General features: G+C 48.2%; 1 protein-coding gene, 1 long non-coding RNA gene and 1 other non-coding gene across 3 annotated transcripts; all 3 read left to right on the top strand.

The window, feature by feature from the left end:
• The first annotated feature begins 21,545 nt into the window (after positions 1 to 21,545).
• Positions 21,546 to 43,696, top strand: LOC112933939 (uncharacterized). The gene is made up of 3 exons (XR_003237779.2): positions 21,546 to 22,190; positions 35,734 to 35,887; positions 37,312 to 43,696. It is a non-coding gene; the product is annotated as an uncharacterized lncRNA (long non-coding RNA).
• A 12,941-nt stretch (positions 43,697 to 56,637) lies between these two features.
• LOC112933924 (uncharacterized) lies at positions 56,638 to 80,321 on the top strand. Its single transcript, XR_012001972.1, has 4 exons — positions 56,638 to 56,778; positions 73,111 to 73,411; positions 79,589 to 79,660; positions 80,064 to 80,321. It is a non-coding gene; the product is annotated as an uncharacterized protein (transcript).
• Positions 80,322 to 80,587: 266 nt separating this feature from the next.
• Positions 80,588 to 86,231, top strand: CYSLTR2 (cysteinyl leukotriene receptor 2). The gene is made up of 2 exons (XM_072762555.1): positions 80,588 to 80,622; positions 82,629 to 86,231. The coding sequence occupies exons 1-2, from the start codon at positions 80,588 to 80,590 to the stop codon at positions 83,665 to 83,667; spliced, it is 1,074 nt and encodes a 357-aa protein (XP_072618656.1). The 3' UTR covers positions 83,668 to 86,231.
• The last annotated feature ends 19,268 nt before the right edge of the window (positions 86,232 to 105,499 follow it).

Here is a 105,499-nt window from a genome sequence, read left to right as displayed (position 1 = left end):
TGGGGGCTGCCGCACCTCCAGCCATGAAAGCAGAAGTGTGGCCGGTGTGCACGAGACCTCACAATCAACTTGAAGACGAGAGCTGTGGCTCACGCTTTGCACCGCAGGTCTTCACGGGGCGGTTGGTTCTTGATGACCAGTGCTCTTCTCCGGCAGGGAAGAGAGATACACCCTTTTCTTCTCTAAAGTCTACTGACTTAGTTTAATTTTCTCGTTTCCACAGGGAAGTTAGGGAAAGTGGCAGAGACGGTAGCTGACCACTGAGGAGTCGTCTTCCCTCCCAGGTAGAGTTGTTTTGGGAGAGTGGTTGCCTGATGGGGAACAATCTTTCCCAGCACTTTGCGTCTGGGTGACTAGTTCTGGCCAATGGAACGTGAGAGGAAATGGCGTGTTGCCGTTTCCAGGCTGAAGGAGTTAAGCGTCAGATGTGCTTCCCACCTCTCTACCTCTGGTAGCCACCGTAGGGCCACATGGCGAAGACGGCAGAGCTAAAGAACTTAGTTCCCTGTGTTCCCCGCTTGGAAGGGAACCACCAGGTAACATCCACATGAGACCTCAGGTAAGTGAGGAGTTACCCTCTTCTGTATTGAGATCTAGGGTCATTTGTGACCGCAGCTGGCCTGCTCTGATGCAGGGATAAAGGACATCACTTAGAGATGAAGCAATTAGGGCAAAAGGGAAACAAGGGTAGGGAAGTGGGATGAACACAAGAGCAGAGCATGTAGAGAGAACACGTGCCCCAAGGTGCCGTACAAGGGGTTGGACGTGGGCAAAATATTTGGCTTTGAGTTTCCCAGCATCCAAAGCAAAGAAGGCGATTCTACGAGCTACAAGATTCATGGTGCCCAGAAGAGAAACACACACTAATGCTCAGGAGAAACATACGTTTTTCTGGTTCTTTAAACGGAGAGACAGTTCTCCCACGAGGCAGGAGAAAGGGGATCAGCAAGAGGCAGGAGAAAGGGGATCTGACTTGCTGACCGTAAGGTGAGGAAGTTCCCCTCCCTGACCTGCTCGTTGAGTGGATGGTCCTGGGGTGGCTGTTCTTTCAGTTTCCACATCTCAAGGGCAGAGTTGGGAAGGAAGTCAAGGCCGCAGCTACCGAGGTCACCCTTGGTTTCCTGAGGTCTACAGGTGTGGAGGAGGAACATCTGGCCAGGAAGCCAGGCTGCTGGGCTCCCCGGAGGGACGGCTCTCAGCCAGGCCATCAGGAAAGAGGAAGCTCCTCAGCAGTGGTCTGGCCAACGCTCAGACTCTTCAAGTTTGCAGAGCAGTGAACTGCTTCATACATCCGCCCTGGCGAGAGCCTTCCCGAAGGGGGATCACATCCTTCATGAGACTCAGTGCCTGACCCACTGGCAGGGACAATGCATCCCCCTCCGAAAGAGGGACACCTGGGAGGTCGGTGGTGGAGCGTCTGCCTTGGGCTCAGGCCGTGACCCCGGGGTCCCAGGATCCAGTCCCACATCAGGCTCCCCGCAGGGAGCCTGCTTCTCCCTCTGCCTGTGTCTCTGCCTCTCTCTGTGTGTCTCTCATGAATAAATAAGTAAAATCTTAAAAAAAAAAGACCCAAATGGAAATCATATATTAACTATAACAACAGATCATGTGTTTACCAGTGATATTTATTATCAGAGGCTGATGGCAACAGGATACAATGTTTTTTTCCTCTTTTTGAAGCTCTTCATGGATTTTTTTTTTTTAATTTCCTCAACAAACACTTAATGAGCCAGTCCAGGGAACTGGTGTAGCAGAGTCAGTTAAAATCATGAGCTTGTGGCTCAGCACATCTAGGTTTGATCCCACTTGCTCTTGTTACTTTGGCAAGCCCATCACCTCTCTAAGCTGTGGATTCCTCACGTGATTTTCTATGAGGTTAAGGGGAGATAATGATGCAAAATGGGCTGTCGGAGTAACTGAGCGTGCTGCTCATTAGCATCCTTTCTCTCCAGATTTTATGTGTATTATATAATTATATATAACATTTTATATTAAATATTTTATATGTTATCTTATATTAAATAATTTAAAATTAAAATAATTATTTAAATCATATTATATTATAATTAAAAATAAAAATTAAATATTATATTATATTTAAATACATAAAAATATATATTATACACATACATGCTATACATATATATGTATATATATGAAAAGGTAGTTCAGAAATAGCATATAGTGTGTGTGTATGAGAGAGAGAGAGAGAGACTGGGAGGGAGGGAAAGAGAGAGAAGAGAAGAGAGAGAGATTCCTGGTCTTTGGTGAATTCAATCCCTTTATAATTTGGAGGGGGGGTTAAGAAACACCCTTCTCTGTCTCCTTCTGAGAATAGTGTAAGACACACATTAATTTTCCTAAATGTGGTAAAATTAAGTTAGTTTTATCTTAAGAGTTTCTTTGAACTTCAGGCTCCCTTTGAGCATCTGGTCTGAAGAAACCACAGGCAGCTGAAAAACACAAAGCACGAACCGAAAGGCTGACCTGACGCTCTGTGGCATGTCAGGTCTTCGCTATGCGTGGCACGCTCTGGAGCTCCTTCCTAGGTTTTAATTCCTCTGGGGAGAGGGTGTCTGGGGGCAACATTTTTCCCTCTTCCACTAATCTGAAGCCTCGAAACCCAGGGTCAGCAAACCTCCTTGAGTCCGACCCCCTGGAAGCTGCTGGGCGGGGCCGGAGGGCGCACAGGTCATTCTGGGCAGGCCCTGGCTGCTGCTGAGGCTTAGGATGTGGGTCTTAACCTCCGGAGTCCCCCCTGGAGACCCCTCTGGCACTTCTGGGGCTGACCCTCTGCTTACGGGGCACGAAGCTAAGCCGGTAGGAAACTGGAACACGAGTGGTCGCCTTCTCTGCCTCTCCTCCCTCGCACCCTCCTGACTTCCAGAACATGCGGCTCCGTTTTCAAGGTGGACTACGGCTGAGTCGTCCAGTTAACAACAAGCTTTTCTGCAAACTCCTGGTGTCCCGGTCATCTTCTTCAGTCCTGGAGTGACGGCGTTGGTTTCTGGGACCCTGAAGCCCCTACCTAATGAACACCCGCTTGATCTGGATTGTAGACCAGAGTGTTTTATTATTATTATTTTTATTTTATTTATTTTTTGAAAAGATTTTATTTATTTATTCGTGAGAGACACGGGGAGAGAGAGAGAGGCAGAGACAGAAGCAGGCTCCATGCAGGGAGCTGGACGTGGGACTCGATCCCAGGTCCCCAGGATCACACCCTGGACTGAAGGTGGGCTAAACCGTTGAGCCACCCGGGCTGCCCAACCAGAGTGTTTTCAAGGATAGAATTCGTTGCTCACAGGTCTGGAGGCTGCAAGTCCAAGATGGGGGTGCAGTGTCTGGTGAGAGCAGGCTTCCCAGCTAACAGATGGCCCTCTTCTCACTGTGCTCACACGGTGGAAGGGCAATGAGCTTCCTGGGGTCTCTTTTATAAGGGCCCTGAATCCTGTTCACGGGGGCTTCACCCTCACCACCATATAGGAAAAGTGACATCTCCCAAAGGCCCCACCTCCTCCTAACAGCAACATCAAGGATTAAAATGTCAATATATACATTGTGTGTGTGTGTGTGTGTGTGTGTGTGTGTGTGTGTTTTGGGGGAGGAGCTGGTACATAAACACTCAGCCTGTTGCCCTGGATACCAGGGGCCTGGTGTTGCCATCTGGCAGCAGGAAGCCGGGGATCTAGTCTGGAGCGAGCCAGGGCCTGGATAAGCCACTTGGCAGTGGGTGGGCGTCATAGTCTAGTCTCCTTGAGAACAGGGAGAAGGGCGCAGCCAGGCCCAGGATACCAGGCAGGGGGGGACACTTGTGTCTTGTAGGTTCCAAACCAGAGGGAGGGTGTCTTCATGCATGGAGTCCGCTGCCCTCACGGCTCATTTCTCCGTCTGCCTGTCCCTCCAGGGCTGGTGTTCACCACACGTGGCCAACCCCGCTAGAGCTGCCAGCTGTCTCGTTGGCTTGGGGACACGTGGCCTGAATAGGGGCACTGAATCAATCACTCTGCCCTTGGTGTGGTGACGATGGGTCTTTCTGGCAGGTTATTCGGCTCCTAACGCGGTGGGCCGTGTAGTTTCGCAGTCAGGTGGATCCTTAAGCGTCTGTGCTCACACACGCGTGTATAACACGAGCATGTGCACCGCACTGGCACATATACACGTGCCCACGTACATCCACACCTGCAGACACACACGCACCTAAGTACCTTGGGACGCTCCCAATTTCAGAAAAAAAAAAAAAAAATCAAGAGGCCTGGCGGGGGGGGGCGGTGGTGGAAGCAGCCTGTGGACTTATGCTACATATTTCGTTTGTAATTTTCAGTTCCTCGAAAGCACCAGGTGCCCTGTAACCGGCCCCGTGTTTGGGGGCGCAGTGGTGGCGAAGGGCAGCCCGGGGAAGGGCGGGAGGGGCGGCCACGGTCTCCTCTCACACCTGTCCCAGGTGGGGGGTCAGCCAGGCTGCGGAGCCCACGCCCTCCCCTCCTCCAGCTGCACAACCTTTCATTCCAAGTCCAGTTCAGCAGACATTCCCGCCCCTCCTGGGCGCAACCGGCACCCGCGTGTGACCCCTGGTCCGAGGGCAGCTTTTCCCCAGAGAGAAGCCGAGGCCTTTCAGCTGGGGCGGGAGGGAGGCCGCCAGGGGAGAGGCCGCCAGGGGAGGGGCCGCCAGGGGAGGGGCCGCCAGGGGGAGAGGCCGCCAGGGGAGGGGCCACCAGGGGGAGAGGCCTCCAGGGGGAGAGGCCTCCAGGGAAGAGGCCGCCAGGGGGAGAGGCCGCCAGGGGAAGAGGCCGCCAGGGGGAGAGGCCGCCATGGGGAGAGGCCGCCAGGGGGAGAGGCCGTCAGGGGAGAGGCCGCCAGGGGGAGAGGCCGCCAGGGGAGGGGCCGCCAGGGGGAGAGGCCGTCAGGGGAGGGGCCGCCAGGGCAGAGGCCGCCAGGGGAGAGGCCACCAGGGGAGGGGCCGCCAGGGGAGGGGCCGCCAGGGGAGAGGCCTCCAGGGGGAGAGGCCGCCAGGGGAGAGGCCGCCAGGGGAGGGGCCGCCAGGGGGAGAGGCCGCCAGGGGGAGAGGCCGTCAGGGGGAGAGGCCGTCAGGGGAGAGGCCGTCAGGGGAGAGGCCGCCAGGGGGAGAGGCCGTCAGGGGAGAGGCCGCCAGGGGGAGAGGCCGCCAGGGGAGGGGCCGCCAGGGGGAGAGGCCGCCAGGGGAGAGGCCGTCAGGGGGAGAGGCCGTCAGGGGAGAGGCCGTCAGGGGAGAGGCCGCCAGGGGGAGAGGCCGTCAGGGGAGAGGCCGCCAGGGGGAGAGGCCGTCAGGGGAGAGGCCGTCAGGGGGAGAGGCCGTCAGGGGAGAGGCCGTCAGGGGAGAGGCCGCCAGGGGGAGAGGCCGTCAGGGGAGAGGCCGCCAGGGGGAGAGGCCGCCAGGGGAGGGGCCGCCAGGGCAGAGGCCGCCAGGGGGAGAGGCCGCCAGGGGAGGGGCCTCCAGGGGGAGAGGCCGCCAGGGGAGGGGCCGCCAGGGGAGGGGCCGCCAGGGGAGAGGCCTCCAGGGGGAGAGGCCGCCAGGGGAGAGGCCGCCAGGGGAGGGGCCGCCAGGGGAGGGGCCGCCAGGGGGAGAGGCCGCCAGGGGAGGGGCCGCCAGGGGAGAGGCCTCCAGGGGGAGAGGCCGCCAGGGGAGAGGCCGCCAGGGGAGGGGCCGCCAGGGGGAGAGGCCGCCAGGGGGAGAGGCCGCCAGGGGAGAGGCCGTCAGGGGGAGAGGCCGCCAGGGCAGAGGCCGCCAGGGGGAGAGGCCGTCAGGGGAGAGGCCGCCAGGGCAGGGGCCGCCAGGGGGAGAGGCCGCCAGGGGTAGGGGCCTCCAGGGGGAGAGGCCGCCAGGGGAGAGGCCGCCAGGGGAGGGGCCGCCAGGGGAGGGGCCGCCAGGGGGAGAGGCCGCCAGGGGAGGGGCCGCCAGGGGAGGGGCCGCCAGGGGAGAGGCCTCCAGGGGGAGAGGCCGCCAGGGGAGGGGCCGCCAGGGGAGGGGCCGCCAGGGGAGAGGCCTCCAGGGGGAGAGGCCGCCAGGGGAGAGGCCGCCAGGGGAGGGGCCGCCAGGGGAGGGGCCGCCAGGGGGAGAGGCCGCCAGGGGAGGGGCCGCCAGGGGAGAGGCCTCCAGGGGGAGAGGCCGCCAGGGGAGAGGCCGCCAGGGGAGGGGCCGCCAGGGGGAGAGGCCGCCAGGGGGAGAGGCCGCCAGGGGAGAGGCCGTCAGGGGGAGAGGCCGCCAGGGCAGAGGCCGCCAGGGGGAGAGGCCGTCAGGGGAGAGGCCGCCAGGGCAGGGGCCGCCAGGGGGAGAGGCCGCCAGGGGTAGGGGCCTCCAGGGGGAGAGGCCGCCAGGGGAGAGGCCGCCAGGGGAGGGGCCGCCAGGGGAGGGGCCGCCAGGGGGAGAGGCCGCCAGGGGAGGGGCCGCCAGGGGAGGGGCCGCCAGGGGAGAGGCCTCCAGGGGGAGAGGCATCCGCGGGGAGAGGCTGCGCTTGTCAGAAAGGGGACCAGACAGTCTCCGAGGCAGAGGCACAGGTCATCCTCCTTCTTTGAACCCCGTCTCCCCCACGTCCTCTTTGAGAGAAGCTGTCACCTGCTGACATGGCTCGGCTCCACCCAAATCATGGATTCTTTGTCTCCATGATCCCCCCCCCCCCCCCCCCCCCCCGCTGTAAATTCAAATTTTCGGCCATCTATTCAAGGTCTGGCAATAATTAACTGACAATAAGGAAATGACGGATCTTTATTGGAGGAACACATAGAAAATCGTTGCCTGGAGTCCCCGAGAGACCTTGTAAACAGCTGAAGTCCTATTTGGGCCAACGTGCGTCCCCGGTCCGAGTCCTTCCAAGTGGTAGGTGTGCCCGGCCCTCCCTACACAGTGGGAGCCGGGGCTCAGGGCCCGGGGAGCCCCCCACCAGCCTCCTCGCCCGCGGGGGTTGTCCCGTGGGTGCAGCCCGGGCTTCCCTGGACCTGGGACTCGCCTCCCTGTCCTTGCTCCAAACCCTCTGTGAGCGCCCACCTGCGGCTGGGAACTGCGACTCCGCAAATACAGAAATTAGTAAAAAGCAGAAACAACAAAACAAAACAAAACAAAACAAAACAAAAAAACCCACAAAAAACAAAAACAAAAAACAAAAGCAAAAATAACCCTGTGTGAGCCCCAGAACCCGGACCTGCCACAGAGGCCTTTCACGGTTCCGCGGAGGTCGCGCAGCTACCGAGGCTTGTCACTCTGATTAAGAAGGTCTGAAGGCCCCAGAGGGAGGTTCGCCTACAAAGAGCTGGGAGAAGAGAGCCCCCCGCCCCCCCTTCTTCTTCCAGCCTCACAACCGTTTAGCGATGCTGCCCTCTGCAGAGCACGCCTGGAACCTCAAGGCGCCGGGTGTGCAAAGCTCAGCTCCGTGACTTGGGAGCTCTGAGGGCCGGGGCCTCCAGGGTCAGAACCCCCAGAACCCCCCAAACACCCCGAACCATTATGTGCCCTCTTGCACATCTTAGAACATTGACATAGGAGTTGCACCCCCGCTCTGAGCCGGAGGCGGGTTCCGTCGGGCACACGCTTGACTTGTCACAAGGAGCAGGAGCAGCTGGAGGTTGGCATCGGTCTTGGCTGAGGAGCTCGGCACCGAGACCCGCCCTCAGGACCTCAAGGGAGACGGAGAAGGAAGCGTCCCCTTCCAGGAGGCCTGATTTTTAGCAAACATGCCAGGGCACGTCACCGTTGGGCCGCAGGTGACCCTGGGGACAACCGCCTGGCTGTCGTCCGGCAAAGGCCAGAGCAAGAGCAGGGGGATGTGCAGAAGCCCCCCATCCGGCTGTGGCCGGAGTGGGCCCCTCGGGATCCTGGGGGACAGAGGTGAGCCCCCGGGCCCTGCAGGGCTGTGTCCCTTCGGCCGCTCTCCACATCTGCGACTTCTGTGTTCCTAAAACCAGCTGCCCCAGGAAATGGCCTGTGGTGTCTCTGTCCCTGGGCTGCCTCCCACAGCCCCTTCTCCAGCCACCAGCACACATGCACCCCGTACCAGATCCCACGTTTGACCCCCTGCCCCATCCTCGTGCCAGGACACATCCCCACATCAGCGCTGCGAGGAAACAGAGGAAGAGTTGCAGGAGAGCAAAGTGTTCTCTCCTCCCTGAAGGAAATCCTAACAGGCTTCGGGGGGAGAGTGTCTGCCTTGGGGCCCTGAATGGCGGGTAAGGCTCTCCAGGCCTCCAGTCCCCTTCTCCAGGCTCGCACCTGCTGCACCCCGCACCCTACTGATGGGAATAGAACGTGGGTCCCCACGCACCCTGTGCCTGACTTGCTCTGACCCTCAGTCTTGGTCTGCCGAAGTCTCTTTCAGGCTCACGTACCGTTTCCTGATTATTCCCTAGGACAAGCCTCTCTGCTTTCTCTTCATCCTATGACATCCTGTACTATTTTAGGGCATGTACCGTGTTTGGCCTTGTGCTATAATTATTGAACTTTGCACCTCACGGCTACTGGAAGAAAGAGAGAGAGGCAAATTCATCATTTCCCGGTCGTTTAGTTCAAGATCTGCTATAGGGCGGTTACTCAGAAAGTATTTCAGGTCCCAGCTCCATCCCAGGTTGTGCGAGTTTATAAAATGTACCTTCCAGGTAAATAGAGATTCGTGTTCTCTGATCAGAGGATGTCCTTCTCCTCATCACACATCTAATGAATGACAGGTTGAGTTTCGACACTTCGTAGCTCCTGGAGTTCCCACAGATGTTTTTTTTTTTTTTTTTTTTTTTTTTGCATCTATGCAAGTGAGGAAATTATGAGTGTGATTAGGAATTTGGTCGTGGTTGGTGACACACTTTGGGTGGCCTTTCTACAGCACTGCACAGTGCTTCTAGGTCAGTAGACCTGTACTCGGTGATGACCTGTGGCACATGAAAGAAAAATGGGAAGCACAGCCTGGGCTTATGCATTTTTCTCCCTCTCTGGTAGGAGGTCTTCTGCTCATGACCCAGATTCATTTGTGGATTGAGATAGGCCTTAAAACACGCAAGTTTGGGGATGCTTCCAAATCTTATCAAAGACACAGAAACACAACAAGATAAACAGACTTCACACTTCATGGTAACTCTCTAAGTGTATTGCCTCCCCCCTCCCCCCTTCAATCTGTGGCTGAGTTTTAAATGATGGTCCTACCGTCACTTGATGGAGACAGGATAAATGAGAAATAAGACAAGGGATGAAAATTGCCACCTCAAGCATATCTAAATAGGCATGGACCAACCTCATTTGGATATTCATAAGCTGCAAATAAACGGAGAGGCTGGCATGGTTCTGCAGTAGAGTAATTTCCCGAAACAAATCAACTCAGATGAACCAAAGATTCGGAAAATGAGGGCCATGTAAATTGTTGTGCATACAATGCATGCGAAGATGTGGAAAAATAATGTGGTTTTATTTGACTGTAATAATGAGAGTCTCAGCTGTCAAGTGCCAGAGCAAATTCTGGAATGGAAATGTGTGCCGAAGTTTATGGTGCAGCACAACAGTTTCTTGCCCAGGAACTTCTCGTTAGATCCGCTGGTAACCAGCTGAGTGACTTTGCCCAAAGATCTATTTTCATACTTAAAAAAATTGAACAGTGGCCCATGAGTGCAGATAGGAACCCTTTGGACCTGCTAATTAGCCTTCTAGAAGGGTTACCCATTCTTTAGGATGGCCAAAGTTTAGAGAATTCCATCTACTACATCTCTTACCCAACATGCTCTTCTTCATTGAGCACCTACTTCAGGCCCTGCATGCCTCACACCTGAGTATTTGGCAGACTGTTGGCATAGAAACCAGTTCTATTCTGGGAGAGTTTTCCAGCCTGGCTGTAAACCCGGGTGAGTGAGGGCAGCCTCCATCCTGCTAAGAAACAATGCCAGCCTTTCATAAGAATGAGAAGCTGGTGCGTTACCACATGTTTTTCCAACATCCTCTATAAAACCCCTTTGTGGTGCTCGCTGGATGACCTCTCACTGCCCTTTCTCTTAAGTCCTAAATGCCATCCTCGTGCCAAGTTTGATGAGAGTTCTTATTCTTTCTGCAATAGTGGGGTTGTCAGATTTCGCAAATAAAGATACAGGAAATCCGGTTAAATTTGAAGTTCAGATTAAAAAACAAAACAAAGGATTTTTTTAATAGGCAACACATGGGACGTACTTACACTAAAAATTATTCTTTATCTATTTGAGATCTAATAGAATGGGATATCTCGTTGGCAACCCTATAAAGGGATATGGATGTCCAAATTTTCACATCCATCCATGGTTTCTACAGTTTATCCTTCATATCCGGAAATAATGCAGCAGAACCAGGAAGTACTTTAGTTACCCAAAAAGAACATGCTCTCTCCTCCCGAAAAGAAGAATGACACATGCACTTTTCATTAATGAGTGTCCTGAGGGCTGTCCATTCTCTTCTCTGATGTGATGATTATTTCCTTTCAGTCTTTGCCTCTCCATTTCCACCTCTGGCACCATTTGTATCACCTTCTTCAATTAAAAAAAAAAAAAAAAAAAGGAAAAATCCTTTATTTCACCCTAGAATGTGAAGGACAGCAGGTCTCCAATCCTTTAGAGGTATGGTTTCGTGCTCCCTCGAGCTCTGAGTCCAATCATGGCATAGCCACCCCGTATCTACTCTTCCTGTTTCTGAGTAGCGCTTGCACCAAGTAAAGATGACCCTCACATTGCAGTTTAAACACTTGGAAAAAACACTTTGTTTTCTTTTCTTTCCTTTTTCTTTTTTTGTCTTGGTTTTTAAATGAGTGCAGTAATCTGGGGGCGGGGGGTGGGGGATGGAGGAGGTGGACTAGGCATCAGCCACAACCAGAATCTTGAAATCTTCACCGCTCACTTCTGGGGGCCTCTGTCCTAACTACTGTGAGGACTTGACACTTCCGTTGGAGGGTTCTCACGTGTGCCGGGTGGCTCCTTGGGGCGGGCGGCCTGACACTGCTGGGGACACAGCTTGAAGGCAACTCCCTTGACAAACTGTGTTTGGAGACATGGCGTTGAAGCTTCCATCATTGCATAAAGTTAGAGGGCCTGGGGATGAGGGGTCTAAAGCAGGGGAGAAAAAAACTCCTGCACTTTTGTTTACTCATCTCCCTTAACCTTCCTGGGGTGACCAGGGCAGATAAGCACTACAATTTCCTCCATTTTTCACATGAAGAATCTGAGGCATTGGAAGCTGAGTTGAGGATTCAAATCTTTTGATTCCAGCTTCTCTGCTCTCATCATTTTTTTTTTCTTTTTCCCCTCCTGGAGGTTCCCCGTGGCTGTAATTTAATTTCCTTTATGCAGCAGCTGAATATAATAAGGTATTCTCTATAATCCTGTGTGTGTTCAAACAAATACATGCTCTTTGTTTGACAAATATTGCAAACCTCCAGAAGAAAACCAAGTGCAGGTGTCTCCGTCTCTGACTTCTTTTCTATCTCCCTGAGGTCACCACTCGTGAACAGCGTGGGGCCCGGTCTCCGTACGTATTGTGGACATGAATTTCTTGGTGCTTTCTGGTCTCTCCTTGACTTCTGCCCCAGGCCTGCCTTTGCTTCACTGGGTGATTTCTTCACAGCTTTCCAGTATGTTGTTCTAGAAGCCCAAAGTGTGTGGGGGATGGTGTCTTGCCAGCTTGGGTATCCATCCTTGCATGGTCTCTCATTTACTGCGGGAAAAGTCTCTCCTTTACTGAGGACATTTTTCTCTTTTAATCTAGGAGTGTTTCTTGGCTGGGTGGGGGGAGAGGGTGTAGGTATAATGGTGGATGGAAGGGCAGGAAAAGCGGAAGGGAGAATTCACTATGTTGGGATAAATGAGTGGGTCTTCCTACAGAGAAGACTTTCCTCAGGTGATAGGTCATGAGGTTTAGGAGGCCCATTGGGAGAATTTTCCCGCAGCTCAAATAATTTATTTCTGACACAGTGCACCAGGGTTTAGCTTCCAGGCTTTCACGGATGGATTTGTCAGGGTAGCTTAGTGTTTTCATTAATTAACTTAGAGCTGGGAGTCTATATAAATACAAATTGCCCCCCCCAACCTGAGTCCCTCTTTAGGCATAGAAATGGATAAGGGCTGGGGATCCCTGGGTGGCGCAGCGGTTTGGCGCCTGCCTTTGGCCCAGTGCGCGATACTGGAGACCCCGGATCGAATCCCACATCAGGCTCCCGGTGCATGGAGCCTGCTTCTCCCTCTGCCTGTGTCTCTGCCTCTCTCTCTCTCTCTGTGTGACTATCATAAATAAATTAAAAAAAATTAAAAAAAATAAAAAGAAATGGATAAGGGCTGAGGAAAAGGAGGTGAGGTGGAATTACTGGCTGGCCAGCCGTCATCTGAGCTTGGTCTCTCAGAGGGTAACCGTCCACCCAGGGTGCAGGCTTGGCCTGTGGGCTCATGATACTGCTGGAATGGGAGCACAGGCCCCATGAGGCAGACGTGTCTCCACGGTTCTGGTCTTTGTAAATACAAGGACCCTCTACCCACCAAGCTTTACAGTCGTTCAGACGCTGGCTTCTCACTCACTGCCACTGGTGCTTCCTTTCCAGGCAAAGCAGAGTGAGATGCTGCAGGAGGGAGGCCTCAGAGGGAGGCCATAAGGCACCCAGAGCAGGCCATGGGCAGGCAGAAAGAGCGGGCTTGATGGCCCCATGGCCCTGCCACGATGGCTGGGTGGACTCAGTACAACACCCGACCTTGGGGGCCGCTGCCAGGTCATGGAGCTGAGAGGCTCGTCCCCCAGGAAGTGTCCGCACCCCCACCCCTGGGGCCCTCGCCACCCACCTGACAAAGACCAGCTAATAGGTGGCCGTACTCGGTCCGGTCTGGGTTTTATCATTGCTTTGCTTTTGACACTTTTCTCTCAGGACCTGCAGAGGGTGGCACAGCCCTTCGGGGGGTCCCCCCACCGCCTTAGGCCTGCAGGCTGGGCTCCAGGCACAGGGCCAGGGGCCCCGGGGCCCGGGCGACACTTCAATTTCTCTTCAAAGCAGAAGAGGAAAAGCCCACGTGTTAATGAGTGTGGAACAGTGAATCCAGCGACGTGATATTCATCTTTATACCAGTGGGGTCATCAGATTAAATGCTTAATTTTTTTTTTTTTTTTTTGTGGAGGAAGGGACTTTTTTTTTTTTTTTTTTTAAGATTTTATTTATTTATTAGAGAGAGAGAGGCAGAGACACAGGCAGAGGAAGAAGCAGGCTCCATGCAGGGAGCCCGACGTGGGACTCGATTCCGGGTCTCCAGGATCACACCCTGGGCTGCAGGTGGCGCTAAACCGCTGAGCCACCCGGGCTGCCCTGTGGAGGAAGGGACTTTGAAGGCAGAAGAGACTTAAGCCAGCAAATCATGCTGTAAACCTGAAGGTTCTGGAACTTGCTTCAGATTGTGAGTCGGCAGCTGGGAGCTGACTTTGGCAAATGCCAGAAGGGCCGAGCCACCAAAATCCGTTGTCTGTGGGGATTTCAGAGTCACCTTTCATCAGCGCCCGAAAAGCACAGGCACCTCATTCTGGGGGGCACCTTCACTGCCTGAATACGCAGAATGAACGGCCCCTGTTTGCCCGGGTGGCCCTCCGGGGAGGGGTCTGAAGGGAGGCCTGCGGGTATGACGCATTGCACTGAACTCAGTGTTTGGGATGAAGGGGGGTCACATGGGGACACTTCTCAAATAGCTAAGCTTGCATCTTCGATCCTGCAGGGGTGTTGCTGATGCCAGGATTTGCAAAGGGCATCTCTTCATGGTGCACCACATCCCCTGGCCTTGCCTTTGCAGCGCTGACTTTCATCAGGGGCCTGTCCGTGCACAGATGCACAAACAGTCACACACGCACGCGCACGCAGCCTAACGGTGCTGAAAGATTAAAACTAATATCAACGGTGCCCTGCTTCACGTTTCTGTCTTCCCACCTCCTGACGTCTGCTCCTTGAAGGCAATCACCTTCAACCCTTCTCAACCCCTTCTATTTTTTCTGGTAGTTCAAACCCCATATTTCTAAGGAATATAAACGCGCTGCTGTTTCCAGACTCACCAGTGTCAGACGGTAGCCGTTGTCCTGTCCCGACAGGTGAAGGCGCAGCCGCTGTACATCCCCCGCCTTATTTCCCGTCTCTCCCCCAGCTACCACTATCATGAATTTTTTTTAATTCAATTGGCACTGAGAAATTTCATTACTAGCCATTATGGAAATATCCACCACGGAGCCAACAGTTAGATCCAGGCCACGTCCACTCACTGCTCTGTGCTTTTATTAGCATTGTCACCTTGTTCACGCCACCGAACTTCATTGCCACCAAATCCTTCTCTGTTAAATGACTATCGTATCTGCTGTACCTATGACAGGTGGTTATGATGAGCATCAGATCAAGAGGTACCACGTGCACGAGTGTTGGCATCTCCAGTCACGCAACAAATATTTATCGAGTGCTTGGGACACGGCAGTGAACAAGAAGGACAAGTGTGCCGGCCCTCCTGGAGCGTAGCTTCCAGGAAGAAATGGCTTCTTGAGTGACCATTCACTCCGCGAGGGGTTGGAGTGATGGTGATAAGGGCCAAGGCTGGGCCTCTAGGGACTCACGGTTCATAGGTATGGCTTCCCAGTTAGCTTTCCCATAGGACAGGACTGCTTGATTCGCTGATTCAAATAGCCGGTCCCTTTGGCACCCTAAAAACTCATTCCTTGTGGTCTCGTGATTTAGGTTAGCTTGAGGTAGTCCTCAACAGTCGCCGTCGAGTTGGGTTCCCTGATTCAAACCATTGATGCCTGGACCCTGGAAAGGGCCGGCCCCGTGAGGTTCATAGACACTCCAGGCCTAAACCTCCTTTTGTCACCTCCCTCTCACGTCTTCTTCTCTAACCTCAACAGAAATACTCGTGCGTCACGCATAACCATACTACCGGTCGCGGAGCACGTGTAGGGACAGATGAGAGTGAGTTATTCTCCCATCCAGGGCTCTGGTATTTCTGGAGGCCGATCACACGATCACACGGCAGAGCCTGTTCACAGGCCCTTTTGGGGGGGGGGGGTCCCCTGTGGGCAGGGCCGAATTCCAGGCGCGGATCTGCCGGGAAGCTGGGTGAGGGATCTCCGCTCCTGGGGCTTCCTCACCCCCTCTGTGGTCAAGAAGCTGGACCAGCTGAGCTCCCGGCTTTTGTGGTCAGAAAGGTGGGCACTTCTGGAGAGTGTGCTGGAAACACTGGGTAGTTTGGCGGAGACGGGGCGGGGGCAGGATGCTCTTGCTGCCTCCTCTGTGGGTGGCCTGGGTCTGGGTCTGGCTGACCACGGGGGACGGGGGACGGGGGACGAGGGCCGGCATCCTTCCACGGTGGCACCCAGGAGGGAGGGCTGGGCGCCGGGCACCAGGGAGCGCTTGCCCCCCCCCACGCGCCTCTGCCCGCCCCACCGAGGCAGGAACTGCTCCCGGGTCTGCCCCAGAAAGAAGCTTCTCACAGGCAGTGGCTGCACCTCAGCCGCGGTGCTCCTCAAGTTCTGTGTTCTCAAAGGAGGTGCAGGGAGGACGGTCTCTATCCTTGAGTCGTAGCCGCCCAACAGGGGCCCTCCTGTCTTCAGGCGCACTCGCGCACACCTGCACACCACGTACACGCTACACACACCTATACCCCCCACCCACGTGCCCTGGACACACGCCCCCGACGCGTGCAGGTGCCCTACACATATTCACACATGCCCCCCCCATCCTACATACACCCGCACATGCCCCATACACTACACACACGTGCCCTGGACACACGCCCCCGACGCGTGCAGGTGCCCTACACATATTCACACATGCCCCCCCCCATCCTACATACACCCGCACATGCCCCATACACTACACACACGTGCGCTGGACACACGCACACACGCACGCACACAGGCATACACACAGCCTTCCTTTAACCACCAGGAGAGCAAAACGGTACTTTTTTGCATTTGCTCGTTCAATAATGATTTATCAAGACCCCAGGAAGTACCAGGCCTGTTCTAGATTCTGGGCGTTTGTGGTGAACAAAGGACACCAAGGGGCTTACGTTCTGTGGGGAGAAAGACAACGAACGTACCAACAAATAAATACAGGATAACGTCACACCCAGTTGTGCGCCACGGAATGGGACAGAGCGAGGTTTGGAGACGGGGGACTAGGCCTCGTGGGGGAAGCCACCCAAGGAGGACAAGCAAGGTTAGGAGGACCGCTGACCGCCCCGGCTGATCTGTGCGCAGGGCTCCTTAGGGTTCAGCTCCCCCAATTTCCAAACCGTACCTCGTTTTCAGCACCAAATAAGCTGTTTCCTAACTTAGCTGTGACTGAAATCACTTTAAATGCGCCGAACGCCTCCGCCTTCTACCGCAGGCACCCAGCATCTTTTCTTTTTACGAGAGGATTCGATTCCTGGGAATACCTGGAGGGCCCTGGGCTAGAACACAGGCCAGCGGTTCTCGGAGTGTGTCCCTGGACCCGCAGCGTCAGGACCTCCCCCCCAGCTTGATAGAGACCCGCATCCTCAGGTCCTCCCCGCCCCCCCCACCCACTAAGCCTGAAAGTCAACGCGGAGTCAGGCGTTCTGATGCCCAGAGGCCTCATCCTAGCAGGAGCCCGGACCCGGACACCCCTCCCCACGGGGGGCCGCGCTCTGCAGGAGGGCTCCCAGCTCCCGCTGTAGGCTCTGTGTCATCAGGGTTGTCCCTGTTCATTCCTCCCGGCTGGCATCAGGCTGTCTCTGTTTAATTTCTATTCCCTCCCCGTTTGCTGCTTCTAATCAGCTCTGTGCTGAGAAACCAGATTACCAGCCCTAACTTCGTTATGCAGAAACTGGGAATAAATTTGAGGGCTGCCTGTTGTCAGTAATTTGATTTTTTGCAATCATGGCATTGGCATGGTGCAGAGAACCCAGGCCTCTGGAGGCAGATACACCCGGATTTCAGTCCAGAACCTCACCCATGTGGGGCTTTGCCAGCTGCCGTGGGTGCCTATCCCAGTTATGCGTTCTGGAAATGGGAAGGAGCCATGGGATGCGCCCGGCCCCACCGGCCCCACCGGGAGGTAAACCTGAGCCAAACTGTCGTTGCTCACCTGACCTCCGAAAGCCGCTGCCTCGACTGATGGATCTCAGTGACGTTTGGGGCCTACTAGGATCAGTGTCCGTTCAGAGTTAGTGTCCAGTGAGCCTCCCCCAAAACCACATTATTTCCTTTTCTCCAGTGCATAGTCACCCTGGTGAGGGGAAGGCTGGGACAAAGGCTAATAACACAGATTTTTAGCAATTTGCAGGGTCTGTTCTCAAGGGGATGTGGCCTCCCGTCTGGTGGTATGATCTTGCTGGAGTTAAAACAAGAATTGTCGAGCACCAAGGACATGCTCAGTAAGTGCTGGGACATACGAGGGAGGGACTGATTGATGTGTGATTTTGTGTGTGTGTGTGTGTGTGTGTCATTGTCTCTCAGAAAAATTTGCTCAATCTTTATCCTTTTTTGAGAAACAGTCTTAGAAATATTTTTGTGATATAATCACATACCATACAATTCATCCAGTTAAAAGACACCATTTAGGGACACCTGGGGGACTCAGCAGTGGAGCATCTGCCTTCGGCTCAGGTCAGGATCCCGAGGTCCTGGGATCGAGTCCCGCCTCGGACTCCCCACAGGAAGTCTGCATCTTCCTCTGCCTGTGTCTCTGCTTCTCTCTCTGTCTCTCATGAATAAATAAATAAAATCTTGAAAAAACTGAAGTACACCATTTAATAACTTTTAGCGTATTCCCCAAGTTGTACATTTTTTATTACCTTAACAAAAAAATGATACATCTTTTAGCCATCACCCTTCCCACTATCCCCTTATTGTCCCCAGCCCTAGGAAACCACTAATCTATTTTCTATTCCTATCGATTTTCCTATTCTGGACATTTCATATTAAATGGTATCTTACAGAATGTGGTCCTTTCTCACCAGCATGTTTTTGAAATCCGTCCATGTAGAATAGCATATATTAGTACTTCATGTTTTTTTAACTGCCAAATAACATTCCATTGTATGGATATACCACATTTTATTTATTTATCAATTGATGAATTTGGGTGGTTTTTTTTTTAACCTTTTGGCCATCATGAATGATGCTGCTATCAATATTTGTGTCCAAATTTTTATGTGGATGTACATTGTTATGGGCTGAATGTTTGTGTTCCTCTACAGTCATATGTTGAGGCCTGAACTCCCAATATGATGGTGTTAGGGGGTGAGGCCTTTGGGAGGTGATTAGGTTATGAGGGTAGAGCCCTAATGAATGGGAGTAGTGCCCTTATAAGAAGAAGAAACTCGGGCAGCCCCGGTGGCGCAGCGGTTTAGTGCCACCTGCAGCCCGGGGCATGATCCTGGAGACCCTGGATCGGGTCCCATGTCAGGCTCTCTGCATGGAGCCTGCTTCTCCCTCTGCCTGTGTCTCTGCCTCTCTCTCTCTCTGCATTTCTATGAATAAATAAATAAAATCTTAAAAAAAAAGAAAGAAAAAGAAACTCCAGTGCAGGCTCTCTCTGTCTGTCTCTCTTTCTCCACTATGTGGAGAGATAACAAGAAAGTGCCAATTGAACACAAGGAAGGAGGTTCTCACTAGAACCCAGACATGCTGGCATCCTGATCTCAGACTTCCAGCCTCCAGAACCATAAGAAATAAACATGTCTGTTGTTTAAGTCATCCAATCAATGGTATTTTTGTTACAGCAGCCCAAACTGACCGTAAGATGTATGTTTTCATGTATCTTGGATATATACCTAGGAATAGAAGTATTAGATAATTGGTAACTCTATGTTTAAACATTTGAGGAATTGTCAGACTATTTTCCAAAGCAGCTGCACCACTTTACACCCCATCAGCAGGGTACAAGGGCTCCAATTTCTCTGTATACTTACTAGCACTTATTATCTGACTTGTTGAATATAGCCATCCTAGTGGATGTGAAGTGCTGTCTTATTGCGGCTTTGATTTGTATTTCTCTGATGGCTAATGATGTTGAAAATATGTCATGTGTTTACTGGCCATTTGATATCTTCTTTGGAGAAATGCCTATTCAGGTCCCTTTCCTATTGTAAAATTGGCTCATGTATTTTTTTTTGAGTTGTATGGGTTCTTTTTGTATTATACATACAAGTCCCTTATCAGATACATGATCTGTAAATATTTTTCTCATTCTGTAGGCTGTCTTTTTACTTTTACTTGATGTCCTTTGATGCACAATAGTCTTAATTTTGACTATATCTTGTTTTTTAATCTATTTTTATTTTGTCATGTGTACTTTGGTGTCATATTTAACAAACCACTGCCTAATCCAAGATCACAAAGATTAATCCTATGTTTCCCTCTAAAACTTTCATAGTTTTAAGGCTTACATTTAGGCCTTTAATCATTTGAGGTAGTTTTTGCTAGTGATGGTGTGAAATAAGGGTCTAACTCCATTTTTCTGCTTATGGACATCCAGTTGCCCCAGCACAATAGGGTAGAAAGATTTTTCTTTCCCCCATTTAATTCCCTTGACATCCTTGTCAAAAAATCAGTTGGTCTACCCATTTTGGCTTGTTTTAAATTTTTGCCCAAAAAACTTTGCTGGTCCAGATTTTGGTACACACACACACACACACACACACAAAACCAACAAAAAACAAACAAACAGATGAACAAACAGATGCATTGAACAAAAGCAAGCAGTGCAGAGTATTCAGCTATTTCTGGATGGCAGCGGAGTAAAGCCTCAATCCTACATTAAGTCCTTCCACTGTCTGTTTGAGTGCACACTGGCCAGTTTGTCCATGAACTTGCTCCTTGACATTATGTGTTGAGAAGATTTTATTCTATCTCAAAGCAAACAAAACAGAAACCTCTGAAGAGATGCTGGTTCTAGACAATTTAGTAGACCTTAACATTTGCAGCAATTCAACAAGCTTTATTTCTGCTTAGACTAAGATTTTGGCCAACCTGGGAGTCCACTAAAATTTTAATTGTAGAATAAACCTGTTGAGGACCTTGCTGCTCTTCTTGTGGAGTCATGGCATCTTTTTCAAGGCTGCAGTTGAAAGAAGTTGCTCAGTCTCAGGATTGCCTTCCCACCAAACCTCTCAATTCAGGGAGACTGCCCATTTATAATAATAGCATAGCAGTGTTAAATGTGTCAGAAATTGTAGGAGCTGAAACTCAAATACTGTCCATTGCAAACAGATTCCTGGTTGATAGAGAAGGGAAGAGGGAGTGTGTGTTCCCTACCACCTTGGGATCAGTTCAAACATGCCAGACTTGCCCAAGCTTTAAGCACTGTCTGCCAAGCCACAGGGACAGGGAACAGAGGATTCAAGGAAGAAAGCCATCTTAGGTGAGTTTATCATTCAAAACCATCAAATGGGGCTCCCATCACTGAACCTTGGGTGATCGTCATTGTGTGAATTGAATTCCATTCAGAAAAATTCATAGCAGAGCTCACCAATGGCCTATGAGTCAGCTCCGATTATAGGAGATTTTCCAATCTGGTCTCAGACTTCAATGTCAGCCCCATTTGTTCTGCTGAACACCTAGTACATGCAAAGCTCCATATGAGTATTGTGGGTAGGTGGGAGTAAAGATGAATGTAGAAAGGCACAATCCGTACTGTGTTGGGGTTTATAATTCAACAGGAGTTTGCCAGAACTGAATGTCGAAGGACCCATGCACTGTTTAAAAAATTATGGAGTTTTATTAAGCAATGGTTCCTGTGTTTGGCGTGTATTGTAATGAAAGGATACAGATGAAAATCAACAATAGAAAAAAGGCTTTTGGGGTAGAGTCTAGGAGGGACCTAGCACAAGCTTCCGGTTGTCCTATCCCAGTGGGGTGTGCTTACTTCTTCCGGCAGCGATGTGTGGCAATACACACAAAGTATTACCAACAAGGGAAGCTCATTGAGCCTTGGAGTCCAGAGATTTTATTGGAGTTCGATTACACATGCATGGATGACTGAGCATGTTGTTGACCTAACCCAGGCCCTCCAGAGATCAAGGGGATACCATATGGCCCAAGGCCCTCAATAAGTCACATTGTTAGCATAAGTGTCTGGTATAGCCCAAGAAACCTAGGTAAACAAAGATAATTTTATTAAGTAGGATATTCCAATGACCTAGAGGTTATCTCCTAGAACTTGAATAAGGGCCAAATATTTTTGGGAAATATACATGTTTAGACAACCCAGATGTGCTGAAACAATCCTTTGCTACACAGAACCCAAATGCATTCTTATTGTTAAAAAATTCAAACATTACAGACAGGTCTAAATCACCCTCTTCTTGTAGGAGCATCTTTACAAATGTAATGTTTGCCTAAGTGCTGCTGCTAGAAGCTCTGTTGTAGTGCGCACTGGGACTCTGTCTCAGAACACCTCCAACATCTAGTAGGAAGACAGACGGTGCCAAACATGCTTAGCATTGGACTAATCTTCCACATACTTCCCAAGAAACTCTCCTAAAGATTCAGAGACTACATTCCATCTGACTCCAGATACATTGTGGGAAAGTTAAAATAAAACTTTTCTCTTAGGAAAAGAAGATGACTGAAGAGACACTTGTTCTCAAGCCAGTTACAAGTCTGGAGTGGCTTATGTGAATTCCTTTGGGATCACTAGGGACGGCAATATGGAATTGGAATGCTGTCATCAGAATTGAGCTTGAGTTCCGGCCTTTCCACTTCTCAGTGACTGTAGCAGGTTGACTGGTGTCATCCTCCAAAAGATAGGTCCACGTCCTAACCCCTGGTACCTGCCAATGTGACTTTATGTGGAAATAGGGTCTCTGCAGATGTAATTAAGTTAAAGATCTAGAGATGACATCAGCTCAGACTTGAGGTGGGACACAAACCCAATGACTGGCATCCTAATAAGAGAAAGGAGAGGGAGATTTAACACACAAAAAGCCACGCACAGGAGGAGGCTGTGTGGAGATGGAGGCAGAGATTGGAGCATTTCAGCTTCAAGCCAACAATGTCAGGATGGATGCTGCCACCAGGAGCTAGGAAGGAGCAAGGAAGGAATTTGTTTGCAAAGACCTTATATCCAAATAAGGTCACATTTACAGATACCGAAGTTAGGACTTTAATATCTCTTTTCTGGGGACACAGTTCAACTCCCAAAAGAATCAAGGGTGGAAGCAAGAAGTCCAGCTAAGGAGCAATGGCAGCAACACGGGTAAGAGATATTTTTAGCTTGGATCTAAGTTGTATTAGAAGACTAGTGAGAGGTGGTCTGTCTCGGGGTATATTTTGAAAGCAGAGTGAACATTATTTCTGATCTATTGGAAATCAAAAGGCGAGGCATCAAGGATGTCTCAAGCTTTTTCATATGAGCACTTGGAAGATTACAGATGTCATTAATTGAAGTGGCAAAGGCTGCGGGAAGAGCAGACTTCTGTATGAAGATCAGGTGTTTGATTTTGAGCATGTATAATTTAAGACGTCTTCCAGACATCCGGTAAAAATATTGAGTGGGAAATTGAATAATAAAATCCATAGTAGTTCAGGGAGAGGCCTATGCCGGAGATATAATTGGGAATCACGGGCATCTGGGTGGTGAACTCCTTATCTTGGCCATTCTGTCGACATTGTACTGGGAAAATATTTACATGAAAGCTTTAGCTGGAAACCTGGAGGTTATCCTGAGCTGAAAAAGGCTGTGAAAGAGTAAAGCATTTGCCAGGCTTCTTGGCAAAATCCTCAGTCACTTATCTTTTGTAGGAAAGGAATATGACAAAGAAACTCGGTCACTTACGAAAATAGGTAACACTGAGCTCCAACTACCTGCCAGATTTATTTTATAAGTTCTTTCATTCATGACTTAAAATAACCCTTTGAGATTGCTTGGTACCGTCCACAGCTTCGATTACAATGGGGGAAAACCCAATTTTAAGGTGGATAGATAGCTCTGAGGTATCCAGCTTCCAAGGGGCACGGTAGAGATTCATACCCACGTTTGCCCGAGAGTGGATTTGGAGATGTTGAGCACCGTGTTAGTTAACTTCCCAAGCGTCTGTGCCTTTTGTAGAGCCGTCCAAGGAAAGCACTTCTCTGGAATACATTTCTCAAATTACCTCCAATTTCCTATTCTTAACTTTTGCTTACCCCTAATCCCTCATTTTTACTTTTTTTTTTTAATAAGTAAGCTCTATGCCCAACATGAGGCTTGAACTCATGACCCTGATATCCAGAGTAGTATGCTCTACAGACTGAGCCCGTCGGGACCCCTTCAAGCACTGAGCCCTCATTTCTGACAGTGTGTCGGGATTTCCCATGGGTGAGGTGAAATAACTTTGTGCCCAGAAAGGAGTTCTGACAGTTACTAAGCTGTCACACCAAGGCCCATCACCTTCCAGCTGGAGACGATGATGGCTGCCCAGACCCAGATAACCAGAAAGGGGTGGCAGTCTCCAGCCTGCCCACACTGCCTGCCTGTCCTCTAGGTGTTTCTACAACCTCCCAGGCAATGTCTGAACTGCAGGCCAAGCCAGAGTCTCTTGGCCTAGCGCATGTCTCCATGTTCTCCGGAGCCAATAAAATGCAGCATGAGAGTTCATCAGGCACCTTCTGGTCTACCCACCCCTGAACCCCGGTCGTGGGGCAGGCTGGACCTTGTCTTTGCTCTCCATCAACTCCAGGACCTCTGGTGGGGAGGCTAGATAGTGGCCAGTTCCTCCATTCCCTCCACTCCTTCCTACTCCCACTCTGTGCCCCTATACTTTTTAAGGTGATAATAATTATAATTATTATGATAACAGCAGCCAAAATTTATTAAGTATTTATGATGTGCCAGACACTGTGCTCAGGGTTTCACACAAGACAATGTTTCGAAGCCTCATGACAATTCAGTGGGGGTATATACAACCTTTTTGTGATAAGGCCATTGATACACAGAAAAAGTAATTTTCCCATGGTCCTAATGCTAATGGATGGGATTGCTGGCCTTCGAACCCAGGCCCTCTCCTTCCTTCCATCCTCTGTCCTATGTGGTGTCTTCCTTGGAAATAATAAGTATAATGGTAACTAGAATTGTAACCAGAAAATATGTCAAGACTTGTGTCAACCACCCCACCAAATTTAGATAAGGAGGCCCAAGGCAAATGAAATAATATTCTGACTATTCCTATATTTAACTTATCTTTTCCTTCCTTCTTTTCTTCTTTCCCCCAAGAATAGACTTGGAATAATATGGTGGCTTCCTGAAAGTGGGGTCACAGGGATCATGTCTCACAGTGGACAGAAGGTCAGCTTTGGCATCAGCTCACTGACCAATTGCTGAACAGTAAGAGACTTGACAGTAACAGACCCTGGGGAACACATCTTCAGGGGCCTCTTGATGTTGATTTTATGACTTCACTCCCTTGAAATTTCCTAGGAAAGTTGGCTGTCCTTCTGTTAACATAGCAACTGGAAGAGTCTGCTGGTTGGTTAACCGCAAGGACAGGGCTGATGGAAGGGAAGGGTGTGAGGTACATCTGCACAGATTATGACTCAAGACCAATGTTTTATCTTTTTTTAGTTTCTATATATAGCCAGTTTACTTAAGAGTCTAAACTCATGTGATTAAAACAGAAAATGTTTTAAAATTTTTTTCTGATAATTTTGTCCAACCGGCCTTGTCAAACTTTACCAATGGGTAGCTTACTCTTTATTGATATCTTTGTAGAATTTTATAATTCTGGTTTTTTAAGATTTTATTTATTCATGAGAGACACACACACAGAGAGAGAGAGAGAGAGAGGGTCAGAGACACAGGCAGAGGGAGAAGCAGGCTCCCTGCGGGAAGCCCGATGCGGGACTCGATCCCAGGATCCCGGGATCATGATCTGAGCCAAAGGCTCAACCACTGAGCCACCGATTTTTATAATTCATTAGGCATCTTGTTTTAGAACAGTCTCATTTTGATATTTAAGCTCATTCCTATTCATTTCCAAACTTCTACCTCAAAAGTTGTTCTAAGCTTTTTTTCCTTCGTCTTCCTAGTACTAACTAGACCTGTCTTGGTTCTCAGGGCTTATGGGGTTAAATGTGGTTTGTATGAATGTGATTGAGCACAGGTTTGATGCCCCTCACAAGATCAGATTTGATTTAATAGGGAAAATTCCAGACTACGTGGTTTTGTAAATTGTCCTAGCTTCTCCTTTCCCCCCATCTCACTGCGCCTGTCCATACCAAAGATGCTCCATCCCATACCCCTTGATCCTGGAATTATTATCTCCTTCAGGTTAACTATCTTTGATCTGGTATCAGAAATGTGACTCACATCTAGTTATTTTCACTGGAGTCTGTTTGACCTGTTGGAGACATACACATCTTTGTCTTGTCAAATGGTGTACAAGCTATTCCACAGGCGAGAGCCCTCTCCATCTTGCCATTATCCTGAAGTTTCTCTTCTTCTTGCTCAACTAAAAGGGGCAGAGTAGACCACAATTAGATAAGCGGATGTTCAACCAGGGAGTAAAATACAATCCTGCCCCTCTTGTAGTCTTCCTGAACCTTTGTAGCTGCTTCTCTTGGGTTCTTATCTTTGGTTTTAGAGAACAGAAGGAAATGGCTTCTTTTCATCAGCACGGTATTAGTCAAAAAGTCGAAGACTCCTTTACCTCTTAAACTTTTTCTTATAGTCACTGGGTGTGGGGCGGGGTGGGGCAGCAAAGTATGGTTGGCTCTGAACTGGTGCCTCTCATAGGCCCGGAGGTGGAAAGATAACCCCAACTGATGGCAACTCTCTGAATGCCGGGTGCTTAATGCCTCTGGTTGATTCTAGGACATGGGAAAATTTTTGCTTGATGTTCTGTTCCATATAATTGCATGTTTTAATAGTTTAGGGTAGAATTTACCCAAATTATTTTTCAGCAACAACAGCCTACCTCATTAAGCTCTGTGTGCTTATTGTGAGGTCCAACATCCATTTTCCCTATCTTCCCTGCTAGCAGAATCATGATTTTGTTCATGAAGTAAACCTCCTCTTTTTTCTTTCTCTCTCATTATTTTTCTGGATCATTTAAGAATAAGACACAGACAAGGTGTCTCTTCATTCTTAAATATTTCAGTGTATATTTTCTCAACTCAAGGAGTTTTCCCACAAAACCACAGGACAATTATCAAAACTAGGAGATTAACATGGATAAAATATTATTATTTAATCTACAAACCTTATAAATATTTTGTCAACTGGCCCAATATATATACTTCAAAATATCAAAAGAAAATCCAAGGCGTTTGTCACATTTCTTTAGTCTCCTTTTAACCTACAACTGTTCCTGAGTCTGTCTTTGGATTTGGTGACATCGATTTTTTTTTTTTGGAAGTTGAAGCCAGTGAGTTTGTAGACTGTCCCCAGTTTGAGTTTGGCTGATGTTTCCTGGTGATCAGATTCAGGGCTTCAGTTCAGGAGGCACCTGTTGATTAGGCCCATTGGGCCAAAAATTCAATTTCTTTCTTCTTTTCTTTTTTTCAAAGATTTATTTATTTATTAGGGGGGGGGGAGCAGTGAGAGAGGGAGAGAGAGAATGTCAAGCCAACTCCATGCCAAGCGTGGGGCTCCATGCAGGCTCAATCCCATAACCCTGAGATCATGACCTGAGCTGAAATCAAAAGTCAGTCACTTAACCAACTGAGCCGCCCACACATCCTGAGAATTCGATTTCTAATATAAACATTACTGACTCACTGGCCCCTTATGTCTGTTGCTTTGTTACCACACTCAGAATCTCCCATATTCATGCTTTTGAACCGACTACGCTGACTCCCACTGCCCTTCCTGCAGCGAGCTGTTCATCATCATCAGAGGACCGAGGGGAGGGACTGATGTAGTAAACTAGATTTATTTCTACTCATTTCTTTTGGTGGGAAGCTTCCTCCAAATGTGGTGGGTCCTCCCATATACTATTCCTGGTACCCACAGTCCTGCTCACAGGTCAGAAGATCACCCCAGATTAGTGTACTTGATAAACCTTGGGCTTCCAGGGATTGCTCCAGAATAGCATTCAAAATGGGGTTTTAGTGCCTACTTTTCATTTTTAGGAAGTGAAGGGCTGCAGAGTTGACTGATTTTTATCTTTAAAGAACATAGTCTTCCGACCAGGTGCTGTTTGTTCTCGATCGGGCAAAAAGAGACTTTATGAGCGCGTGCTCAGAAGTCGCCGTAGGCTTGGCAGGCTAACCTTTGCTCTCCTTCGGGAGGGATTTTGCGCTTGGTTTTCCCAGGGGTGGAAGGGGCTCCAATGCGCTGCTGTACTTTCTTCTGAAATTCTCAGTGAAAAGGAGCAGACACCCCAAGCATATGAGGCCTCCTGTGTGGGTGTGAGATGTGGTCTAGCACATTCTCTGCAGAGTTACCCTCTCCCCCTTCAGAGGATCTCCCCGACAGTAGGCAGGTAACTCTGGAGTGTGAGCTGCTGATGGCTTCTTTTGTGGGTTACCACAGCGTCCAGGAGAGTGCCTCCCACTCAATGCCCCCCAAACAACAGACGTGCTACCATGGAGAGGTATCAGCAGCAGGAAGAGAAACCAGAAGTAGACCGAGCATGCGGCTGAGAGGGTGGCGACAAGAAGGGGACCTGGCTTTGGTGGTTGAGACTGAACTCGTGATGAATGACGGTCTTCAGCGCTCCTCCGGGAAGTTGACACATGGGGAGCTTTACTCTATTTTTTATGGCAGCCAGAAGTGTATCATTTCATACAAGCCGTCTTGGACCCTGCACATACTAAATGGTGGTTTCTGACATATGGTTTTGAAAGGGGCTATGCCTCCAGGTTCTTAAATAATGGCCAAGTGAGTTTTAAGAACGATAAATCACCTAGAAGCATATTTATATGCCAAAAAAATAAGGAACAGTATTAATATTACTATCCTTATGATTATAAATATAACCCTCCCTTAGAGATGTTCTTGCTCACACAGTGCAGGTTATTCAAGGCAGTGGCTGGAATGCTGCATACGCTGCTCCCCTGGAGGCTGCACTCTGCACCACGGCTAGCCCATGAGAGCTCACTTCTGGATTGCATTTTCTTTTTTTTTGCATTAAAAAAAAAAGAAGGAGCACCTGGGTGGCTGAGCATCCACCTTTGGCTCAGGGCGTGACCCCGGGATCCCGGGATCGAGTTCCACATCGGGCTCCCCTCAGGGAGCCTGCTTCTCCCTCTACCTGTGTCTCTGCATTTCTCTCTGTCTCATGAATAAATTAGATCTTAAGATACGTATATATAAATAATTAAAATGTATCATCTGTATGCCACTTAGAAGTGCATATAATTCAGTGGCCTTTATTATTTGTTTAAATTTAGATTCAATGAGCCAACATAAATTCAGTAGCCTTTAGTACGTATGCAAGGTTGTGCAACCATCATCACTAATTCCAGAACACTTTTATCACTCGTAAAAGAATCCTCACATTCAGGAGCAGTCACTCCCCATTTCCCCTTCCCCCCAGCTCCTGGCAACCACTAATCCACTTTCTGTCTCCCTGGCTTTGCCTATTAGGGGCAACATGGACAACATACAATAAGTGGCCTCATGGGTCTGGTTTCCTTCACTAGCAAAATATTTTCGAGGTTCACCTGCACTGTCGCATGTATTTAGTACTTCATCCCTTTTAATTGCTGGGTAATACCCTACCGTACGGACATCCTACATTTGGCTTGTCCCTTCATCAGCTGATGGACATTTGGGTGATTTCCAGCTTTTGACCATTAAGAATAATGTTGCCGTGAAGATTGGTGCAGAAGTTTTACTGAGGACATTTTCATTTCTCTTCACTTTCTCTTCACTTCTGAAAGTGAAGTGAAGTTCTCAGGTCACAGGGTAACTCAACCGATAACGTGCCAAGGGATTACGAAACTGTTTTTCACAGTAGCTGGGTCATTCCTGCCAGCCAAGTACGAGAGTTCTTATTTTTCCCCATCCTTGCCAAATCTTATTATCATCTGGGTTTTTTGGGTGTGCGCTTCTAGCCCTCCGAGGGGGTGTCTGACTGTGCTTGTGAGCGTTTTTAACACAATATGCTCACCCCCGTTAGAACTGTGGTTTGCACACAGGAGAGCCCCTAGCCCACCGTCTGTTGGAGACCCTTAGCCAGGCGGTCATTTAACCAAGATTTACTAGCGTCTGCTGCGTGCCCAGTGCTTCTCAGAAGCCGGGGGGAAAAGAGGGCACATCTGCCGGCCTCACGGGATTTACGGTCAGTAGAGACGCGACAGGAACAGGTGAGACAATGAGGAGACTGGCTGCACATGACAGCGAGCCTCGGAAGGTCATGAACCGAGGCCCAGGAAAGGGTAATGATGTGTACGTGTGTGGCGTGTCCGGGTTCTCCAGAGAGGCAAATGTTTGTATGGAGACGGAGTTATTTTAAGGAACTGGCTCAGCTGGGAAGGCCCGGTGAGCCCACCGTCTGACGGGGGAGCCCAGCAGTCTGGACTCTGAAGTCCGGCAGCTACAGTCGGTGTTCCAAGGCAGTCTGCCGTCGGGCGGAGACAGCGGACGCTGCGAGTGAAGACCCACGTCTGTCCGCGGGCCCCGTCCACTTGCTCAGGGTGGTGGTGTGGGGGGTGGCCTGCCTAGGGTTCTCCTCCGGCCCTTTCACTGACTGGGTGAGGCCCACCCGCTTCAGGGAGGACAACGTGCTTTACTCAAAGCCTCTGGATTTAAATGTAAATCTCATCCAGAAGCACCCTCAGGAGAACACCCAGAGTCGTGTTGGACCGCATCTGGGGACCATGGCCCAGCCGTTACCTGTCACAGGGGTGACGTAGTTTGGGAATCTAGGGGAGGCGGGGTGGGGTGAGGTCCAGAGCCGAAGACCAAGAAAGAATTCTTGAGATGTCTGGGTGCAAAATGGTGGTTTTATTAAAGCCCAAGGACAGGACCCATGGGCAGGAAGAGCAGCTTTCCCAGGCCTGGGAGGGGAGGCTGATTAGACCCCTGGGAGTTGGGGGAGGGAAGGAAAAGGGAGGCTTCAAAAGGATTTTCATATGGTAAAGTGGACTCACAAGATCCTAGAGGCCTTGCCATTGTCAGCCTAAGGGGGTTTTCCTTCTAGCAAGGCATTGACACTAAGACAGTTGGGAGCTTCCTGGAGGAACCGGACTCTCTGCCCGGTAGAGTATCTGTCAATGGGCTGCAGGTTATAAGGACATTTAATTGCATCTACAGGGATCCCTGGGTGGCGCAGCGGTTTGGCGCCTGCCTTTGGCCCAGGGCGCGATCCTGGAGACCCGGGATCGAATCCCACATCAGGCTCCTGGTGCATGGAGCCTGCTTCTCCCTCTGCTTGTGTCTCTGCCTCTCTCTCTCTCTCTTTCTCTGTGTGACTATCATAAATAAATAAAAATTAAAAAAAAAAATAATTGCATCTACATTTCCTTCTGGAAGCTGGGTTATTGATAAAAATGCTTAGGGCAGCCAGGAGTGCCTGAGGAACGTCCCACTTATCCCACGTGGGGCCGGGGAGGGTCGTGGTGCGTCTGCTTGGTCCGCAGCTTGCCTTCTGGTCCTCCCTCAACAGGGGGTATGCACGGTAGACTGGTGACTGGGGAGGCTCTCGGGGCAGGTGATATTTAAACTGAGGTTTAAAGGATGAGGAAAAAAAGTCACGTCCGCAGTGAGAAGAGCATTCCAGGCAGACGCTACTGTTACCTTCTCTGAAGCTCAATTTTTTTTCTTTCTTCTATCACCTTTCATCCACGTCAATAAATAACAAAAAAGGAATCATGGCTGGAACCAAGGTTGTGGCATCAGGTGCCAAAGCTATGTTTCTCTCCCAAAGCTAATCAGCCAGGCTCCAAAATGGAGAATTTTTGTCCACTTCCCAAGCTGGACACCAAGGCAGGTTTCTAAGGAAAGCAAATGGAATAAAGGGCAAATCTCAAAAGTCCCAGAGAAGATGATTAAGACCTTGAGGACTAGTCATTTCCTTGGAGGTCTACAAGGATAAGTTAAATAGGTAAGTAGGGATCCCACCTATTTAAAAACATTTTTTTTTTCCTTTTGGAGAGAGAGAGAGAGAGAGAAAGCAGAGCGGGGAGGGGCAGAGGGAGAGGAAGAGAGAACCGTAAGCAGGCTCCACGCCCGGCACAGGTCCGATGCAGGGCTCGATCTCCCAACCCTGAGATCAGGAGCTGAGCTGAAATCAAGAGTCAGACCCTTAACCAGCTGAGCCCCCCAGGTGCCCCCCTAACGTAATGTTGAAAAGGCAGAGACTTTTCTCACCGTGAGGAGTCCCCAGACGCTGTATCCTTGGGGACAGACGGTGAGACGACTCCTCCCCCGGCCTTTGGTGTGTCCACACCTCCTGGAGCCCCTGGCCGTGGACTTGCCTGACTCCACCTTACTGAGGTCTTGGAGGACGAAGACACACAAAGCCAAACGAAGACCCTACCACACACGGTTCTCTCCGCCATGCAATGTGGATTTGAACGTGGACGGCTGCCTGTTGTGTGGTGGAGGCCGGTGCCAGGCCTCGCTGGCTTCTCCTCAGCTGACCCCCTAGGCCTCGGGCGGCATGTGATGGCTTCTCCTGGATGACTTTGTATTTTGTGGTCTTGGGGGTTTCCTTCCCTCATGGGCGAGGGGCCGACTGGCAGCTTCCATGCCAACCAACGTGGCCTAATTATTTGCCTTTCTGGAATATTCACGTAGCAAGGATGTGCGTCCTTTTCCCTTCAGCTTCTTGCTCCGGGGCCTCCGATCCCTCTCTCCTGTCAGGGAAGACACAAAACGTTGCTCTGCAAGGAGGCCTGAAATGCTCTGCGTAGCCCTTCCCTGGGCACGGTGGGCCCCTCCGTGCGCTCCTCTCTGAAAGGAGCAAGGCTCTGTCCTCCCCTTTCCTTGGGCCAGGAGTTGACTACTTGGTTGCAGCAACTCAACGTTTACGCGCAAATTTATTCACCAGCCAGATCGTGACAGCTTCAGAACCTGGCCCTGGAGCCAGAGAAGCGTGCACGGGTTGAAAATACTTGTGTGAATCACTTAAACTCTGGCAAAAAATTGGGGTACGCAAAGGGATGGTGGGGAATAAGTTCTCTGGTTGAAGGTTCACACCCAAGGATGAGATAAAGCCCAAAGGGAGGTCGGAGGACCTCTTTTCCCATTCCTGAAATTATAATGCTCGTAAGCGCCAAGTTAGTGCGTGCCACTCGGAAGGCCGGCCCGTCCCATCTTCAGGCCGCCTCAGGAGACCTGCTGTGGTCCCTACTTTCCCATGAGAAGACAGCCAGGAAGAGCTTGAACCACCGCCCCACCCCGCCCGCAGGAAGTCCTGGGAAGTCTTTCCAGAGTCCACTGTGCAGATTTTAAACATAAGGGTCAACATATTAGCCTTGTGTTCCCAGGTCGGGAGACAGGCCTAGGGGGCCCTGCCACCTTTGTGAGACGCAGGCAGAGCCACTGAGGCGCGGGGACCAGCCCCCGCCACCCGCAGCAAGCGCGTCTTCCTACTTGACTAGGGCCTAGAACACAGTGTCTCCAAGCGTTAGGGCCGAAGCCGCGGTGGGGTGCAGGCCGGGGGCGACCCGGGGCGCTCCCCCTCCTGCCGGCCGCCGGGACTAAGAGGCCGGGGCCTACGCCGCCTGCCGCGCGATCGCACTTGCTCGCTGCGGGCTTCGGCTGGAGCCTTCCCACTAGGTGAACCCTCCTGTATTGGAGCACACACGCGGCGTGGCGGTGTGTACTCGCGGGGGGGGGGGGGGGGACCTCCCTCTTCCATCTGAGAGAGTGTCCTGGGCTAAATTGTCCCCCCCCCCCCCCCCGCCCTATGCCGAAGCCCTCGCCCTCAGGACCTCAGAAGGTGGTGTAGGCCGAGAAGGCCCATAAGAAAGAGGTGACTAAGTTACAAGGAGAACTTGGGGGTGTGTCCCAACGCTTTTGACTTTCAAAAAGGGAGATTTGGACGCACAAAGGGACAGCGAGGGGGGCCGGTCACCCGAGAGAGACCACTGAGGACACCGCAGAGCCAAGGCCGGAGGCCTCAGGAGAAAGCGGGCCTGTCCGCCTTGGCTCTTGGGCAGCCAGCTTCCGGGGCTGAGGGGACAGGAGCGGTGGCTTCGGCCCCCAGCTTGTGGGGCTGCCAGAGCGGCGGTGGCCCGAGCCCACTGAGGCCCCATCCCAGGAGACCCCCCCCCACTTGGCTGCGTTTGCTGGGCATCAGCACGGCCTCTCCCCGGCCGGCTGGAACACAGGGGTGCTTCTTCCCGGCCCTCCACAGCCCCGGGGGGGCGTGGGCCCACCGTGGGCTCCTCCAGGCTGCGAGTTGGCAGCGAGGGGCAGACACAAGCGAGGGCAGCCCGGAGGCTCCCGGGTGGCTCCTCGGTGGCCGTGGCCGTGGGGCAGGCCCGTGTCCAGCAGCAACGGGCCCCGGGGTGGCGGCCGCAGAGGCCGGCCGGGCCGTCCTGAGACGCGGCCTGGTTCCCTTGGCCCTTTGCCTCCCCCGAAGCCGGCGTGCGGCCTTCCCAGGGGGCGCCCCAGCCCCCCGGCGGCCCCCCGACGGCAGCCCCCCGACGGCGGCCCCCTCTGCGAGCTCGGAAGGCGGCTTTCGTCCTTCGCAGTCAACGTGTCCGAGCCGCTGGGAGGGGAGGATTCTGAATGGGCCACCTCGCCTTGGCCTTGAGCATTCTTGTTTCGTGTGTGTGTGTGTGTGTGTGTGTGTGTTGGGGGGGCTCACCTGCGGTTCGTCGGCCTCCTACCGAGGGGGACCGAGGGCCGGGCTCTGTTCTCCGAGCCACCACATCCGAGCAGACCCTGGCGGCCTGCAGGCCATCGCTTCCCCCTTGGGGTCGGCCTGGGGAGCTGGGCTCGAAGGCGGGCCACCGGCCTCCAGCCCTGGAGCAGGGGTCTCGTGCTGGACGGGAGGGGGCGACGGTCCTCACGGCGGCTCCGAGCACGGCCTGGGCCCGGCCCTGCCGCTGGGGACGTTCTCCGCCGGGTTGCGGACACCCAGCTGGCTCCCTTCCCACCCGTGCTTCAGTGTCTCAAGCCTCTAGTTCTCACGAACCTTCTACTCCGAAGCCGTCTAAAGTAATGAACCGACGTATTTTACAAATTAACCAAGGCCTCGCCGTGGAGCCTTGGGAAGACCCCTTAGTCTGCCCCCTCCCCTCAGTTTTGTTGTGACAAGAGCAACAGGAGCAGCCTGTACAGGGCGATGCACACGTGGTGGTGGCCCGGCCCGCACCCGGTGTGCTCGGAGGCCTGGGGGGACAGGCCCCTACTGGGCTCATTTGCAAGGGGGCTCAGCGAGCCTCCCCAGAGAGAACTGCCCTGGGGACCAGGGAGGTAGGCCTGCCCCTGCCACAAAGACTGTGTCCTAGGGAACGAGACCGAAGCCCCACCATGGTGTTGGGTGGCCCGGGGCCTGTGCCTCCTGTGTCTGAGTCTGATGAAGGCAGGGCTGGCTGGGAGGTGGACACTGGGGGCCAACCTTGAAAGACGTTCAGATGCGGGGTCTGAGCAGTGTCCTCTGGTATCTCTCTAATAGCGTGTGGAGACGGACACGTTCCCTGTGTCTGTGCCAAAGCCCACCACGCTGCTCAGCTCCTCAGAGCCCCCAGCGCCTGGTAGGGTTTCTGAAGTGGAAGTGCCCACGGGGGCAGCTGGCCCTGACCAGCAAAGGGATCCCGGGCAGATGAAGAGACTGGAAATGGGGGCACCTGGGGGGCTCAGTGGTTGAGCGTCTGCCTTGGGCTCAGGGAGTGACCCCGGGGTCCTGGGATCTAGTCCCACATTGGCTCCCCGCAGGGACCCTGCTTCTCCCTCTGCCTGCGTCTCTGCCTCTCTCTGTGTGTCTCTCATGAATAAATAAACAAAACCTTTAATAAAAAAAAAAAAGAGAGAGACTGGAAATGGCAGCTGATGAGACTTAAATCTCTGTTAGACATCCCCCCGGGAATCAGGAGATAAAGGGGGCCCTTTACTCAGGATCGTGGCCCTGTATTAATAGGTGGGAACAGGGCTCGGTGAAACTTGTATCACATAAGGATAAGAACAGCACAGAGAGAGCTGTTGAGTTGGTGTTGGAATTGCGGAAGCCGCTAGCCCACACAATATCCACAGAGTTCATGGCCAACCATTAACCTTACTTGTTCAGGGAGGTGAAGGATGTTTTATCTTCTGAGGCCCAAGTGAGTGTTATACTTTCCATTAGCTTTTTGGAAATATGAAAAATTGCTCCAGGACTCTCATTTCTATCCTAATGGGCCCCTGGGGAGGAAGTCTTCAGGTCTGTGTTCGGAGACCATGAAGGATGTGAACAGAGGAAGGGTGTGAATGGGATAAGGCACTGTCCTCTATGTTTTGTGCCTCAGGCCAATCAGTGATTCCTGAAGGATTCCAGACCCACTCATGATGGGTTGCTGGCCCGGCCACATGAACTTTGCTGGTGGTTTTTCATTTGCCTGGTGGTAGAACCAGAGGTTCTGTGAGGCCTTAGGAGATCTTGGAATAAATGAAAAGGCCTAAGAACTTCTGGATTAGGGATATAAGATCGAGGAAAGAAAATAAGATTGAATGCTGGGAAAATATTTGTGGACGGTAAGTGCTATTTTCAGGCTCCTGGAAAGATTGAAATGCCACCCTGGAAGCATTTGGCCCTAGACTGGTCAACAAATGTGAGGGAGCACTAAGGGGGTTTGTGCTGTGGGAGAAGGGGAGGTAACCAGCTCATAAGTTTCCTTCTGTCTTGACTTTCTGTAATCGTGACAGTTTGTCTCGCCTTCCTTTTCAGATAAACCACCCTGTACACACATACCCGGGGCTTCGGTTCTCCAACTTAGCCAAATCTGTGGCTTATGGTGTTGTTAAGGATTCTATAAGAGAAGCCTACGTGCACTGTGCCTCATTCATGAATAAAACTAGGGGAGTTGACAGCTATACTGAAGGTAAGAAGGGTTGGAAAGGAAGAGGAGTAGAAAAGAGAGGGGCTGGAAGGGACAGCTTCCGAGTCTATTGGCAAGATGTAATATTTCAATTGATCTCCGGGCTTGATGGAACTGGGTAAGGATTTCTTTATCACTCCCATCCAACACTCTTTCTTGTCTTGTTCCTCAATATGTAATTCAATGAATAAAAAAAAATAATAATGAAGGTTTTCCGTCCATCTTCGTCAGCAAATGAGATGCTTACCCTCCAACTTGAGTGAATGGAAAAAGTCAAAGTTTTCAAGGGGAATTGGAAGCTACCAAGATGGCAGCCTCGAAGGCTTCTGAGCGCCCTCTTCTGTGGATACACTGAATGTACAGTTACTCACGGAAGGTCCCTCGGAGAGATCTAGAAACCAGCCGAGTGACCTGTACACATGGGAGGAATGAGAAAATATCCTCATCAAGATGGGTTAGGAAAGGCTGAGACACACACGCTCACCACAGACTGTTCTCAACACACACCATACAAGAAGCAGGGAAGTCATAACTCTGCTTTTCCGGGAAGAGTGAAGGGTTTGGATTCCACATCCAGGGCCCCAGCTGTTAAGACTCCCAGGACAGGAGCTGGTTCTTGAACTACGTCACTCTGAAGTCCAACGGGCTTGTGTCTGAGACCCGCTAAACTAGAGCAAACAAAGAGGTAGTTGGGAAGGGCCACGTCAGCACTCACCACGGCTACCCCCTCACCCCCGGGCTCAGTGCCCAGAGAGCAGGCAACGTGGCCCATCTCTGTATTTTCCTGAAAGAGGGGTTTACCTGCATACTTTCAAAGCTCCTGCCAGGCTTCTAATTTATCAGTCTCCTCCCCACCCGCCACCCCCTTCTTTGGACTCAAAGAAGCAGAGTAGGAAATTGGTTGCTAGGGACTGGGAGTGGGGAAGTGGGAGAAATAGGGAGAAGTTGGTAAAATGATACTAAAAATAGAGACAAAGACAGAGATATGAAAATAACAGCTTACATTTTAACCCGGAATTATTGGATATCCCTCACCCCTCGATGCCTCCGATTCAACTCCATAATTGTTTTTTTTTTCATTTTGTTAAAATACCGGGCAGTAATAAGAATAATAATAACATTTGGCTTGAGTTTATGTTGTGACATTATACAATTATAAGAATGTCATATACATTAACTTAATGATCATAATAATTTCATAAAGTAGACATTATTATATCTGTTTTGCAGGTGAGGCCACTGAGCCTATCAGATACTTTTTTTTTTTTTTTTTAAGTTAAAAAACCCAATTCAAAGTGGCTTAAACAATATAGAGATTCAGTAACTCACGTTACTGAAAAAGACCAGAGGTTGGTGGGACCAAACACGATTCAATCAGTGTTCTTGTCCCATTTCTCTGAGATTCTTTTGGCTTTTTCTCCTTCCAGATGTCAGATTCATCCTCAGGCTGGTATCATGACGTCGAGAACAGGAGGTCTCACAGCCACCCAGGACAATATTCCGGATCTCTCCCTGCGGTCCTCTGTGGAGAGTGAGGAAGCTTTCCCAGGATCCGGTGAACAACTCCCTCTGCCATCTCATGAACCTGAGATTTTATCACCTGTCCACGTGTGACTAGTACCTGTGGCTGTTTGAATGAACACCTTGTGCTGATTGGCTTGGGCCTGAGTTTCTAAGCCAATCTCTGGCAAGGAGCATGGGATTACTTTTAGGCCAATTGGAGTCAGTTGTGTAAAACTGAGTCCTGCAATCTAACAGGCCCTTTGCAAACAAAAGGAAAACCTAAGTGAAAATGCCAAGGCGCAGGTTCTAGTCTCCATTCTGCCTCATTGGGTGGGTCAGGGGGTCTGCTGAAGTTTCTGTTTCCTCGGCTACAAAATGATGACTTCTCTCCACCGGATGAGGTCTAGGTACCTTCGGGCTCTAGGCCCTGGTGGGCTCCCTTCAGGGTCCTCTCCTCCCCCAGTTCCCCTGGGACCTTCCCAAGCAGCGTCGAGGCATTGCCATCACTCCTCTAGCGCTACCCATTCCTCAAAGTTGGGGCAGCCACGCGAGCACCCATGATTAGACAGGTCTCCTCCAGATGATTATAACACCAGGTAATAATTTTTCTCACAGTAGGGTAATACTTAACTCACAATTACAAAGCATTGCATTTTAATACATTTGTTACATTTATTTACTGAAACACGATTTACTGAGCACTTACTATGAGCAGAGCAATATTCTTAGTTCTGGGGAAACCCAGAAAGCTTCTGTCCACATGGGGCTTACTTTCTTGTAGAATATAAGCCGATCCACAGACAAATAGATGAACAAACAAGTCAGCAGATCTATAACATGGTATCAAGACCAAAAAGTGGTAGGAAGAAAAATAAACTTGGGTAAGGGGCTGACAGCACGTGGGACTCCTGGATGCTCTGGGAAGCGTTTCCAAGGCGGGGGGAGAGCAAAGGCTTGGGTACTAAGGGGGAGTAAGCCACTGGAGAACATGGGGGAAGCGTGTTCCAGCCAGAAGTGGAAGCAAGTACAAAGGCCTGGAGACAAGAATAGACTTGGTGCATCTGCAGGAAGGAGGCTGCCGGAGCAGGAGCAGTGGGAACGAAGGGCCCCGTAGTGAAGGCTTCGGGTTTTGCTTCATGTGTGTGTGTTGGGTAGTTCTGGCGGCTGCTGCAGCAATGAGCGTGAGGCGCTCACTGTGTGCCAGACCCCTGGGCCGCATGCTTTCCACGTGCACCCCTACTGGCCTTTGAACTCAGAGACACTGGGATTGAGACCACATCTACCACTTTCTAGCCATGTGACCTTCGGCCAGGTTGCTGCACTGCGCTGCGGCTCAGCTTCCTTGTTCGTGAGATGAGGCCAGAAACACCTCTTTCACTGGGCTCTTGAAACAAGTAAGGCCATGCTTGTTAAGTAGCTGGCAAAAACGCCCATCTCTTAGTAGCCGGGCCATGGTTTCAGGTCCCCTCTCTTTCTTCTCTGTTGTCCTCTTTCTAAGGTCAGCGATCAGCTCTGAAGTCATTTCTGTAGACCTTTTTTTTTTTTTTAAAGATTTTATTTATTCATAGACACAGAGAGAGAGAGAGAGAGAGAGAGAGGCAGAGACAGGCAGAGGGAGAAGGAGGCTCCACGCAGGGAGCCCGACGTGGGACTCGATCCCAGGTCTCCAGGATCACACCCCAGGCTGCAGGCGGCGCCAAACCGCTGTGCCACCGGGGCTGCCCTCTGTAGACCTTTATTACCTAGCTCAAGCCTCGCATGTAGCAGTGGCCCGCGAAGTTCACTTCAGTCATGAATACATTTCCTTCCTGTACAGCTGTACCCAGGGCAGCATTGCCAGGGGATGAGGCATTGCTTGCTGATGTTGGCATCGAGGCTGTGGGGCTGGAATGAAGAGGGAAGGAATTCCAGGAAGAAGGGAGGATGTCTCCAAACAAGGAAAGGGCCAGGCTCACTCCAGAAACTGTGACCCCCGAGGGTTGAGAAGAAAACAGTTATATGGAAATCTAGAGAAAGGGTTCCAGGCAGCAAAGCCCCTGTGGTAAAAAGGAACGTGAAGTGTTCAAAGGCCAAAAGCACCCTGTACGGCCAGAGAATAGTGCCAGAAGAACAGAGTTGAAGGAAATAGATTTGGAGTGACGAGCACAGGTTGGATTATGTAAGACCTTGAAGGGCTTTGGATTTTATGCCAATCACTATGTTTAAAGAGTTTATGTAAGGAGGTGGAATGATCAGATTTATGCAATGGGAAGATCACTCGGCTGTTGGGTGGAGAATGGATTATAGTGAGCCAGAGTGGCAACAGGAAGGTCAGGACAGAGGTTGTTACTATAACCCAGCTGCATTGGTTGGGGTTCTCCAGGGAAACACAACCAATGGGGTGGAGATATATGAAGAGATTTATAGAGAGATATCATATATAATATAACGATATTTATTAGAAGGACTTGGTTCACCCCATTATAAAGTCTGAGGAGTCCCATGATCTGCAGTCTGCAAGCCGGAGGCCCAGGCGAGCTGGGGTGTTGTCTGAAAGCCTGAGAACCACAGAAGCAATAGGTCTACTGGGAGACGTGGATCCCAGTCCAAGTCCAAAGGCCTGAGAACCAGGTGCGCAGAATGGGGAGATGATCAGTATTCAGTTCAGGCCTCAGATGATGTTCACCCGCACTGAGGAGGGTCATCTTTACTCAGATCCACCAATTCAAATGCTAACCTCTCCCGGAAGTACTCTCACAGACACGTGGAGAAATGATGTTTAATCCCATAGTTAGGCATCCTTCAGCCCAGTCAAGAAGACACATAACATTAACCATCGCACCAGCTGAGGGATCATAGTGCGTCAGACTAGGGTAGCACAGAGGTGATGAGGAGCTGTGTTTCAGAGGTAGAGCCAATACGATTTGCTGACAAATTTTACCATTTTTTTATGGTTTGTTTTGGTTTAGTTCAGATTAGGTTCTGCTGTATCCAAAAGAATAGGACGGGACGTTCTTTTTCTCTGAAGTCAAAGTCTTCGTAGGAGACCCAGGGCTGGTGCAGCCACTGTGCCAGTTATCAATTCTTCCCTCCTTCTCTCCAATTTCTCCCCTTCAGGATGGAAAAGGGCATCCTGTGTCTGTCCCACCACTGTGTTTCAGGAGCACATACCTCGCCTAGCTTCACGGGGTCACAGTGGAGAGGAGTTTTGCTGCAGAACGCGTCATACATTGGGTCTCACGCCGGACTGAGGTGCCCTTTAGAGCAGGCTCTGAACTTGGAGTTAATGCTTAAATGGGTTAAAACCATGGGAGGCTGCTAGGATGGGAGCGATGTATTTTGCATGTGAGAAAGACATAAATTTGGGGCTCCAAATGATGGAGAATTTTGGACCAAACTGTGTTCTCCCCAGATTCATATGTTGAAGCCCTAGGCCCCAATATGACTATAACTGACCTCTATAGAGGTCATTATGGTTAAAGGAAGTCATAAGCGTGGAGCTCTAATGCAATATAACTGGTGTCTTTACACGAGAGGAGACACCAGGGGATACATGTGCAGCAAGAAGGGGACCATCTGCAAGCCTAGGGGAGGCCTCAGGAGAAAGCAAATGTGCTGACTCCTTGACCTTGGAACTCTAGCCTCCAGGACTTGAGAAAATATATGTCTGTTGTTTAAGCCTCTTGGTCTGAGTTGTGCAGCCTAGCAAACCATACAGATTTTGCTTCTCAACTCCAAATCCATTCTTCATTGCCTTGTTGGTGGCACTGGAGCTGGATTCTGCAAACATTTTTCCTTTGCTGGTTGGTGTGATCTTGGCTTTGTCAGTAGATGGTACTGTAGGGATATGCTAGGAAGAAAGAGCTACTCTTCTTGGTTATGGTTCTCTTTCTCTTTCTCTTCCTCTTGCTCCTACAAAGTAACTTCCAGTGGCATGCATTTGGGCATCCCATGTCCAATTTGGGCTCACAGTTTCCCACCCACTAGTTTCAGCCCACTGGCTGTGAATCTCCTCTACGGTAACCAGCCTAAGGTAACCCAGCAAACTTCTCCACCTCTAGTGGGCTTTGGCACACCTTTTCCAACAAGTTCTGAGTCCCTCCCCCCTTTTCAAATTTTTCCTTCCTTGGCTACTCTTGCTCAGCCCTCAGGTATTCTTTAGAGTTTTCTTTTATCCCCTTTTAGTATCCAATCCCCTATAAATAGTTAGTAATTCCTTACATTACTCCTTGCCTGTTTAAATTCTACCTCCAGACTGGACCCTAAATGATACACATACTAACAGCTCACTATTAGGGTATCTTAGGGTGTGACCCTCCTCCCTGTGGTCAAAAGCTGCCTCTGCCTTCAAGACATCAAAATAGAGAAAGTGATGAAGGAGAGACAGAGTGGTCCTGTGATATTCCCATTTACATGCAATTGGTCAGAACCAAGTCATAGGGCCACCATTAGGTGCAAAGGAAGCTGAGAAGTTCCATCTTTATTCTGGGTGCACATGTGCCCAGTAAAGATTCTATACTACGCAAGAAGAGAGAACACTGGAGCTAAATAGTAGTCCCTACAGGAGTTAGTAGTGAAATCAAGAAATCAAAGATAACTGCCAGATTCTTGACTGAGCAAAAAAAAATACAGATGGTAGTATCATTTATTACGATAGGTAAAGCTGGAATTGAGAAAGTTTTGGGGTAGATATGGGTGGAGAAAGAATCAAAGATCTTGCTTTGTCGCATCAAAACTGATGTTCTCATGAGAATTTTAAGTTAAGCCATCAACCACAGAAAACTGGGACTCAGGAGAGTCATAGACATATGCTGCCCTTCAAAGCTCTATGATTGGGTGAGATCACCTAGGGAAGGAGTTTAAAAAAGAGAAAAGAAACAAAAATAAAAAAAAAAAAAGAAAAAGAGAAAAGGGGGATCCCTGGGTGGCGCAGCAGTTTGGTGCCTGCCTTTGGCCCAGGGCGCGATCCTGGAGACCCGGGATCGAATCCCACGTCGGGCTCCCGGTGCATGGAGCCTGTTTCTCCCTCTGCCTATGTCTCTGCCTCTCTCTCTCTCTGTCTGTGACTATCATGAATAAATAAAAATTTAAAAAAAAGAGAGAGAAAAGAACAAAGGACACAGCCTGAGATGCCAACATTCAGAGGTCAGGCAGAGGAGGGGAGCCAGCAAAGGAAGCTACAAGGGAGTAGCCATTGATATTTGATGATATTAAGAATTTTTAATTTTTTTAGGCATGACCATGATGATGTGGTTGTGTTTTGTTGTTATATAAAAGTCCTTATTTAGAGAAACAGAAATACTTATGGGTGAAATAATCCTTCTGGAACTTGCAAATAATTTGGGAGGGGGAACTGGGTAGGAGATAAATCAAACAAGATTGGTCATGAGTTGAAGCCAAGTGATAAGAACATGGGAATTCATTATATTATCCTGTTTACTTTTCTACATATTTAAGTCTTTCCCTATTAAAAAAGAAAAAAAAAAAGGAGTAGCCACTCAAGCAGGATGACAACCAGGATATTGTGGCGTCATGAAACGTAAGGACGAATGTGTTTTATGGAGGTAGTGGTTAACGGCTGTGGTTCTGAGGACCGAGAAGACGGGGACAGAGAACTGACCACCGGAGTTGACAAAACAGACGTCACTGGTGGTCTCGTTAAGAGTCTTTGTTGATGAGGACGAAAGTCTGGTTGGAAGAGGGAGTTGTGTAGAGAATGGAGGATGAGGGGATAGAGTGAAAAAGATAATTTCTTAGCTCTAAAGGAAAACAAAGAAATGGAGAAGTAGAGGGGCCTGGGGCCAAGGAATCTATTTAAATGGGTCATGTTAAGGCATATTAATACGTTGATTGGAATGATCCAGCAAGGAAGAAATTCATGCTGTAGGAGCAAGAGCTTGAGTAGGGTGCGATGGTTGGCCAGGGAGCACGGGAGAGGGCCTCGCTTTGGAGAAGAGCAGGAATCTTTATTCCTCTGTATCAGCTGAGAAGGCAAAAACTCCCTCGCGGGTCTCCACACAGGTCCTGGGTTTGTTAGTGGGAAGAGGAGGCGGTTCTCACCCGACTGTGAAATGAGGTCACAAGCTGAAAGTGAGGGGAGGATTTCTTGTAGGTTTGAGGAGGGAGAAGCTGCCAAACAGTTACCTGGAGGAGAGGGGACTTGATTTACCAGGGAAACGTGACTGTTTAAAAGCCGTCATCTAAATTTCTAAAGATTTAGCACTGTCAGATATTTAAAAATATCATAAATACAGTTTTACACATATGCACAGACAAGTCCACAAATTTATTTTAAGGAATCGACTCATGCAGATGAGGGGACCAAGTTCAAAACCCCGGTAGGCTAGAAATTCTGGTAAGAGTTGATGATGTCCTGAGTCCAAATTCTGCAGGGCAGCAGGCCAGCCAGAAAGTCGGGTAGGGTTCTAGAATATGGTCTCAAGAATTTCTTCTATATGGGGGAACCTTACCTGGCCTGCTCTTGAGGCTTTCCCTGACTGGTTGAGGCCTAGGGAACTCTCTGCTTTACCCCAAATCTACTGATTAAAGTGTTAATCTCATCTAAAAAAAGATCTCCCAGCAACCCCTAGGCTGGTGTTTGACCAAATAATTTATGTTTGACACATAAAATTGACCATCACACCTGCCTAAAAGATAACCAACACTAAAGGGGTTTCATTCATCTGGGGTGTTTTCCCCCATGGAACATTTATGCTCCCTCGCATGTATAGCTTTTGTGACAGTGTCTTCTTTCAGCTCCTGAAGAGTAGGCTCTATTTTCAACCCATCTCTCCCTCCTCTCCCAAAACTTAGCCCAGTGCCGTGCGTCGCCAATTCCTGTGCTGAGCGCTTCACAGGCATTAAGTTGATTTTCCTGCAGAACAACCCCCCTTGGCTGCTGTTACCATTTCACGGGGAGCAAAGAGGCTCAGAGAGGGCAAGTCACCCACCCCCAGACACACAGAGCTGGAACCGGCGAGGCCGGGGGCAGGGGCCCAGGCCGGCCTGTGGTTCCTGCAGAGCACCCCGCGTTTCTCCCAAGGTCCCTTCCGCCGTGAGGGGCCTCCTTCCACCTGGGCCAGCTGCTTCTGTCCCGGGGCCAGAAGAAGAGCTGGCCGGGCCCAGGGGGGACAGCAGTGCTGGCTGTGGCCTGGCCTGGGAGGGCAGTGGAGAGAAATCCACCCTCGGCTCCCGGGCAACTCGAGGGAGCGTCCTCGGCCGCGGTGGCCCATGCAGCTGCTCCTCCTCATCGTTCTCACGTCCCGAAGGGCAGAGGCACCTGCAGTGCCAGCTGGGCCCCAGGATGACAGCCCTTCCCGCAGGCCCCCCGCGGCACCCGTGCTCCGCCGTGCTCGCCGACCGCCGTGTCCGCGAGGCCGGGACCCTCTGGAGAGCAGGCCCACCTGTTAGGTATCGTCCTATACCTCCACCCGGCGTGGGACTGACACAACTTTGCTTACTGGCTGTTGAACAAATGGATTAAAAAAAAAAAAAAGCATGAAGGAACAGAGGAACCTAGATGCGTTTTTTGAAGTTGGCAAGGTTTCTCGCATTTCTTTCTTCATCCGTGCACACGTACTTATTGAGCATCTACTACGCGGCCGTCGCAGCATAGACCTGGGAGGTGCTCTCATTCTGGCCCAGAGGAGGAATTCGCTTATTCTTTTCTACTATTTTACACTGAGAGGAAAGACCACAGCCTCACAGCAAGCCGTTCCTAAGGCAGCCTGCTGGGTTCCCGGGGGTTTCATCCTTCGAGGCTCCTAGTGACCTAACGTGTTCAAAACAGAAGCGTCTCTTTACTTAGACCAGGGGAAGGAGCGTGTAAACACTGACATTCCCGGAGCGTGGACAGTTTGGCCCTCCGCATGCCTTCTTGGCCGCATTTCCCCTCTGTTTGTTCTTCTTCAGCATCTGCTCCTTTGCCAAACCCAACGGTCTCCACGCCACCAGGGCGGAGGCCAGGCTGGAGCGCAGGGCCCAGCTCCTTCCCTTCTGGGGCACCCCTCTCCCTCCCCCCTGGAGCAGAGGCCGGTGCTAATTGGGCCCCGGGGTCATCAACAGGAGCCTCATGGCTCATCTGCAAAAAGCAAAGTGAATTGGTCTGTCTGGGCCGCTCCTAAGTGGCTCGGTTCCTTGGCCCTCCCTAATGACTCGGACGAGGTAATGCGATTTCCTGGGCTCCCTGGGGCCCTGAGGTCTCCGGCTCTTAAGGCAACTGCAAAGCTCCCTTCGGATACTTGAACGCGTGACCCATTTGCGGTTCAGGTTTCATGGGCCACCGGCTGGTGCTCCTCCTCCAAGCACGCCCAGTGGGAGGGGAACATGCGGCCCCCACTTTCAGGGCTGTTGGGGCACAGAGAAGCCTGGGAGAGCAAGAAAGCCGTGGTGCCAAATGTACGTGTGCCATGCAGAGAGGAGCAACGGCCCGGGGACCGTCGGTTCTGCTCTGTCCCCCACACTCCACTTGCCACTTGGGCCAGATCCAGCCGGGAGCTGGGTGCCCCGAAGGCGGAGCCTGCCACCCCACTGCGGAGACCAGGGCTGGGGTGGGCCAGCCCAGGCCCCACTGCCCAGGGTGCCCGGGCCTCTCAGGGCTAAAGGGACCAGGCCAGTGGTCTTTGGCCGGTGACAGCCTATTTCCAGCTGCTCCTCCCCTCCTGACCTTGACCCGGACCGTCCTCTGCCCCCACCACATCCCCAATATCCCGAAGGCTTGGTGCTCACCGGGGTCATCCTCCTGTCTCTGAATGTCCCTGAAGGGGAGGAGACACACAGGCCCCTGTGACACCAGGCCACTGCCCTGCCACCACTGGGCCTGGGGTCCAAATGCCTGCACTGGCCAGGCACAGGGGACATCGTGGCGACCACCCCCCCCCTTCTGCTGCTTGGCCCAGAACTGGGGGGAAATTGCTCGTAGATTCTCTTGGGGAGGCCCCGGGGCGGGGGGCACAGAGCCTGGCCCCGGGGTAGGGGGTTGGGAGAGTCCCACCCTCTCCCCCCCACATGGGTTCTTAAGGCTCTGGCTTCAGACTCAGGCTGGACCCGGGGAAGGCGAGAACAGAACCTTCCTTAGGGTTTTCTGGTAGCACGTTTGCTATTTTTCTCGAGAGTCTTCCATCGTCCACCATGTTAAGCCTCGTGTTTACAAAGGCCCCCCCTTGTCTGTTCTGCTGTTGCAACTAACCCAGAGCGTCCACCGCGGTCGATCACCCTGAATTTGGGAGGAGCTTTACACATCAGGGGAACAGGTGGAAGCCTGAAAGCAGTTTATTCCTCCAACGGTGGTGCCTCCTGTTGACAGACTAGAGCAAAATCACTGAAATATTTATCCCCGGGATCCCCGGGTGGCTCAGCGGTTTGCTGCCTCCCTTGGGCCCAGGGCGTGATCCTGGAGTCCCGGGATCGAGTCCCACATCAGGCTCCCGGTGCATGGAGCCTGCTTCTCCCTCCGCCTGGGTCTCTGCCTCTCTCTCTCTCTCTGTGTCTGTCATGAATAAATAAAACCTTTAAAAAAAAAATTTTATCCCCAAGTGGGAACACGTGTTAAGGTGGTCGGGGAGGAGAGCAGGATGCCGATTACATCAAACAAAGGAAACAACACACGGACAAGTGGCAGGACAGAAAAATGCCTCGAAGGGAAAGCACTACAATGTTGTCTTTTAGGGGATGGCACTACGATGGATTTGGGGGCCAAGAACCTGAGTTCATGGCAGAAATTCCTTGTATTAGTCGCCTGTGTGTCCTCCTTCCCTCCCCTCAGCCTCGGAGAGGGTCCAGTCGGTTTCTAAGACCTGCGACTACGCAGCCGAGATTGGACCGGAGCAGCCCGTGGCTCTCCCAGGGACTGTCACCTGGCTACCTGCCACTCAGGCCAAGGCGGCAATTAAGAAGGCGCTCACTGCCCGGGCCGAAGCCACGGAGGGCAGGCGGAGAGCGCTGAGATCCAGCTGAAAGTCTCTTCCGTGCATTTTGTTGAGCGTCTGATTCTGCGTCCTGTTTCGGCGGCTGCACCGTTAGGCCCTGCTTTATCCTAAGCGCCTTGACTGTGTGCTTCCTGTGAAGAGCCCAGGATTCGCAGCAAGGGATTTTAATGGGTCTCGGGGAGGGGTGGCCCGAAAGGGAGAGGAAGGGGTCTGCTGGGGGGTGGAGAGCAGAAATGCAACTTTGGCCTCTTCTCCGCGTGTCTGACCCCCCCACCCCCCCACCCCCCGCCCAGCAAGCTCAGGCTGGACCCAACTGTAACAGTGGTACCACGGGGAAGGGACCGGCTCCTTCCCAAGGCTGCTGACTGGGCCTCTAAAGTCTAGACCTGGAGTCCCCGGGCTCTCGCCCTCATGCAAATCCCAAATCGTGCAAGGGAGAGGCAGCTCCCTTCGGAAGTCGGGACTCGGCAACAAGCGTCACCAACCACTCGCTCACCTTACCAAAAGGGCACTTCGCAAAGGGGAAGGGTGAGGGCTGGAGGACGCGGCCACGGGACCCGCTTACAGCCCGCTTCTCCCCATCTCCAGGCCCGCCTCGCCCCCCCCAGTGAAACTGGCCTGGGGTGGCCCTTAATGCTCCCCCAGCCCCGCTGCCTCTCCGGAGAGCCGCCGCAGCTCGGGAAGCCAAGTCGTTCCTTGGAAGGGAGGATTCGGTACGAGGTTAAAAATCAAAACATTAAAACGGAAGGATTGCTGTGCTAGGAAAAATGAAATAAAATTAATAATCCGCTAGGGATGAGTTAGACCCGTCGGTCGACCGATCACTTGCTCCCTGGGTCGCAGGTCTTCGGGGTCGGGGAAGGTTGGGTGTAAGAGTTCCCGGGGCTGCGGGGACGGTTACCAGCTTGGTGGCCTGAAACAACAGAAATCCATCCTCTGGCAGGTGTGGAGTCCAGAGGTCCGAAATCAAGGTGCTCCATCGGGGGCTCCGGGGAGGCCCTTCCTGGCCTTTTCCAGCGCCGGGTGGGCTTCAGGGGCTCCGCAGCCCAGGCTGCTCCGCTGCCACCACTGGCCGAGGCCCCCTCCTCCGGGTGCCTGTGTCCAGAGTCCTGGGGCCCGCTCTCCCGAACGGGGCTGCGACCTGGTCGTGGGCCCACCTGGGTAACCCAGGAGATACCCAACGCTCTCGGCCGAGTCACGGTCTGCCATAGACGGCAAGGTTTGGTCACCCCTCCAGGCACGCAGAGGCCCCTGCCGAGGGGAAGCACTTCAACGGTCAAGTGCGCCTTGGAGGTGGTCTTCTAGGTTGTAAACCTTGAAACCTGGGTGCTGGGGAGCAGGCCGGTCATCATCAGGGGGCGCGAGGGGAAGCTAGTGAGGTTCTGCTTCGCCCCCCAGCAAGCAATGCCTGCACAGTGGCGGCTCTGAAGAAGGCCCTAGAGGGCAGGCGGGGTGCAGGGGACTCGTCCCCCCCCCAGCTGCCGGCCGGATCCCCCCACCTTCCTCCCGGCCCCAGGAACCGAGCCGGCTTTGCCTTCTGTGTACTTAGGCCTCGTTCATCCGTGTGCGCGTGGAGTAAGCGGCAGGACTGTTGAACTGTGTCAACATCTATCCAAGGATGACGATTTGTAAGCAGTTGAGCCACTGTGAACCCAATTTACTCTGATCCAGGATACTTGGGGATTAGGATGGGACATATTGGGGCATGGGGTTGGGGGGCTCAGGGGTTGGGCATCTGCCTTTGGCTAAGGGTGTGACCCCGGGGTCCTGGGATCGAGTCCTGCCTCTGGTCCCTGCAGGGAGCCTGCTTCTCCCTCTGCCTGTGTCTCTGCCTCTCTCTGTCTCTCATGAATAAATAAATAAAATCTTAAAAAAAAAAAAAAAAAGGATGTGGGCAATTTCTGGTGCCACCAGTCAGCCCACTACACTGGGTAATTTTTTTTCTCTGTCCTACCATAGAATGAATAGAAAATGTCCTACCATATTCCCATAAACTCGGTGGCTCTCTATATCCCCCAAGGTTTCGAGCCCCACCTCCACCCCCACTCTCTGTTAGTGACCTGAATGCAAACGCGCCTCCCAGGCCTGCTCCCTGGGGGTTTAATCTCACTTTAGGAAAATAAGCTACTTTCTCTGACATCCTCGCATCGTAGCTGACTTTTTTTTTTTATTTAAATTTTAATTATTTATTTCCAATGCCATGAGTCTTTCAAGAAGAAATCCTATTTGCAAATTTTTTTTATTTATTTATTTTTTATGGGAGCTCAATTTGCCAACATAAGCATAACACCCAGTGCTCATCCCATCAGGTAGCTGACTTTTGAGGAATCCCAGGTTTGTGTTTACAGAACGTACCTGTCAGATTCGAGTTTAGGGCCTGAAAAGCTCAGAGTAAAAGCTTCTGTGACCGCCCGTCGGTGTGACCCGCAGGGAACCGACGCTGATTTTCCCTAATTCACTGTTCCCGGGACCGACGGAGCAGGGGTTCCGGAGAAACCCTCTGCGTGCTGAATAAAGCTTGGTGCACACCGCACAGGCTGACTTCTGCTGTCGTTGTTTCTCAGGGTTGTCAGGAACAAGACATTAGAAAAAAAATGTGTTCATCTATTTCTTGGCTTTCTCAGGGTTTTATTTTTCTGCTTGAAGCCATAAATCTTTTCTGCCTCCACGCTAAACAAATGGCTTCGTTGGCCATCCTGGAAATCTCCTATTACAGGGAGGCTTCCTGTCTTTGTTATCATGCAGAGCGGTACAAAGATAGACTTTCTTTCTTTTTTATTTATTTTTATTTTTTTATACACACACATAATATTTATTTATGAATTAATGAGATAATCCATATTAAGCATAGTGCCAGGCAAGTGCCCAATAGATATGAGCAAATTATTAGTATATATGTTCATGGAGAAGCAAGCGCAGACTATGCAGGAAGGCCCATTATAGGCAGAACAAGAGCAAATGTGCATGTTGGAGGAGTTAATTGGGAGCCGCTAGCTCTTTTTGGTGCCTGGAGCTTTACCCCAAGCCTTCTTTTTATTTTATTTTTTTAAAATCTAGTTAATCCGGGACACCTGGGTGGCTCAGAGGTTGAGCATCTGCCTTCAGCCCAGGGCATGTTCCTGGAGTCCCAGGATCAAGTCCCACGTCGGGCTCCCTGCATGGAGCCTGCTTCTCCCTCTGCCTGTGTCTCTGCCTTTCATGAATAAATAAATTTAAAAAAAAATTTAAAAAAATAAAATCTAGTTAATCCATTAACATCTAGTGTATTATTGGTTCCCGAGGTAGAGGACAGTGACTCCTCAGTCTTACCTAACACCCAGGGCTCCCTCCATCCATCACCTGCCCTCCTTCACGCCCGGCACCCGGTGACCCCGTCCCCCACCTCCTCCCCTCCAGCGACCCTCAGCTCCTTCCCTAGACTTCAGAGTCTCTCGTGGTTGGTCTTTCTCACCGGCCCTTTGCAGTGAAGTGACTGCCTGCCTTTGGAATTCTTAGAAATTCTTAGAAATAAAAGAAAGTCTTGATGAGATTTTTTGCCTCTACCAGAGGTTTATAGATTCAGAGGTAAAGGGGGAAAACAGAGGTGTTTCCCTCTTCAATCTTTCTAACCACGGAGGAGCGTCTTATTCTGTTCCTTGCAAACCTGATATGGAAGCGTTACTTCTGGGCGTGAGGGGTTAACTTTTTTTCACTGTTTTTATTTTAATGAGCTGGACATAAGTCCGTTTGTTAGATTTGGGGGGGAGGCGAATGGAAAGCTGTATGATTGCTTGTAGACTTTGTTTCTCAAACTCTTTTTTTTTTTTTCCCTGAAGAATAGTAATTTATTCTGAGCATAGTAATGTAATATTTGTGTACTGTTAGTATCCACTCAGGTCAAATATTAGAAGCAGAGTCACAGGCCTGGGAAAAATCTTGTTCTCGGGGCAGAGCCACGGCTCCACGAGGAAGCAGCACGGATAAGGCCCCACACTCACTCCCAGTTCTGTGGTATGAAGGTCCCATCACTACGCCGTCCGGTCCACAGTGTTGCTGGAGAGCTGTGGGACATTCATACAGTGGTTCTAGAAGCCTCTTTCCTCTTCATCTTCACAGCGGCAGCAGGCCAGAGCTTTTGAGGAAGACCTTTTTTTCTTTCCCTCCAAGTTTCAAGATTTTGTCACCTATGGGACCTACGGTTGGGTTGAGGAAGGACTTGCCATTCCAGCTCCTATCACTAGGCCAGGGTCAAGGCTGGGAGGGGTGGGAAGGGTGCTAGAATCAGTGGTTTCCAGGGTTGGAGGAGACCCAGGGTGAGGATACATCCAGAGCCAGCATGTCTCTCTGTGGCCTTTGGGTTGGAGTAGGGTCAGATGGGCAGACCCTGGATGCTGTTAGCAGCTTTTCAGGCCTCTGCCCCGTTTCTGGACCTGCTATGTGTAGCACTAGCTCTGTGCCAGGACTTAGCTCCTTAGCAAGTCCGAGCCTCTGCTTCTTCAGAATAATCATGATTTATAAGGTCAGTTACGGATCTAGCAAAAAACTATAAACATGTGAAATAAACTAAGCCTTCCTTGTTTATTTTCAAGGAACCATTTGCTGTTTTCTGTCCAACACAACCAAATTCCTTATCATTTCTGTGCTACTCTCAGGTCCTAAAATAGTGCTTTTTATTTCGGGATTTAAACAAACAGTTCAGTTTGGCACATGGGAAGAGAGCAAGAGAGTCACGAACAGGAAATGTGACCTGAAAGGGAGGCTGCTGCGGGTCCGTGAAGGCAAAGCGCTCATTCATGGGCACGAGGAGCCACTGCCCTGGTGCCAGGCTTTGGGGGACCCTCTCTGGTCCTCCTCCAGCCTTTCCTGTCCTTAGAGCACTGGGAGTCCATATACCTAACCTCCTCTTACACTGCTGTCTAGACTGTGCTCAGGGGACTTGAGGATTCAGCAGCCAGATGTCCCCAGAGGCTGTGGGACCACTTCCCCAGAAGTGTCAGAGCACAGAGTTTGTGGAGCCGTCCTGTCCTAGTGGTGGCCAAGTGCAATGGGTGGCAGGGGCAGGAATATGGACCAGAAAGGTGGAGCGTCCACAACCCTAAGTGAGGAGCTCCTGGTAACGTGCAAGGGAGCCAAGGATGGGCCCAGGACACGGGCAGCTGCAGACACCTGAGATGGCCAGAACCCCAGGAGCCAGAAAAGTCTACACAAACAGGGGGGTTCAACAATTTACAGAGATACGATATTAAAGAAGTAGTGATGGTGACGAGCGCTACAAAATGAAGTAAAGCAGGTGAAGACGGGGTAGAGCGTGTGGGGGGAGCTCTTTAAGAAAGGGAGACTGGGGTGGTGGCATTGAAGCAGAGACCCAAATGACATGAGGACTTAGGGGCAGGGACATTGTGGTGCAGGTGCCTGCAACAGAAGCAGGAAAGTCCTCAGGGATAGAGAAGAAGTCGTAGCGATATGCAGGACGGGCTGATAGGTCAGGCCCTTGTCGACTCTAAGGAATTTTTTTCTTTTTGACTACAAGGATTTTTACTGAGACTGTTGGGAAGTCATTGCAGAGTTCTGAGCAGAAGACTGACGTGATTTGGTTTCCTCTTAAAAAAAACTTGACAGTAGAATGACAAGAGTAGAAATGGGAAGACAATCAGGTAGGATGTTATACAGCACACATTTTTTAAAAAGACTTTTCCAATTTATTTTTAAAAATTAAATTTATTTTTAAAAAGTGTGGTAAAATATGCATAATGTAAAATTTACCATTTTTCAGGGTACGGTTCAGTGGCATCAAGTACATTCGGACTGTTGCACAATCACGCTCCATCTCCAAAACTTTTTTCATCTTGTAAGACTGAAACTCCATATACGTTAAAGAGCTCCTCGTTCTCCCTTCCTTTAGCCTCTGGCAACCACACTTCTACTTTCTGCCGCTATGAATTTGACTACTTTTTTTTTTAATTTAAATTTTTTAAGAATACAGAAGCTTTTTTTTTTTTTTTTATGTTTTCATTCAATGATGCAAAACACAGATGCTGACTTGACGTACATTCACATATAACTTTTTCTCTCACATTTACAACGCAACAGATTGGTGAGTCCGAAGGAACTCTAATCATGCTAAGGAGCAAATAGCATTAGTATTTCAATAGCTTATTCCAACTCAGTTCATCTTTAATACTCTATAATATCTTCATTATGTCATTTGATGAGATAGATCCGCCAGAAGATGGAGGTGACCAAGGTCAATCCAACTCTTAGCCACAGGTGGGTCATGTGGTGACTTCTGAATGCAGAACCTTGATCATGCTAAAGAGCCACTTGGGAGCCCAGTCAGAGCTGCCAGTCTGGAGGAGGTACGCAACAATGCAAATGGTGTCATCTTGCTGGGCCGGGCTCCTGAATTTGACTACTTTAGATACCTCAATATAAGTGCAATCATACAGTTTTTATCTTTTTGTGATGGTCTTATTTCACTTCGTATAATGTCTTCAAAGTTGATCCATGTTGTAGCATGGATCAGAATTCCCTTCCTTCATAAGGCTGAATAATATTCCATCGTACGTACATAGTATATTTTGTTTATCCATTTATCCATTCACCCATCAATGGACACTTGGGTTGCTTCCACCTTTTGGTTACTGTGAATAATGCTACTATGAACATGACTGTACAAATAGCTCTTCAACTGTACCTGGGTATGCTATGGGTGCTTTCAGTTCTTTGGGCTATATACTCAGAAGTGGAATTGCCAGATCATATGGAGTATAATTCTATTTTTATTTCTTTTTTGAGAAACTACACACATCCTACCAGCAACGCCCAAGAGTCCAATTATCTTCACATCTTTGTCAACACTTGTTTTTTTTTTTTTTTTTTTCCTTTTGGCAGTGGTCGCCCTAATGCATAGGAAGTGGTATCTTATGTGGTTTGCATTTCTGTAACGATACATAACGTTGCATTTTTTCATGTGCTTCTTGGCCATTTATGTATTATCTTTGAAGAAATATCTTGTCAAGTCTTTACCTATTTTTCAATTGAGTTGTTAGTTTTTGTTGTTGTTGAGTTGTAGAAGTTCTATTTTTATTCTGGATATTAACCCCTTATCAGATGTGTGATTTGCAAATATTTTCTACCATTTGGTGGATTGTCTTTTTACTCTGTCCATGTGCCCTTTAATATACAAAAGTTTATAATTTTGATAAAGTCAGATGTGTCTGTTATTTTTTCTTTTAAAGGCTGTGTGATATTCAAGAAATTATTGCAAAATTCATGAAGCTTTCCCTTATATTTTCTTCTAGACTTTTATACTTTTAGCACTTATGTTTAGGTCTTTGATCCATTTTTAATTCATTTTTGCATATGGTATTACGTAAGGGTCCAGCTTCATTCTTTTGCATGTGAATATCCAGTTTTCCCAGAACTATTTGTTGAAAACATTGTCTTTTCTCATAAATGGTCTTGTCATCCTTATTAAAAGTTTTTAGACCATATATGTGAGAGTTTATTTCTGGGGTCTCTATTCTACTTCATTAGGCTAAATATCCATCTTTGTGCCAAGACTACACTGTTTTGATTACTGTGGTGTTGTAGTAAGTTTTGAAATCAGGAAATATCAGTCCTCCAACTTTGTTCTTTTTCAAGATCATTTTGGCTATTTGGAAGTCCCTTTAGATTCCATATGAATTTTAGAATAGATTTTTCTATGTCTTAGAAAAATATCATTAGGATTTTGATAGGGATTGTATTTTAATATTTTAATTTTAATATTTAATAATATTAAATATTCCCACCCATGAACATAGGATGTCTTTCCATTTATTTATGTCTTCTTTAATCTCTCAGCAGTATTTTGTAATTTTCAGTGTACAAGTCTTTCATCTCCTTAGCTAATTCCTAATTATTGTATTTATATATTCTTTTTGATGTTATAATTAGAATTTTTAAAATTTTCCTTTTGAATTGTCCATTGTTAGTGTATAGAAATGTATTTTGTGCTGGTGGTTTAAATGACAGGTTTCTTTGTTGTAGTACCTGGATTGAGTTCTAGTTACTGGACCTTCTGTGTGCCTGGGGGTGGGGAAGGACACTGGCTGCCAAGGGGCCTGATGGAAGTTTTGGGAGTGATGCAACTTATACGACTGGTGATGGTTCCAAGACTGTATGCACTTCTCAAACTCATCCAATTGTATTCTACTGTATGTAAATTATACTTTAATAAATCTGACATTTACAAAGCTGAAAAAAATGGAAAAAAATTTGTGTTAATTTTGCATCCTGCAATTTTGATGAATTTATTAGTTCCAATAACTTTTTTGTGTGGAATCTTTAGGGTTTTCTACATATAAGATTACATCACCTGCAAACAGACATGGCTTTACTTCTTTCTTACCAATTTGGATGTCTTTTAGTTCTTGCCAAATGTTACTCCAGCATTCTATCCAAGAAATGATGAAGATTTTAATGGGAGTAGGGGAAGTGAAAAATGCTTGGGTTTAGGACACATTTTGCAGGTAGAAGAAATAGAATTGGTTGCCTTGGATTTTGGTTGTGGGAGAAAGAGAGGAGTTAAGAATGACTTCTAAGCTTAGAGATAGAATAACTGGCTGAATCATTGTGGTGCCATTTGATTAGATGGGGTAGATGGGTGAGTACATGCTTGGGAGGGGCCATATTAAATATGATCATGGATGTGGACAATTTATATAAAAGCAAGAGAATATGGTAGGAAGAAGTCAGAAGACCGACCTCTGGGGCAAACTCACATTTAGAAAAAGGAGTAGAAGAAAAGGCACCAGCAAAGAGGACGAGAAGCAACCCAAGGGGTAGAAAACGAACCAGGAGAGTTGGAGAAACAAAACGAAGACCGTTTAAAGAAAGTGGCGTCGGTTAATAGTGCAATGAATTGGGGAAGGAAGATGAGGACTGAGCAAGGACCTTTTATGTGAGCAATGAGGTGGTCACAGGTGACCTCCAGCAGAGCACTTGCAGCAGAATGGGTAGGGACTCTGCCCAGGCGCAAGTAAGTTGGAAAAGCAAGTGGGTGATGGGAAGTGCTCTAAACAGCTCTAAAATGCCATACCTATAAAGCGAAGGCAGCATGGCTGTTACTGTTGTCATGGAAACAAAACTCATTTAGGAGAACTAATAGCCACTTAAGTCTAGCCCATCACATTCACAGGATCTGTTGTGAAAGATGCTGATAAAAACAGTCACTAGAGGGACAGGGTTAATCAAGCTTCTTCCTTTTAGATGTGGTCCCTAGATGAAATAATTCTCCCTTCTTGAGAAGGAAGCCAGACCAACACCCACACCAAGTTCTATAAAGCACAGACAGACCAGCTGACCAAAGTTCCTTATTCTCTTGCTGTTAGCTGAAACTCTTCATAAAACAAATTTGCTGTTTCACTTTTCTTTTAAATAAGCAAGCTGAATTACTTGGAAGAGGAAGGCAGGAGGAATAGAGGAGACAGAAACCAAGCAGCCGAAGCCCAGAAACATTCTCGGGTGAGCGTTTGTTTTTATCTTTGTTTTGTTAATTTGTTATTGAGGATCAGACCTGATTACTTCGTGGTCGGAAGAACGCCTTCTGAAAAGCAAGTTAATTTTGTTCTACCATAAATTTTTTTCCTACCAGATACGTGGACATTTGAAAGATATTGAGAAAGTACAAAAAAAGTAGAAGAAAGCAAAAACCACTACTGAGCTAGTGTCTATTGACATATTTGGGGGGTAGTTCTTTCCATTTTTTTGCATGTCTGCTTATAATGTTAGTTTGATTTCCACACGTGTGTCCATACAGTACGATGACTTGATGTGCATTGTTTCCATTAGAGCATAAACTGTTTGTACATTGCTATAAATTCTTCATAATTATCATTGTAAATCGCTGGATACTGTAGCATTGAGGAGATTTACCAGACCTCACTCAAGCATTGCTCTGGTTTTGACCATATAGCATCTTTCCTATCTTTCACAGACTGGGTCATTTTATTATGTAAAATGTATTTTTTCCCATTCAGGGGAGAGAAGGTTTTGGAGGGGGGTAGAGGAGGTTAAATTTGAGAATGTAGGTGTCAGTGGTTTTACTCGGAGATGAAATGAGAGGGAGAGAGTGTGTGAGATGTACACATCTGTTTATTACCCCCTTTGGGACCCAAATCGGTGGTTTAGCCATATATTCAGCCAGAATTACCTGATTCTGAGGAAACCAAAAAGTATCCCTAGAATAACTGAAACTTAGCTTTTGGAGATGAGCCAGTCAACTGTAGTAGTTTTTGTTTTGTTCAAAAAATTGTCCAGGTTGTTCCAACTGGTGGCCAGGATAATAATAGCTGACCTAGGTCACCTGAAATATTTTCCTGTCTCTGACACATACCTGGGATTAATACATATTAAGGGAAGGACAGGTACCATTTCAGGCAAGCCACCCAAATCTCCCTTTGAATACTGTAGAAGTAATTTGTGGGAAGTATAAAATGAACAAAACCTCTAGGAATTTCTGTCATCCACCTTAACCACAGAAACTCTTGTGTTGAGAACCTACCTACCAATTTCAATTTACGAATGCTTTGAAGAGATGGACTTGTTTCCAGTGCATTGGTTAGAAGTTTAGAGAGGTTGAGGCTCCAGAATGTTCCAAATGAATTAAAATTATGCTCAGCATCTGTTAATATTCTCCCTTCCTGTCGGCCTGAGGTCATAAGGCGTCCAACACCACACAAACAACACCTGTTCTGGAAGAAAAATAGCATCTTTTTGCAATGTGCTCATGGCTATGTGTCAGGATCACATCAGGCATTTTTTTTTAAAGATGTATGTATTTATTCATGAGAGACAGACTGAGAGAGAGGCAGAGACACAGGCAGAGGGAGAAGCAGGCTCCATGCTCCTGGAGCTGGATGCGAGACTCCCTCCCAGGACTCCAGGATCACAACCTGAGCCAAAGGGAGGCACCCAACTGCTGAGCCAACCAGGTGTCCCAACATTGGGCATTCTTAGTACCCTTTGTGTTTTCCAGACTGAGGAACCCCCATTTTTCAAGTGTGTCTTACACAGTAGACACCTGAGGCACACTAGTCCTCCAAGACTAAGCCTAGAAGATAAAAGCCTATCAAGGGCTTGTACCGTTATCCAGTAGGCTCGGCTTAATGCAGCAGCCAAGCTGGATAGTGCAGAGAAAGGCCAGCATTTGTCTGTGTTGCTCTGCTTTGCTATGGCGCCTTGTCAAATTTATGTGAGAACCTCCAGCACTGCATCCGTGATTTTTCTCAGGGCACTGACCACTGCCTTCTTCGTACTAGAGTTACTCAGGTGCACGTCTCCACCCTTCTACAGACCAAGATGCCTGAGGATGGAGTCCTTGCAGAAACCCTAGTCCATGGGCTCCATTAAGAATAGATGGAAAAGTAGAAATAAATTAATTTATCAATGAATGTGGAATTTAGTTAATGGCTCATGTTTATCTCTGTTGAATCAGCTAACTTAAAAAAAATTACTCATGAGAGACACAGAGAGAGGCAGAGACACAGGCAGAGGGAGAAGTGGGCTCCCTGCGGGGAGATGCTCAACCACTGAGCCGCCCAGGTGTCCCTGCACCTATTAACTTCTTTATATTAACTCATCCACGGAGCAAATGGTACAACGTCTGACAGTATTTAGAGGAAAACTCCATCAGATCCATCACCTGGCGGTAGAATGGGCTGATGCGTTTGATAAAGAAAATAACGGAAGCTGGAGCCGTTGAGTTGGACTCAAAGAAATCCCCAAATTGGAAGCGTCCTTAGGAAGATCCAGGGTCAGGAAAGAAAGCTTTTTGCATCTCTAATGTTTCAAAGAGAGGTTTCAAGGACAGGGAGAAGCAGATTTGAAGAACAAGAAAGAAGGAGAAAGGACTGGAGGGAGGACAGGCCAAGGGAGGGACAGAGAAAAGAAGCAAGTGGAGGGAGAGGGAGGGGAGCAGAGCCTATTTGCTTTAGAGGTTTATTAAAAAAAAAAAAGATTTTGTTCATTATTTGACAGAGAGAGAGAGAGAGAGAGCGAGAGCACAAGCAGGAGGAGCTGCAGGCAGAGGCAGAGGGAGAAGCAGGCTCCCCACCGAGCAGGGAGCCCGAGGTGGGCCTCGATCCCGGGACCCCGGGGTCCTGACCTGAGCTTAACCGACTGAGCCCCCAGGCGCCCCTTTCATTGTACATTATAGAAACAACAATTTCTTATCATAAAAGAAGACTGTGTCCCACGTCAGTGTCCCCCTCTGGGGCCGTAGAGACAGCCTTTGCCGGGTTCGCCTCGCACACAAGCCATGAGGTGCACAGAGCACTGGGGCGTCGCAGGTTCCTTACAGGAAGTAGGTTTCCTTTCATTTTGCATGACAACACTTTTTGTTCTCTTACCAATTGTCGGAGACAATGGAAGGCACTGTCCTTGTTGCCTGCAGCAGACAAATCCCTACCGGGAACCTGCTTGGACTTGGTGTCCAGAGTGTCCCTGTCCACGAGTTCGGGGCAGAGCACCGCCGGGCCCTCTCCTGCTGCCCACCAGCCCGGCCGCAGCCTCTGTGCTCCTGCCCCAGAACCTAGATTTTAATTTCAGAAACAGTCAGTTTGTGATGAAAAATAAACATTATTTTGTTGCAAAAGACCATTGGGAATTTTTGTCTTTTTCCCTGGAGGACATTTAGTGTGAGGCAGGAGTGGGGGACGCCAATGACCCTTGACCCGCCCCGCACTGTGCTAAGGCCCAGGGCACCGCAGCCTTTGGGGGGCCTCCCCGATGTGGGCCGAACCGCCCGGGGGTGGGCGGGGAGAGGAGCGATGGGTGCCCTGGGGTCTGGGCCTGCAGGCCACGGGGGGCGGGGGGGGGGGGGCGGCCCAGGGCCCGATGGGGTCGGGGCAGGATTTTTCGTAGAAGTGGCGTCTAGAAAGAAGCGTGAGGCTGTGTCAGCGGTGGCCATATGACCCGGAGCCCCGGGTGGATGCTCAGGGGAGGGCCGGTCCATGGGGCTGGAGTGGATCTCAGGGGACTCGTGGGAGACATACGCCGGGTGACAAGATCCGCACTGTGACCGCCTGGAGTCACACTTGATTCTGATGCGATAGTGGGTTTGAAGCCGAAGCGTAGGGTTGTCAGATACGCAGTTTGGAAAGGTCCCTCTGGCCACCAGGTAGAGAAGGGACCGAGAACAGCAAGAGCGGTGGCAGGGAGCCATTCAGGGGACTGTGTCCCTTGTGCAGGTGAAAGGTGACAACCTGTCCCGGGGCCGCTGTCCGCTGGGCCCTGTGATGGAAGGAGGCCGGGGGCGGGGAGAGGGGGGTACTGAGGCCAGATGGGCTTCGGGGTTGGGGGGGACCCTGGGCAGCAGGGCAGGCCCGGCAGGGAGGTGAGCCCGGGCCTTCCTGCTGCTCCGTGCCCTCCCCTCTGTAGCTCACACATGCCCATGGCCCCCGTGCCCCCCGCAGCTTCCCGGGGCACCCTCCCGGACAATTCCCCCGGCTTCCCGTTTTCCCAGACACATCAAAGCACCCTCTTCTTATTGTTCCTCAGTGCCCTACACAGCTACCCTCCACCTGGCACACTAAAAAGTCCTCAGGCTCTTCTCCCCTTGGCACCAGGCAGGGTGGCATCAAGCACAATAATGTGCCTGAGTGCCAGGTCCGCGCAGCTGGGTGGGAGGCTTTCCCCGGTGTCCCCTCCTTGGGCTTCTGGAAACCTCTAAGGGGGTGAGTACTTGTTAATGCTCACTCAGTGAGCAAGGGGGGTAGAGCTGAGATTTGGCTCCTCTTGTGGTTTAAAGCTTTTCTGTGATACCACGGCGCCTCTGTGCCCTCCCGAGACGCGGAGGATGCCTAACAAGCCCCTTCGTAAATGATTTCTTGGCTCTAAGACGTGAATTCAACAGCAGAATATGAAATGCCTTGGTGGGAGGGAAGAGAAGGAGACGGAGTCTTCATCTGAATGAGGGCGCTTTGCTGAGCCCCTTAGTCACGAGCCTCTGGGTCATGTCATGTGCAGTCACTTTGTGGGCAAGGATAGTTCGAACGCTGACACCGCTTCTAAGAAATTATTGAGCTCTGTCGGGTGACGGCTCCTGAAATGACACTTGCTAGCCTTCTGGCTGGACCATCAGACACAGACGTAGAGTGGCCCCTTGGCCCTCCTGAGGTCGGAGACTGGGTAGTCACAGACTCCGCCAATCTTCCTGGACACACTGGTGAAGTGCGTTGGGCGCCAAAAATTGCTGAGATAAGTTTATAAAATTCAATCCGTAATCAGTGACGTCGGTTCGTATGTTCTCTTCCACCAGAGCTAAGGGACGCCTGCGTGGCTCAGTGGTTGAGCATCTCCCTGCTTCTCCCTCTGCCTGTGTCTCTGCCTCTCTCTGTGTCTCTCACGAATAAATAACCGAAGTCTTAAAAAAAAAAAAAAAAAAAGAACAAACCAAAAACAACCCAGAGCTAAGAAGTTAGAAGAGTCAGTACTGAGTTAAAATAATCCTTAAACAAATGAAGTCATATCTTCAAGGGGCTCAGGGAGGTCCTCACACACTCAGGTCTTTGCGTTCAGTTTTGTCTTCGTCTTGTTGTAGTGGCTGAGTGTCCCTAGTGAGAAAGAACATGGTAGAAAAGTTAGTTTGGGAGAAACTTGGAGGACGAGAGAAGGAGATTAAGCAGAGAGAGGTGGGAAGAAGGAGGTCAGAGATAATGCCATGTGCCATGCATCTCACTTTTGGGGGCAGAGAGAGGCCCCCTCACATGCTCAGATGCCAACCTTCTCCTAGGGTTCAGTTCTTGCTATGCTCCTGGAGATACACTGTTCCCTGGAAGCATCTGCACCCTCAAAATTGTGAAAAAAATCCAGTTTTAAGGGGCAACTATCTCCAAATGTGTTCAAAATCCATAGGCATCTTTTTGCACAGGAAAACCATGCCGAGAGGAGCTTCACAGGAGAACGTACAAACAAGAGGGAAAAAGCAATCAAGCAAACCATGGAGAAAAGGCAAAGGGTAGAACAAAGGCAACTGTTGCTAATCCACGTGTCTTGGGCTGATGTCTGACATCTGATTCCTCCGAAATGGTCGCTTTTCATCCACGCAGACCTTTGCCCTGATTAATGGTGGCTCCGGCCACACACATTTTCTTGCGGTGCCTCTTCCGTCTGTCCGTGTGCCTTTGTGGTGGTGGATGTCGTTTTCCCTGCGTCCTGAGGTCTGGGCGAAGTTCCCCTTTCCGTGGAAGAAGGCGGTGGTCAGTGGGTGCTGCCGCCCAGCCCCATCCCCAAGCCGGGCCTGACAGTCCATGTTTCACGAAGGCCCAGCAGCTCTGGGCGGAGGGAGGCCTGGCCAGGATGGCTCTGGTGGCTTCCCCGAGCCCTCAGGAGTCGGGGAAAGTACTAGAAGGAGAGGAAGGCAGACGCAAACTGAAGGGCACATGAGGATCGGCAGCTGGGCCAAATTAGCGAAAAGCTGACAACCCAACTGCTATGATTTTAAGAAAATGTTCTAATTAGGAGATTTTAATATGATAAGGTGTCAGGTCTTTAGAGCTAAAAGAAGAAACCAAATGAAAGAAATGCAGGATTTATTTTGGGGTTTTTTGAACTGCCTCAGAACATTCTGGAATGTAGGGAGCAGGCAAGTCAGGGAGAGGGACCAGTCCGCCGTACCCTCCCTACTGGTCCTGCTGGGCTGCTGAAGAGTCCGAGGACAGACGGCGACGGGGGCTGCAGGTGTGGTCACAAAGGCAGCCAGTCAGGTCAGACAATGAGGGGGGGGCCCTGCGCCCCGCGACACCTGCCCGCGGGAGCCGGCCCACCCCGGGGCTGGGAGCCGGGCCGGCCCAGGGGCTCTTGCTCAGGGGTTTCAGGCCACCGTGGACACCCGCAGCCATCTCGTGAGCAAAACACATTGAATTTCCTGCCCGCTGAGGCTCAGGTGGGTGGGATCCGGGAGGGCAGGGTTCTGGAAGCTTCGCTACTTCCAGATCTGGGAGTCCTGACCCGAGGGCGAAACCTGAACAGCAAAGCTCCAGGAGTGGAGGCTCCGATCACCTGTGGGGTGCATCACCGGGCCTTACGCAGGACTGGGCTCCAGAGGCCCCGGCCCCAGGCCGTTAGGCAGACTCCGCAGAGCAGACTAAGCAGCTTGGAGCCTCCTCTCGGGGAGTCTGCTCTCGGGGAGTCTGCTCTCGGGGAGTCTCCTCTCGGGGAGCTTCCAGAGCTGCAAATGCTAATCAGCCTTCCCAGGTTATAGCAGATCGCGGAGGCACTGACCTCTCAGCTCTCGGGCAAGGGGGGGCCAGGGGCCTTCGGGAAGCAAAGGCCCCGTTGGCCTGGAGGTGCCTCTGGGGATTTGCACTTTGAGGCACCTTGGGGGGCACAGGGCGGAGGAGGGATGGCAGCAAGAGAATGCTCCGAAGTGCTGGCTCCATGGAATCGGGGCCCTGTGGGCACCACCCACCTGCCCCCCATCTATGGTGAAGCCTGGGGAGCAGCTCAGTTCCTCATTCAAAAGATGTGGTAATCTCAGTTCTGTCTGTATTTCTTTTTCTTTTTTTTTTTTTAAGATTTTATTTGTTGATTCATGAGAGACCCAGAGAGAGAGGCAGAGACACAAGCAGAGGGAGAAGCAGGCTCCATGCAGGGAGCCCGACGTGGGACTCGATCCCAGGACCCCCGGGTCACGCCCTGGGCCGAAGGCAGGTGCTAAACCACTGAGCCACCCAGGGATCCCCCTCTGTCTGTATTTCTATTTGCGTCTCTAAAACTTAATTTACTTTAACCCTTTGGAAAAAATCTGAAAGTACAAGACCATTGCGAGGAGGCCAGAACATATACGAGGCTTTACGTGTCAGCCATGACTTTTGGGGCCAGTTTCAAGGAAGGACTGAGCAGTCTTGCAGGTCAAGAATCAGGGACTCGATGATACTTACCTATTTCGAGGGATGGATCCGTTGGGTACTGTGGGGCCTCCGGGATTTCGAGGGACAAACATGTTGTAGAACCTTCTGATCCAAAGGGTTGGTTCTCTGCACAAATTCAGGTCTTAGTCGGAGATCCTTTGCCCTAACAACGACTCCCACGTGGTGCTCTCTCTCGTGCCAGCCCTGGGCTGTGCACCGTCCATGCTTCCACACCTTCATCCTCACAGGCGCCCTGGGAAGGAATGACTGGTATTATCACTGCCCCCATTTGATGGAGGAGGAGTGGAGGCCCAGGGAGAGAAAGTTACTGGCCCAGGGTCACAACGCCAGTTGGTGAAGGAACCAGCGCTCACGTGTGGAGTCTCTGCCCTCACCTGCTGCCCTGCCATTGCCTCCCTGCCACAGAGACGCCATAAATATGTATATTTATATATATGATTAAGTATCTCTCAGCCTTGCTTTGATATTTTTACCAATGCCCTGAGAGCCTTTTCACCTTTTAAATCATTTTTCAGGGCACTTGAGTGGCTCGGTCGGTTAAGGGTCTGCCTTTCACTCGGGTCATGGTCACAGGTCCTGGGATCAAGCCCCGCGTTGGGCTCCCTGCTCAGCGGGGAGTCTGCTTCTCCTTCTCTCTCTGTTGCTCCTCCCTGCGCCTCCTCTCTCTCTCAAGTAAATAAATTAAAAATCTTTAGAAAAATAAATCAATTTCTCTAGGCCCCAAACTTGAAGTTAAATCATAACAGTTACCTCGTTGAGTGTCCAAACCGCGTGAAATATTTCCCACTCCTCATGCCATTAATAGACAAGGCAAGTGAGTCCCAGAGATGAGAAATCACTTGTATGGGATTCCCAAGCTTATAAGTAGCAGATTTGACTCCATGACCTTACCCCAACTCCCTCCTCTGAATAGTTCCATGAGCTATAAAAAGAACGTTCTATTTGCCATTTCACAGTATTCAGTAGCTCTGAGGGTGAAAACCCAGGTTATACTCTAAAGTTGTCAGAGGAAACAAAGAGCATTATGGTGGGGGGAGTTGTGACCTGTAGGGTGGTTATTAAAGCAGATGCCTCATGCCGTGGAGAACTTCAAACCCACAGTGACATGGTGGGAGGACGTAGACCTAAGTGAAGGCGAGAGGGAGGGGTCTGATGGGGCTATGAATTCACCTGAACCATCAAATCCCATGGTTCTGTGATGTGTTAACTGGTTTAATCTCGCAATGGTACGCTAAGGTCGGGAGATGCTAAGTTTCTAGACAAAATCCAAGGTTACAGTGGTGATTTCGTACGTGGAGGGTAGGCGTGGAATTCAAGGCACGTCATATAAAAATAATGGAGATAACTCTGTCCATTGCTTGGATGGGAGATATTAAAGAGAGAAAAAATCAAAGAAAACATCCCCCAAATGGTCACCAGCTATATTGGTCTGCTCCAGCTGCCATAACACAATACCACAGGCTGGGTGGTTTAAATAACAGAAATTTATTTCTCACCCAGTTCTAGAGGCTGGAAGTCCAAGATCAAGATGCTGACAAGATGGATTTTATTCCGAGACCCTTCCTCTTGCCTGCAAGCGGCCACCATCTGGCTGTGTCCTCACATGGCAGAGTGTGTTTCTTCTCCTAGGATGCTAGTCCTATTGGATCAGAACTCTACCCTGACTTCACCTTATTTAACCTTGTTTGTCTCTATAAAAGCCCTATCTCCAAACACAGTCATATTGGAGGTCGGGTCTTATGGAAGACCTTTGGGGGGCACGTAGACCTCCAGTCCATCACACCAGTGGAGTTGGATTGATTTGAAAGGGAGGATGGACCCACATACGATTTGAGGTGGAGACAGAAGCTCCAAATAAGGCTTCCCTGTAGACAACTAGAAATGTAAGAGTATAGCTTAGGTTGGAATTCAGAAAAAAAAAAAAAAAAAAAAAAACTTAAATTTTTTAGATCCCAGAGATTTTTTTTCCTTTATTTGTAGAATTGAGATAAAAATGCCAATTCAGCCTATCTCAAAAGATAGCCAAGTGGAGCGAATGAGATACCTGAAAAAAAAAATCCTTTGTAAGTTATAAGGCGAAAATGTGATATTTTCATATATAAAAGACATCTGGGAGGCGGAGGCCCAGAGGTGGGCTAGTCAAGTCTCCACGGTGGGTGAGTTCTTGCGGGAGTAGAGGGAGCGCTGAGCTGAGGGCCACGGTGGGGCTCCAGTTGTGGTCCACACTCGGGTAAAGAGCTAACAGTGGATGCGGAAGGGCTGAACAACCAGGAAATGGAAAACCACAAGCCCTCGGAACCACAGGAGACAGAGAAGTGGAGGTTTCCCTGATAAGATCTGAGGATCAAATTCTAGAGTAACTGAGAAGGAAGTCTGAGAAAGAACAGTAGAACTGCCTGTTGGACGGGAACAGATGACCTGATCCTAGTCCTGCCTGATTCAGAGGGGGCTTTTGAGCGACGGGGGAGGTGGTGACGGCTGTCAATTAAAAAGAGGAAGATGAGACAGAAATGACAACAGTGAACCCAGTGGTTCGGGTGGCGGGTTAAGTGCAAGAGGACACACAAAACCAAAAATTCCAATAGGGCCGCATTATTAGGTAGGAGAAGAGAAAACTGGCATCTGGTTGACCCCCTGCTGTGTGGGGTGAGCACACTCTATCATTTACAACTCCAAACAGTCCCACAGGCCATCTTTTTTAGCCTCATTTTGAGAGTGAGGAAGGTGAGGGCCAAAGAGTAAGAGTCAAGCAGCTGGAAGGTGGTGGGTTGGGAGTCAGACCAGGTCTGCTGGACTCCAGGCACAGGGTACACGCTAGTCTCGAGGTCCAGGTGGGTGAAGTTTGGAGGGGGAAGGAGCGGCGAAGAGCAGAAGGGACGAGAGTCACTGGAGGGGGTTTGGCTGAGAGTAACAGTCAAGGTGTCTCCAGAGGAAGGAGGACATGCGTCTTCCCTCCCTGACTCAAAATCTTCCTCCGGCACCACACCCTTCTCCACTGCGGCGCCCTTATCGGTTTCCTGGCCTTGGGCTTCCCCCGACCCCTCTGGTCCTGAGACTGTTCCCCCCGCTGACCACCTGCTCCTTCAGCCGGTCTCTCTCCTGGCCTCCTTGACACTGCATCCTTGACTCATGGTTTGAGTCATGGTCTCTCATGGTTTGGCCTGCCTTGGTCAACCGTCCCTCCCAGGCTCCTGCTCTCTGCCCGTCTCTTCATTGTCCATGTGCCCCCCACCCAGGCTCTTGTCTTTGACCCTCTTCCCTTCTCTGTCCACACCCCTGTGGGACGTCATCCAACTTTTCTGGCTTCAGTCACCTTCAAGTGCTGATGACCCAGAAATCCATCAGGGTCCCCCCGCACCTCCCCCCAGCTCTGGACCACGAGGACAGTCCCATTTACATGTGTCACGAAAGCCTCACATTCAAAGTGTCCCAAATTGAACTCATTCCCCCTCAACCCCCCTCCCCAACAGCATCTCTCTCTTATGTTCTTTTTTATTAGTGCAAAGCACGTTGTCCCAGAAAACACCTAGAAGACTCCCCGCCGCCACCTTGCCCTGACTGGGGCACCTTCCGTCACCGGTCCATCCGCAACTCGGGCCACCTCTCATGTTTCTCTATACCTCTCCGTCCCGTCCAGCTGTGACCACTGTCTCCGCCTGAACGATCACAGGAGCGCCCCTTGCAGACTCTCGGAAGCCAGGCTCGCCCCCTTCCCGACTGTCCTCCACCTGCTGCCACCTGCTTCTAAAACACCATCTGCCTCCACGATCCCAGGGCTCTCACGGCCCTCAGAATAGCCCTGGCGTCCCTTGTGGAGGGGGGTCACTCTCAGCCCACCCGGGGGCCCCTCATCCTCGTTTTCGTGCTTCACCTGGACTGTATCTCTCGCCTCCCCGAGCTTGCCCTGTGCTCCGCGTCCTGTTCTGTGCCCGAGCCCCCGGCCTCCCCACAGCCAGCCTCTCCCCCGGGTACCCTACGGCCTCCTGGGTCCCCAGGGCCGCGCCCTGAGGCATCTCGTGCCGAGGGCCCCCCTCACCTTGCTCGTGTCTCGAGTTGCCTGGTTCATCCCCCCCGGGGGCTCCTCTAGGTCTGAGGTTGTGTTCTCTTCCCGGGCAGGCCCGCGGGCCCCGGCTCTGCAGCTCGGGGAGGCCGGGGAGGCCGGGGAGCCCTGAGCCAGGGAGCCGGGAGCTGGGCCCCCCGGGATCCCACAGCTTTGCACGTTTCCTCCTCTACAAAGTAGCCCCTTCGGCCTCCCTGGGGCTGCCTGGGGACTGAGTGGCCCTGGGGGAGCAGGCCGGCAGGCCCGCAAAGGTGGGGAGCTGGAAGCCAGGGAAGCGGGGAGCCCCTGAGGCCAGGCGGCCAGCGGACTGAGGGGAGCTTGCTGGAAGGATTTTCCATGTGGGAGTGAGGAGCCCCAGAGACAGGGGCCCAGCGGAGGACCCGGGACGTCACCTGGTGGCAGTCTCCTGTCCCGGTGCTGGCCGCCTAGGTGCTGGGCAAAAGCCCACCATGAAATCCTTGTAAAGACGATCCAGAAGATTCCCTGCTCCTGAGGGCTTTATGGCAACCCCGCAGCACTCGGTGGTGTAAGGCGCATCTCTTGTCCCTCCTGGGGGCTGTCGTGTCGGGGTGTGCAGGTCCTGAGACAGGTCACCGCCCAGATCTCGGCACCCGAATGGGAAGCACACCTGAGCGCTGACGGGAGCAGGGGCGGGGCTGGGGGGGTCCTCGGTGAGGGGGGTCACTAGGCTCTGTCCAAAAATACATTTTTCTTTAAAAAAAAAAAGGAAACGGGGCAGGGGGGAATCCCTGGGTGGCTCAGCGGTTTAGCACCTGCCTTAGGCCCAGGGTGTGATCCTGGAGTCTTGGGGTCAAGTCCCACGTCAGGCTTCCTGCGTGGAGCCTGTTTCTCCCTCTGCCTGTGTCTCTGCCTCTCTCTGTGTGTCTCTCATGAACAAATAAATAAAACCTTTTAATAAAAAAAAAGAAAAGAAAAGGTATTTGTCTAAGTTCAGATGAAAATAATCTCTGCGATGTTTTAGACGCTTGCGGCTTTGCTCTGACCATGAGAACACTCTTTTTTTTAATTTTTTAAGTTGCCCTATTTTTTTTTTTTAAGATTTTATTTATTCATGTGAGACACAGAGAAAGAGAGAGGCAGAGACACAGGCAGAGGGAGGGGCAGGGACCCAGGATCCTGACCTGAGCCGAAGGCAGCCGCTCAACCGCTGAGCCACCCAGGCGCCCCTGACCTTGAAAACATGCTTCATCAGGGGAAGCTCTTCATCCTCATCAGGTTTTAACCGGCCTCGCAACATATTTGGTTTTCTTCGTAACTGAAACGTGGAATCCGCAGGAGACAAAGCCTTGATTCTTGCTTTGTGCCTGGCCCCTTTTCAGTACAGGAAGCTGTGTACGTGCTCTTTCCCCTCTTCCGCCAAGACGGTGGAAATTAGGCTGTCAATTTATTTCCTGGTTTTCCCTGAATTTACTTCTTCGTGTATTTCTCAGCTTCCTGTCACGTACTTAATTGGTCTGGCTCATTTTTAAAACCACATATAGCAGGCGATTTCTTTTTCTTTTTCTTTCTTTTTTTAAAACAGTCTGAAATGTTGAAGTGCAATGTGGTCGGACGTATTTTGTATTTTATATGGGCTGGAAAGAGCAATCAAAACATTTTAAAGGATTTTCAAGAGAAAGTGTTGAGCTAATGGAATTTTGAAACTGAGCTGGGCCTGCGTTTAGCCTGTGGCTGTCAGCTACATGAGGCTTCTAGGAAGGGTAGCGTGTGTTTTCTTTCTAAAGCTTTCCAGGGATTAAGGTCCTCTTGGAATCAAAGCTCCAGCTTCCTTAGGGTATCCTATCCCTGCAACTGAGGCCGTTTTTCAGCCACCGATCACCCCCACTCCCCTCCAGGCCCCCGCAGGGCCCAGAACCAATCCCAATCTCAGGCAGAGGAATGGAAGCAGCTCTGGAACTCAGGTCACCCTGGGGGTTGATCTGATCCTGACTTCATGCCTTGACTCTAAATTTGGACAACTCTCTTTTTCCTAAGATTTGGTCTTCATCTCATTAAGGAAAGTGGACCCCTGTCTTAGCATCCTTGGCCTAAGTCTCTGTGCACAAAGGCTCTCCAAGACCCAGGGCCTCCAGACTCAGGGCCTCTAGGACTCAACACCTCCAAGACCCAGGGCGTCTAAGGATTCAAAGCCTCCAGGACTCAATACTTCCAAAAACCAGGGCCTCTAGGATTCAAGGCCTCTAAAACCCAGGGCCTCCAGACTCCAGGATTCAGGTCCTTCAGGACTAAGGGCCTCCAAACTCCAGGGCCTCTAGGACTCAGGGCCTCCAAAACCCAGGCCTCCAGGATTCAGGGATCTCAGGATTCAGGGGTTCCAAGATTCAGAGCCTTTATTATTCAGGGTCTCCAGGACTCACAGCCTCCCAAACCCAAAGCGTCTAGGACCCAGGGCCTCCAGACTCAGGGACTCTAAGACCCAGGACTCCCTAGGACTCAGGGACTCCAGGATTCAGGGCCTGTATGTACTGACCCTGTCTTTCCACGGTGGCCTAACCATAAATGGTCTTGCAGCTTTCAGATGGACTTCCCCATGAGTCCTGCCTTGCTCCCCAGTTGCTCAAGGAATCCCTGCTCTAAGGTCCATTTTTTATCCCCACTACACCCCTCTCTAGTGGAACACCTGTTACCAACTTTTCTGGTGACTTCTTGTCTGTGGTTGTACCTGCTGGACTCCATGCCTGCCTATGATAAGGGATTTTCCTCAGCATCTATAGCTGCTGGTGTCCCTGAAGGCTTGCCACACCCTAGGGCAGAGCGCAGGCTGCTTCCCAACTTTCCCCGGCTGCCCTTCTCATTGCAATGCACAAGCCCTGTTGGTCTCGAGATGGGAAAAGTGGTCTTCATGGCCAAAAAGTCTAAGGACTTGATTGCTTTTAGATCCATTTCTAGTTTTTCCAGATTCTTTCCTGGCCTTAGATATGAGCTTTCCCTAAGATTCTATCAGAATCCTGGCTCTAAAGTCAGGGTCCTTAAGACTACAGTAGGTTCTATATGGCCATACGGATAGGACTCCATCCAAAAAAAAAAAAAGGCCATTTGTAATGAAACCCACGAGAATTCCTCTGGCTGGTCACATACCTGTCTTATTTCTCATGCCTCATCTCTTTGTCCTTCTACCCTAGCCCTGCCAACCAGTAGAAATTTTAATTCTCTATAAGATCGAGTTAACATGCTATCTCCAATTTCCTTGTTTTTCTGTATTCCTTTTCCCAAGTTAGGCCTACAGACTTTTAGCCTCTGTGTGATGATCTTTCTGAACTGTATCTGTAGCCTTGACCTGTCTCCGAGCTCTAGAGTTGTGTGCTCCTGATCCCAGCTAATGGCCTCACCATTCTCCCTATAATCCAAGCAAGAAACCCAAGACTTGTGAAGACAGATCAAAAGCCACTATTCATACAATCAGAACTAAGGCCCTATAGTCCTCTCAGAAAGAGGTGGCCCTCAGCTCTGCATTTGAGAACTCTCATCTTGTCAGTCTATTCCTAGGCCTAAAGAAATCAGTTTACACAAGTAAACTCATAGGGAAATAATTTTTAACCCAGAATTCTGGTTATTCTGGTTTGAACACATATTAATGGGAGATTCTACTTTCCCTTTATTGTAATCTTCCAGTTCACAATTCAAAGTCCACCTTCCCAGAGAGGCCTGATGAAGCAGATGAGTTATTAGAAGATTGCCTGGTAGGAATAGACCGAAAGAAAGCAGTGGAAATGGTCTTGAGAGATTTTCATCATAAGCATGTCAAAATAATCCAAGAGTTATCAGTATTTCTGTACAGTACGCTTTTCTAGCAAACACGAAGAGGAGTCTACTTGTTACACTTCGTATGAACATGAGAACTGAGGTCATCAACTCATCCTCATGGTCAGTGGGATGACAGATGTTGGAGTTAAGTCATTCCTACATTCATTCATGAGGGTGGAACAGCTGGGGAGCGTTTACCCACTGCCAAGGACTGTGCGAAGCATGCTTTCTCGCTCTCTTTCTCATTTAACGCTTACAACAACCCCGTGAAATCAATGTTATATAATATCCTTGTTGTGGGTTGAATTATGTCCCCCAAAACGATATGTCCAAGTCCTAATCCCAGATATTTGTAAATAAGACCTTATTTGGAAACAGGATCTTTGTAGATAGAATTAGTTAAGATGAGGTCATACTGGATGAAGAAGGGCCCTAACCAGAATAACTTGTGTTCTTGTAAGAAGAGGAGAAGACACAGCAACACAGGATATGTAGTAGGAAGATGATGTGAAGACACAAAAGAAAATACCATGGGACAGTTAAGAGGTTGGAGTAAGGCATCCACAAGCCAAGGAATGCCAAAGATCACGGGTAACCACTAGAAGCTAGAAAAGGAAGGAAGAATTAATCCCTGGAGGCTTCTAAGAGAGCCTGGCCCTACTGATACCCAGATTTCAGACTTCTAACCTCCAGAACCATGAGAGAATAGATGTTTGTTGTTTAAGGCTCTAGTTCTTAACTTTGTTAAGGCAGCCCCAGGAAATGAATACAATCTCCATTTTACAAATGAAGTAATGGATGCTCAGAAATGCTAATTTACCCAAAAGTGAGTGTTTAGAACTCTCTGACTCAAACACTAGAACACTTGCTAGTAGAACTGGCCCATTAGGTGGGAGTTCTCTTTTTGTTCTATCGAAACCTTGTTCCAGGAAAATTATATAATAACATCAACATTTCCCAAGTAAGATTGTGTAGAACATTAGTTCTCAGAATGTGTTAATGTGCACAAAAGTTTTCAGGATCAAAAAAAAAGGAAGGATGCTGTGTATAAATCAGCCTTTTTTTTTTTTTTTTTTTTTTGGTTCTATCTTCCTGCAGGACCCTCAGAGAGCCTTTAACGTGCATTACGAATCTCCAAGAGAGGAACACTAGAGCTTGCGGTGTTTCTCAAGCTGATTGAAACATGGAAGCCTTGTCTTTTACAGAGCATCTTATGGAATTCATATTTCATGGACGATACTTTGGGAAGTGCTGAATTAAAGAAAAAAAGCTTTTCTTTCTTTGACATTATTTACGTGTCAACCATGTTTTCTGAGTTACACCTTCACATAAGTGCCTGAAGGAGAATTGAAAAACATCCTTGCTGCATCAGAAATATATTTACAAACCATCTCTTTGGGTAGGTTCATTTAACTGTTTTACCATATCGATTTATTCTTTAGATCATTATGCGGATTCTCGGAGTCACTGTCTTCTAGCCGAAGGCCGTTGAGACTATACCAGTAGTTGAACAAAGTTGGGTCTATTGACTTGTCATGTCAAGGGGGAGTGCGCACGAAGGGAAAATGGGACATCTCAGAAAGAGGATGCTTGCATTAGATGATTTGGGGATAAGAATCAAGGAAACAGGACTTCGCAGGAACAAAAATGTTTATTAGTTCTTATAGCAGACCCTGAAAAACAAGGACCCATTCTATCATACTCAGATAATGGAAACATGTCCCCCAAATCCTCCTGTTCTTTCTAAACATCCAAGAAGCTTCCCTTCACCCATACCTCCAGTCAGAGGCTGTTATGTAATATTTATTCAGGTGCAGTAATAAGTGTTTACTTTAGTATAAAATTTTCTAAACCTGGGCTCTGTCAAAGATAAACAAAGCCAGGCACTAGTTAAAGGAAGGACAGATTTTAATGAGTAATATACTGTTGCAGTAGAGAAAAGAGTCCAGCATGAACTGAACTCAACTTCAATTTTTACAGAGGTGAGTGGATATTTTTAAGGAAGAAGGAAGGAATGGGTGGGGTGGGCGGGTAAACAGGAGCTCAGCAGTGTCAGGGAAGTGAAAAATGATAAAAAAATGAAAAGGGAGGTTGGCCCATGTGAATTGCATCTGAGTTTGCTGACACTTTTAAAGCTTAGGATCTGGGGATCCCTGGGTGGCGCAGCGGTTTAGCTCCTGCCTTTGGCCCAGGGCGCGATCCTGGAGAACCGGGATCGAGTCCCACGTCGGGCTCCCGGTGCATGGAGCCTGCTTCTCCCTCTGCCTGTGTCTCTGCCTCTCTCTCTCTCTCTCTCTGTGACTATCATAAATAAATAAAAATTAAAAAAAAAAAAAGAAAGTTTAAAAAAAAAAAGCTTAGGATCTTACCCTTCCACAGAGGCTGGGAGACAGGAGCCCTACCCTCAGGTGTTGGCTAGAACAAACAGTAAATTCTTCCAGTAGCCTCCAGTTGTTTCAGGCTCTATAAGAAGAGGAGGTTATGGCATCCTACAGATGTGGCCCTGAGCTGTTAAATAACTGTTAGTCCTTCATTCAAGTCTTTATAGGCCAAGGTGGAAGCCTAGTCAAGAAGAGGACTCAGAGGAGCCCGCCTAGAGTTTGATCAAGGAGAGAGCCTTGTCAGCTTCCAGAACAGAAGCTGTACACCTTAAATAAGTGAGACTCTTCCGAGGGCCGGAGACAAGTTATGAGTGATATTTTCCAGTTGCATTATTCCCACTCTGGTAGTTGTTGCTTGCACAGTGTGCGTGCCAGAGGGTCGGTTATCTCTCCCGAGAGTTCTTTCAATCAGCCTGTGCCTTACTCTTTCAGATGTCTCTGTCTGTATTCTTTTTTAGGGAAACATGATTCCTGCGGGAGTGATAATTTTAAACATCTGACATCCTCTAATGATGGTCTTGTTGAATACACAGGATACGTTAGTGTGTGGCAAGTGGATGTAAGCCCGATGTCCACAAAAGAAGTAGACTAGTGGTACTTGGAATTCAAGAATCATTTATCACAACAGGAATGAGCTTTTTTCTTTATTTGAGCATCTGTGGTGGAGAGTCCCTTGAAGTGAATAGATTTCTTGGGTGGAGTCAAATAGGTCCTGCAAAGCAGGCTGGAAGGTTGTGGAAGAAAATAAGGTAATGATTTTTATCCAGGTTGGAAAGAAATATCTGTTCCCACTCCCAAAGTGTTAGGTTTTGCTGATAGGGTTGTAAGGACTTCAACAGAAGCATTCTGTTGACATGGGGCAACGTACAATTTTTATAAGACTGAAATTGGAGTTAATTATGTGAGGGAAACTTAAATATCAGAAGGGATATATAGGAGAAAATTTACATCTTGAAGTGATTTTTTATTTATTTGTTTTTTGGTGTGCTTGTTTTTAGCTACTGAATTTTGTCAGTGAGCAGTTAAATTCAGGACAGTAGCTATGATCTAAGAAAAAAACAACCCAGAGGGGAGCCTGGGTGGCTCAGTCAGTTAAGTATCTGACTTGATCTCAGCTCAGATCTTGGTCTCAGTGTTGTGAGTTCCAGCCCCACACTGGGCTCCATGCTGGGTGTGGAGCCTACTTAAAAAAAAAAAAAAAAAAAAAAAGGAAGAAAAAGAAAAGAAAAGAAAAGAAAAGAAAAGAAAAGAAAAGAAAGAAAAGAAAAAAACAACCCAGAGAATTTTGTTTTCTCTTAAGTGGCAGAGACGGTAATGGGTCACAGGATGAAGATAAGAGAGATCATATCAGCTAATAGGGTAAAATTACGGTAATGAACAAAATGAGTAGTAAAGGGAAAGAAGAAAGTGCTAAAGAATCAGAAAACTAATTTTGTTTTGGCTTGTGTGAAAGCTGTCTGCTTCGGGAGTCAATAATCTCGCCTTCTGTAAATCCACAGCTTCTGGAGAATTTCTAAAAATCTTCAGTTTGAAGTCTTTCAAGAAATGGGCTTCCAGTAGCTGTGAGGGAGTTCATGTATCTTTTTTTGTTGGGAGACATGAGTCCAAAAATTAAAGTATTGGAGTGTTCATGCACTGTCAGTTGTTAAAGACAGCAATAAGGTCCTCTCCGCCTAGGGTCAAGAGATGTTTTTTCCTGACGTCTTTTCCAGAAGACCACACAAAGTCTGCTTTGGAGAATATTTTGGAAATACGACTTTCCTGTAGTCATCACATTAGATCACAATAAGATAGGATCAGGGATTGAAGTAATTCCCAAACGCACAAGGCAGCTTGTTACGTACTCAGGAGGAGATGATTTGTGGGTTCTAGGGGGGGAGATTGATCTCATTGCCTGAAATCAAGGCCAATGGAAATACTTCAATCCTTAGAAGTTTGAGGGTGTTAGGGTTCCATTAGTTCTTGTTACTTTCCCTGTTGTTTGTGGATAAGGACAGTGATGTTTCTAAATAAAAGGTAAAGCTTTACAGTTCTTTGATGACCGAATCAGTGAAAGGTGTGTCTCTTACAGAAGAGAAAAGTGGGGATTTCCAAATTAAGCAATTCTTTTTCCCCTGCCGTACGGCCAGGGCTCTGTAGCAAAGAAAAGCCTTAAAACACTCCGAGTAGAAACAATGACCAGAACACATTCATAGACCTGGAGATCTTCAAAGGAGCCTTGGGGTTGTGGTTGTCCATGTCCTGCCCTTACAGACTGCTAGAATCGTGCTGATGGCAGGTAGGGCAAGCGTGGGAACAGCCTTAGCAATACCTTCAAATGACCCTGCCAGTGTTGTTTTAATACCATTGCCAGTTTATCTCTGCTACTGTAGGTAGTGTCATGAAGGAGCCTGGCTAAACTCTACTTTTATTACGGCCGTTTCTTTGGGTAACAGCAAAATGTCTCAAGGTTCTTTGATTCATTATTTACTTTATAGAGAGTCTTACAGTGTCAGGCTATCTCTATTTCTAAGGTGTTTTGAATTCAGGGATGAATCCAAAATCATATTCCACGCACAAATATTTGTTCTTTCATCCTTTTGTCAGCAAGTCCGGGGAAAGGCAATTAACTTTGTCGTCTGAATTAATTTTATTTATTTATATAGAGTAAAGCTTATATTTCAAGGGTAAATTCAAGTCAACGATAGCATAGTCTGCTTGGCGATTTTAGGTTTTTCTAAGTATGAACCAACCAATCAAGAGAATTAAATCAGGGATATCCAAAGGAGAATCTAGAAGGCCCGTGCAAGGTATGGACACCTCCATCACTAAGATAACCAATCATGGCCTTCTTTTTCTCTTTCTTTCTTTCTTTCTTTCTTTCTTTCTTTCTTTCTTCTTTCTTTCTTTCTTTCTTTCTTTCTTTCTTTCTTTCTTTCTTTCTTTCTTTCTTTTTTTTTGACAGATGAGGAAAGGAGGGTAGCTTGGTTTAATGTTACAGCAACGGATGTTTTAAGGGAAACCAACAAAATTGTATAGGAGCTTATGTGATTGGCGGAAAAGTCCCAAGTCATTTCTATCAATAGGAAAGTCTGTACAATAGGAAAGCTATTTATTTTAAGCAGTCCCTCCACCCAACGTGGGGCTTGAACTCAGGAGTTCAGGGGTCCCATGCCCCACCTACTGAGCCAGCCAGGTGCCCCCAACAGGGAGACTATTTAGTGGAGAACATAGAACCACGTTGACTAAGTTGACTTAAGGCTTCTGTCAGCCTTGCTCGGAGCTGTTACCGCTCTACACAAGACGGTTATACTGTGGCTACCGGGTCTACTGAAAGAGTGAAATCAGAAGTTGGTCTCTGATGATTCCCATGTAACTGAGTCAGAAAGTCTAGTGCTTGTTCAGTTGTTATGACCACACCAGAGAAAGGGTTTGTAAACCTAGAACCCTGCGGGAAAGAAATCTTTTTATTCCTATCAGTTACAGGAATCTTTGCATTTAAACATGAACATGCTTCTTTTAAACCTAAAAAGTATGGAATCCTTGAAAGATATTTATATTAGCACATTTTACCTAAGTATAATCAACTTTGGGGGACTAATTTATCAGCTTTTTTACTACTTGTTCGGTAAACAAAAACACCCTCATACTGGTTTTAGATTCATTAAAATTCAAAGGATTTTTAGAAATCTATTCCCATTTTTCCTTCCTTTCGTAGGATGAAGGAACAAAGCTTGTGTTACCCCTTGGCCATTGTAGTAAAACCCCAAGATGGTTTAGGCACAAAAGATGTATTGATAACCTTATATTTAATTTGGGGACCTGAATTTGGGGAGGAAAGAATCAGGAATAGTTGTTTAAGGAGACAAGATATAACTCATAAGTATCTAGAATCAAGAAATAATTATAGGCAACATTGTAAAAGCACTCAGCAATTAACAAAGGTTATTAGAAATTTTATTTTGAATGCAAGGAAGCTTTTTAAAAAGGATTTAAAAGTATGTCAAAAGCACTGAAATTAAACAGAATATGCTTTTTTTTAATTTATTTTTTATTGGTGTTCAATTTGAACAGAGTATTCTATTGACAAAACGATATCTTTACTCCTGAGTAAAAAATAACCTAATTATTTTATGTTAAAAAGACTCTAATTCTAATTTTATTCTTTTTGTACATTATCCATGTTTAATAATCTATAGTAAAAGATTTATTAATATGCCCTCATACATATGCATTTAGACATTCACTAATATATAAATAAACTAAAAAGTAATGAATTTAAAGTACTGAACTATAGTTTTAAAATTAAATCTATTAAATGTGTGTATTAAATTATTCTCTGAATAAACAGTGAGAAAATCATGTTCATTATCTTGTATGCATATTTGTATTTCTCTGTATTAACTGTCTATATTAATTATCATCTTTGACCAAACTAATCGCTTTTTCATCAAGCATAAGAACAGTTAGAGGGGAGAAAATAAAGAAGAATTTAGATATTTATCTGTCTACTAGTATTTGTCATACACTGTAAATCATTTTAAAGTATAATTAAAACGTATAGTTCAAAAGCATATTTTATTCATCTATTACCCTTGTAAAAAATAAAGTAAAAAATTGTATTTATTCAATTCCTTATATTGAATAACCACTGTTTTGTATCTCTTCCTTATTCAGAAATCATTTAAGCATCCAAAGATTATTAACTATTTGTCTAAGGTCTTTAAGTTAGTTAAGAATTAGGAAATTTAAATTTTAGTTAAAACATTAAATTCTTATGATTTGTCCCAAGTAAGAATGTCATAAAATTAAACTTTTAAAAAGGCATTCATTGTTATCACTCATTTTAGTTAAATGCAATTTTATATGTATATTTTAAAACCTTAAACAAGTTATGGAGTAGTGGAATATTGTTTAATTTGTAAACATCCCCCCCAAAAAAATATTTGTAAAACCCATGCAGGAAATTCAGTTTAATCAAATGAAATTTAACCCCTGCCTTGTTCATATCAAAATATTATGCTGACATTAAATTTTTTAAATTATTAATTTATTAAATTAATTTTTTGGAGACTCTGAATCATGCCAAAAATGGTATCTTCTTTTAACTTGAAAACAATGCCCTTTCTTTTTTCTTACAACTGTAATAATAAAAGCTATTACGTAAATCCACAAAATGAAATACATCTTAATAACTCTGTCTTCCTTTATTTCAGACATTTGCCTGTTTATCTGGACCGTAGATTCCTAGAATGTGCACATAAAAAGTGAAGGACTCTTTTGAGCAGGTAATCATTCATTTTCCAAGAGAGGGAAAAAGAAAGAGAGATTGAGAGAAGAAAAAAAAGAAGGAGGAGACTGCTTTAGATGAATATGACTTCAACACTAAGAAAGGACAATTATATTCCCTCCGAAAAGAAAAGGAAGAAAAATATTTATATCTAGAAAAACATTGTGAACATGTACCTGAAAAACATTTATATCTAGAAAAACAGATTTTGAATATATACCTGAAAAGGATTGACCTTAAAATTGGTTTAAGGCCTTGTCAATTTTGTCAATACCCGATAAAAGAGCTAGCAGTTTTTAATCCCCAAAGGATGGAAGGAAAGGAGGGGGTATCACCAACATTCAACAAAAAGAATATTTTATACAATGTCCTCTTGACGGTTTCCTCACTGTTTCTCCTAGAGCGCCTCTCAAGCCAACAACCTTGTTCATGTCACAAGTTCCCCAAAGTGGCCACTGCAATTCCACATGGTCCCTGGTGAAATTGTGCCAGTGGCATGGGCGCTCTACAGTGAGGAAAGCTGAAAGACACCTCGTGGCCCTGGGAGAGGTACAGTTCGAAGTTGGATGGACCCCACGAGCGCTGGGGTGCTGGAAGGACGGAGCTTGTTTGTCCTTCCATCTCTGAAATTTGGGCAAAGGTCACCTGCCTCAAATTAGGTCTGGAAAAACTAAACAAAGCAGACCTCGGGATCACAAAGATATGACAGAGGAAGTCATTCCAATATTTGGAATGATGACTTTACACAAAGTTTATCCAGAGTTTGTCTCAAGAATGCCAGTACCTCTGAACACTCAGTCCCCGGGCGGTTGGAGGACGGACTTACCGGCCTCCCCTTGTCTTTTCCTTACGGACTTTTCCTCCTAAAGAAAAACAACACTCAAGACGATAGGTGATAGAATGGGTGTTAGAAGGGTAGGAAGCAATGGTTACTATTTACCAGATTTACAAGTCTGACGGGTAACTAGAATGTCTTGATGTTGTCACTTTTTTATTTTAGCCATTCTAGTAGGCGTGTAAATCTATCCCACTTAGTTATAGTTTGCATTTCCTTAGTGGCTGGTGCTATTGAACTATTTTGTATGTGCTTGTGCTTGTATTTTACCCACACGCCTGAAATATCTCTTCGTGTCTTTTGCCTGTTTTCTAATTGGATTGTTTGGTTTTGTTTGGTTGGGTTTTATTTATTTATTTTTACTGCTGAGTTTCGAGAGTTCTTTATATATTCTAGACACTAGTCCTTTGTCAAATCTGTGGTTTGCAAATACTTTCTCCCAGCCCATATTTTGTCTTCTCAACCTCTCAATAGAACCTCTTGCAGAGAAAAAGTTGTTTTGTCTTGATGAAGTCCAATTTATCAATTTTTCATTTCATGGATCACGTTTTTGATGTCAAGTCCAAGAACTCTCTGCCTAGTCTTAAATCCCAGAGACTTTCTCCTGGGTTTTTATTTTCCTAAAAACGTTATAGTTTTACATTTAGTCTATGATCCATTTTAGTTAATTTTTGTGAAAGGTAAGTCAGTTGGTCCCATTGGTTGATGTTGTACTTGAGTTCATCCAATTCTCGCGGAGTTTTTGTCTATTTGTTCTATCAGTTATTGAGACAGGATTTTGAAATTACCAACTGTAACCATGGACTTGTATATTTCTCCTCTTGATTCTATCAGTTTTTCCTTCATATAGTTTGCAACTCTGTTGTTTGGTGCATTTAGAACTGGTGTGTCTTTTTGATAGATAGACTCTTTTATCATTATATAATGTCCCTCTCTCATATTGCTCTTTGTTCTGAAGTTTACTTTATCTGATATTGAGAGCTACTCCTGATTTTCTTTGATTTACATTTCCACGACATAAATATTTTTCATCCTCTTGCTTTTCAACCTGCCAGTACTGTTATTTGAAGTGAATTTCTTATAGACAGCATATTTTATATATGTACATTACAGTCTGCCAATCTGTATTTTAACTGGTATATTTAGACTATTTATATTTAATGTAATTATTGGTTTGTTAGGGATAAGCCTGCCATTTGATTGTATTTTTCTGCTTGTATCGTCTATTTTCTTTTTCTTATCTTTCTGTTGGTTATTCAACCACTTTTCAGAATTCCATTTTGATTTGGCTCTAGTGTTTTTGAGCATATCTCTTTGTATAGCTTTTTAATGGCTGCTCCAGGTGTTACATTACACATACATCATTTACCACAGTCTATTGGCATCATCATTTTACCAACTCAAGTGAAGTTGTGGAAACCTTACCTCCTTTGTGTCCCCCATTTACAATAAAATTATCTTTAAAAATTCCCCTGCATCATATCGAATCACATCAGACAAAGTGAGAGTTTTTGTTTCAATCATCAAATGTAACTTAGACTCAAAAAGAGAAGACAATCCTATTGTACTTAACCCATATTTTTGCTTTTCATTTTCTGCCTCTTTTCTAATGTTCCTAGGGTCCTTCTTTTATTGATTCCTTTCTGTTTAGAGGACTTCTTTTAGCCATTCATTTAGGGTAGGTCTGCAGACAATAAATTCTCTTAGTTCTCCATCATCTGAGAACGTCTTGACTTCTCCTTCATATTTGAAAAGTATTTTTGCTAGATATAGAAATTTGGGTTGGTAGACATTTGTTTTAGCCCTTAAAAATGTTGTGCTTTTGTCTTCTTCCAAATATTCTGATGAGACATCTGTTGTCTGGTAGGTGTAGACTGTAGTATTAACACTAGCACTGGACCAAATGTCTCCCAAGTTTGAGGCTTCGGTTTCAATGAAATAAATCAATGTTTATTTTGCATTCTAGAAATTTATCATGAAATATAATGGAGGATATAGTAAAAACTTTGCTAATATTTTTGGACTCAAGTTGCAAAGATAAGCCAGTATTTCTCCCTGTTTCATTAAAACCTGGAAAGATGTAAGTAGTGAGTGAGGAGTAACTTTTTGTGTCTGTTTCTTTTTAATCCAGCATAGAGAAGAAACTTCTGTCCTTGCCTCCGTTCACCTCCACGCCAGAAATGGAACCCAATGGCACCTTTGGCAGTAGCAACAGCAATGGGAGCTGTACAATTGAGAACTTCAAAAAGGGTTTTTACCCCATTGTGTACCTGGTAATATTTGTCTGGGGAACCTTGGGAAATGGCTTTTCCATATATGTTTTCCTGCAATCTTATAAGAAGTCCACTTCTGTGAATGTGTTCATGCTAAACCTGGCCATTTCAGATTTCTTGTTCACAAGTACACTACCCTTCAGAGCTGACTATTATATCAGAGGCTCCAATTGGATATTTGGGGACCTGGCCTGCAGGATTATGTCTTATTCTATGTATGTCAACATGTACAGCAGCATTTATTTCCTGACTGTGCTGAGCATCGTGCGTTTCCTGGCAACTGTTCACCCCTTCCGGCTTCTCCATGTCACCAGCATCAAGAGTGCCTGGATTCTGTGTGGGATCATATGGATCCTTATCATGGCTTCCTCAGTAATGCTTCTGAACAATGGCTCTGAGCAGAAGGGCGGTGCCGTATTATGCTTAGAGCTGAATATCAATAAAATTGTTAAACTGAAGACCATGAACTACATTGCCTTGGTGATCGGCTTCCTACTGCCGTTCTGCATGCTCAGCATTTGTTACCTGCTGATCATTCGAGCCCTGTTAAAAGTAGAGGTCCCAGAATCAGGGCTGCGGGTTTCTCACAAGAAGGCGCTTATCACCGTCATCATTGCCTTGATCATCTTCCTCTTGTGTTTCCTGCCCTATCACATACTGAGAACTCTCCACCTGATGGAGTGGAAAGTGAATACATGCAAAGAGGACCTGCATAAAGCTGTAGTCATCACACTGGCCTTGGCAGCAGCCAATACCTGCCTCAATCCTTTGCTCTATTACTTTGCTGGGGAAAATTTTAAGGACAGACTGAGGTTGATACTCAGAAAAGGGCAGGCACAGAAGACAAAGTACAGCCTTCCTGTCTGCATGTGGTTGAAAAGGGAAACACAAATTTAAGGGGTTGCCAGGTGGAGCCTGTTTCTTGCATCCTTGTGCCCACCTTCATTCATCACATAGTCTCCAAATGACCATGGATTTAACCGTTTCCAACAAAAGGTCCACTCCTAACATTTAACTGACCATGACTTTTGTTGATAAGTCCTACTTCAAACATTGCATTAGATGTGTTTTCAGTGATTGACTCGAAATGAGAAATATAGCAGACAAAATCTCTACTAGTCTTGCAACCTCACATGTCAGACCGGGAAAAGATGCTCAGCACATTGTGTGCTTCTTTTCATCAGTTTCTGCACCAGATCTTGGTCCCACCAGGTATTCTAAATTAACTTTAAAATAACCTCAACTTCCCCAGCTTCTCCAGCTCCTCTTCTAACTGGCTAAGATGCATAGCCAGTTAACAAAGCTAATGGAGGTTCGAGTAGAACAGAAAAAGCATCCTAAGAATTCACTGAAAAGACTTTGTGAGGAAGGCTGCCCTTTGTCAAAGCAGAGTCAAGGTCCCAAACAAGAACAGTGAGAGAAAAGGGGAGAGAAGGACTGGGGCAAGACAGAGCTGGTAAAAAGTAGGGAGAAAGAGAAATTTCATGTTGCACTGGGAGCGATGCTCTAGCACACTGCAGGCAAGAAGATTCTCTTTGCCTCTCTCTTGCTGGGGGCTAGAAGGAATAGGAAGAGTGGGAGGAAGAACCAGGGCCTTGTCTAGAGAGTGGAGGGATTATGTGTCAAATGGTAGAAAGGAGAGGGTCAATTTTACTCTTGTGATTTGGGTTGGGACTGACTTCACTGAAGGTCCCAGTCCTGCATGTTAATCTATTGGGATGGGAGCCAGAACAGAGGAGGTTGCTTGCTCTAAGCATTTGGTTGGGCACTGAGAGAGAGGGTGGGGTAGAGGATAAGCTGCAAAGGTGGTTGTACCCCTGCAATTCTACTAATATTTTGGTGGCACATGAATAGGGTGGCTTTCCTTTTGAGGGAGTATAGAAAAGAACTGGATAGTGGGAAGGGGTCCTTTCCATCCACTGAAACAGAGCTAGGGAGACTGCCAACTACTACCTCCCTGGCCACTGTACCACCAACAATTGCATGGCCTCTCCGTGCTGGGCAGACTGTGCCAGACACTTCATATTCAGTAACTCCATTTAACCCTTACACCGAAGCCTTGTGTTTCTACTTTACAGATGAAGAAACCGAAGCTTGGAGAAATTAAGAAACTTGTTCAAGTTCACACAGGTGGTAGGAGTTTACAAGATATCTGTGGAGAAGGGTTAGCTGGGTGCTGACTCCACTGGTCCCCCTGCAAACCTTCTGGGAGATTGGCTGAAACTCTGAATAAAAGTTCCCTTTCCCCATCAGGCACCTTCCCCTCCTCATTTTCTCTCTGGAGCCATTGACCTCAGGCAGAGTGGGGTGTGGGAGGGAGGTGGTGTTCTCAAGCTAGGGAGAAAGGGAACATCTTTGTAGTAAACAAGAGCCCCAGGACGCTTCCCTTACTCAGATGTCAGAATGCTGTCAGACTCATATCTTGTCAAAACAGGAGCCTGCAGGGTCCTCCTGTGGGGAAACAACCCAATCCAAGGGAATGACTAACAGATACAGACTGTTGAGGATTTCCCAACACAAAAGCTGGCACCTGCCCTATTATCTACCTGGCAGGGAAGTCCATACCGCAACCAATCCCTTCTATTCAGAGAGCATCTAGTCAGCCTGTTAGAGCCTCACTCTTAATTATGCACAATGACCACTCCATTTTGGGGGCAGTGGAGGGTGGGGTGGGGTGGACAAAGGCCACAACATGAAAATACCTACAAATAAATGACAGGGTTGATAGAGACAGGAAGAAAGGTGTCAACGCTTTTATTACCTTTGCACTTTTTATTGGAAACCAACTGGAGGATGTGCTCCTCCAAAAAAGTGATTAAGCCAAGATAGAGAAAAACACGACATCTAGGAAACAAGGAATCCAACACAGGAGAAAAGTGAACAACATAGGATGTTGGTGGTAGCAGAAAAACAAGAAACTAATTGATTTGTCACATTGGAGGGATTTATATGTTTTTTTGAAGCACTTGGGATTAACTAGTGAAAATACATAGAAAAATAAACAAAGGAAAAGCGACAGCGTTCATTGAATGCTCATAAAAAGAAACTATTGTTTAAGAACAAAAATGTAATCGTAGTACACTACATGGCTCACCTGTGAATAATGTGGAATAACGTAAAAACAAAATACTGTGATATAATTTCTATTAGGAAATGAGAGGATATGTATGTGGGGGAGGGGTGTAAGTCATCTAGGTCTCCATCTTCCATCACAGAAAATGCGTAACAACTAAAGCTAGAGAATGACAAAAGCTATATCAAAATGTTGTTGAGCAACAGGAGCTACCATCCAGAAGACACGGTGAAAAGGATGGACAGGGATGGCCTCTGGAAAGTTTGGGGTGGGACAATAAGATGGAGATTTCTCTTCTCCTTTTAAGGACTTTTTAGCCATCTAACTTGTAAATATGTATTGCTGAAATAAAAATTAGGTTTAAATTAAATTTTAAAAATGGCATCAATTCTGTGGGTTTTGTTTGTTTGTTTGTTTGTTTTAAGAAACGAGACAGAAATGAAAGGCCACCATTAATGGGCACTGAACATTGGCAGGAGAAATGAAAGCAGGAAATGGCTAGACTTTGGGCCGCTGAGGGAGGCCCACCCAGTCCTGCCGTGGGAGGGGAGGTCCTCTTGGGATGTTGGGAGTCACTTCCTGGGATCAGAGATGATTTAGTATATCAGGATATATTTTAGTCACAAGCAGCAGAAAACCCAACTCGGCTTAAACAATCATTATCTCACATAACTGTAACATCCAGAGAGAAGTAAGGCTTCAGACCCCGTTCAGCTGGGGCTCCTGTGAGTCTTCTCCAGGTATTGGCTGGTCTGATGGCTGAATCCCCGCATGGGAACAAGCCGATTGCAAGCAGCCTGAGGCTACATGCTTCCTTCCTTACACCCAGGAGAAGAAACAGGGTATCTCCTCAAAGCATCTAACGAAGGTCATTGGGCTGCCTTTTGGCTAGATCTACTCAGATTACACACCGGCTCCTAAACTAGACCAAGTAAGGGATTACTTCGATGGAGCAAGGATGGTCAGAATCTACACCTGCAGTAGGGTTAAACCTATTGACGTCTCAGCTGGGAGAAGGGTGAAATGGGACTTGCAGAGGCCCCATATCTTGCACACAAGTGAGATGGAGAAGAACTGCCAGCCAGCCAGGCATCCAAGCCGATCATGCCTGGTATCTACGCAGCAGCCTCAGCGGCTCAGGAGTGTGAGAGAACGATGTGCTAGAAGGAGGGTGAAAGCTAAGGTATGAGTTTGTATTGTAAAGTCATAGGGATTTTCCAAGGGTGATTAGAAATCTCAACCACTCTCCAAGGGCAAGATAGCCCAGATAAAGGTGCGAGCAACCAAGATCCAGGGGCTGGACAGTAATGCAGGGATTGTGGGTTATGGTGTCTTTAAACCTATGGTGCGTGTGTGTGTGTGTGTGTGTGTGTGTGTGAGAGAGAGAGAGAGAGAGAGAGAGAGAGAGAGAGAGAGAGACAGAGCATGCTTAATGACTTACTTTTTCTTTTTCCAAGGCTTTCCCTTTCTCTAGTCAGAAGGAAGCATCTCATCTGGTGAAGAATGTTGTCCTTGAGGCAGAAAACAAAACGGAGCCCTCTATTTACCGAAGTGAAAGCCAAGAGTGTCCCGAAGTTTTAGACACGGTTCTTTTTGTTTGAGAGACTAGACAGCCCCTCGAACACGTACATAAATTGTTCACCTGGGACAAAGGGTTTTTGTTGTGTCAGCTTTAGTGGAGTTATGGTACGACAACCATGCCTCTTCAGTGGGGACCTGAGAAGCAATGCCAGTAAATTTTGTGACTATTTTGAAAGACCAATTCTCTGTTTTGAATTTTATTAAGATGACCCACAGTTTATTCTGAGGCCAAGATGATGTCAAACAGGCCAAAAACAGGTGCAGGAGGGGAGACTGACAAGGGAGATGGCTTTCTTCCTGGAAAAGGGCTTGAAAATAGAGACCTTGTTAGGGAAGGATGGGGTTTAGGTGGGAGATATGGTGATAAGAGATCCTTCCTCTGAGACATTTTGTCCCCAAGTAGATAGAGGCAGCTACTCAAAGCTAATAAAGGCCACAAGGGGAATTTTAACAATAGAGAACTTGTTAAAAAGCTAGTGCGTATTTGAAAGCTCTAATAAGCACAGAATAGGGCACTGACATAAGAACCCACAGAAAGTTCAAAGATACACAGCTGGGAATGGAGGCTAACTTGCAGGGCGAGTTGGAAAGGTCTCAGAAGGGTTGTTAGCTGCATGAATATGCCCAGGAAGCTAAATTCTAAGCTCAGGGACTCCTGGCCCCTCCCCTGCTCCCTGGTCCCCAAAGATCCTTGTGTTCCAAGTGTGGTGTGGTTATCAGTAGGGTATTGGTTAAGTTTTGAAGCAGTTAAAAGTCATACACGGATTTTCAGCTGTGCAAGAGGTCAGCACCCCCAATACACTGTTCAAGGGTCAAATGAATTTAGTTTTGCATGTTTTTGCACTTTCTAGAAATGGAATAATATGGCAATCTTTTTTTCCCCAATCAGCTTTATCTTTTTGTTTTTTTTTTTTTTTTTTTTTATTTATTTATGATAGGCACACAGTGAGAGAGAGAGAGAGGCAGAGACACAGGCAGAGGGAGAAGCAGGCTCCATGCACCGGGAGCCCGATGTGGGATTCGATCCCGGGTCCCCAGGATCGCACCCTGGGCCAAAGGCAGGCGCCAAACCGCTGCGCCACCCAGGGATCCCAGCTTTATCTTTTTGAAATTCAATCATAATCCTGATTATTTTAAGAGCATAATATTTAGTTATCCATACTTCTGTTAACAGAGACATTAGATGATTGCCAGATTTTGACTACTAGAAACAATGCTTCTACGAATACCTGCATACACGTCTTTCATTGCACACATGTAAAAACTTGTCTGGATTATATATTTAGGAATGTGTTCGTGATCAACAATTTTATGTAATGTCCAACTTTTTTTTTTAAGATTTCATTTATTTATTCATGAGAGACACACAGAGAGGCAGAGACACAGGCAGAGGGAGAAGCAGGCTCCTTGCGGGGAACCTGATGTGGGACTTGATCCCAGGACCCCGGGGTCACAATCTGATCCTGGCTCAGATGCTCTATGGCTGAACCACCCAGGCGTCCCGTGATATCCAATTCCTCCAAACTGGCATTTCCAACTTGTACCCCTGACAGTAGTGTAGGAGAACTTCCACATATCTATCTACACATACACCCTATGTATGGTGTTCATATTTCACTGTGATTTTCATATATTATTTATACTTAGTGAGTTAACAACCAACAAGCGCTCACAGAAGGAAATTTAAAGGATTGTACTTTGGGCAAAAGGAAAATGGTAACAGATAGACAATCTGAAATACAAGAAGGAATAGTGAACGAAGATATAGATAAATACATGGGTATATCAAGAGTCTAGGTTGACAGCTAGGTTGACTGTCCTCTGCTTTTTTGTTGTTGCTAATGAGAAGTCAGCTGCTTAATTGCTTTAATAATAATAGCTACCATTGTGAATGCTAGATACTCTTCTAGGAAATACATGCACATTTTTCTGGTAGGATAAGAAGTGGAAGATGTTATTCATCATATTTTATGGATGAAAAAATCAAGTCACCGAGAGGTGAAGCAACTTGCCGAAATGTACTTGCAAAGGGCCAAACCAGTATTGAAACCCAACCAGTGCACTTCCAGGACGCACGCTCTGAGCCACTTACACCTTGTTTTCTCACGTACCATACTCACCTGGAGTGTGATACTGCTTCGTAAGTGAGTTGACTTTCTTTCTGCTTGGTCTTGAGATGTCTCAGTCTCTGGTATTCTGAAATATTACTTTGATGCATATCATTTTTGCTGCTTCTCATCCATGGTGATGAGGTATGTTTTGTGATTTTTGACTCCGGGGCCCTGTTCTTTGGAACGTTTTGAGTGGGAACTTTTCGAGGGGTATGTGGCTTTCCTCCAGAGAGGTTTTACGCTTTTTCTGCCAGGTCTTTGGATGCTTTCCAATCCTGAGACCACATTAAGTTAAATTCACTAGTTGATTTTTGTTTTCAGACCATGTTAACTCCGAGACGTAAGTCAGAAACTGATGGATGTTGGAGGCCAGGGTGAGCCACCAACAGAACACAGAGAAGAAAGAATTCTAGTTCAAATGATGGTTTTATAGAAAATGGGCTAATTATCTTAACCCTCAAAGAAATGGCAGAGTGTTAGCGGACAGACATTGAGGAAGGGAAAGGGGAAGAACATTTCAGTTGAGGGATACAGATAAAGGCTCAACCCAATGAAATCTAGTGCTTTTTGAAATTGAAAGCACTCTGATGTGGACAGGCTCCTAGAGTGGGATTGGTGGGGCATATGGGCTGTAAAAGCAAATTGGGTGGGATCTTGGATGATTGTGAACATGATTCAAGAGGCACTGGGGACTCATGGAAGACTTCGGAGGAAGACGATATAATGACTAGAGGCATCTGCATATGAGGAACATGACTCTATAAGGAACACGTAGGCCAGATCTTCAATATAAATCTAGAACAATGCCCTACTGCCAGGCCGAATTTATTTTTGATTATCTTCAATCATGTATGATTCATTCTGTTTTCGCTGCTGGATGAGTTAAGTACAGATTAATTTTATTAGGTTTACCTGTAAGGAAATGGCTTGTCTTTTTTTTTTTTTTAACATCTTATTTATTTATTTGAGAGGGAGAAAGAAAGCCTACGTGCCAGCATAGGGGGTGTTGCCAGGGGAGGGAAGCAGAGGGAGAGGGAGAAGCAGACTCCTTGCTGAGCAAGGAGCCCAACATGGGGCTCAATCCCAAGACCCTGTTTCATGACCCACGTGGAAGGCAGACACTTACCAGACTAAGCCACCCAAGCACACCCCAAAATGGCATAAGTCTTTGAGCACAGGAGCCATTCACTGTGCAAATCGGTGATTCTCTTCACCAGTCCTCAGATTGCCTAAGGTTGGCCATATCTGAACTTGTGCTTTTTAGTTTGGGCTGAGTTATTTCTCTAGCTTTTCAGACACACACACACACACAAACAAACCCACACCTGGAGATTCTTATTGGATACGTTTGTAGTTATGCTTGATTATCTGCGTTTGTTAAAAGCTTCACTAGTGCCCCTGATGGTGCATATTTTCAGATACTCTTCAGAATGTCGCAGACCTCCAACGGCTCTCTTTGGGAAGAAGCAAATCATTATTCCGGATCAGGTTTCTATTTCAGATTTGAATATATGCCAGAATAGCTCTTGAGTATCTGAGTTCTATGTCAAAGGAAAATACAAATCTGAAAAAGAAGCATGCTTATAGGGGATAGAATGTTTTGACACTGAGTCCAATGAGCTGAGACCCAGCCTCAGGCCCGACACTTCCCAGCTATATGACCTCGGCCAAAGCACTTAGCTATCTTTGCCTTAGTTTTCTCAACTGTAACATGCGAGTGACATGCTTGCCCCATCCTGCAAAGTAGTGACAAGGACAAAATAAGATATGCAAACACACGTCAATCCTTTTGGAGTCTATAAAAACCCTACAGAAGTGCAAGCTATCATGTGCTACTAGATGTTTTGTGTCACTGGGTTTCCATTAATTATTTACTTTGAATTAATTATGAGTCTGTCCCTCATTTGTTCTTCACGGTTGAATTGTGCTATTTTGAGCGTTCTGAAAACGCATATTCATGTTCCTACATAAGAGAATGAAGTGATTATGCTGAGCATGACGCAGCGCTGGACAGAAGGGAGTCCAAAAGACTGCGTTCGCCCTTGTGAGGAGGGACAAGCAAGCATCCTGGAACGGCTCCAGGTGGCCCCCCAGAGGCTGTCAGAAAAAAGGACTTTAATTCTCTGAGTAAGAAGCGATGTCGTGGAAGCCAAATTCAATGTGACTCAAGGCGACTCTGGGTCTCCTTAACCTCTCAAATGCAGCCGTCTACAAACAGCTTCTTACATAAATATACTTTATTACTTCCAGAAATATGGGAACCAAGGCATAATCTCAAAAGATAAAGGTCAGACTATCTAAGATGTGTGCTAGAAAGCAAGAATAACCCAAACCTGGCTAAGCACAGTCCTGACCACCTGTTCTGTAGGGATGGTTAAAATTCACAATCTTAGACGAGAGGTTAGGGTTAGGGGTGGTGCAAAATGTGGTAATCTCACATTTATTCAATGATTAGCATTTCTTGGAACATTAAATAATCAACGGCCTCCCAAATATCCTCGGTCTACGTACATCACCAATGAGTCCAAATATATAAATTTAATAAAGTAATTCTTTCTAAACATTTAAGCACTACAAACCTAATTCAATGCTTCTAAACGTTCAGTTACATTCACAAACGTATTAGAGTTTTGGAAATATTTTAACACCTCAAGAGACAATACTTAGGAGGTGATAACTTACAAAAATCAGTGCATTTACATCAGACAGGTCACAAGGTCATTAACGTCACAGGAAGAAAACCCTCCTCATTTAAAAATGCGACATTCCAGAAATACTTTCACAACCATTTTTCTGTTGCATACGTTATTGAGAAAAATGGCCCATGAGGGATCGTCCACGCACACCCTTATATCCTTGCCACTGCAACCCTGATGTGTAGATGATGTCAGCAACTATCTACCCAATTGAACTTTATACGTAAGTCTTCCCCCGTGGGGCTGGTGTGATCATCTCCAGTCCACAGATGATGACATAAGGCCACGGACACTTGGATTCCACACTGAGTCTTCTGCGGGCAACACTGCCCTTGCCAGGCATCGGGGGGAATGCTCCTCTCCGGCATGAGGGGGAGGTAGGCCGTGGCCAGGCCTGCCAAGGGCCCGTGATGCGACAGGAAGCAGAAGTGACTCGCCGGGGAGCTCACGAGTCCGCAGATTCCCATAGCAGACACCCCGGACTGGGGAGCTCCAAACCTAGACATTTTTATTTTCTCGCAGTGTTGGTTGGCATCCAGCAGGGCAGGTTCACTACTTTCATTCGTGGCTCAGCCCAACCTCAAGAAAGGCCCCAAAACAAAGGGACCCCTGAATGCATATTGCGAATGGATGACTACGAATGAATGAGGCCCCTAACCTTAGCTTCTGCCTCCCTCGCTTGGCTCTTCCTTCCTCAGGCCCAGCCCTCGGGGCCGCTGGCCTGACCTTGGTGACTTGGGTGAGGAAGTCCGGGGCACTGAGGGTCACAGCGGGCGGGCCGGCTCCGCGGTGGGGCACCTGCCCCTGGCCCAGGCCGTGACCCCGGGTCCCGGGTTCGAGGCCTGCATCCACTCCCCGTAGGGAGCCTGCTTCTCCCTCGGCCTGGGTCTCTGCCTCTCTCTGTGTGTGTCTCATGGATAAATAAAATCTTAAAATAAATAAATAAATAAATAAATAAATAAATAAATAAAAGACCTGAGCCTCCAAGGGCTCGGAGAAGAGGAGAAGAGGGGACTTTGTCAGGAAGCCAGGAGGCAGCCAAGGAGGACGAGGAGGAGGAGGAAGAAGAGGAGGAGGAGGAGGAGGAGGAAGAAGAGGAGGAGGAGGAGGAGGAGGAAGCCCACTGCCGAAGCGCTGGCTCTGCTGGCTGGTGTTCCCCCACCCTTACCCCTGGCAGGGCAGCTGGGGAAGCCTGGGCCCCCCTGGGCGGCCGCGGGGCAATCAGAGCCCAGGGGAGTCTCACAGGTCTCTGCAGGAGGCGCAAGTTCATTAACAAGGATTCATCAGGCTCGGATGCCTGCTGGGGAGGAGATGGAAACACAGGTTCATGCGGCGCATCATCAAAAGCAGGAAGGAAACAGAAACGTTTTGGAAGTCACTGGAAGACAGACTATGTAAATTTGAAATAAAGGGTTTGGTTAACTAGTTGCTCTCTGAGGGACTTCTTGATTTTGTATGTGCAAGACAGATGGGGTAGGGGGGTCGGGGGGCTGAGCGGTGGAGGTCTGCCTCCGGCCCAGGGCGTGACCCCGGGGACCTGGAATCGAGTCCCACCTCGGGCTCCCTACAGGAAGCCTGCTTCTCCCTCTGCCTGTGTCTCTGACTCTCTCTCTGGGTGTCTCTCATGAATAGATAAACAAAATATTTTTTAAAATCTCCAAAAGACAGACATCACCTTGGGATACACTAGGAGGCCCCTGAACTCAGGCTTGTCCTACTGTGTGAAGTCAGACTCAGCTCATAATTTATTTTATTTTATTTTATTTTTTTAAAGATTTTTATTTATTTATTCATGATAGAGAGAGAGAGAGGCAGAGACACAGGCAGAGGGAGAAGCAGGCTCCATGCGGGGAGCCTGACGCAAGACTCGATCCCGGGACTCCAGGACTGCGCCCTGGGCCAAAGGCAGGCACCAAACCGCTGAGCCACCCAGGGATCCCCCTCATCTCATATTTTAATACACTTTTCATCAGGTTCTTCACATGCTGAGTAATAATCCCCATAACCCTCTTGGGAGAACTTTCTCCAAGGACCAGGTTCCCTCCTAGAACATCCCATATGACAGGCCGGAGTTGCTACCCAGAAATTTGGGATGAACCCACTCAGGGAGGAGTGTAATCACTATCCCTTACTGAAGGTCTAGGTTGAAACTTTCTGTAGAACACTAAGACATTACCGGCATTTCTCACTCTCGTCCTTTCCCTGCTGTGCAGAAGAGTCTTCTAGATGCTACACGATGTGCGACACCACAACAGTCTGAATGAGGATCTGCATGTGAATGTCACATATTAAAGAGATTTGCAAAAATGGAAAACACTGTCACTCTTCCAGGTTTTTTTTTTAATTTTGAAAATATAGTTATTTGTCATAAAAACCTGTTTTTCACGTTAGCATGCGACGGGCTTATTATTGCTATCTTTTTCTAACGCATTGACTATTTCAGTGAGAAATTTAATTGAAAAGCAAATTACAGTTTTTAATGGGGTAAATACTGGTTGAGAGAATCTGCATAAAGAGAGCTTTCTGAGTCTTCAACACCTTGTAGGAGGGTCAGGGGATCGTAAGAGCAACATGATTGCAGAGCTCAAAAGAGCACGGACTTGCCTCTTCTGTACGCTGTCGTTAGTCTTCAGGACAGACCCCTAAGATAAGGGGTTTGATTTCCAGCAAATAGCAAACAAAAAGAGCTTCAGAAAAAAACCGAAACCCACACCTCTGATCAGAGATAGATCTGGGACTGCACAGGCTCACTTTTCTGCACGGCCTCCTGACATCCGCTGTAGCAAAAAAAAAAAAAAAAAAAAAAAAAAAAAAAAAGACATTTTAGGCCAGAGAAAGAAAACCACAATTCGTAGATTTGCAAGAGGCAAACTCCACTCTCCACTGCTTTCTGAAAAATATTCTCTGTGTTTCTTTGCGTCAAGGGAAGGGAACTAATTTAGCTCAGAAGGACGTTTCTCCGGCTTAGCTCGGGGCGGTTGGGGCCTGCGGGGTGTCCTCTGCGGGCCCCTCTCGCTGGCTGGGAGGCCTGGGCCCCGCTCCCCTCCGCAGGGAGGACCCACAGGCACTGCCGCCCTCCCACAGGGTCTGGATTCCTCCGGTGGCAGCAGACTTTTTAGTGACCACATGAGGCAGCCTTCAATGGGGAACCCTCCCTCGGCCCTCTCCTGGTTGGCGGCCCATCCTGCTGCTCCATTTCCCACCTCTGAGCCTCAAAAATCCACGAAGAACTGCCCTTCTCTGCTTTGAAGCATGGCATGAGCTTCGGGCCCACAGCAACCTGGGTTTGAGAATCCGGGCTTTTCAACCTGTGGCTCAGGTCAAATGACTTGACCTTTCTGGGCCCCACTCTTCTCATTTTAAAAGTGGAAATGTTAATATTTTCCCTGGTGGGGTTATTTGGGGCCTGATGGGGGACAACCAGGAGTACCCGAATTCCCGACCCAGGGCCGAAGGAGCCCTGCTGCTGCTGGAGCCCCGCTGGGCTGCAGGAGGAGCTGTCACGCTGCGGGAGGACTCAGCCACCCCGGGCCTGGGCTGCTGGAAATTTCCCCGGAAGCAGGGGTCAGTATGAGAGAGACCTTGGAAGCTGTGATGCTGCTGGCTTGGAAGGAGGAGGCGGGGGCCATGAGCCAGAAATGTCGATGGCTTCTAGAAGCTGGAAAAGGCAAGGACATTATTCTCCCTTGGAGGCTCCCAAAGGGACACAGCCTTGCCTTGATTTTTAGCCCAGTGAGACCCATTTCGGGGGCTTATGATGTATAGAAGCAAAAGAGAGCAACAATCGGTGTGGTTAATGGGTTTGTGGTCATTTGTGACAGAGGCAATAGTGACGGCATAGGCAGGGACGTGTGTAGCTCTTGGGGTCTGAGCACCCCAACTGGCTGGACTGTGCGAACAAACTGGGCGTCGAGAAGCAGGAGTCTCGCCGATCCGGGCCTTCGGGGCAGCACTTTATTATCTTTAGTACCATTCACACCATAAACTCGTTTGTTTTATTTTATTTATTTATTTATTTATTTATTTATTTATTTATTTATTTACATTTCAGCCATCCTCAAAAATAAGGCGTCGGTGGCACTAAACCGATTCCTTTACGTATGTTAGGGGTTATTTATCACATCGCCCTATCTGAAGTGATTCTTGGCCTTCAATAGGTTGAATTTAATTAATTTTCATACTTCCAGGGCCGGCTGGCTGCTAACCTCATCTACCGGGCCCACAGCTCCAGAAAGCAATTGCCTTTCTCCTCCCCGTTCACTTGCACCCTAAAAGGATGCACTTGGGCCTCCTGGAGGGACACTGCTCCGCAGGCCAGGCCGGCCTGGTGGGGAGAGAACCCTCTAGTAAAACACGGATCCGGAATGTGTGGCACACAGATGTACAGGAAGAGCCGCGTCTTAGCTGATGGAAGAGGGCGGAGGAGCGAAGTCTGGGGTGAGGGGGACAGGGCCCCGCCCCGGGGACTCACGAGGAGCCACCAGCACCTGCCAACGGCTTCAAAGGTGCCTTCGGCGCTGCGGGGTCTTTCTCTGTGGGGCACCTTGCAAATGGCCCTTCCAGACGTGTCCTCCCCGCTGCGACAGAGGAGGCTCCTGTCCGGGTGCTTCCATTCCAGGCGAGGCTGTTGGGCTGTCCCGTTTGGGGGACGAGGCCTTGAGCGCGAGCCCGACCCCAGGCTCCCTCGGGGTCCCCGGACCCTGCTCCCCGCGTCCTGCTGTGTGATCTGCAGACACAGCAGCCTTCTCCAGACGGGCCCACGGTGGTGCTGGAAAGTGCATCCGGACAAAAGACCAGCCGCCTGCTGGCCTGCCTGGATGCACAGCTAGAGCCATATCGTCCTGCGACCTACGGTCACACTTGCCCAAGGATGTGCGTGTTGATTTACAAGCACTGATGGGCCCACAGAGAATTGCAGGCCAGATACCCCGGCAGCTCCCGGTGGCCGGGTGGTCAGTGATGTCCCCCGTGCCCACCTGCGGCGAATGACACCCGCTGGTTGTCCCGGGACCTCCCACACCTGGGAGGCCGCGCTGGCCAAGGGGGGTCACCGCTGACTCGGGTCACGCGTCCCTGCCCCGCGGGGGGCGCCCCCCCGAAGCCGCAGCCCGGTGCGGTCCCTGCTCTGCCTCCGAGGCCGCGCTCCTCCTCGACGGGCGGCTTGGCTCCGCGGCTGTGCAGTTCAAGTGGATGCTGCTGCCTCTGTCTCCACATTTGCCTTTTGCGACATGTCTGGTTATGGGATGAAAGGACTTGTTCCTTATTTCAAACCAATCATCCGCCCACCCACCCACCCATCCACCTACCTCCCCATTCACCCACCCATCCACCCACCCATCCACCCCCTACCCATCCACACACCCATCCACCCATCCACCCCCCATCCACCCATCCATCCACCCATCCATCCACCCATCCATCCACCACCGCCACCCCCCCACCCATCCATCCACCCACCCATCCACCCATCCAAGCATCAGGAAGCAGGTGGGCCGGGCTGCCTGAGGTCCCACAGCTGGGGGAGGGGGAGGGGGAGCGGGCTCTTCTGGCAGGTGTTGCATCTTCGTCTCCACAGCAGGGCAACCCTGAGTCCCCGAGGCGGCCTCCTGCGTGGAGTGGGCCTGCCCTTGAGCGGCCCTGCGGCCTTGACACGGGGACTCTGCCTCCCTCCTCGGAAAATGGGGGTCAAACAACTGGATCCTGTCGTCGCCGTCGCAAGGGGCCAAAGGGGCAACTACTCTTCTGACTCCCTTCGGGTGAGGCCAGGCTCCCCTTGCCATCTCTGAGCGAGCCCTGGGGTGACACAGTGATGACCCCCAGCTTTGTGGCGCTGCCTTCCGGAGGAGGGCTGGGGCCTGTCGCGCCCTGCGCGGGTTTCCAGACCTCGTCACCCTCCGTGAGGTAGCTCTGCGCTCGCTGCTGGGGTACAGCCCCGTTGGCCTCAGGGCCCTTATTTCCATGGTGAAGTGAGTCAGCGAACGGCCCACAGAAAGTCCTGCATATCCAGCCAGAGGAGCCCAGGGGCGCCCGGGGGCTCAGCTGGGTGAGCGTCCGACTCTTGATCAGACTCAGGCCATGAGGATCGTGAGATGGAGGCCTCACATGGGGCTCCCCGCCCAGCAGGGGGTCGGCTTGGGATTCTCCTTCTCCGGGACCCCCCCCCCCCCAACTCCCTCATACCCATGTTTAGGCCCATAGTGTAGCAGATGCAGAAAGGCTGTGTGAGAGGCTCCTCACTGGGTGCTGGCCATTCTAGAAGAGTCGCCTGGGTCCACCCTATCCACATATTTCACCCTGACTGGACAACCGATGACGACGACAAAGGGACCTGCCAGGGATGACCAGATCCACCTGCATGGATGGGAGCAACATTCAGACACTGTGTGGTGGTGACCCCTCCTGGATTCTGACACCAAAGTGCTGTTTACCCTCAGGACTGGGGGACGGGACCAGATAGAGGCCCCGCCAGGGTGGGCCTTTGCCACCTCCTAGGGCCCCTCTTGTGTCTGGGGTTGGGTCTTCCCTCCTCGCCTCTGCTGAAATGTCAAGGGCCTGCTTCACAGCTGGTAAGCTGACTCCTTAGCCTTTGTCTTACTCGGTTGCCCAAAGCACCGCCCTTAGTCGTACATCTTCGTTAAGCGGATTTCTGTAACAGGCCGGGGGACCGCTGGGGCGCCACGTCTCAGGCTGGGCAGATGGGGCTCCCCGTGCGGCCGCGCCACGTGCTTCTGGAGAACAGGGGTAAGTAACTTCCAGGAAGCAGCCTCATCAGCACGAGCGTTAATCCCTTCAAGTCCAATGCTCCGTGGTTCTGTTAGAGTCCGTGTGACTTTGGCCTTACGTGTAAGGAGACCTGAAGCAGGACGAAGCAGTCAGCCCTGAGGTGGTGGCCACCGTCCAGGCACGTAAGTGAGCGAGAGCTTGGCCCTGAGCGCTGGTTGCGCGTGGAGGGCCGTGCTGGGCGAGCTGGTCAATCCGCAACCTGCGTGGTGTGGGTCCTGACCTCAGGAACCTGTAACGGGTGTGGACACGGGTGTGACAGGCTGAAACGGAGAAGCCAGACCTCATCAGTGTTTGCACTGTGGGAAGTGAGAGACACACCAAACAGGCAGGGGGTCAGGGACGGTATCTGGCAATGAGGATAAAGTGAGGGGTATTCAAGGATCTCCCAGAATTGAAGAACCCAACGTCAACATGGGGAAGGACTCTGGGTGGAGGACACAGGCTCAAGCGAGGGCACCAGGGTGAGAATTTGCCCCATATGTGTAGGGCGTAGGGAGCGTGCCGCTGTATCTGCTTCATTTCTTGTAGGAGAGTGGGGATCCAGTTTGCAAAAGCTAACTGGGGTCAGTGAAAGGGAGGTGGAGCTCCAAGCTGGGGAGTCCGGCTTATTCCTTTAGGGGGTGAAGTGGCTGCAAGTTTTCAAGCAGACTAAGGGCTTGAGGAAAGCCGTGTTTTAGGAAAATGATACTGGCAGCGAGGTGTGGAGGGGCGTCATCAGGGAACAAAGGAGGAGGCAGGGGGCGGGAGAGTAATTTGAGGACTGTGGCCAGGGCTGGTGTACTAAGAACCTGAGCTAGGAGGCCCGTGGAGGGAAGGAGGAGTAAGGGACAGGTTGCATGGCAGTGGGAGGACAAAAAGTTATGGACTTAAAGAGACGACGGGAGAAGCAATGACATCACGGGGCGAGGACAGAACATTGGAGCCCGTCTGCAGGCAAAGTGTCCTCTGCTTAACCAAGTGAAATTTGAGGTCTGGGGACACAGCCGGCAAGCCAAGGTGAGAGTGGCCGGCAAGTTACTGGAGATGAGAGACAGGGATTGGGAATGAATTCTGGGCCACAAACGCGACTTGTTTGGCATTTGCACGGAGGGGATGGGGCAGTTATGCTGGCTTTTCCCCAGGCTGTGTGTGTGCCTGCGTGAGATTTAAGGCAGGAGAGAAGACTGAGGAGATAGAGACTAGAGCAATCGAAGGAGCAGCGAGGAAGAGCCCGCAGGAGGGGATGAAGAGAACAGAGCCGGGGTGCCAGCCTTGGAAAGCGGGGCTCCACGGCAAGGCATGCTGGGCCCGCCACAGCAGGATGGGGTGCGGGTGGGCAGAGAGACAGCAGTAAGTCGGGACGAGAAGGCAGGCTACGGAACTCTTTTGGCTGTGAGGCTGGCTCCCAAGAAGGGCGGCCCAAGAGTCGTGGCAAGTGGAAGACTGGCTCGGGCTGACGATGATAGAGGGTGGTCCCAGCAGGTCGGGTGGAGGCAGGACCCGTGGAATCAGAAGGCTGAACCCAAAGGATCTGAGCCTCAGAGGCAAAAAAAAAAAAAAAAGTAGTAATAAGAAGAGAAAACAGGACCCCAGAAAGAAGTAGGGGATATAGACAGGATCAGAATTCAGGTCAGAGAAGAGCGGGTGACGGCCCAGGTATAAGACTACGGTTTTCTGTTTTCGTTTCCTAAACCCTATTGGTTCAAAGGTGCTTCAGGGGCCCCTAGCTCCCCACCCCCATTCAACCGGAGCAGGTGTCTGTGTTTAATTTATTGAGTTTTATGGTAGGATTTACCTTAAAAAGAAGGTTCCACTCCCAAAACAGAGTTTGAAAATCACTGGTAGGGGATCTGGCCTACCAGAAATAAAAGCGGAGGTATCACTATTGCTACTGACAAGAATCTTAAGACAACCTAAAAATTTAACTGTTAAAAGAACAATTGAATAAACGGTGCCATAGCTATTATGCCCGGAACACTGCAGCCATTAAACATAATCAGCTAGACCCGCGTGTGTACATTGACCCAACATCCCTGGTGTATTCTTTTTTTTTTTTTTTTTTAGATTTTATTTATTTATTTGACACAGAGAGAGAGCAAAAGAGCACAAGGAGGGGGAGAGGCAGATGGAGAGAGAGAAGCAGGTTCCCCGCTGAGCAGGGATCCCAATGCAGGGCTCCATCCCAGGACCCCGGGATCATGAGCTGAGCTGGAGGCAGACACTTAACCACCGGAGCCATCCAGGTGCCCCTGCCCAAGGAATATTCTTAAGGGCTAGAAACAAGTTTCAGAATAATGCATGTGGTATGTATGCTCGTAAACAGACAAAAAGCAAAACCAAACAAAACAAAAACAAACAAAAACCTCCTGCCCCCTTCATCCAAAGAAACAGAAACCCATATATTTTTGTTTGTGTTGAGAGACAAGATAAGGAAGCTTTACCCAGTAGACTTTGGCTTCTCCGAAGGCTGGAATTGAAAGGAGGTAGGAAATTATCACAGTTTTAAGGGATACTTGTATATTGTATAAATGGTTATTCTGAGCCAGTATTTTTTCCTTTCATACTTATTTGAAAATAACTACAGATTCATCAGAAGTTGCAAAAAATAATACAGAGAATCCCGTGTTCCCTTCATCTACTTTCCCCCGATTGTAATATCTGACGCAATGGTAGTGTGATATCAAACCCAGGAACCGCACATTGGCACAATTCATATATTCAGTTCTCACTAGTTTTATATGCACTTGCAGTGCATGTGTGTGTGTGTGTGTGTGTGTATAGTTCGCAATTTTATCACGTGTGTCGATTTGCGTAGTCACCATCAGAGTCAAGATACACCTTGGTTCCATCACCACAAAGATCCCTCACGCTGCCCCTCTATAGCCACACCCATTTCCTGCCCATCCTCCCACGGCCTGATACGGGGCAACCAGTAATCTCCTCTCCTGTTCTATAATCTTGTCATTTCCAGAATGTGATATGAATGGAACCATATGATACGTAACCTCTTGAGATTGGCTTTTTTTTTTTTTTTTCTTTTTTGGCTTTTTGTTGTTGTTCAGCATAACTTCCTTGGGATTCAGGCAAGCTGTTGCACTAGTTAATTCCTCTTTATTCCTGGGTCGTAGTCCCTGGTGGGTATGAATAAAGCACCGTTTGTTGGGCCATTCACCCACCTGAGGATATATGGGTTGTTTGCAATGTGGGGCTATTACAAATAAAGTTTCTGCGAACACTTATGTATACATTTTTATGTGGACATAATTTTTCATTTTTCTGGGATAAATGCCTTAGGTTTGTGTTCCTGGGTTATAAGGTAAGTATATATTTGGTTTTATAAAAAAAAAAAAACCCATCAAACTATTTTCCAGAGTGACTGTATCATTTGCATTCCTCCAGCAATGTTCACGTAATCCAGCTGCTAAGCCTCCTTGCCAACATTTGATATCACTATTTTTTTTTCTTTTTAGCTATTCTAATAGGTGTGTAGTGGATATTTAATTTGCATTTCCCTAATGGCTAATTATAGCAAACAGATTTTCATGTTCTTATTTGCCATCTGTATATCTTCTTTGGTGAAATGTCTGTTCATGTCTTTTGCTCATTTTTCTAATGTATTTTTTGTATTCTTCAGTGTTGGGATTATTTATTCTACATGTAAATCTTTTGTCAGATACGTGGCTTGCAAATATTTCCTTCTAGACTGGATCTTCTGTTTTTATCCTTTTAATAGAGTCTTTCGCAGAGTAAAAGTTTTTCATTTTGATGAAGTTCAATTTATTGATCCTTTTTATGAATTGTACTTTTTGATATCACGTCTAAGAACTTCATATCTAGCCCTAGGTTCTGAAGATTTTCTCCTATGTCGTCTTCTAAATGTTTTATAGTTTTATGTTTCATATTTAAATCTATGATCTATTTTGACTTAATTTTCATTTAAAGTATGAGGTTTGGTTCAATCCTTCCTTCTTTCCTTCCTCTCTTCCTCTTTCTTTTTTTGCTTATAGATGTTTGACTGATTGCTCCAGTACCGTTTGTTGAAAAGACTGTCCTTCCTCCATTGAATTGCTTTTGTATCCTTTGTAAAAAAAAAAAAAAAAAAAAAAAAAAAAAAAAAAAATCAGATGAGCATATGTATACGTCTCTTTCTTGATTCTCTATTCTATTGATCTTTCTGTCTTTTCACCAACACCACACAGTGTTGATTACTATAGTATGTGGTAAGTCTTAGACTTGAGTAGAGTGACTCCTAATTTATTCTTTTGCAAAATTGTTCTAGTCATTTTAATTCTTGTCTTTCCATATAAATTTTAGAATAAACTTGTCTATATCTACAAAAAATAATTCTTGCTCGTATTTTGATAGAAATTGTGTTCATCAATCAGTCTGGGGAGAACTGACATCTTTATTATGTTGAGTCTTCTAATCCATGAACGTGATATGTCTTTCCACTAGTTTAAATATTGTTTGATTTCATTCATTAGTATTTTTTAATTTTCAGCATTCCTATGCATATTTTATTTTATTGTAAAAAAATCAATAAAGTAATTTTTAAATCATTGATGTAGATGATAAGTACTGAGATTTTAAAATGGAACTAAATGTCAAAAGCAAATGTTCCATATTTATCTTTTCTCTCCAAGGCAGCAAGAAAGAAGAAAAAGAAGTAAGAGCTGCCAAGGGTGAGGCCCAAAAACAAAGAGCTCTGGACAGCCCCAACTCTACAGGGACTGAGGGGAGGCCAGACTGGGACGAAGACCCCTGAGAGGGGTGTGAAGAAGAATGGCTTCTACCTACTGCATAGTGCTGTCAAGGAGCACCCAGGGCCACCACCACCCCAGGCAGAGGCATTGAGGTCTGTAATATCACTAGGAGACCTCTGAGACCTTTTGCCACAGAGGCCTTATATGAGATCCCTAGTTTCCCATCCAATGACAGAAAGGTAGTGTCATGAATTTGAAACCACCCAATGCCTAGGAGACTCCATCCTAGAGAGCGTGTTTAGGGCAAACTATTCAGATGTCACATCCACTGTGTTAATTGACTCCTCTTTACAGCTCAGAGCATTTCTCCTTGTTGCCAAACAGCTGTGGCAGTGAACAAAGATGCCATTACCTACTCTTATCATTTCTTACCTGCAGAATCACCAGGACATGGATTCCAGTTGAGTCTATGGTGGTCCCTTCTATAGGGCGGAGGAGCCAGCAACTGGAAAAGCCATTTTATCTCTTCCACTTTTGCAAAGATAAAAGTAAAGCTGAGCTTAAGTATTGAAAGTTTTTGCCTTAAAGCCTCATCTTCTCCACTATAAACAGAGAGAACCAGAATATCAGAATTCAGAAAAACAAAGATGAAAATGCGGATATCCATAAAGAAAATGACAAATCAAACGATATTAAATCTGAAAGAAATAGAATCTTGTTTTTAAAGGCAAATGTGATCTTTCTCCAGCAGGATATAATTTTTTTTGGCTCTTTTGTCACAAATAAATCACTAAGAAACAATTGCATTTTATTATTGCACAAAGCCATTTCTGAAGAGAAGGAAATGGGTGTGCAGTGCTATGTCAGGTTTTTGTTCAGGTTTATGGACTATGTTGAAAACACCAACAGAGACTGTTGTGCCCAAGATTGCGAATCCGAGACACCACCGAGGAACCGACACCGATGCAAGCGCACGAGGGTTTATTAGCAAGCTCAAGCTTGGGTCCAAGTATACCTGACACAGCGGAGCAGGGACTTGGACCCTGAAGTGGATTACAGCTGGGTTTTTTATAGGCTGGTCTAGGGGATTTTCAGAAGGGGTGGAGGAATTTCTCAGGTTCTGTTTACATTCTGATATGGGGCTTTCAAGGGCACTGAGCCCTGTTCTCATTCTAATATGGGACTTTCTACCACGGGCGTGGGCTCTGTTGTCTTTCTGATATGGGATTACCTGCCGAGGACATTCTGCAGTTTTTCCCATAAAGCTCAGCTCTTATTCACAGGGAACTAAGATGGCTGTACTTGTGCTAATGCTAAACTTTGGGTTTAGCTAAAGGATGGCCTTGATTTTGCTCAGCCTCCACAAGACATCTATCCCAATTCCAGTCAGAAACCCACAAATGAATGCAGCAGACTGCAGAACCAAAAACTGTAAAATAGCACACTAGAATATTGGTCTCCATGAGCATAAATTACAAATTTTAATAGAAAGCTGTATAATACAGTCACATCTGCTATTCGAGATTACTTGAGAGGGTTCAGAACTAACACTAAAGATGAAATGGGGGGATCCCTGGGTGGCGCAGCGGTTTGGCGCCTGCCTTTGGCCCAGGGCGCGATCCTGGAGACCCGGGATCGAGTCCCACGTCGGGCTCCCGGTGCATGGAGCCTGCTTCTCCCTCTGCCTGTGTCTCTGCCTCTCTCTCTCTCTCTGTCTCTGTGTGTGACTATCATAAAAAAATAAAAAAATAAAAATAAATAAAATAAAATAAAGATGAAATGGGCACAATAACCAGAAATGTC

The sequence above is a fragment of the Vulpes vulpes genome, chromosome 6, assembly GCF_048418805.1.
Source record: "Vulpes vulpes isolate BD-2025 chromosome 6, VulVul3, whole genome shotgun sequence".
Lineage (NCBI taxonomy): Eukaryota > Metazoa > Chordata > Mammalia > Carnivora > Canidae > Vulpes > Vulpes vulpes.
The sequence above is the reverse complement of the archived record's forward strand: the minus strand, read 5'-3'. Positions and strand labels throughout refer to the sequence as shown.

Excerpts from the sequence above, each read along its gene's own strand:
- CYSLTR2 (XM_072762555.1), top strand. The coding sequence starts at position 80,588 with ATGGTTACTATTTACCAGATTTACAAGTCTGACGG. Across the intron at positions 80,623-82,628 it reads CAGATTTACAAGTCTGACGG|CATAGAGAAGAAACTTCTGT; the intron begins GTAACTAGAATG and ends TTTTTAATCCAG.